This window comes from Podarcis raffonei, chromosome 2 (assembly GCF_027172205.1).
Source record: "Podarcis raffonei isolate rPodRaf1 chromosome 2, rPodRaf1.pri, whole genome shotgun sequence".
NCBI lineage: Eukaryota > Metazoa > Chordata > Lepidosauria > Squamata > Lacertidae > Podarcis > Podarcis raffonei.
In genome coordinates this window covers 564,396-708,574 of record NC_070603.1, presented here as the reverse complement: position 1 = coordinate 708,574, position 144,179 = coordinate 564,396, and the positions used below count along the sequence as shown (strand labels likewise).

General features: G+C 44.9%; 2 protein-coding genes and 2 long non-coding RNA genes across 4 annotated transcripts; 1 reads left to right on the top strand and 3 right to left on the bottom strand.

Annotated features, from left to right (window-relative positions):
- Nucleotides 1-8,929: 8,929 nt before the first annotated feature.
- On the bottom strand, nt 8,930-58,203 carry LPAR2 (lysophosphatidic acid receptor 2). Its single transcript, XM_053368903.1, has 3 exons — nt 57,831-58,203; nt 32,095-32,846; nt 8,930-13,200 (listed from the first exon to the last, which is right to left on the bottom strand). The coding sequence occupies exons 2-3, from the start codon at nt 32,825-32,827 to the stop codon at nt 12,899-12,901; spliced, it is 1,035 nt and encodes a 344-aa protein (XP_053224878.1). The 5' UTR covers nt 32,828-32,846; nt 57,831-58,203; the 3' UTR covers nt 8,930-12,898.
- Nucleotides 35,144-36,300, top strand: LOC128403893 (uncharacterized). Its single transcript, XR_008328018.1, has 2 exons — nt 35,144-35,326; nt 35,995-36,300. It is a non-coding gene; the product is annotated as an uncharacterized LOC128403893 (long non-coding RNA).
- An 11,940-nt stretch (nt 58,204-70,143) lies between the features above and the next one.
- Nucleotides 70,144-73,944, bottom strand: LOC128403896 (uncharacterized). The gene is made up of 3 exons (XR_008328020.1): nt 73,644-73,944; nt 71,408-73,349; nt 70,144-70,283 (listed from the first exon to the last, which is right to left on the bottom strand). It is a non-coding gene; the product is annotated as an uncharacterized LOC128403896 (long non-coding RNA).
- A 9,035-nt stretch (nt 73,945-82,979) lies between these two features.
- GMIP (GEM interacting protein) lies at nt 82,980-141,197 on the bottom strand. Its single transcript, XM_053368781.1, has 21 exons — nt 140,770-141,197; nt 129,876-129,969; nt 127,535-127,610; nt 126,126-126,189; nt 124,341-124,466; nt 123,351-123,415; nt 121,185-121,295; nt 120,908-120,988; nt 114,827-115,003; nt 112,675-112,812; nt 109,210-109,400; nt 106,745-106,872; nt 104,954-105,040; nt 102,414-102,506; nt 101,426-101,586; nt 100,343-100,531; nt 99,196-99,333; nt 96,590-96,786; nt 95,672-95,960; nt 93,158-93,269; nt 82,980-85,841 (listed from the first exon to the last, which is right to left on the bottom strand). The coding sequence occupies exons 1-21, from the start codon at nt 140,789-140,791 to the stop codon at nt 85,447-85,449; spliced, it is 2,934 nt and encodes a 977-aa protein (XP_053224756.1). The 5' UTR covers nt 140,792-141,197; the 3' UTR covers nt 82,980-85,446.
- Between the last annotated feature and the right edge of the window lie 2,982 nt (nt 141,198-144,179).

The window sequence follows — 144,179 nt, the reverse complement described above, 5'->3', positions numbered from 1 at the left end:
AAGTATGGAAAGATAACAGCTGCCAAAAGTAATTGTTCCCCCAACTGGTATTATAGTTCTTGTTTACTACTATGCATGCTTAGATGCTAGCACAGGGAAGGCCAGCAGGGTGAATGCAGGCTGGATCCAGCCCATGAAGCAAATTTGCCCAGCCTCTGGCAATCCTTCCAAATTGTAATCAACATAAACGTTTGCCTACAGCTTTGTTTTGTTTAAATAAAAATGTCTGTTTCAGCTTTACTTCGAATAAAAAAACCATTTTGCAAAAGTTGATAGCTGAAGATACTCCAAATTAGTGGTGCGTCTCTCTTTGTGGCCAAATTCATATGCTTACTGAACTGTAATACTCTTCCAGCTAAGCAACACCGACTATATTGTAGAATTTGAGACAGTTTCATATCAAACAAACCATGAACTGGAGCCAAGGTTTGGGAGAAACAAATCAGGAGCTTGGATGCGACACCAAGCTAGACACTTTGCGAATTGTCCTGCTGGAGGAAGGAGCAAAGTGGGAGTGTTTAAGCTTAGGGCACAGACTGACTGGAGCAGACACCTCACTGTGTGTGAGCATGGTCATTATCTCCCTATTCCTTACAGCAGCAATGCAAAGTAGGTTGGTCTTCTTATTGCCATTATTGCAGGTGGAAGTGTGATAGGATACTAGCTTGCCTAAGGCGACTTATTTCATTCATGACAGAGGTGATATTTGAGGACTTCCTCGTCCATGGCACACACTCCTAGGGGCTAACAAAATGTTATGGGGACAGACATGGCTGACAAGGAGCAGCGTCTCCTCAGTAAGTCTAGCAACAAAAATGCATGCTGTGATGTCATTGTGTTTTGCATTTCTTGACTCCAGTTCATGGCTTCCCACTTGCACAGGGCAAGGGAAATACAAGATGCCTTGCTGTGATTTCACTAGACATTGCCAAGGGACCATGCAGAAGACATGCAGGGCAGCGGAAGCCACGCATTTCCCCGTAATGGCTAGTTAGGCCTACGCTGTACTAATTTTGGCCATCCTTGCTCTCATAAATGGAGGTTAAGTTATATATATATAGTTCTGAACGGAGCTACTCCTCTTTTATACCAACACCACTGGATGTTGGATTGTTTCCAGGCTCAATTCAAAATGCTGTTTAGGAACAGGATTGTTAAAGAATCGTCTCCTCCCTTAGGATTCTGCCCATCCAGTGTGGCTGCGTACAGAGTAGTACCACTTTGGAAGCTGCAGCTAAACTGAGATGCATCCATTTCAGGGCAGCTGTTGTGAAGCTGTTGACAGCATCAGTGAATTGCAGTTTGGTGCTGGAAAACTAGGCAGGTACTGGGCATAGGGTGGAGACCTCCCCACCCCTTCTGTGGGGTGAACAGAGCGGCTGAGGTGTGCATAGCCTTAGATCAGTTGGAGAGTCATTTTTGCGAAGCCTCCCTCCATCTGAGATGTGGATGGAAGGAATGCACAGAAACACATTCTTCGGACAGGCTTAGACTGCTCCATTGGGCCGCCCTTTCTATCCAACACCAAATGAGATAAAATTGTTCCATTACATCTCTGGCGTGTGTAGTTCTTGAATATTGTTATTCATCTGGCCACATCTGCATGTGACATTTAAAGCACTATTATCCCATTTTAACACCCATGGCTTCCTGGGAACTGTAGTTTGTGAAAGTGTCGCTGAGAATTGTTAGGAGATGCTTATTCTCCTCATACAGCTTTATCTCTCAGAGTTCGCTGGGGACAGATGGTTAAACCACTCTGGAAATGTGAGGGGAATGGTGAGGGGTCCTCCTAGCGACTCTCAGCAACCTTAACAAACAACCACAGTTCCCAGGATCCTTGGGGGCAAGCCACGATGGCTGCTTAAAGCAGTACAGTCGTACCTCCTCGGTTACATAAACTTTGGGATATGTAAGCTGCAAACCCGGAAGTATATTTCCAGGTTTTTGCCGCACATGCATGTGCAGAAGCGCTCTATCGCTGTGCGTGTGTGCGTGCGTGTGGGCACAGAAGCGGTCTCTCCAGGATCCGGCTGGACCTCTGGAACGGATCCCGTCTGCAACCGGAGGTACCACTGTATAATACTGCTTTAACTGTACAGTGCAGATGGGGCCTGAGATTGTCCATCTAGGTCAGTACTGCCTACTCTGACTGGCAGTGGCTTTCCATAGATTCAAGCAGGGGCCTCGCCCAACTCCTACCTGGAATCGCCAGAGACTGAACCTGGGACCTTCTGCATGCTGAGCAGGTGCTCTGCCACTGAGACACAGCCCTTCCCTAAGTTAGGGCCCTCCACTCCTGTCAGCTGCAGCTGAGCTGCATTCAGGAGTGCTAGCTTGGCTCCACAATAGTGGGTGCCCGGGGCTGTGGGTGCCATGCAGCATGTATGGCTCTGGTGCTAAAATGTGTGGGTGCCCAGCCCCTTCGTGGGGAATTTTGTGGGTGCTTGGACACCCAAGGTCCCAGGGAGCTGGCACCTATGGCTGTGCTGGTCCACTGCAGAGCAGGAAGATAGGAGGGAGATGCAGCAACATGAAGCTCCATGACTCGCCACAGGGGGCAGCTTCGCACAGATCCAAAAGTTCCCTGGTCCAGCTCTGCAAGACCATTTGCAGTCTGCAAAAATGTCAAGCGAGAAGGAGATCGGAGGGTGGACCTCCAACGTTGCATCTCTTCTGGAGCAGCTCAATCAGGCTGTTTATAACAAAACCCTCAACAGTTCACTTTGCACTTCTTCTTTTTAAGCAAAAAATAGCCCAGAGAAAAGTCAAAATGGTTCCTCGTCCAAGTAGCATATGTAATTTTGTTTTTAATTGTTTGCAAAATCGAACATTTGTGGATCGGGGACATTTCAAAGGCCAATTGCAACTGTAGAGATGAATATAGCCAGGGCTTTAGGGGGCAATGCTACACAAAATGGCAGGAAACTACCGTATATAGGGTAATCAGAAAAGACAGATTTGGATCTGCCTTGGAAAGGCCTTTCTGGCCATCAGAAGCAGCTTCCGGCTCTTGAGCTCCTGGGCTCCTGTTGCTCTGCGATTAGGACTGGCCGCCTGCACCCTGGCTGGCTGGCTGGCTTCCTCACCTGTACATTTTTAAAAAACAGTTTATTACAATTCTCACCAGGACTGTAAAGCTGCTGTTGGAACTGAGGGAAGCGGAGAGTGTGAAACAATAATTCAATACTCGCTCTTACTCAGTGGAAATTTCCCCTAATATATAACCCAAATCATCCTTTCTGCAACTTCAACCTTCGTACTCTTGTTCCACACTCATTGACAAGTGGGAACAATTCTTGTCGCTTTGCTTTATGGCAGCCTTGGCTAGCCATCGTGGGCCTCTTAATCTTCTTTACCCTATGCTAAAATGTATGGTTCTCTTGGCATTTCCTTATATGCAAGGCTCTGTGCATTCGCACTGTGAAAAGATTTAACTTCTGTGTCCAGGGAATGAAGTAAATTGAAATAAATGAGACTTAGTTCTGAATAAACCTGGTTAGAATAAGGCTTCAGGTACTGTAATTTTCATCATATATATATATGTATATCTGACTTGCATTCTAAAACCAGCCTCAATCATCTTTGTTTCTCTCCTCGGAATCTCTAATTTCCTTTTGCTACTTTTGTGAATTCAGACAGATTACCATTTTCATCATCTGCAGAATTTTAATATGATCAATATTAATCTTCCTATATGATGACAATGTGGTTTTATTGTCACAAACTCCCTCCGGGTTCAGTGACTTGCTAAAACAGATTTTGAGTAGGCAGTGCAAGAGATTAAATGAATCCCCTTCCCCAGCAGCGCTGATTCCCAAACGACATCCCCATGGGGTCTCGGCAATAGGCAGGTCCTCCTTGCACATTCCACAGGCGTGAGGTCAGACATTCTTCTAGTAAGTCATGCTAGCACTGCACAGAACTCCTGACCTGCAGAGACATACCATGCATGTGAGATCTGGGGATCCCTGGGGTGCCATCAGAAAATAGCAGGGGGCGAGGCCCCAAACGCAGCAGGGATGGCTTGCAGCATTGTGGAGGGAGCGAAGCAACAACACATCCTAAAATAGTGCTGAGGCCCATTCTAAAGTGTTGTTGGAAGGGATGGGTGGATCCTAAAGAGGTGGGAGACGAGATTGGGGAGCTGGAGAAAGGCAACCAGAGCAGAGCCAGGGAGGTGAAATTGGGGCCCCAGGGAATGTGAGAGATGGCGGAAGGAGACAGTGATCTAGAGAGTCAGGGGCTGAATCCTGGAAGAGGTTGTCGGAGAGGAGTCCCATGCCCAAGGGCCACTGCCAGCCCCTCCTGTCAGTCAGTCAGATTGCCAAGGACATAGAGATGCTGGCACCAACCCAAACAAACCTCACGGGCCCAACCCACTTGCAAAAGGGCCCCTTCGCTTGCCCAGAGCAGAAACGCTGGCCATTTGCCACACCAAGACTTATGCCCACTCTGCTCTTCAAAAGGAAGGGTGGGGCGCCTTTAACCCTTGCCCTGCCTGTCTACTGCTCAGATTTATGCCAGAAAGAATGTGACAGGAACCCAAATCCCAGTTCTTCAACTGGCAGTGAGGGCCAGGACACAAAGTCTAGAGAAGAGAGAGGCTCCCATAAGACCATTTAGGCCAGAGTCTAAAATTGCCAAACTGCACCACTAGGCTGCACTAGTACCATTGGTGCATAAATTGGCATGTTTGTATAAGCAGATGAGCAAAAGCACAACCATGCCCCATCTCTTTGTCTATAATTACACAGCCTGTAAATCAGGGTTGGCTAGCCTGAAATTCAGGTGTCATAAATATCACAGGCAAAGAGTTTGTGGCAAGCCCAGGCAGCAACAGGAAGGCCTGCTGAGAGCATCACTTTAGACCTACTGCCACACCTGCTTCTCCCTTTCAGAATCAAAAGCAGCCTCTTGGGGCAAAGGGGGGCTATAGTGTTGTCCTTTGGACTAAACTGATCTCTATTCTATGGGATTCTTAGGTCCCACCCGCACCATAGAGCACATAGCTCCCCACAACCCCAAATCCAGGAACCCGTAGTTTGCTATAGATGCTGGGCATTGTAACTCTGTGAGGGGTAAACTACAGTTCCCAGGATTCTTTGGAGAAAGCCAGGTGCTTTAAACATTTGGTGCAGCTGTGACCTATGGGGCTCAGAACTCAGGTGTACTGAATTATTCATGTCAGAAAGGAATTTCTCCCCAGACCTGACATATGCCATAGGGTTTTCCTACCTGCCACACCCATTTCTTCGGAGACATCAATAACTGTTTGCAGCATTGTGCTAGGAGTATGACTCAGGGTTCAAGTTCTGCCCCCCTTATAAATTAGCTGCAACCTCAAGCTGGTGGGGAGGGATTGTGTTTGGAGGTTGAACTAGATGACCCTCAGGATCCCTTCCAACTCTAAATCCTTTGATCCTATAAGCCCAGTTCCACCAGCGCCCATGAGTCCTGCTTTACAGAGAAGATTCCTCTATTTCAGGGTAGAAGATATATTTTGATCAACCAGTGGATCTCTGGGTGATTTGCAGTCGACTGCCAAGAGGTTCTGACTCCCAATTGCTTAACAATGGCAGCAACACTTTCCCCCACCTAAATTAGGTTGCTAAAACAGGAACAGGTAGCTAGTTGGGAGTAAGCTGAAATTTATTTCAATTCTGGCAATGGAAACACATTTCTAGACCTCGAATGTGCTCAATGATCCTGTCTTTTGCACCTGGTTCTTGCTGGTAGCGCTTCATACAGCATCCACCCCCCTCTGTGCATTTGGATGTGCATCTGATTTACTTGGGCCCGTGGCAGCACTTGATCTAGCAGGCCATGGATGCAGGCAAGGGATCGTGTGGGGAAGGGAGGGTGCAAGGGGAGATCCAGGGATCGTCTCCCTTCTCTTCTTTTTTCTTGTTTAATAAAAACAAATGAAGGTAAGAGCCAAATACTGCATATAAAATTGGGTAAAGGTTCTTATAGCAACAACATCAACTGTTCAAGGACAAAACCCCTTAACCTTTAGCTTCCCTTTCCTTTGTATCACGATTTGTATATTCCATACAGGAAGAGAATCTTATTAAAGATTCAACCACTCCATAAAGCTCCCCCCACCCCCATTACAGTGAGTGGCAGCTGTCAGTCTGTGTCTTCCCTCTGCAGATTGTTTTATCTGTGTCTGTTTTTCTTAATTCCCTGTTTGTGTCAATGGAGACACTCCCTTTGGTTCCAGTAAAAACAAATCACAGGCTGAGGGTTTTTAAAAAATAAAAAAGGCTTTGTGTATTGGGACAAACCTTTAAAATGCTATCATGACAGTGTAAGTTTTAAAATCTTAGTGGGAGAGGCACGTAACCGTCAATGGGCAAAGCTTAAACAAACAGGGCATGCAATGCTTCATTGCTAATATTTATTACAGGGTTGTCACTTGAAGATTGCTATAAATAAATGTGTTGTAAAATACAGAAGAGTGCACAGAGCTGTAGCAAGTTGTTAAATAAACACAGAAACTGCTATTTTTATTTCCTCAAATGCTGCTCTAGCATCACTCAGCAGCCTGAGCTCACAGATCTGCACATGATCCACCCCTCAGTGGATTCCCAGGCCTGCCTCTCCCCTTTGGGCGATTCTGCACCATTTACAAAGTTTCAGACATGCACAGGATTGTGCCACAAAGCAGCTTTGCTAGGTACTTTTGAATGACACGGATGCTTTTTGATGGAAGGTTTTTTGAAGAGGTTTGCCTGACCATATGTCAGGGGTGCTCTGATGGTGTTTCCTGCTTGGCAGGGGGTTGGACTCGATGGCCCTTGTGGTCTCTTCCAACTCTATGATTCTATGGTTCTATGATTCTTCATGGCCTGCTCCTGAGACTTTAACAGCAGCCTTGCTGACAGAAATCAAGCAACAATCCTTGTCTTGCCACAAGGAACAAATGTTGGCTGCCTTTGTGTGTGAGCCAGAGTGCTGTTCAACACCCGGGAATAGTAGAAATAAAATAGTAGAAATAAAAGATAGCAGGCCTTGTTCAAAAGAACTGCCTTAGAATGAGCACACTGTTTACAAAAATTAGAGAGTGACAGGGAGTCTACTTCAGACTTATTCACTTTTATTTTAAAAGGGTATCTGGAATTGACAGGGGATATTACTCGGTCTGGAGGTAAGCCATCGATTTATGAATTCATAGAATCATAGAGTTGGAAGAGACCACAAGGGCCATCGAGTCCAACCCCCTGCCAAGCAGGAAACACCATCAGAGCACTCCTGACATATGGTTGTCAAGCCTCTGCTTAAAGACCTCCAAAGAAGGAGACTCCACCACACTCCTTGGCAGCAAATTCCACTGTTGAACAGCTCTTACTGTCAGGAAGTTCTTCCTAATGTTTAGGTGGAATCTTCTTTCTTGTAGTTTGGAACCATTGCTCCGTGTGCGCTTCTCTGGAGCAGCAGAAAACAACCTTTCTCCCTCCTCTATGTGACATCCTTTTATATATTTGAACATGGCTATCATATCACCCCTTCACCTCCTCTTCTCCAGGCTAAACATGCCCAGCTCCCTTAGCCGTTCCTCATAAGGCATCGTTTCCAGGCCTTTGACCATTTTGGTTGCCCTCCTCTGGACACGTTCCAGTTTGTCAGTGTCCTTCTTGAACTGTGGTGCCCAGAACAGGACACAGTACTCCAGGTGAGGTCTGACCAGAGCAGAATACAGTGGCACTATTACTTCCCTTGATCTAGATGCTATACTCCTATTGATGCAGCCCAGAATTGCATTGGCTTTTTTAGCTGCCGCGTCACACTGTTGGCTCATGTCAAGTTTGTGGTCAACCAAGACTCCTAGATCCTTTTCACATGTACTACTCTCCAACAGCTCAAATGTTTCAAAAATTAGCATCCTGTAATGCCTAGGAAGAGGTGGGGCTGTGCGCAATTTGTGGGAAGGGTTGCCACAGAGAAGGTGTGCTGGTCAGTGTGGTGGGGAGCCTGTGCCTGCCAGATGTTGTTGAACTCCAGCTTCCATCAGCTGTGGCCAGCATGGCTGTTGGTGGGGGATGATGGGAGTTGTGGTTCTGCAACATCTGGAGGGCCAGAGATTCCCCACCTCTGGTTCTACATCTGCAGCCCAACAGAGCAAGGGTGAGGTCAGAAGGCTCTTGGAGAGCTCTCCTTCTCCAGTCCCAGAAGCAATACAAACTGCTCATTGGACCCTGCTGAAAGCCAAGTGAGGTATTTGGGAAGAGAACAACTTAGCTCATCTCTCACTACAAGGATCCATTCACAAACAGTGGAGAGCCATGGTTTAGGCAGCTGGTCATTTGGCTCTCCCACAAAGAGCACACCCTTTAAAAGTGTCCACATGTCCTGTTAATAAATGAGGTAATCTGGAAAAGAAACACAAGAGACTTTCTAAAATCAGTTTGGCGTAATCAGCTTAATTTTTCCAAGGGTCATTTGTGGAAGCACCAAGCAACCTGTGCAGATTTGTCCCTGTGCACAACTGTCAAGCATCCATAACAGACTCTTGAGACTGAAGAAAACGCAGCCAGTTTCTTGTAAGCAGCTGTCCAGTTACCTTTATCCACATCCAGCTCTTACTTCCGTGCCAGAAAGCAAACTGGACTCCATTTTAAACATCAAGCTGCACTAGTCCCCCAGCCAGAGTTTCTGATAGCTCCAGCCCTGCTTAAAGCAGCCATTAAAAGGAGCCCCAAACATTTGAGGGATTGAGGACTGGAAGCTGACTGGAGAGGCCACTTCACAATCAACCTGGAAGTTGTCCTGCACACGTCTAAACAGAAATGGAAGTGAACTGAACAAGACCAGTGATCCCATCCATCTCAGTGGGGTTTGCCCTGGGAGGAAATGCCAGTGGGTCATTTGCCCACGGGGCTGATCTGCCTGCTCTTAATGGTACCTAGACTCTACTCCAGCTCAGTTTTGGATTATCATTATTATATTTATTTAGTTATAGCCCACCTTTTCATCAGACAGGGGCTCAAGACAGCTTACAGATAGAAACAGCCAAAAACATAAGGGGGGTAGTAATTAAAAAGCAATTAAACACTAATAGAATCAAACCACCATAGCCTGGTAGCAGTATTGCACAGCTCCTGTTCATTCCAGTGGGGCTTGTCTAGGAAAGCCTCCTGCTCTGTTGCACCCAGTGTATGAATGATGGGACCTAAAATCTGGGGAGGGGCTGCAGCTCAGTGGTAAAACCTCTGCTTTGCAGGTGGTCAGTCCCACGTCCCATCCCTGCCACCTCCAGTTAAAAGGCTAAAGCAGCAGATGAGGTACCCCTCATCTCTCATGCCTGAAACACAGACAAGCAGCTGCCAGTCAGCATAGTTGAGCTTAGATGGAGAGTCTGAGCAGCACAAAGGCAGTTCCCTCTGTTTGTGCTTTAAGTGAAATGGGGGCAATAGCTTTGGGAACTGGTAGGAACCAACCGTCTCCCAAGGAGTATTCGCAAGCAGAAGACACAGAGACTGAGAGGGACAGAGCTTGACTAAGCTAGGACAGTGTCAGGTGGTGGAACATTAATGTGCAAGGCAGCAGAGTGCTGTGCTGTCATGCACCTCCTTTTCCCTGTGCCATGTTGGATGTTGAGGAGCCCCTAGTGTTCTGCAGGCTCTCAGTGTAGTTCACCCATGTCATCTGCTGCCACAAGGCTGCCCTTCCTTCAGCGGCATCTTCTCCCCTCTGGCAAGTGCTGCTTCTTTCCCCATCCCTTTGCTAGCAATGCCTACCAGGGATGAGGGAAGCTCATGTGGTGTCAGACGGCAGCTGCAATCACCCCTGACCAAGCTGGCTGGGGAAGGAGGGCCACAGGCTCCCTATCCTTACAGGTGCAAGTGGTGGGGACAGAATCAGCTGCATTCCACCTGCACTACTTTTCTGTCAAAGTGGGCCCTCCCTTTGTCTTGCCACTGCAGCCCAGCTCTCCCCCCCCCGGCATTTGCCCTTTGTACTGGGTTTCAGTTCCACTGCTCCTTCGCCATGCTGGTGCCCTCCAGATGCTGTTGGGACTACGAGGCACACCTGGAGAGTACCAGATTGAAAGGCTGCATTCTGTCCTTGTCTCCTGATGGAGAATTGTCAGCCCTCCCTTTCCCCTTTAATCATTTTGCCTCATTCACAAAAATATTTTGGGCAGGCTCTCTCACCAGTAGCCTATGACAGAGCCAAGTGCTCAACCTACTTCCAGGGCCAAGTGAAATGTAGTTTGTCATACAGTTTGCCTTGGAGTAACTGATTTCTCTTTAACAAATAGGCAGCACTGTTTGTTTGTGTGTGTGTGTGTGTGTGTGTGTGTGCTCCCAAGCTAAACCTTAGTGAGGGGGAACGGGGTATTTACAGAGGCTCACCCACCCAGCCCAGTTTGCAGCATGCTCTCCCCAAGGAAGCTCACCTGGCATTACTTAATTAACGTTACTCCAGTACCAGGCAAAGACTTTCCACTTCTCCCACACCTTTTGAATAAGCCTTTCAAAATAATAATAATAATAATAATAATAATAATAATAATAATAATTGTATTTAGTGTCTTTTATTATCATGCTTCCTGTAAACTGATGCTTGGCTCATGTGTTCATTTTCTGAGTTGCGCCGTTATATTGGATTGTTTTAAGATTGCATTGTACATCACCTAGAGGCTGCAGCAGCATTGGCAACCAACGTATGCAATAAAACACAGCTTTTATAAATCCCTTCCTGCTGCAGCTTTGGTAAGAATCACCACCTCCTTCCACGGTGAAAAGTGGTGAGAATGAATGGTGGAGCCCATGACATTCTCTGCCCACCCTGAACAGCTTCTTCCAGTCACAACCACAGCAGGGACAAAACTTCCAGAGTGCACCTGTGCATGCACAACATAAGACACTTGCTGACTTACACAATGGGCTAGGCTCGCCATCCCTTTGGAGTGAGGCCTGATCCTCTGCCTTTAACAGCAGCTTCTTCTGCAGACACTGACAGGGAACAGTCTTACCTCTATGCCATGAAAAGTGCCACCAGCTGATAGGTGCAGGTCAGGTGGCTACCAAAGGCAGGAGGAGAGGCCAGTTTCCCCCCTTCCCCTGCTTAGGAGGCAACATGAGCAGAAGGGAGAAGGACACCTTCCTTCGCATCAGTCCAGGCTAACCATATTATTCCAATCACTTTTGTCAGTCTACCAACACATTATTTTATTCTTGGCATATATGATATATTAAAAAACCCTTCACAGTTTTCCAGAGAAGGTGTTTGGGGGAGGGGTGTGCATTGCAAATTGTGAAATTTACACAGTGGAAAAGAAGCATGGGTTCTTCCAACTCATATTTTTGCATGTTGATGGGCCAACTCAGAAGAGTGAATGCTTATAGGGCTGCTGGCTTTGGGACACCTGGGTTCAACTGTGCACATCTGGAAGAAAAGCTGAAGCACAGTTAGCATCGTAATCTCCCTGAGGGGGTGGGCTGAGTTCAGCCACCAAACTTCTGCCTGCTATGCAATTATTCAAGGCACAGGAGCAAACCTGCTGACTGACTCTTCACCCAGTGACTCTAAAGCAACTCAAGGCCAAGCCTGTGGGGGGAAACAATGGCATTTTACAGACAAGACCTCATGATGGAACCAGCCCTCTAACTGGGCATCATGCCTCTGTTTCAACAATGCAGGGGGTCCATTTCCTACAGCAAATGAGTTGTGGGAGCAAACAAAGCCTGGGCAGAAGAATATGATACTTAGCAAGCTAAACTATTCAGTCATCAGCTGGTGGGTGGCCAACACAGGACCTTCCAGTTGTGAGACTACAAATCCCATCATCCCCAGTTAGCATGGGCAATGGGCAGGGATGATGGGAGCTGTAGTCCCACAACACCTGGAGGGCACCACACTATCTGAGCGTCAGCTAAGCTGCCAAACTCCACCTCTAAGCATCAACCTTCAAAAAAAGAGAAAAGAATAATTGCTCTTGGCATGCTTAATTCTTGGCTATTGCTGCTGCGGTGTCTGTTCCTAGATAGAATGGGACCATTAATTCAACCTAATTGTTACTGTGGATGTTCCCAGAAGGACAGCTGGCAACTGGGCCATCTTGACCTGGAATCTCCAAGAGCATAAAACACAGAGGGGGGTAGAGGTTGTAACAGATTATTGGGGAGTTTGTGCAGTAGCAGAAGGCATGTGGGCTTTTGGGTCTCAGCCCTAGAATGGCTGTGCCAAGAAGGCAGTAATACTGAACAGGCTGGGGACAGAAAGTTCTTCACCCTACACAGAAACATTCTAGACGAGCACCTTGACATAGCAGGCGATGGCACCCCTCAGGACAGCTTGCTTAAAACAGCACTGTGCAAGAACAGAAAGGCAGGTATCCCGGTGGTTTCATTCCACCATTTTTCAAAGACTGTCCAAACATTTGTGTGCTTAAAAGAACTAGAAAAACAAGAGTCTGTCTTAAGAGCCCGCCCCCCGCCCACCCCGGTGTTAACAGACAGAGGGAGACTTGCTTGTTAGCTTGGGAAAGAAGCAGCTGTGGTACAAACCAGTTTTGAACAGGTTCTTAACACAACAGCATTTTTAAGGTGCCTTTCAAGGTGTCATGCAAAGCAAGTGTGCTGATTCATTCCTTGGCTCTGTGAACAGTCACTGCATCCCAGATATGTGGTCTCTACAGTTACAATACAGCACCATCTGTCGGGGGGGGGGCGCACATCGTCACAGTTGGGTGCTACAAACCAAGATGGCTGTCCTCATCCATACATACAACAATGTCTCCTACAGACCCTGGCTGATAACCTTGGTCACAGCGCTTTCCCAGTCGCACCGCAGCCATGGTCTCTAGCCTCAAGACAGGCTGGTCTTCCATTGATTACCAAAAGGTTGGCTTCAGACAACCAGCATGAAGGAGCCTGAAAATGGCAGATTAGAGTGTGGAGTCCATCACTGGATGTCCATTCTGAGGCAATATCCTGTGCTCTGTGGTGCTGGACTTGACCGACGCAGGCGAGTACTTTGGCATCCTGTGACAGGCAAAGCAGAGAATCTTCCGGAAAGTGCTGCGCATCTCATTGTCCCGGTAGGAGTAGACGACGGCATTAATGAGTGAATTTATTTCAGCCAGAAGCAGGACATATTTCTCCACCGATAACACGTCACAGCTTTCACAGCTGAGGCCGTCCAACAGGAGCACCACCTGTCCAGGGGTCCAGCAGATAACAAAGGCACCTAAGAACAGGAGAGAGGAATCTCTTTAGAATTTGGAAGAGATCAGAGGCCTCCTGGTTCCAAGGGGTGGGACACTTCTTTGATATGCTCAGCACTTTTTTTAAAAATGTGGAAAATGCTTGCGTGGTGGATGAGCACACACTTCTGCTCCCACACTGCTCTGAAAGCAGCAGGAGGAGCCGCCCTCAATGGTATTCCCCGGTTAAGAACAAGATTCTTGCATCGGTCATTCCATCAGAGTTCAGCACAGAGAAAGGGCACAGGATGACCCCATCAGCTCTGCTGCCAGGACCTCTGGCCATTCCTCTCTCAACTGATGCCTAGCCATTGCTGTTTAATAATAATAATAATAATAATAATAATAATAATAATAATAATACCTGCCCTTCACCAGCAGATCCCAGGGCAGGTTACAATTTAAAATTCAGAATTAAAAAGATCTAGAGCATACTAGGCTACATGAACAATTTTCATCCCAGCTGGTTCTAATAAGAACTGTAACTTTTAAAAGAACTGCTACTTTAACTTGCATTTCTGCTTCTCTCCCCATCCCTTTTTCCTTATGTGTCATGACTTTTGAGGGGGCTGCCTGACTACTGATCTTTGTGAGTTGTTCTGGGAGTCTTTTCAGCTGACGAGTGGAGTAAATATGCTTCAAAATGACAAAACCTGCAGAAATTCCCTCATCTACGTCATTATGAAAAGCTGCAGGAGCCTTGTCTTCTTCTCATAACCTGGTGATCCTAGACAGCTGCTGGGTAAACTTTAAGAGGAAAAGATTAGAATTCTCCATCTCTTCTCATGGCTATCAGACTTTCATGGTCTTTATCAAGAGATGCTTTTGCACTACTTTTTTATACAGTATATATATATTTAGTGTTGAATCTATCTCAAAAATAGGGTCTGCAAAGTTGCACCCCTTATCCTCAGGTTGCCAACTGACCAGGGGAAAACATGTTCAAACCTGGATCTTGTGCCTCCACAAAAGTAGACAGGAAACTTTTTGACCACATGAAAATAAGCATCACTATCCCTCAACACCACAAACAATCTGCCCTGCTCCTCTAAACACAAATAAGTGTGCATGAAAAATATCCATGCAAGCCTCCCTGGTGATTCTTTTTCTACTCAAATCAAGGTTTATTACAGGACCCCACCCTGTTCTCAGCTGGAGCTCATTACAGCTGGAGCTCCCCTCTTGCTCCAGCCCACCCCCACCCCGACCACTCAGCTTCCCCAGCAGAACTCATCCAAGGGTCCTTCATTTCCAAAGCCACTGCTGCACAGCTAGAGAGTAGCCTCTGGCCGACTGTTTAGGATAGCACAGCACACAACGGTTGGTTGGCTTCAGAAGGAATTCGAGACATAGCAAACTTATCATTTGGACTTCCTGAACCGGGGAAAGATACATTACCGACAGAAGAAGAACAACAACTTGGTGCAGTCGGCGGGAGGAGTAAGTAATTCACTATGGCTCTGCAACTTCTAAGTTGGAATTGTAATGGACTTAATTCCCCTCGAAAGAGGAAAAGTGTATTTCATATATTAAGAAAAGAACAATTGGATTTGATTTGTCTACAGGAAACACATGTAATGAGGCTTCACAGGAAGTTGCTTATTAATAAGAGATTGGGACAAGAATTTATTTCATCTGACAAGGTTAAAAAAAGAGGAGTTGTGATATATGCAAAGGAGAAACTCACACCGAAACAAATTTTTAAGGATGAACAAGGAAGATATTTGGCTATTGAAATTCAACTTCAAGGAGAGAAATTTCTGATTGTAGGGGTCTATGCACCGAATGAGGGGAAATCTGAATTTTTTAAGAAGTTGCATGAGGTTCTCCTGGATTACATGGACTATAATATAATCTTAATGGGAGATATGAATGGAGTGGTTTCTACAAATATGGATAAGGCACAAAGACAGGTAATCACCAAAGATGGGAGATTACCAAAGACTTTTTTTGAACTGACTGACAATATGGACTTGATTGACATTTGGAGAACTAAGAACCACCTGGGGAGAGAGGGAACTTTCTTCTCTGAAGCCAAGATGACATGGACTAGAATTGACCAAATTTGGATTACTAGAGGAATGGCACCAAAGATAAAGAAAGTGGAAATCTGCCCTAAAACTTGCTCAGACCATAACGCTGTAAAGATGGAGATGAAGCAAACAACACCCGGCTCCTTTAGATGGAGGATGAATGACACCCTACTCAGAGATGAAGAAGTATACAAAAAGGCCCAAAAAACTTTGAGAGACTATTTTGAAATAAATATGACTACTAGCTGGTGGTGGAGCCTGCTCGCTGTTAAATTTAGGCATAACCCCTATCTACCGTGCTCCGTCCTACTTAACTTCGCTTATGGCCGCGTCTCACCGATATGCCTTCATTAGAGCTAGGTTCAATGTCTTTCCAACAAACGTACTGAGACATAGATTTACTAAGTCCCTTCAATGTGTGCTTGTGAAATGAAAACATCTGAATCTCTACATCATGTTATGTTTATCTGCCCTTTGTACAGTTCAGCCCGTGCTAGTATACTAAACTCCATAATCCAGCCTATGGCTGACAAACCAGTAGACCTACAGCTTGGCTGGGTTCTTCAAGATGTGGATCCTTATATTACCCAACAGGTTGCTAAATTCCTAACAGCCGTCCTCTCGTACAAGAGACGGAATGGAATGTTAGCTGATTATTGATAGTTATAAGAATTTTCTATAATGACATCAGATATTGATTTTAGTGTAGTGCCGAAATTTTTTAATCTTAATCTTAAACTTTTTTTATGAACGGCTAATATCTGTCCTTGTGAGTTGTGAACTGTGTTATACTACTTGTGGTTTGTATGAGTCCGCTGTTTTATTTGATTTGTTTTGTTGTGTTGTGTTTCATGATGGGCGTAAAGCCGAATAAACATTTTGATTTGATAATGTCGAAAAAAGAGTAATTTGGGATGCCAGTAAAGCCGTGATGAGAGGGTTTCTGATTCAACAGAATGCAATAAAGAAGAGAAGTCGAAATGAGAAAAAGGATAAAATTCTGGAGAAAATAAAAGAAGGAGAGAAAAAACTGAGAGTAAAGCCAAAATCACAGGAGATCCTGAAAGAAATAAAGTTACTTCAGGTACAATATATGGAATTGATGAACCAGGAAATAGAATGGAAAATCAAACAAATGAGACAGAAGACATTTGAATCAGCAAACAAATGTGGGAAATTACTAGCATGGCAGCTGAAAAAAAGACAAAAATTAAATACAATTACAAATCTGGAAGTGGAAGGAAAAGATATACACAACCCAATTGAGATTAGAAACTGCTTCCAGAAGTATTTTAAACAACTATATGCACATGGGCCACAGAACGAAATGGACATAGATCGATTCTTGAAGACAAATGGATTACAAAAAATCTCACAAGAAAATAAACTTATGTTGAACTGTAAAATATCTGACCAGGAGATAGAAGGTGCCATTCAGAATATGCAAGTAGGCAAGTCTCCAGGACCGGATGTGTTGTCTTCCTGCTACTACAGACTTTTGAAAGAGTGGCTATTGCAACCATTGAAGGAAGTTTGTAATGAAATTCTGGAGGGGAAAAGGGCACCAGAATCGTGGAAAGAGGCCTACATTACACTAATACCAAAAACAGAGACTGAAAAGACTCAACTTAGGAACTACCGTCCCATATCCCTATTAAATGTGGATTACAAAATCTTTGCTGACATTTTAGCTAAGAGACTGAAAAAAGTACTGATTGAGGAGATTCATAAGGACCAAGCGGGCTTTCTTCCGGGTAGACATCTCTCTGATAACCTAAGGAACATAATTGACATTTTGGAAAAGCTAGAAGTGAACATAAATACTAAGGCAGTCTTGATATTTGTGGACGCGGAGAAAGCCTTTGACAACATTTCTTGGAGCTTTATGAAAAAGAACCTACAGGGTATGGGGGTAGGCCATGGTTTTGAGAATGGTATTGGTGCAATATATTCAGAACAAACGGCCAAACTAATTGTAAATAATGTGGTTACAGAACAGTTCAAGATTGAAAAAGGGACACGACAGGGATGCCCAATTTCCCCTCTGCTCTTTATATCGGTCCTGGAGGTTTTGCTGAATATGATTAGAAGGGACCGGATGGTTAAAGGGATACAGGTCGGAGCCAAACAGTTCAAATTAAGAGCATTTGCAGATGATCTAGTTTTGACACTACAGGAGCCAGAATCTAGTACTAAAAGAGTTTTAGAATTAATTCAAGAATTTGGTCAGGTTGCAGGATTTAAATTGAATAAGTTAAAAACCAAGGTTCTTGAGAAAAACTTAACACCGATTGAGAGAGAAAAGTTTCAGAATGAAACAGGTCTGACTGTGGTTAAGAAAGTGAAATATTTGGGGATTAATATGACAGCTAAAAATGGGGATTTGTTTAAAGATAATTATGAAAAATGTTGGGCTGAAGTGAAAAAAGATTTAGAGATTTGGTCGAATTTGAAGCTTTCCTTGTTGGGTCGAATTGCAGCTATAAAGATGAATGTATTGCCTAGAATGTTGTTTTTGTTTCAAACTCTGCAAATTTTGGACAAAATGGACTGTTTCAAGAAGTGGCAAAAAGACATTTCTAAATTTGTCTGGCAGGGCAAGAAGCCTAGAATAAAATTTAAGATATTAACTGATGTAAAGGAAAGAGGTGGATTTGCCCTGCCAGACTTCAAACTTTATTATGAATCAGCAGCATTCTGCTGGTTGAAAGACTGGCTGCTTCTTGAGAATACAGACATTTTGGATCTTGAAGGTTTTAACAATGTATTTGGGTGGCATGCATATTTGTGGTACGACAAGGTTAAAGCACACAAAGCTTTCAAAAACCATATTGTCAGGAGAGCACTGTTTAATGTTTGGATTAGATATAAGGATTTATTGGAAAATAAAACTCCAAGGTGGTTGTCACCAATGGAGGCTAAGGCTCAGAGAAAACTTAACATGGAGGCCAAATGGCCAAAATACTGGGAAATTTTGGAACAAGAAGGGGACAGACTGAGATTGCAGAGTTTTGAGAAATTGAAAGATAAAGTACGAGATTGGCTTCATTATTATCAGATAATGGAGGTTTACAATACAGACAAGAAAGTTGGTTTTCAGGTGGAAAAATCTAAATTGGAAACAGAATTGTTAGAATCCAAAACTAAGACTTTGTCAAAAATGTATAACTTGCTGTTGAAATGGAATACACAGGATGAAACGGTTAAATCTGTAATGATTAAATGGGCACAAGACGTTGGACATAATATTATGTTTGCTGACTGGGAACAGTTGTGGACCACCGGGATTAAATTTACGGCATGTAATGCCTTAAGAGAGAATATTATGAAAATGATATACAGGTGGTACATGACCCCAGTCAAGCTTGCAAAAATCTATCATTTGCCCGATAATAAGTGTTGGAAATGTAAGGAAAATGAAGGTACATTCTTTCACCTTTGGTGGACGTGCCCCAGGATTAAGGCTTTCTGGGAAATGATATATAATGAATTGAAAAAGGTATTTAAATATACCTTCTTGAAGAAACCAGAGGCCTTTCTCTTGGGCATGGCCGGCCAAGTGGTGCCAAAGAAGGACAGAACTTTTTTCATGTATGCTACAACAGCAGCAAGAATACTCATTGCAAAGTATTGGAAGACGCAAGATCTACCCACTCTGGAAGAATGGCAGATGAAACTGATTGACTGTATGGGAGTGGCAGAGATGACGAGCAGAATCCGTGACCAGGGAGAAGAGTCGGCAGAAGAAGATTGGAAAAAATTTAAGGACTATTTACAGAAATATTGCAAAATTAAGGAAAGTTGAATGGTGTTGGATTGAAATTGAGTGGTTTCTAGCTGTAATGATATAAAGGAACATAGATGGGGGGAAAAGGGTCTGGAAAATAAGGTAATATTATAAGCTGTAATGCTTTAGGTGAAGGATTTGCTGAACAAATAATTTTAAATGGAATACAAGGAGGAGAGGTATGAGGAGGTCTGAGAAATTCGTTATTGAAAAGCATGTTTTATGAACTATATGTTTTTTTTAGTTTTGTTTGTTTGTTCTTTTTTTGTTTGTTTAAAAAATTGGAAAATTTAATAAATATCTTTTTTTTTAAAAAAAAGGATAGCACAGCACACAGGAGCCTAAGAGCTTAGCAAAATCCAACCTTGGGCTTTTCTGAAATTCTGGTCATGCCAGAGGCAGGCGGATACATCTGTTGCAGAAAGCAGGTAGCCAGCCGCATGCCAAAGTCAAGGGCGTGAGAGCCCCATCCATCAACACCTGCATATCGGATTAAGTCAAGCTGTCCTACAGCTTGGGTACCAAACTGATTCTCCTTTGGAAGAAAAGAGGAAGGGAGGGAGCCCAAAAAGGGTCAGCCCACACATCCCAAGGAGCATATGGAGTGCACCATAACAAGCACATTCCTGCTCAAGAACATGTTATCTGCACTGAACCTCTCACACACAAATGCTTCCTCAGGACCCTTGGGATCTAAACCACTAATTTTCTAGGCACCAAGTACATAACTGTGCTGTCAACTGGCTAAAGGACTCTTAAGACAATTTCTCAGATGAGTTTCAACTGGTGACAGCCTCAAGCTATAAACATGGGAAGTATCTACAAATTGGGGGAAGCCGCCAGGTTTCCAGAAGTACCAATACCAAACAAAAATTAAGGGGAGAAACTACCCCATGAGGACTGAGCATGGGTTTACAGCAGAGCTCAGCGAGGGCCAGCACATGCCCAGACCGATGGCTGGAGGAAAGAAGCAACCAGGGGGAAAGGGCAAAGGGGGCTTCAGGATGGAATGGCGTACGTATCCTGACAAGGACGGGGCTAGCTGGAACCCTAAGGGCAGCACTCTGCACTGAAACATACTCTTGCAGGATCCACTTGTGCTGGAAGGCAAACAGCAAAGGAGGCCTGTGACCCTCATGTCATCCTTGTGGTCTGTTCAGGGAGCTCAGGATCAGGTTCGCCAGCTGAATCTGATTTCTCCAGCCCCATTTCAGCTTTTGGAAAATGCTAATTTCAACAAGTCACCCACACCAAGTAATGCTTCCAAAACAAATAAAAACACACAATTTTTGTAACTTTATGGGAACTGTAAAACTATAGTGATCAGAATACTGACCCCTTTAATATTTTAAACTGATTATGAGGTGTATTTAACTAGAGGTCTGCTTAAAGCAGTGCACAAACTACTGTCATCCAGCAAAAGGTTTTATCTGAAAACTTTCCACCTGTCCTCTCCAGAAGAAAGGTCAAGATCATTCTTCCTTTGTGAAGTTCCTAGCTGCATGAGGTGTCTTAAAAGCTCATACAAACCCAGGCAGATAGGATTACACCATACATAACACCCCTCCCCCCCAAAAAAAGGTCTAGAGAAGGGATTCTTGTCACTGGTAGTACATCACAGAGAGTTTTATTGGTTTGAGAGAATGAATAAAGAATGAATAAAGAATGAATAAAGGTGCCTTTATTCATGCACCTTTAGCAGCACCTACATGTGACGCTGTAAGCAGGTACCATGACTATTTCTATACAGTAGAAAGTGCAACCTGCCAGTTACTATCCATCAAGAGGTTAAAAGAGGTTAATCTTCAAAATGGTTTACTGAAGCAAGAGAATGAAGCAGCTGGCTTTAAAAAACCATAGATAAAATTAACAACCGTTGACGGTTTGGACATAATGGAACTGAAAATGGAAGCAGAGACTTCTGGCCTCTTCTTTGCAGCCTCTACTGCAGAAAGGATGTGTGTAGAGCAGCCATTCCCAACCCAGTGTGCCAGCCGCTTTGCGCTACAACTCCCATCAGCAGGACACTGGGCTGGGAGAGACTGGTGTAGAGTCTCATCTATCTCAAAGACAGAAAACAGCTATTCCATGACCATATCATGGAGCCAAACTGAATTTCTCCATCCATCCATCCATGAAGCTAGGCAAGCAGATTGTAAGACCATGCCCCCCACTTAAAGGGCTTAGGATCCAGGATCCAAGGCAAGGGAAGAAACAACAGCACTAAAATAGTGACGATGAGGCAGGAGTACTTTCATGCTTTCTATCTTCTAGGAACACTTTCCCTGCTGGATTTGCCATGGAATGCCGCCTCCTCCATTGCTATGGGGGGCATGTTCTAAAGGGCAGTTTTCCCGTAGAGCAGGCTTCCTCAAACTTGGCCCTCCAGATGTTTTGAGACTACAATTCCCACCATCCCTGACCACTGGTCCTGCTAGCTAGGGATCATGGGAGTTGTAGGCCAAAACATCTGGAGGGCTGAGTTTGAGGAAGCCTGCCGTAGAGTAACGGCCAGGCCTGAACTCCACCCACCAGTCAAAATGTGTCATCGCCCCCGCCGGATGTGGAATCCCTGGATCCAGCCCCTACATGCCCTACATGAATTCACAGCACTCATTGAGACACACCTCAGTTTACTTCCCCTTCTACTGTTCTGGGGAGGAGAAACATCTGTCACAAGTACCAATTTGACAGGAACAAGTGAAAATGTGCCACCACGGCGGCAGCAGTGGCCCTCTGGCTCAGAGCAGAGCTTGTCCGTCTCCATTTGCTGTCTTCCTGAGGACCCTGCAGAGCCTTTCTAGGGAGATTGCTATTCCCTGGAGAAAGGGTCCAGAAAGCACGGGTGGGGGTGGTTCAGTGTGTGAAACCCAAACATCAAAATCCAGGGGTGTGCATTTATTTTAAAAATGAACTGAAAAATGAAAAGAGCCCTGCTTTGTTTTGAATAAAAACAAATAAAATCCCATCCATCCAACCCCCCACCCACCCCCCAAAAATCATTTTCCATTTACTTTTATTTGCAGCAATGTTTTGTTCTGGAAAGAGTCTGGCCCACTGTGTACAGTTCACAAAGAGGGCACAGAGGAAGAAAAGTAAAAATGATAGATTGGAAACCCTATACAGTTTAGATAGCAGTTGGACTGTGTTTGTACACCTTTTTAAACCGCCTATAAAACTGGGATTCTTTGCACCTGCAATTTGGCAGGTATTGTGGCTTGTAGCAAGTAGTCCAAGTTTGCAATGTTCCTGCCATCTGGATGGCGAACACCAAAATCAGGCCATCAGAAGCCTGTTAGGATTGCCCACTGAAATAAACAGGGGAAACCCTAAAACAAATATACTGAAAAAGAACAGAGAAACAGCCTCCCCTGCCCTGCCTTTGCATAGCTCTTTTCAAAATCCACTTGGCTATGAACTTTGCCCGGTGGCCTAGGGCATCCCGTCGCTCAGCCTAACCATATTACACACAGGGCTGCTGTGGTTAAATGACAGCCTCTGCTCTTGGAAAGGGAGAATGGTAAGCAGTAACAAAGCAATCTGCGCAAAGTGAGCCTCTGGTGGTCCAGAGAAAATGATGCAGACAAGGGGAGTTTGGAGACAGCTTGAAGAACCAGGAGCAGGTGCTGTCACTGCAGCAGCAGCAGCAGAGGACCCAGGCGGAAGGAGCAGAATGGCAAAAAGTGCAGAGGGCATGAGAAGGGGAGCGGAAGATAAAGGAAATCTTCCAATATTGAACTATATTTGTACTTTGGTCTACGTTTTTCTGAGTTTGGTCTATACTTATCTGATTTATGTTTTTCTGAAGCTGTTAGTAAAAAGGGGTGAGTGTTTGTTTCTCTAACTTAAGAAGTACGTTTAAAGATTTTGGGGGGAAATGTCTCATCAATCAAAGAAGGGAAGTGATGTGGGAACCCCTACAGAGAAAAAGGGGTCAAAACAAGAATCAGATTTTAAAGCAGAGATATTAAAAATGTTTGGAGATATTAGGCAAAGTGAAAAGAATTTGGAAGCAAAATTAGAACAAGTGGATACGAGGATTGGGAAAATGGATAAAAAAATCGATTAGACAGTTAATGAATTGAAGGGACAAATCAAAAAGGTGTCTAGGAGAACACATTCATTGGAGGAAGGAATGAAGAGGACAAGACTGGAAATGAAGGAATTGAAGCGGGAAGATGAGAAGACCAAGGTGGGGCTATTTGAAATGAATAAGGTACAGGAAGAAATGTGGGACACGATTGCCATGAATGAACTAAGACAGCGGGAAGTGAATTTAAGGCTGAGAGCCGTACCAGAGGTTCAAGGTGAGAATATCAGACAAAAATTAATAACAGAACTAGCACAATGGTTGGAATTACAAACTGAGGAGGTGGCAAACACAGTGCAGAATGCTTTCAGGATGAGAGTGAAAACGATTAAATCAAGGAAATTTCCAGGAGATTGTCTTATAACTTTCAAGGACAGAGAAATGAGAAATTTGATACTTCAGAAAAACAGAGAAAAAAGATTATGCATTGATGGAAGTTACATAATCATTTTTAAAGACATCCCAATCAGATTGTTGAAGCGAAGAGACCCATATAAGCCCGTGGTACAAATCCTTAAGAAGAATAACATCAAATTCAGATGGGAATATCCTGAAGGGATTTCCTTTGTTTACAAAAGCAAGAGGCACAGGCTGACCAGTCCAGAGGAGATAGGTAAATTTCAGAGAAAATACAAGGAATTAACAACAGAAGAAGAAGAAGTGAAAGGTGCAGTAGGAGGAATTGGAGCCACAGGCGGGACGGATTCAGACAAAAAGGAGGAGAAGAATGGAGAAAAGACAGATGAGGAACGGGAAGAAGAAGTAGACGGATTATAGAAAAATAAATTTTAAAATTTTTTTTAATCAGGAAGCATTATGGCGTTAAAATTATGGAATTGGAATATTAATGGGATGAACAAAAGGAGAAAACGGAATAAAGTGGAACAATATTTGAAAAAGAAAAATTTGGATATTATCTGTCTACAAGAAACACATGTGGCAAGAAGACATAGAAAAATCTTGATTAATAAAAGACTTGGAAACAAATTTATATCTTCTGATAAAGAGAAGAAAAGAGGAGTTGTTTTGTATATAAAAAGTAAAATTGAAGCCCAGCAAATTTTCAAAGATGAAGAAGGGAGAATTATTGCTGTTCAGATTATCTGGCAAGGTGAAAAATTGGCAGGATTTAAGGTCAATTGGCAGGATTTAAGGTCAATTGGCAGGATTTAAATTGAATAAGTTAAAGACTAAGGTATTGGAGAAAAATTTAACACAGATTGAAAAAGAAAGGTTTCAGAATGAGACGGGGTTGACTGTGGTTAAAAAAGTGAAATATCTGGGTGTGAATATGACAGCTAAGAATGTGAACCTATTCAAAGACAATTATGAAAAAACTTGGACAGAAGTGAAAAAAGATCTGGAGATCTGGTCAAATCTGAAGCTTTCCTTGTTAGGTCGAATTGCAGTTATAAAAATGAATGTATTGCCAAGAATGTTGTTTCTGTTTCAAGCATTACAAATTATGGACAAAATGGATTGTTTCAAGAAGTGGCAGAAAGATATATCTAAATTTGTCTGGCAGGGCAAGAAGCCCAGAATAAAATTTAAGATATTAACGGATTCAAAGGAAAGAGGGGGGTTTGCCCTGCCAGACTTTAAATTGTACTATGAAGCGGCAGCTTTTTGCTGGCTAAAAGAATGGCTGCTTCTTGAAAACACAGACATTTTGGATTTGGAAGGATTTAACAATATTTTTGGGTGGCATGCATATTTGTGGTATGACAAGGTTAAAGCGCATAAAAGTTTCAAAAATCATATTGTCAGGAAAGCACTATTAAATGTCTGGGTTAGATATAAGGACTTGCTGGAAAATAAGACTCCAAGATGGCTATCACCAATGGAAGCTAAGGCAGTTAAAAAGCTAAATATGGAGTCGAAATGGCCAAGATATTGGGAAATCTTGGAAAAGGAAGGGGACAAATTGAGATTGCAGAGTTTTGAAAAACTAAAAGGGAAGGTGAGAGATTGGTTACATTATCATCAAATAAATGAAGTGTTTAAATTAGACAGTAAAATAGGCTTCCAGGTGGAAAAATCAAAATTAGAGACTGAACTGTTAGAATCCAGTACTAAGAATTTGTCAAAAATGTATGATTTGCTGCTGAAATGGAATACACAAGATGAAATGGTAAAATCAAGTATGATTAAATGGGCTCAGGACATTGGTCATAACATCATGTTTGCTGATTGGGAAAAGTTGTGGACCACCGGGTTGAAGTTTACGGCGTGTAACGCCTTAAGAGAAAATATAATGAAAATGATTTATAGGTGGTACATAACCCCAGTCAAGCTTGCAAAGATCTACCACTTGCCTGATAATAAATGTTGGAAATGTAAAGAAAAGGAAGGTACATTCTTTCACCTCTGGTGGACGTGCCCGAAGATTAAGGCATTCTGGGAAATGATTTACAATGAACTGAAAAAGGTATTTAAATATACTTTCCCCAAGAAACCAGAGGCCTTTCTCTTGGGTATTGTCGGCCAGGGGGTGTTAAAGACAGATACAATTTTTTTTATGTATGCTACAACAGCAGCTAGAATACTTATTGCAAAGTACTGGAAGACACAGGATCTACCCACACTGGAAGAATGGCAGATGAAGGTGATGGACTACATGGGTTTGGCAGAAATGACGAGCAGAATCCGAAACCAGGGAAGAGAAGCGGCGGAAGAGGAATGGAAGAAGTTTAAGGACTATTTAAAGAAATACTATAAAATTAATGACAGCTAGAATGATGTTGGGTTTAAAATAAATGGTTACTATTAGTAATGGTTAAGATAAAGAGAATAAGGATGATTAACATAAATTTATAGTAAAATAAGGGAAGATTCGCTGAATAATTGTAAGAACTTGGAATACAGAAACGGGAAGCAAGAGGAAGTCGAGGAAGTAAGGTTTAAGAAATTAGGACATGAAATGGTACTTGTTTTTTGTTCTGTTATTGTTTGTTGTTTGTTTATGTATGTTTTGTTTGTGTTAATATAAAAATTGTTTAATAAAAAATATTATAAAAAAAGAAAAGAAAAATTAATAATTGTCGGGATCTATGCACCTAACGGAAATAAGACTGATTTCTATAAAAATTTGGAAGAAAGGTTGTTAGAATATATGGACCAAAAGATAATTGTGATGGGAGATATGAACGGTGTAGTCTCAACAGAAATGGACAGACTAAGAGATAAAGGGACTAAAGAAGGTAAACTACCCAAAACCTTTTTTGAAATGTCAAAAAATTGTAACCTGATTGATATTTGGAGATTGAGACATCCACTTGAGAAACAGTTTACATTTTATTCAGAACCAAATCAGTCAATGTCGAGAATCGATCAAATTTGGATTTCTAATGAATTAACTCCAAGAATCCTTCAAATTGAAATCCAACCAAGAGTAATTTCAGACCACAGTCCGATTAAATTGGAGATGAAAGGTTTTGAAGAAAGAACATTTAGATGGAGAATGAATGATTATCTCTTTGACGACCAAAAAATTGTACAAGATGCGAAAAAGAAGCTGACGGAATACTTTGTGGACAATTGTAACAAAGGTACGAAGATGAGTACTGTCTGGGATACAAGCAAGGCAGTGATGAGAGGTTTTTTTATACAACAGAATTCAATCAAAAAGAAGAACAGAGAGAAAGAAAAGAAAGAAATTTTAAAACAGATAATGGACAATGAGCAAAAATTAATTAAAAAACCAAATAATTCAAAAATCAAACAAAGTATTAAGGTTTTGCAAACACAATTTGCTATGATAATAAATAAAGAGGTGGAGTGGAATATTAAAAAGTTAAGACAAAGAAATTTTGAATTCGCTAAATCTGGTAAATGGCTTGCCTGGCAAATTAAGAAAAGAAAAGAACAAAGCACAATCAACAAAATCATGGTGGAAGGAGAAGAGATAAATAATCCGAATGGTATTAGAAAAGGATTCCTGGATTTTTATAGACAATTGTATAGAAGCAAAGAAAAGAACAATATGAGGAAAATAGAGAGATTTTTAAAAGAAAAAGAGGTGCAAAAGATCCCGACAGAAAAGAAAGACAGACTGAACACCCCAATTGATAACGAGGAGATAAAAGAGATTATAAAAGAGCTGAAAAAAGGGAAGGCCCCGGGACCAGATGGATTTACCGCAAGTTACTATAAAGAGCTGAGACACACCCTGACAGTACCATTGAAAGAAGTAATGAATAATATTTTGAAAGAAAGAGACATACCAGAGACTTGGAAAGAAGCTTTTATAACCTTTATCCCAAAGCAAGATGCGGATTTAACACAAATAAAGAATTATAGCCAATTTCATTGTTGAATACAGATTATAAAATCTTTGCAGGAATAATGGTGAAAAGACTGAAAAAAGTACTACAAGAAATCATTCATGAAGATCAAGCAGGTTTCCTTCCAGGCAGGCAGATGAAAGACAATGTTAGGAATATAATCATTATTTTGGGATATCTGACAGCCAGGAATGAAAAACAAGCAATTTTGATGTTTGTGGATGCCGAAAAGGCATTCGATAATATATCATAGGATTTTATGTTAAAAAACTTAGAACATATGGAGATAGGGAATGATTTCTTTAAAGGAATAAAGGCAATTTATACGGAACAAAGAGCAAAATTGATTGTGAACAATGTAATTACGGAAGAGGTGAAAATATCGAAAGGTACAAGACAGGGATGTCCGCTCTCACCACTGCTGTTCATATTGGTCCTGGAAGTCTTTCTGAATTCAATTAGGAAAAATGAGAAAATAAAAGGGGTGACAGTAGGTCAGAATGAATATAAAGTGAAAGCCTTTGCAGATGACTTGGTAATAATGATGGAGGATCCGATGAAAAGTGTAACTGAAGTGTTAGAAGAAATTGAACAATTTTGTAAAGTGGCAGGATTTATACTAAATAGGGAAAAAACTAAAGTTATAGTAAAAAATATGGATCAAACTACGGCAGAAGTAATGCAACAACAAATAGGCATTGAAGCAGCGAAAAAAGTAAAATACTTGGGAATATGGCTAACCCCAAAAAATATTGATTTGTTTCAGAACAATTATATACCAGTGTGGAATGGAATTAAGAAAGATTTGGAGGTGTGGGGAAGGTTGAAACTATCCTTTTGGGGTAGACTCTCAACAATTAAGATGTGTGTACTCCCAACGATGTTATTTTTATTTCAGATGATTCCGATACTTAAGGGGACAATGATTTTTAAAGAGTGGCAAAGAGTGATTTCAAGATATATCTGGCAGGGCAAAAAGCCAAGAATTCAATATAAGTTATTAACAGATGCAAAAGAAAGAGGAGGCTTTGCTCTGCCAGACTTGAAACTTTACTATGAAGCATCATGTCTCTGTTGGTTAAAAGAATGGATAAAACTAAAGAATACAAAATTGTTGGATTTAGAAGGATTTGTTAACAGATTTGGGTGGCACGCGTATTAATGGTTGGAGAAGAAGAAGAGTCATAAAGCTTTTGAAAACCACATCTTCCGAAGATTGTTAACTGAAGTATGGGATAGATATAAAAATTTATTGGAATCAGGAATTCCACACTGGTTGTCCCCACTAGAGGTTATGAGTGTTAAGAAAACTAATATGAGAGGGAATTGGATCACATATGGAGAATTGGTGGTTAAAGAAGGAGAGAAATGGAAAATGAAGCCATATGAACAAGTAAAAGAATATGTATTCGATTGGTTGCACTACTATCAGATAAATGATATGTTTAAAAAAGAGTTGAAAGAGAAGGGTTATATAGAAAAAGACTCAAAATTCCAAATAGAAATAGTAAATAATGATTGTAAGATAATCTCAAAAATGTACAAAATGTTATAGGAATGGTATACGATGGACGAGGAAGTTAAGTCGGTAATGATTCACTGGGCCAGAGATTTTGGTTATAATATATATTTTAAAGATTGGGTTAAAGTATGGAATGATAACTTGAAGTTTACAGCATGCACCACCTTAAAGGAAAATGTTATGAAAATGGTATATAGATGGTACATTACACCAGTTAAATTAGCAAAAATGTTTAAAACTTGTAATAAGTGTTGGAAATGTAAAGAGAAAGAAGGAACACTGCAGTGGGAAGGTAAGCAGCATTTCTGTGCACTCTGGTTTCCATCACGGTGTTCTGTTGCACCAGAAGCGGTTTAGCCCTGCTGGCCATATGACCTGGAAAGATGTCTGTGGACAAACGCCGGCTTCCTCAGCCTGAAAGTGAGATGAGTGCCACACCTCATAGCCACCTTTGACTGGAATTAACCATCCAGGGGTCCTTTAGCTTTTTACTTTACAATAAGGCTGCAAATTACACACATTTAACTTGTACACATTCAGCTTTATGTGTGTGGCAAAAAAACCAAACAAAACAAAATCCTAAGGGCAGAGCTTTGAGAAAAATGACTTTGGCAATCCCACCTGCCTTTGACCCAGTGGGTTTTGATTTTGGCTTTGATTGTGATCCCCAGAAAGTAACCCTTGTGTAAGTTGTGGGCTTACTATACACTGATGGCACTAAATCCGACGACTATCCCCAGTTCCAGGGGCCTGGACATCATGTGACTAACATAATACAACTTTTGCATCACTTGAATATTTGAACTTCGCATTTCTCCTCCTGGTTAACTGCTCATTTTGGCTCTGGCTGCCTAGTTTTAAAAGTCCTGATCCCCCCCCCGCCCCTTGGCCACCCTCATTGGCCACCCTCACTCTAAAGCAGCAATAGGAGCAAAGAACTGAATGAAGATATGGGACTAGCACTCCGTCTGGCGGCACAAAAACCAGCAGGGCATGCTGCTCCTGCTGCCGTCGTCAATGAGGCTCATTTGGCGAGGAGTAGGGGTGGGGCCCTCTGGACTGGCTGGCACCACCAGGAGCAAGGCTGGCTCTGCTCCCAGTGTACAGCCAGACACAGCACCACAGCTTGGCTCATCCCAAACCTGGAGCCGGGCCTGTGGACATCCCTAACTATTCAAAGGGGAAAGCTGCTAAAGCCAATATTCTCAAAGAATCAGTGTGGTTACAGAGTTTGGCTATCCGCTTCCTAAAGCTTTATCCTCTGAGGAAAAGCTATTCTGTGTGAAGAATGAAATTCATTTCCCCTCTGGTGCTGTCATACATTCCTCAGATCATCATCATCTGGCCATTCCAAGTCCTCAGGGAGATCCTGTCACACATCCACATGCGCCAACACACAGCCAAGATGCTGCATCCACACAGCAGGGGACCTGACAGCGTTCTCCTGACTCCCTCCAAGCCCTCGGGGAGCCAAACTTTGGCAGACTTCTCTGGTACAACCCTGTCAAGGCCTGGCTCAATTCCAGCCCTGCTTCCTTTGGGCAAAGTCAAATATCATGTGCACCACCCCACCAGAAAAAAGAAGAAGAAAAAGCTTAGCCACTTCTGGGGTGAATCATAGTAGCTGGCTCTTTCAATTCATGCTAACTTGGCTTTATGTCTTGAAAGTCACTAATTCAAAAGCCCACATCACCACAGATTCCTGCTAGCTAAAGGTAATGGGAGTTGTAGTCCAACAACAGCTGGGGACCCAACACTGATGCAACATGGCCCCTGCACACTTAATCAAGGGATGGCATGGATCCCACTTTACTTCTTAGCCCAGGCATTGCAAAGCCAGCCACTGCACACTTCAGTAGCCCTGTGAACTGGTCATCTTGGAGAATCATTTGGAGAAACACAAGCCAGCAGCTGATCACTACAAGGATAAACATGGAAGGAGGAGAGCACAAACTCAACCAAAGTCCAGTGAGGGACTCCATGCACACTTTGTGGAGGGCCATCAATACTCTTTTGAAGACCAAAAGGTTAAACAGAGATGAAAAATAAGTAAGACCTTGATCATCCCAAGAGTATGCATGCAGACACATGGGATGACCTAGGGTGGCATAATGTACACCTTCTGGAAGTCAGTCTTGAAATTATCAAACCATTTAGTTGCCTGTGGAGAGTAAGAATTACCTCCTGGCAGGTAAGAGTTACAGAAGCAAGTTCTTCCACCACCATTTAAGCCCACAGAACACTAAAGTAAGGGTGTAGTAGACTCAACTAAAATAAGGCCGGGTAGAGGAAGAAAAAGAACAGTGTGGACTAGTACAATTTGTAGTGCAAATCCCCCAGTAACCACCATTATAAACTATCAAGGGTTAAACTATAGATTTCAAAGGGAGACTGCAAAGAGACAAAAAGATGGATAAGGACAGATAAGAAAATAATGTTTATATTCTCAGGATTGCTGTACATTCCAAGACAGTGGTCTGGGGGACAGAAGTGTATTTTGACAGACAAAATGTCTGTTGCCTTGCAAAATAAACCCCTGGGTGTGCACGAGCCAGAGGTTCACTGAGGCTTGTTTCAGATAATCTAGGTGACAATTTGGCATGAGTGACTATCTTGACATAATCTGCTAAAGGCATAAAACCTTGCCTTGGTTTGGAGATGAGTGGGTTCAAAGGGTGGCTTCCCTGAAGGCAGCCTTGTTTAGCGAAGCTTTTAACATGTGACATTTTAATGTATTTTTAAATCTTTGTTGGAAGTCACCCAGAGTGGCTGGGGAGACCCAGCCAGATGGGCGGTGTACAAATAATATATTATTATTATTATTATTATTAAAGCCAGATTCGAACGGGGATCATCTCTCATTTCTAGTTTATGGGCCACCAGAAGGCAATCCTTGGGATAGACCCACCGAAGGATCAACCTGGTACATTATATGTTGAGATTGTGACCAACAGACCAAGCTAATCTCTGTCTAGAACAGAGATATCCTCCATACATTTTCATTCCTTGAAGCTGGCATTTCAAACAGCCAACAACAAGGGACACCTACCAATCCATAGCCAAGGAAGGTGTCAGCAGAAGCAAGTAGTCTGCATCTGCATCTTTCCCAGAAAGAAATTCTTGACTGCAAAGAAACTGGAGGTCTGATGAGACATTTACTTACTGAGGATAATGATAACTGTCTTGATGAGATTGATCATGGTCTCCCTGTAACGCGGATGGAAGCTGGTGTGCCTGGACATGCGAGCCATCTTCCTCTTGACGTAGATGAAAATGTGAGTGTAGACGACCACCATGATGAGGAAGATGAAGAGGTTGGAGATGGCCCAAAAGGTCAAGTACCTTCGGCTGTAGAGCGGAGCCATCCTTGAGCAGTCCTTCAGGCTACACAGACAGTGCCAGCCGTACGAGGGGATGAGGCCAAGCAGCAGAGCTGTTAGCCAGATGCAGACAATGAGGATTATGACTCGCTGGTTGGACATCTTGCTATGGAGCTGCATGGTGAACACTGTCTGGTGTCGCTCCACCGCAATGGCCAGGAGGTTGACCACAGAGGCTGTCAGGCTGGTATCCAGGAGGCTCTGCCTGACAAACCAAGTCTTGAGAGAAAGCTGGGCTGTGTTGGGTCCCGTGTGGAACATCAGGAACAAATAAGCAATGCCGGCAAAGAGGTCGGCAGCAGCCAGATTCCCCAGCAGGTAATAGATCGGATAGTGGAAGCGCTTGTTGATCGCAATGGCTGTAATGACCAGCAAGTTGGTGAGAAGCACAATGATGCTGACCGTCAGGCCCAGAACAACCACCAGAACATCCTTGTTCCTCCAAACTCGGGACAGCTCCTTGCCACTGTTGTTGTAGAAGAACTCAATGGTCTCGTTGTAGTAGCACCTGGTCATCTTTTCAAATCGTCAGTCCCTGTGGTAGAGAGAGAAACAAAAAGAAAACAAGTCTTCCTTGCTTGCCTTTAACCTTGGAGAGAGGGCAGGGAGGCAGGGCCAGCTGGCATAACATTTCCTGCTCATCTGAGGCACAAATTGCCCTCCAGTTTCTCATCACCAAGATAAGCACAAACTGAGTTCCCCCAATCTGGCTGGCACCACAGGGCCTGGCTCATTTAAGATAAACTGGTGTATTGTATGGCTGCCAGCAGCATTGGCCCAAGACATTTTGCCACTTGAGGCAAAACAGAAAATGGTGCCCCCTGCCTCCTCCTCCTGAGGCAACTGGAAGTGGCCTGGGGAAGCCCTGGGGTACTGGAAGGAGGCAGAGGAGAAAAACGACCAGAGAGGCCAGGTGGCAGCACCATCAAAGGTACTGGTGGGCACCCAGCCCCAACCTCCCCCCCCCCGGGTGACATGTTTGCAACCCCTGCAGTTGCTTCATTCATTGTTTACTGCATACATTCATCTTTCTCCAATTCCCCTTCTCACATGCTTGATTTTTTTTTTAAAGAAGAGAAAAAGAAAAGTACATGCAACGACCACTTTGTGTGCATTCAAAGCACGTGTGATCATGCATGACTGCATTGCTGTGACCTCAAAGTGGCTGGAAAAGGGGGAAGAAGCAGAACAGGAGGGGGACAGGGCAGAGTGGACTCATGTAAGCTCCACCCACGTGTGCAATGAACCACAACACAACCCCCACGCAAATCAACCAACTGAAAGGCAAATAGTTTAATCTATTGCCCCCCCCAAAAAAACCTGGAGCCCACCAGATGTTTTGTGCTACAATTCTGATCAGACCCAGCATCGTGCTGGCTGAGCCTGATGGAAGTTGCCGTCCAAAACATCCAGAGGGCACCCAATTGGGGAGGGAAGGCTGAGTTTCCTGTTCCCCAGAACTCTTCTATCTGGTGTCCAGGACATGTGCCACAGCCACTGAAGCCGTCCACACACAGGACAGGATGCAGTTGTCACAGATTGTCGCCGCCAATTCTGTTTCAAACACAAAAACCAGGATTAAACGCCAGCTAGTGAATGAGAGGTAAGTTTGGGAATCAAGCCTACATGCTCAGCCCCTCTTCTGTTTCCAAAAGATACCCTTCTAAAACCAAACCTATTTTTAAAAAATACAAATTCAAACCTTTATCTCAGCAAGTTCACAATTCAAGCTTTGTCATTTACCATTACCATTTACAAACAAAAAAGGAACAATCCCATGTATAAGTGAAATTATACAACTCCCTGGTATTCCATCATCCCTTTTGAATCTGTTCCACATAGATATGTGAGGAGAGGTTAGCTAGTAATCTTACAACTGCCCCCAACTATTTATTTATTTATTTATTTTTCAAAAATTGCTGACAAAAGAAGCAAAAAGAATTCTCTTTGGAATAGCCAATGGAGTAAATTACCGTAGGTGCCTGTTTCATTAAAAAATGGGCAGAGGTTTTAAATAATACACCTCACTGGAAGTAACCTTATTATGGAAGGAATTTAGGACATTGTAAAAGAGTTGGCGTCTAGTTATATTAAGGCTGCCATCCACAGCATGGATTGGGCAAAGTTCCAACTGAATTTAGATGTCAGCATGCAACAGATTAAGTGCTTTGCATGTAATGTGTTTAACATCAGGTTCTGTCCCTTTACTCTTAGCAATGCATGAAGGAGGCTATTACATGAGATATTTAATAATGGAAATTAATCTCTTGTATTAATAGGATTAATTAGCTGTTTATGGACAAACTCCTCGTGGAACATTTGATCCCTAGGGCATGCATGTGCATGTCTATTAGATTCCATTTAGTATTAGCTGAAGCAGTTACACAAAGGAATGCTATTTGGGGGGCTACATGGAATACTAAGTGTGCCGGGAGGGGGGGGACATAATAACTGTGTTTAGAATAAGCTGCACAACATTTGCATAACTGAAGTGTAGAAGCTGGGTGTTTGGAAGAATTGCAGATGTTTTGGCAGGGATACATAGTGAAGGCAAAGGGCAAGGAAGAGGAGACTCCAATGTCTTCGGCACGCAGAGAAAAAACTTAAGCCTTAGCTAATACCTCTTGTGGCTTCCTAGCCGTGTTTGAAATTAGCCAGGTACATTTCCACAAACTCAGGATTATTTCAAAAGTTGTTTGAGGAACTATGAAACACACCCCACCAATTATCCAGGAATTGTTATTCAAGCATCTCGCATCCCACCTAGCTAGATCTTCCCAAACCTTCTCTCCACTTACATGGAAATGGGCGCAATTGGAGCACCAGGGCTGTTGTAAGGCTGCCCTTTAACAGGCTTACCCCAAAGAATCCTGGGAATAGGGATGGATTATGAAAACCATTCTGGGGTTGCTGTTCTGTGCAGAGAATAGGGCTCTCCTAAGAATGATCTGCACTTTCCAGGAGTGTGACGGAAGCCACTATGTGGTATAAAAACACTTTCGATCTCTGGTGCAGGTGTGGTTAAGACTGCTCTCCCCACTTTGATAGGTTCTGCTCAAGTAGCAGATGTAAAGCAGGAGAAGATTCAACCGGTCACTGAAAGTGCTATTTGCTCCAATCCCTCATGGACACCTAGCTGCTAAAGGCCCATCCACTCTTTGAGAGAGGGAAACAAAAAGGAGCCTCCTATGCTAGGAGCCCAACTCCAATTTGTACTTAAACATCTAATCTGTGTTAAGGGGAATAAACGGGATAAGAGTTTTCCACTTTGGGGCTAAATCCTTTCTAATCTTTTGCTAGAAGCCACCCAGAGTGGCTGGGGAAACCCAGCCAGATGGGCAGGGTAGAAATAATAAATTATTATAATATTATTATTATTCTTGAACTGGGGGGGGGGGGAACAGTCCCACCCACCGAATGTGGCCTGCAGAAAATGAGAAGCCTGCGGAGGATGAGGAACACCAGACCCACAGTTTTGCTGAAGAGGCAAAACTCTTGGGACAAGATAGAGGCCAAGCCTGGAAAATTTGCCCAGATCTGATAAGAAGAAAGCCTTGCTCAGGAATATTTCCTCCCCAAGTTGTGGGTGTGGGAGATGCTGCCGCCAACATTTTCTGTTGCCACAGCTGTTCTGCCTCAAAAATTATCAAGCGGTAATGATCTGGGTTTGTTTATCTCTCCAGGGCCAAGCAGCAATCCAAGGGCACTTTGCTGCCTAGGGGGCTTCAGCTGCAGGATTTTCTCTGGCGTTCATGGCAAGCGGCTGATTCCAGGACAGGCGCCTGCTAAAGAGCCCCCGGGAGGCAGAGAAGGCAGAAGAGAGAATGGGTGTTTCAGGGACAAGATACTGGGTGCTGGTCAGGGTTTCACCTACATCATCCCTGCACAGATGCAGGAAAGCTATTATGAAATCTATTCTGCATTTTTCATTCTCTTCTTTAATTTTAAAAGAAGAAGCAGCTAATAAAACAAATGGATAAGTTCCTCTATTTGAAAAGTGTGCTTGTTTTAATTCTATTTTTGCAGAATTTTAATACTCTTAACTGTATTTTATTGAAATTCCTAATTACATAAAAAGTTATATTACATAGGAAATTGGGATAAAGTTGTATGACGGGTCATATGCAAATATCTTCACACACCCACACACCCTTTATCAACCGTTAAAAAAGAACCCAGCACAGGTAATTTGCAAGGAGGACTGTAGCTAGGTAGCAGAGCACATGTGTTGTGTGCAAAAGGTCCCAGAGGGAGAAGAGTAGGGATGTACAGTAATCCTGCAACCTGCACACATTTAATTTGTGCACATTCAGCTTTACACGCTTGGCAAAACTTTAACAAATACAGTGGTACCTCGAGTTACAGATGCTTCAGGTTACAGACGCTTCAGGTTACAGACTCCACTAACCCAGAAATAGTACCTCGGGTTAAGAACTTTGCTTCAGGATGAGAACACAAATTGTGCTCCGGCGGTGGTGCAGCAGCAGAAGGCCCCATTAGCTAAAGTGGTACCTCAGGTTAAGAACAGTTTCAGGTTAAGAACGGACCTCCAGAACAACTTAAGTACTTAACCCGAGGTACCACTGCAGATAAAAAGGGGGCAGAAAGGAGAGGAAAACTTTGGCAATCCCACCCAACATTGCAGCCAATGAGTTTTGGCTATACATGATTTTGGCTTCAGGCGCAATGTTCGGCACACAACCCCTGCAAAGGTTGAGGGCTTCCTGTATGTTACTCATTATCAATTGCACCACAGACATTATGCAAGAAGTGTCTTGACAGGAGCACTGCAGTAACTAACCTTGATTCCAGTTTTTGCTCTAGAGAAATCATATTGCTCAGTTCACAGGTTATAGTTCTGACTTAGTGGTGAAGTACCACAGGATTCAACTATAACCACAATGTTCATACCATTATCATAATGTACAAATACTTCTCAGAGCTTCTAAGGTAACTGTGGAGGTCTGGTCTTCCATGCCATGAATGGAAGATGGCCAAGTATACATTATTCTGTTCTGTATTTACATCTTCTGTTGAACCCATCCTCATGAGGTTCCTCAGCCCCCATACATCTTAAAGGTAAAGGGACCCCTGACCATTAGGTCCAGTCGTGGACGACTCTGGGGTTGCGGCACTCATCTGAATTTATTGGCCAAGGGAGCCGGTGTACAGCTTCCGGGTCATGTGGCCAGCATGACTAAGCCGCTTCTGGCGAACCAGAGCAGTGCAAGGAAACACCGTTTACCTTCCCGGCGGAGCGGTACCTATTTATCTACTTGCACTTTGACGTGCTTTAGAACTGCTAGGTGGGCAGGAGCTGGGACCGAGCAACGGGAGCTCACCCCATTGTGGGGATTCGAACCGCTGACCTGATCAACAAGTCCTAGGCCCTGTGGTTTAACCCACAGCGCCACCTGCGTCTTAAGTCTCAGGAAATAGTGTAAAAAGGAGACTTTTGAATGCTGCTTGAGCACAAAACCATTTCTCTGATCCTGTACATGGATTCCAAACCGTGCTGAACAGTTGATTCCATTTATCAGAAATACCGCATATCATTCAGACTGATCAAGAAAGCAGAAACATGAAAATGTGGGTGCAAGGCCTGCCCCCCCACTTGTAAATCAGTTTGGACCCAACTGGCTCAAAGCCAAGGATGCTGACTAAACCTATTTATGGATTGCTGTGATTCACCCCAAGTGTTTTGAGTTCCAGCATAGTGAGTCGTAACTCAGCTAAGCAGCCCTAACTATAAACACCCCCAAAAAAGAAAGGAAAGGAAAAAAGATCATTTTGTGTTATGAGCATTTTATCTGGGCTTGACCATTCACAGATTGGCCTTGGGCATTTACGTTAAAAAGAGACAAGAGAGAGGGGCCTCTAATTCTTGGGCTTTAAAGAAATCTATTCAATGTGATTAAAAAAACAACAACAATTAAGCACATCACAAGCCTTAACAGCTAGCAATACAAAACTCCTCATTCCAGTCTGTTAGAGTCAGTACTAATTTGTGGCATTTTAAATGCATCTGCAACTGCCCTAACTGGCAATGCAACGTCCATCATTCCATCCAGGGTTAGCAGAATCGGAGAGAGCAAGCAAGGCCGCTGTTGGGGGTGTAGAATTCCAGCTGGATAAGTGTCTTAGACGCACATTTTAGTCTCTAGCTAAAGTTTCCTGCTTGGCAGGGGGTTGGACTCGATGGCCCTTGTGGTCTCTTCCAACTCTATGATTCTATGATTATGGATGAACTGGAGATTCTGTATACGGAGCGTAGCAGTTAGGTCCAGATTAACTAATGCGGAGCAGAACTGGAATCCCAGTGAACTTTTTATAGTCTAACCTGCTATTATTTTGCTGCTGAGCATTCCATAATAATCCGGGAAGGGAGCCCAGTTCCAGTTTGCCTGGTCCCAATCCATGGCCTTGTCACAGAGAAGCCTTGGCCCTCAACCGCTGGGGCTTCCAAGGTCAGGGAATCAAATCCAGAACAGTCATCTGAGGGCACCCCTTTCTTTTTTTCTGATGCCACATGTGAAGGGGACATCCTTGGTGACACCCTTGGGTGGAGGCACACACTCCCACATGCCAATTGCCCAGAGACACACACTTCAGCCCTCAAGGGGTGCACAACACCAGCTCCCCCCCCGCACTGCACACCTGTGGCAAGATGAGGGCCATGCTAATAATCTTCAACCACTTTTATCAAATGTACTGTAAGTGTTGGAAGAACTTCTCTCTCTCTCTCTCCCTCTCTCTCTCTCTCTCTCCACACACACACACACACACACACACACACACACACACAGCTACCTTCACAGCAACCCTGTAAAATAGGTCAGTATCTCATCCTTACTTTTACTGTAAGATGCTGAAAGGCACCCACAAGATAAGGCTTTAATTTTTTAAAAAACAACAGCTACTCTGAAGTAGCCTGCAGTTAATCCCTGAGGGCTGGTCTGTGTATGAACTACAAATTCTGGCAGACTGTGTATGAACTACAAATTCAGTGATAACTAAGTGCCTTCTGCGCATGCGTAGAAGCATAAAGTTAAAGGTAAAGGACCCCTGACAGTTAAGTCCAGTCACAGACAACTCTGGGGTTGTGGTGCTCATCTCGTTTTACAGGCCAAGGGAGCCAGTGTTTGTCCGCTCCGCAGACAGTTTTTCTGGGTTTTGTGGCCAGCATGACTAAGCCGCTTCTGGCGTAATGGAACATCGAAATCAGAGCAGCGCTCGGAAATGCCATTTACCTTCCTGCTGGAGCAGTACCTATTTATCTACTTGTACTTTTTTGGGGGGTGCTTTCAAACTGCTAGGTTGACAGGAGCTGGGACTGAGCAACGGGAGCTCCCCATTGCAAGGATTTGAACCGCTGACCTTCTGATCGGCAAGCCCTAGGCTCAGTGGTTTAGACCACAACACCACCCACGTCCCTTAATGCCTAGAAGCATACTTCCGATATTCTAGGGCTGACATCTAGCAAGATCCTCAGAGGGACATATAACAATGATATGAGGCTGACATCACAAGAATGCCAGTTCCACCAATAACAAAGTTGGTAAATAAATCCCAAAGCTATTCTGAGAAAAGCACCGAGAAAGGATCAGCCCAGAATATGAGGGCTATCCCTGGGAACAGTTTAAACTCACACCAGGTCTGAGAACCCTTAAAATGAGTTTTGCAGCTCTTGTTGGCTAGGCAGATAACATCCTTGCAGCAAACAACATCTGGGGCCAAATGGGGTGAATAACTGAGTCTTTGTCCCTGGAGGATCAGTTAATCCCCTACCAGATAGAAATGACCTCTCCTCCAAATATCCCCAATGCAACAAGGGCAAGAAAGAGGCTTTTCTTATGGACAGTTGTGTCTACAGGCTGCCTGCCCCCTCTGGCCCTAGGATGGAGAGCAGGAGCACAGAAGCCTCCATCCGACAAGAGAACAGCCAAATAAAAACCTTCACTCTTGGGCCCCATCTGTACTAAACCTTTAAAGCAGCATCATACGACTTTAAACAGCCATGGCTTCTCCCCAAGATTCCCAAGTTTGCTGACAACTCTCAGCAGCCTTAACCAACAACAGTCCCTGGAAAAGCCAGGACTCTTTTAAAGTGGCATGAAACTGCTTCAAAGGGATAGGGAAGACGGGGCCTTGTACAGTTAACTGTACTGAATGGGAGCGTAATGGCACAGCACTGCAGAACATGAGTAGCATCACCTGCTGAAACCCTCTCCAAGATGCGGGACTCTGTTCTTCTTCCAGTCACCACGCCAGCTACTCCCAAGGCACAGGTTGCTGACCTTAGCACACAGAGAGGGAACCTGCGGCCACCAGACATGATCATACTCTGCTCCTATGAGCCTTGCCAGCCTTCTCAGTGGTCAGGGATGGAGCAGGCTGAAATCGGGCAACACCCGGCCTGCCACAAGGGTTAATTCTAGAGTTTATAGAGCGGAGATTGCCCCTGCCCTCAAGCTCACAATAGAAGAAGACATGGCATCCGGGGGAAAGGAGCAGGAGGGATGCTCACCTCCAAAATGTGAAAAGCTTCCTCTCCTGTTTTCCCTGCCAGGATCAGGAGCCTCTTCCAACCAGATCAGGAACTAATTGAACCAGGAGCACAGTTGAGGCTGCCTAGTGGGTCAAAGTTTTGGGCAGGATTGGCTCCACATATTGAACAGGCAAAGGGCTCTTTAACTCCTTCCCTCCCATGGGAACAGCAGCAAGGAGCTGGGTGATGCTATGTTGATAGAAACTCTTCTGCATGGTCACAAGTGAGGGGAACAGAAGGAGTTAAAGCGCCCTTTCTGACAGAGTGAGGGTCCCAGTAAAGGGAGGCTTCTTCTAAAGGACTTTGTTTCTTTAATTGTGTTATTAAATTACTACCCCGCCTTTTCTCCAAAAGGAGCCCCGGTCTGCGAACACCAACAGAAAGCAACAATATAATTAAAACTAAGAACAAAAAAATACATTTAAGACATTTAAAAACAATTAAAGATAATTAAAAACAACTAAAAACATGTAAAATGTCCACATACACTTACAGCTCATAATTTCAAGATTGTCAGGAACAGAATCTGTTGTTTCAAGTGCCTCATGAAAGCGAATGATAGGGACGGATGCATTGCACCGGGGAGGACATTTTGCCAGTGAGGAAATGCTACCCGGAGGGCCCTGTCATGAATCCACACCAACTGGGCAGCACCCAGAGCTTTTCTGATGCTTACTGGGGACACTGGGGCATGCACTCTTTTAGGTACTTGGTCCCAAGCAATTTAGGTCCTTGTATGCCAATATGAGCCCCTTGAATTGGGCCTGGTAGCTCACTCGCAGCCAGCGCTGAACTTTTGGGACTGGTGACACATGGTCCCATCAAGCTGCCCCATTTACCAACCTAGCAGCCAGTTTCTGCAGTAGCTGCAGCCTCTGAGGCATCTTCAAGGGCAGTCCCAAGTGGAGCACATGGCAGGAGTCTAGGAAGGAGGTCACCAGAGCAAGGACAGCTGAGGCCAAGGTGTCTGAATTCAGAACTGTCTGCAGCTCTTTCGAGACAGTGGCCAACTCCCTCCTGTCGTGAGGCATGAACAGCTCCCTGGCCCAATCCTGAACCCACTTGTTGCTATAGACTGCTTGTGTGGAAGAAGGCAACCAACGGTGAAAGTCCTTGGGATCAAAGGCTGTGGTTGGGGCTAAAATAAGCCCTTGGGTTGCCAGTTGCTTACCCATTGCAGACAATTAAGTCCTAGAATGGTATCACTGCAGTCTACTATCTCAGCTGCTGAAACACTTGCAAAAGTGTATTCGCATTTACTGCAGTGGAAACTTACTTGTGAGAAAACAGGCTACCAATTTCTGTTTTCTTCTTGCTTGGTCTGAACAGAAACCTGAGCAGGACTGAGAAACCCATGAACACCCACAGTTTAGCTATGCGCTGCCTGAAATTCCCTCTCTACATGACAATGGCAGCATATGTACCATACCTTCAAAATGCATTTACAAATGCAGCTTGTTAAGGGTGCTGGGATGTGTACCTCTGTGAGGGGTACTCTGGTTCCCAGGATTCTCTGGTGGAGTCACGTGCTTTAAATGTAGGATGTCTTAAGTAAAGGGACCCCTGACCATTAGGTCCAGTTGTGACCGACTCTGGGGTTGCACTGCTCATCTAGCTTTATTGGCTGAGGGAGCTGGCATACAGCTTCTGGGTCATGTGGCCAGCATGACTAGGATGTCTTAGCAGCCTATTAAAGATCCAGGAGCCTTGTATTTGGTACCCTAGCAAAGTCCCTTGGAGCAGCCTTTCTCAACCTGTGGGTCCCCAGATGTTGTTGAACTACAACTCCCATCACCCCTAGCTATCAAGGCCAGAGGTCAGGGATGATGGGAGTTGTAGTCCAACAACATCTGGGGACCCACAGGTTGAGAACCACTGCGGCTTGGAGTAAGGACAAGCCGTTGTAATCTCTCTCAGCCCTGGTGTGGTGCATTTGCTTCTTCCCTTTCTCTCCTCTGCCAGGGAGACAACGCATTCATGCTGAGTAACAGGAAACCCCTGAGAGGGTTTTGCCATCCCAAAGCCAGTGTTTGTTTGGTTGCAGATTATTTCCCTTGGCACCTGGCTTTCTCAGCCAAGTTGCTTGATGAACTAATTAGGTAGGCAAAGTACATTCTGTAACTGGGAAATAACACAACACAGCAAACAAATGAGAGGAAGATCAAAAACAATGTGCCAAACCCAGCAGCTCCCTTCTTTCCATCTCCTAGTGAGATGTCCCATGTGCAAATTCAGTTCAGATATTTGTTTGTTTTCAACTGGTGTTTAGTGGTTTGGTTTCTAAATGATTTTCGAGACCTGCCCAGAAGTACACTGACTGGGAAGAGCTGACTTAAGAACACAAGAAGAGCTTACTGGATCAGGCCAGAGACCTAACTAGTCCAGCATCCTGTTCTCAGAGTTGCCAACCAGCCGCCCAAGGGAAGCCTGAAAGCAGGATCTGAGCACAGCAGCAGCAACTCTGCCCACTTGAGATTCCCAGCCACTGGCCTCCTTGAGGGTAGGCAGAGCATAGCTGCCATTGAGAGGCTTCTCCTCCATGCATGGGTCTAATCCTCTTGCAAAGCCATCCAGCCTTGATTTCAGCCGTGGCTTTGTGGACTGCTCTTGAGCAAGTTCCTTTCCCTAACCAGAGAACCTAAACGGCATAATGAAAAGGATTTCCCGAGTCGCAGGGTTCATTTGAAGATGAATTTACCTGAGATGTGTACATGAAAATTGCTATCAAGTGTCTGATGACAATGAGAATCAGCCTTAGCTTCCCCAGGCTTTTCCACATCCATGAACAGATTTGCATAGCTACCTGTCTTGCCTGACAGAGAGTTCTGTAGAAGAGGACTGCTCCTCGCTTATTTTGTGACATTTGCCTGGTCCTAATAAAGGTACTGCCCAACTGTGGAATTTGGAGACCTTCATTTTTGTTTGCCTTCAATTTATTAGGATAGGACTATTTGGTTGACTGAAGGAGAACAGCAAATGACCCCCTCCCCCCATGCCAAGCTGCTGCATTCCAAGTGCTTGTTTTGACCTATAAAGTCCTTAGGGACCTTAGGAACTGCCTCTCCTCACAGGAACCTACCCTAATGCTGCAATTATCCTTGGAGGCCCTTCTTTGAGTGCACCTCCAAAAGGGGTGCTGAGAGAGGCAACACAAGACCAGGCCTGCTCAGCAGTGGCTCCTCAGCTGTGGAATGCTCTCCCTAGAGCAGCCTTGCCCAGGCTTGGGTCCCAAGATGCTGCTGGACTACAATCCCTGGCCACTAGGCCATGCTGGCTGGGCTGATGGAAGTTGCAGTCCAACAGTGCCTGAGGATCCAAGGCTGGGAAAAGCTGCCCTACAGAGATGTGCCTCGTGCCGTCATGATCAACTTTTGGGCGCCAGGAAAAGACGGGCCTGTTGACCCAGACAGTTGGCTCTTAACTGGAGTCATACCGTGTGTTGATGCCCTGGTGTGGTTTGTAGCTTCCATGTTACTACAAGATGAGTATTTTTAGTCAATAATCTTCTTTTACTGATGTACAAGCGACGGTTAACTTACACGGGGGTCACATTCTGGGGGTAACTCATAACGTCAGCATGGTGTAGAGTCCAAGCACATTGGGCTCAGAGGCGGGGGGGGGGTTTGCCAAAGTCCTTTTCCATGGCCCCCCCTTTTCCCACCACCTTTTTAATTTTTTAATTTTTTTGCCCAATGTGAAAAGCTGAATGTGCAGAAGTTAAATGCACGCTACTAGTTTATATTATGTATCCTTTATCATTGTAAGTCACATAGAAGCGAATGAATGCAAATAAATAAGAATTAGATTATACCATCCAAGGCTGGTGAAGTTATTTGGGGCCCTGAGGCAGCGAATCCCATAACAGCTTTTCCCTGCTGGTCCTCCGGATAACATTGGACTGCAGCTGGTAGAGGCTGCTCCATCGGGGCACAGAGGGCACTGCTCCACCCCCCACAACCTGCCCTTAGCCAGCCCCTTCCTGGCTGCCCCAGGTTCAGGGGGCAGCACTGCCCGCCAGCTCCTTCCTCCTTCATTTCCATATTGCCCTGCAAAACTCAGGATGGGTGGGGGCAAAACTCAAATGAGTGGCAGTGCCTGTTGTTGGTTCTGGTTCTCCCTAGGTCTGGAAAGCAAGCCTTATGAAGAACGATGCAGGGAGCTGGGTAGGTTTAGCCTGGAAGAGGGGAGTCTGAGAGAAGAGAGGAGAGCCATCTTCAAATATCTCAAGGGCTATCACGTGGAAGAGGGAATAAGCTTGCTTTCTGCTGTTCCAGGGGGCAGGACCCAAAGCAATGGCTTCTTGGCTTACAAGAAAGGAGATTCCAACTCAACATCAGGAAGAACTTTCTGATGATAAGAGCTATTCGACAGTAAAACAGGCAGCAGCAGAGCAAGCCAATTGGGCGCCTGGGGCGGCATGCGTGCCCTGCGCCCAGGGGCAGGTCCAGGTGGGGCAGGATGCTCCACGGGGCCACTGAGGAGTCTCCCTGCCTCCACCCATTCAGCCGCCCTACAGCAGTGGGTGGGCTGTCTGGGCAGTGCAGAGCCTGCGGGCACTCAAGCCACCACATCTCTCCCAGGATAGATGTGTGGTTCAGGTGTGCTGCAGGCCCCATGGTGTGTGCCGCCTGGCATTTTGTCACCCCCCTGAGTGGTGACACCCAGGGCATCCCGCCCCCACCACACACCCCTTCCTCCGCCCCTGGGAACAGGTTCCCTTGAAAGGTGGGAGATTCTCCTTCATTGGAGGTTTTTAAGCAGAAGTTGGATGGCCACGTGTCATGAATGCTTTGAGATTCCTGCATTGCAGAAGGTTGGCCTAGATGATCCCCAGGGTCCCTTCCAACTCTACAATTCTGTGATTCTCTGTTGGTCCCCCTGCCTTTCACTCTTCCACTTCTAAAGGGCACCAGCCACCACTACGACAACTCACATTCTGGCTGTAGCTGATGGGAACTAGAGTCTGACAACCGTGGGGGCCACAGATTCCCTATCTTTGTTCCATAACATGAACAAGGCCAGCTAAGGGCACAGGAGAAAGAAAGCAGAAGCTGCCTCCATCACCTGGGCCCCGAGAAGGGAGGCTCTGGCAAGTGCCACTGTTCTTCCTTGAAAGAAGAACACAGCTAGGCCTCTTCATCCCTGGCACCACTGAAGCATGGAGAAAGCCCACCAAACCTCGCCTTTCGGGTCACCACTCAAATCCTTCACACCTTACACCAAACTACCGCTTGATGCACTCAGCTCACACCACCCATTTAAAGCACATTGCTTTCCGCTGCCACCCAGAAATCCTGGGAAGTGTAGTTTATGGAAGGTGTTGGGGATTGCAGCCCTGCGAGAGGTAAACTGCTGCTCCCAGCCAGGGTTCTTTGGGGGAAGCCATGCGCTTGAGTTGTGTGGTGCAGACAACCTTGGAGTGCCAGGAAAGTAAAAAATAAGTAGAAAGGGCTGGATTCAACCATGAAACCCTCCCTTGCATGGGACTGTGCTGGGAGCCCACAGGGTAGGGTGCAGGGCCCTGAGCCAACAGCTCCTTCCCTTAGCAACAGAGAAAAGAGGCTGCCATTGGTTCACTTCCCCGTGACATCCTAACAATGGCAGCAGCAACAGCCAGCACAGCAGGGTCTGCGCTGGAATGTGGAAAGAGCAGTTGGATGGGTGAGGTGGCAGCGTTTGGTTTTAAAACAAACTTTGCACTCTGCTCTGACCATCCAAGAACCGGGGATTGGTTTCCATAAACCACGCACCATCTGGCCTTCTTCTTAATCCCAATTATGCTTATTGGAGAGCTACTGTATGTTACAACCCTGAATGGAAGGAAGGACAGCTGGGTGAGTCAGATTTCTGCTCCCTAGTGTATTTCCATCTGAAGAGGGATGGAGAAATAGCAGACCTTCAATGCAAGAATAAGATCCCTTTTCTGACTATGCCCTGTTTCATGGCCATGACTGATTTGACCCAATTGTACTGTTCCTGTTCCAGCTGTGCAAGCTACAACCAGGTTTGCATGCAAGACTGAGCCAATCCATGGCCAAATGTGAATGTGCAAGTGTGAGGGTGTGCACAATAAAAATCATGTCTGCTCCATTCCTCCCCTTGTCCTGCTGCCACACTAACTAGAATTAGCCATGGCTTGGCTTCGTGTTACATCTAAACCTGAGCTTAGGGTTTGTCTCACTCTATACAAGCCACAAGCTGCAGCCAAGGTTTGCTGTTGGCTTGCTACTTATGGTTTGTCTGGGGGAGACAAACTATGAGCTTGGGCTTGGAAGTAGCACTGAGCCAAACCATGGCTTAGCTTGGGGGGACCACAGCAGCAGCAGGACGACTGGGGGAGGAGGGAAGCTGAAGGACTTCCACTAGCAAAAAGGGGCTTCCTCCCCCATCCTCCAAATGAGCTCAGGGGAGGAGTTCAGGAGAACCTGCACATGGCAGGGGGAGAGGAGCAATCATTCTTGCACTGATGGAACAATTGCCATAGCACCATGCTGAATTTCTGCCTTTGTGTGTGAGAGAATGTGGGCAGATCTACAGTTTGAACAACAAATGTATTTGCTGAGTGTTTGCTGACCCCACAGCAAACGTGCATGTGTGTAGATAGACCTTCAAAAGCCCAAGTCTGTGGACCCTGGCCCAGCCATTGCTATAAACATATGCAGCTATGTAGGTCAGCCCCACTTTCCAGATGCTGGTGTAGGAGGGGGGGACCTCAGGCCTGGGGCCCCTTCAACTGTGGCCCTTCCCTGTCTGGTCCTCTGAACTCCCTCTCAGGCCCACCCTCTCTCCCCAGGCCATGCCTCTCCCTTGGCTTGACCCTCAAATTGCATGGTTTGGCCTGGCAGAAACACATCCATGAACTCTGACAGGCCTCTTTGCTTTTCTGGGTGGAGGATAGTGAGATGCTTGTGTTTGTGCAGAAATTGTTCCACCCACTACTGACATGTGGCCCCCCAAAAGGTCTCTCTGAAGGGAATGTGGCCCTTGGACTGATAAAGTTTCCCCACCTCTCTGCTAGTAGAAATTCATCAGGCAAGTCTGCTACTTAAGGCTTTGGCTTGGGGTATGTAGCCCACAGCCGATCGGCATCGGATCCCATGGACCTCCAGTGCAAAAGAGGCTTCTTTGGCTGTCATGTGGCCAGGCTGGGCCAGGGACTCCTGAAGGCACATCCTCACATTGCAGTTCCTTGTGTTGCCTTCAGATCCTGACATTACAACGGCAGAGTCCCTGAGCAGGTCTGGGTGTTTTACTTGACAGTCTCACCCAGGAAAGATGATGAAACATTCCAGATGCCAACTAACGCCATGGGATGGATGGAGTTCATTTTAATCGTTTCAGGGAAATAATAGTTCCACTGAACTCTAGGACCTACCCGTCACTAAGCACTGGGGAGTGAATGCAGCAGTCCTATAATCTCACTCCTTATAATCAGTACCACAAACTGTCATAGGGAGATATGAGGTGTGTGTTTTAAATAGCAAGGTGGAAACCTAGTCGTGGTATATTTGCCAAAGGTGATGACAATAGGTATTAGTAATTCAAAATTGCCACTCAAGTTTAAAAAGAGGAAGTGTTTGAGCTGATTTTTTAGCATGTTTCTGTTGCTACCTGCTGATCCCCCACCCCCAGAGTATACCCGAGAACAGCAGTTACTGCACAGATGCCTTTGTGAGTCCCATAACCCCACCTCCCACCCCCGAGAGCATCAGCATCTGCTCTGGCGTGACACCCTGAGTAAACACACATTTTTCTACAGAGCCTTCCTTGGTTCTCTCTGGGGACGGACTAGAGAGGGAAGGCTACACCATCACCAGAGAAAGTCCTACGGCCGCTGCTTCTTACATTTCTCCCCCTCCCTTGCTTAGGAGCCAGAAATTCAGGTGGTGACCCCACCAGGCTGCATTTGGTCCACAGGCTGTTGGTTACTGATCACGGCTCTATGTTTTCTTTCTCTGCTGCTTGTTATCAGCTTATCCTCTCAGCTTCTCCTATGTCAAGGTCTCACCAACACTGGATATGGTCCTATGTGTCTGCACCGAACATTGCCCAAGCATTCCTCAGGCAGACCTTCAATGAGCCTCTTAGACATCACTAAGCCCAGAGCAATGTGAGACCCTTATTAAAACCCTAGTTTGGTTTTCTCCTTGATACACAGAAATGAGGAGGAAGAATCCTAAGGGTGAGACCAGGTGCCCATAGAATCCCCAGAAGTAGGACCTGAGCACCACAGCAGTTCCCCACTTGGGCTTCAACAAGCTTCCCCTGCTGAAATCTCCTCTGCTACACAACTGGGGAAGGGACAGGGCTGGTCCCTTTTGCACTTGGCCACCAGACCTGTTCCCCACACAGGGCTGAGAACACCAGCAGCAATGTGATAAGGAACTCTGCTAGCTGTTTCCTGCACTCTGCAAACCAGTCCACGCGCTTGAAAAATACAATGCAGAAAAACAGTCTTCCTTAAAAGGAGCACAGCTCTTTAAGTTCTTCCTGCTTCTCTTCAAACTACATTGGTACCCTGTTTACAAACTTAATCCGTTCCAGAAGTCTGTTCTTAAACCAAAACCGTTCTTAAACCGAGGCACGCTTTCCCTCATGAGGCCTCCCACCGCCGGTGCCCTTCCACCATTCAGATTCTGTTCTTAGCCCGTAGTAAAGTTCACAAACCAAGACACTATTTCCAGTTTTGCAAGAGTTTGTAAACCAAATCGTTCTTAAACCGGACTGTTCTTAAACTGAGATACCACTGTAGCTGCAAAAGAAAGGAGGGAGGATTTATTTGGGGGGTGGGGGAGGTGAAACGTGGAGTCAGGTGGAATGTGGAGTTATTTGGCTTGGAGTAGACACAGATCAGGGTGTTTCAACCAATCCCCTTTGCATATCTGCTTGATCTCTCAGCATCATCTTAAGCCTTGAAAAGCTTCATTTGCAACTCGTACTGTTGTTTAGGGCAGTGTTTCCTAATTACCTAATTACAAAGGACCCCTATTTTTCAAGTGCCAAGTCACGGACCCCCCACTTCTGAATTTTTTTGTTAACTCTATGGTAGTTACCTGTGCAAAGCAATTTTCTGAAGAAAATGTGGGGTAGCCCCTAATAAGCAAAGGACTTTAGGTATACTGAAAGTGTTCTATATGCAGAAGTATTTTTATATGGGGAAGTATTCAAACATGCTATTCCTTACTTGTAATCTGAGATGCAAAACTTTGCAGCATATGCTTCTGCTAACTGAGGGGTCTTGCACCTTCAAGACATAGGTGAAGGCTTGGTCAGGGCTTGATAAAGTATTGGTGAACACTGAGTAGAAAACAGCTGGAATGTTGTAATGTTGGTAATAGTAGTAGTAGTAGTAGTACCTTTTACCTAGTAGTAGTAGTAGCAGTAGTAGTAGTAGTAGTAGTAATAATAATAATAATAATAATAATAATAATAATAATATGCCCCTTTCATCCCTGGCTTAAAGAGATTAATTTTCTAGCCCATTGGCAATTCTTCACAACACCTCAAAATATTTGTTTGTTACAATTTTTGCAAGTGTAAAACAATGTTCTGAAATGTGGGCAATCATTTTATGCAATGCTTTAGGAAAAACAACAATTTCCAATACAAAATGTGGAAGATGGCTCAGAATGTAAGCTTGAAGTTCCTAGTTCAAATGTCACTTCAGCCATGAACTCATTAGACAGCCTACAGCAAGTCCTGCTGCCCTTTGTGGGGCTATTGTTTACAGAGACAGCATATGTGACTCTGACTCTTTGAAATGCATTATGTAAATACTAAGTATCACTATTATTTGCATATGCAGACAGGTGTAGGAGGTGTAGGAGTGGCTATTGATGCTGAACACAGTGATGTGATTTTGGCATTGCGCTTCATGGGCTTACAGTCCTCTCCCTTGAGATGTGTCTTGCTTCACTTATTTCAAAGTGTGGTTCGTCTGATCCCTTCTGCTCAGCTGGTGAAGGGATTCCTAGCCTTCTGCCCCCATAATCCTACCCTGCCCTGATGGTACCACTGACTGAGCACAGGAAGCAAAGCTCACCTATACTGCAGAGAATGGATTGCACCCTTCTCTCTGCTACTACCAGGACACAAGAACAGAAAATACTTATTACGCGTCACTTGCCAGAAAAAAGTGTTCAGCAGATGCCTTGAACATCTAGCGTATGATGCCATCAAAAGGGATTCCGTCAAGGAGAGATTCAGAATTTGTAGAGGCCTCGGACCTCCTAGAACAGTGCTTTCCCCAGGTGGGGAGCTCTTGTTCTGACTCACAGATGCTCCAAAAGAAAGGCACCCATGACGGTCCTGCAGCCACTGCTCATGCAACACTCAGACTGGCAACGGAAAATGTCAGCTGCGAATGAAGTTGCTGTTTCCTAGTGTGGTGACATATGAGATGATGATGAGATTTCCCACAAAACAAAAATTGGTACCAGCAGAAATGCTGCCTGAATCCCCCACAGCTGCCAAGTAAAAACAGCACTAAAAAGATGCTTGAGTCCCCCGCAATGACTATGGAGTGGATGTACACCACAAAAAAACAAATATCCACCTCCCAGTTTTTCTCAGAAGTCCCCGTTTCCTCTTCTGCCCCCCCCCCCACGGTAGCTCTGCTCACATTCTCAAAGCATATTTAAAGTACTGTTATATCACTGTTAACGGTCATGGAGAATCCTGGGAACTGTACCTTCTAAAGGGTGCTGGCCTCATAGAGCTGCAATTCCCAGCACCCTTAACAAACTACAGCTCCCAGGATTCTCAAGTGGTATAAGAGTGCTTTAAATGTGTGATGTGGCTGAGACCTCTGTGCTTAAGGAAAATCATTGCAACTAGATCAGCTGATATCCACAGTCATTCAAGCACAACAAAGCTCAGGATGAGATCAGGCTTGCAAAAGAGGCTAAGAACAACAACAACAACAACAACGGTTTCTTTAGCTAAGAGGAAGAACAAGCAAGTGGAAGGTCCTCTGCTTGGAGAAAATGGAGAAATGTTTTTGGGTGACAGACAGAAGGTGGAACTACTCAACACCTACTTTGCTTCTGTCTTCACCCAAAAGGAAAGCAATGCCTAACTGGGTGATAACAGAATAAATGATGGAAAGCGGGAGCTGCAGACCAAAATAGGAAAAGAGGTAGAAAGGGAACACCTAGCTACTTTAAATGAATTAAAATCTCCAGGACCTGATGAACTGTATCCAAGGGTTTTAAAGGAGTTTGCAGATGTAATTTCAGAGCCTTTGTCTATGATCTTTGAGAATTCTTTGAGAACAGGTGAGGTCCCTGCTGACTGGAGGTGGGCAAATGTTGTCCCCATCTTCAAAAAGGGGGAAAGGGAAGACCCAAGTAACTACTGACCAGTGAGCTTGACATTGATACCAGGAAAGGTCCTAGAACAGATAATTCAATATTACTAAGACCAGCATGGGTTTCCAAAAAACAAGTCATGCCAAACGAATCTCATTTCTTTTTTTGATGGAGTTACCAGCTGGGTGGATCAGAGGAATGCTGTGGACATAGTGCACCTTGATTTCAGTAAGGTTTTTGACGAAGTCCGCCATGATATTCTTGTGAGGAAGCTGGTAAAATGTGGGTTGAAAGAGGTAACGGTTAGGTGAATTTGTAGCTGACCAAACCCAAAGAGTACTCATTAATGGTTCCTTGTCATCCTGGGAAAAAAATGACAAGTGGGGTGCCATAGGGTTCTGTCCTGGGCCTGTTGTTCTTCAACATCTTTATAAATGACTTGGATGAAGGAATTGATCAACTCTGCAGATGACACCAATCTGGGAGGGGTGGCTAATGCTGCAGAAGACAGAATCAGAATTCAAAATGACCTTAACAGATTAGAGAACTGGGCTCAGGCTAACAAAATGAATTTCAGTAGGGACAAATGTAAGGTTCTGCACTTAGGCAGGAAGAACCAGATGCATAAATACAGTGGTACCTCGGGTTAAAAACTTAATTCGTTCTGGAGGTCTGTTCTTAACCTGAAACTGTTCTTAACCTGAGGTACCACTTTAGCTAATGGGGCCTCCCACTGCCGCCACTGCGCAATTTCTGTACTCATCCTGAAGCAAAGTTCTTAACCCGAGGTACTATTTCTGGGTTAGCAGAGTCTGTAACCTGAAGCGTCTGTAACCTGAAGCTTCTGTAACCCGAGATACCACTATATAAGATGAGGAACACCTGGCTTACTAGCAGTATATGTGAAAGAGATCTAGGGGTCTTGGTGGAGCACAAAGATTAACCTGAGTGAACAGTGTTATGCAGCAGCAAAAAACAGCTAATGCTATTCTAGGCTGCATCAACAGAAGTCTAGTGTTAAGATCCCACTCTTCTGCCTTGGTCAGACCACACCTGGAATACTGTGTACTATTCTGGGCACCACAATATAAGGATATCGACAGAGGGCAACCAAGATGATCATTGGTCTAGAAACCAAGCCTTTTGAGGAACGGTAGAAGGAGCTGGGCATGTTTAGCCTGGAAAAGAGGAGACTGGGAGGAGATATGACAGCCATCTTCAAATACCTCATGGAAGATGGAGCAAATTTGTTTTCTCCTGCTCTGGCAGGCAGGACTCGAACCAATAGCTTCAAGTTACAGGAAAAAAGAATCCGACAAAACATCAGGAAAAACCTTCTGACAGTAGGAGCTGTTCAACCGTGGAATGGTCTCCCATGGAAGGTTGTGAACTCTCTTTCCCTGGAGGTTTTTAAGCAGAGGTTGGAGGGCCATCTGTCATGGATGCTTTAGCAGAGATTCTTGCATTGCAGGTGGGTGGACTAAATGACTCTTGGGGTCCCTTCCAACTCTGTAATTCTATGATTCTATTTTATATTTTAAGGTGTTCAAAGGACAGAGGCAGGTCCATTTCCTCTCTTTTGTCCATTTTAATACCACCTGACATTGTGCAAAGTTTACTTTGTTCGTTAGGACCTGAGATCTTGCAAAGCTTATCTTTTGGGTTTTACAGTGGCATCCTTCACAGAAGGAAGAAATCCACCTGGATCCTTCCCAGGTGAAGTTGTATGGGACTGCAGCCTTAATCACCAGTGCCTTATAATGCAACCCTAACCATGGTTACTCAGAAGAAAGAACAGGGAACCAACCCTTTCTCAAACCACTTTCAACTTTCTTTCAATAACAAACTATGGTCTATCTTCATCCACAGATAAAAACATCTATGGTCTCACTTTATCCATCGATGGCAAGACAGACTTCACTTCCAGATACTTTGGCTGCTCATATGGGCCCTGGTTCCCTCTGTATGAAAGCATGCATCCTATGTGGTGTCTTTGTTTTGTGCCCAGAGGATTGAAAAGGATCCCAGGGGCTGCATAAGCCAGCAGCTCAGCTGAGGAGAGGAACAATTGCAGGAGGGATAGTTACCACATCCCTTTGAAATGCAGGGAAGTGAAAGAGCGGGGTGGGGGTGGGGCAGCCTCAGTGCTGACAGGTAAATAATGCTTCCCTGGCTTTTGTCTGGCCTTGCTTTCAGTTGGGCAACATCTGACCTTGCAGCTTAGCCTCAAGGGTGGAGGTGCTCACAAACAAGACTAGGAGACTCAACAATAAGGCTGCACAGCTGCTCCCTGGCTCTCAGGATAAGCCTACTGTTCAGGGTGGTGAAATCTGGGCCGAAGTAAAGTGTGCCAACAACATCACCTCTATCAGTGCATCAAATCTGAGGCCAGCTCAAGATATTCTGGTCCCTGAGTTGTAAGATCCAGAAGGTCACTCCACCATCCCCAATTAGGATGGGGCAGTCCACTTGGAATATCTCTCTCACAAAGCCTTGCTGAAATACATGAGACCAGCAATGACCTATCCCCTCCAACAGCATATGAATCCATATGGCTAATGTGACCCAACAACCCAGCCGGCCTCCCTCACACAGAGCTACTCCACAATCTACTAAACATGACTAACCAAGCTCAGAAACCCCTAACCTCTTGCAATATCAATAAAGAAAAAATAAAAACACAAAGGACCTACCCATGTGATGCTGACACAACACACTAAGAATAGGCAATAGAAGGAAAAAACAATCTCTCTCTCCACCTCTCCTTTCCCTCAACTGCAAGATGGCTATGACAAAAATGTCTCTCACCAAATGTAAATGAACTGTGAAAAACTATGAATTGAAAGTGGAGACATTCCCTGTTTATCTGTTTGCTTTGTAACACAAAACCCCACAATAAAAACTAGTTTAGAAAAAAATATCCATGAGACCAGGACTACTGAGCTTCTGCAGGGCTCACACTCACATTGCCAGGGTTTGTTCAGGAGAAGTTGCTGGCTGGCTGCACCCCCATAGTGTCAGCTCTGTCTGTCACTCACCCTGCCACACTGAATGGAGAGAAAAAACAGACACCCCCATTGCTCTTGGAAACACCCCTAGGGGCCAGCATGGCCAGCCATGGCCCATCCCATTGGAGTATGCAGGCAGCTTTCCCACAGAAACTTGGAATTGTTTGCTGCTGCTGCTGCTGCTGCTGCTGACCTGGAGGCATTGGTTGCTCAAGCTATTAACCAAACCAAGCACTTCCCCATAGTGGGCCAAACAGCTGTGCTAAAGTGCACTTGTGGGGTTTGTGCTCAGATATGGCAATAGGAGAAAGAGGCACACGCTCTTCCAAGAATGCTGACGTTACACCCCAACTCCGTTTTACACTTACTATATAAAGACAATCATGTACCCCACAATTTCTCTCTGGTATTGAAGCACAACTTTTTAAAACAATACACAGCAGACACCTATCAGTCCAGTCGCAAGTTCCATCAAGATCCTTCAGCCCTCCCCATTCCTCCTCATGATTCACAAGAAATAAATTGTTCCTTGTTCCCCTGAGAAGACCATTGAGAAGTTGAGAAACAGGATTTCTGAGATCCATCTCCAGGGCCTCATGACTGGAAGAGTTAGGAGCACAGGTAGGAACCCAGGACTCCTAGCCAAGAAGCAGTTTGATTCAAACGCTGCCTCCCAATCCGGAAGGCTAGAAACCTTCTCCTTGCCCCAAAGAAATGCTGAAATTGTTAGAATTCCAGCCAACTGGGAAGAAGCCAGCTCTGGTTATGTGTGATCACAATGCCTCCCTCCTTTATGGGCTGGACAAACCCAGCCCATTCTTTAAACACTGCCTCCTGCTCTTAAACAAGTTCAGACTCCTTCTCCAAATGCTGCATTTTTCAAATACAGTAATCTCAAATTTCCATGCCCTTCCTGCAACTCCCTGCCCCCCATTAGAAAGATGCAACTCCAAGTAAAGAGAAAATGCTGCACATGGACACACTGACAACCACCGTCCCTCCTCAAACGGAGTCATTTGGAGTAATTCAGGAGCACCTTTCCACCAAGTCAGGCAGGAGAAGCCCACCCATGAGGCAAGGTGAGGCGACTGCCTCAGGCGAGAGGATTCACAGGGGCAGTAGAACCCAATGTAGATCTTTACCCCCTCCCTGTCCCTTTGTTCCTGATGTACAGTGAGGGGGGGAAAGCATTTGATCCCCTGCTAAATTTTAATGGTAGGTTTATTGTAGCTGTGAGAGACAGAATAACAACAGGAAAACCCCCAGAAACCCAGAAGACAAAAGTCAGAGATTGATGTGCATTATAATGAGTGAAATAAGTATTTGATCCCTTTGCAAAAGATGACTTAGTACATGGTGGCAAAACCCTTGTTGGCAATTACAGAGGTCGACTGTTCCTTGTAGGTGGCCACCAGGTTTGCACACATCTCAGGAGGTATTTTTTCACACACTGAGATGTGTGAAGTTGTTAAACTGCCACAAGGGCCAGATTAAACCGACCAGTGGGCTGGATTAGGTCCCCAAAATGGACTTTGGACATGCCTGTTCTAGGCTTTCTAGAACACTTGCAAACCGCTCTCTGGCTGCAGATCTGGTGAGGGTTCACCACAAGGTGCAGCTCCTATATGGAGCTGTTTTAAGCAGCCTGCATATCCGAGGCAAACAATAATAGTCAAGGAAAACAATTCCCTGGACTTTTGCCAGATCTGTCACTGTGGTTAATTAATAGCGGTTAATTAATAGTTAAGTCAAGGGTGATTTGAAGTTTGCTTCGCCCAAATTTGTCAATTACTTTTCTGCTGGAGAAACAGAGAAGTTTGAGCGATGTCACTCTAAGCTGTTTTTGTTTGTGCAAAAAGAACAACAGTTCTTTGAACTGTTGTGTGAAAGGACGGCGAAAGACCATTTGTTGGAAAGGCGGATTTCTGAATTTTTGCTTCATGTTATCAAGATTACTCAGTTACCACTGAATATGCTGATCCTGATATCGAGCAACATCTGTGCCGCTGCCATTTGGTAGCACATTATTTTTGCAAGACAGGTAATTTTCAGCAGTGACTGCTCTGAAGACAAAATACAACCATATGAGGCGACTTATTGGCAAAATGCAAACTCTGGCACCCCACTGACACTTTCCCAAATGGATATTATTGTGAACAAAACTATGGCAAATACTCATACTTAGTTCTATCTAACACAGATTTAGCTCGTGAAGCGATAATAGGGTTGTTCTTAGATTCTCATGGAAGAAACAACCCGTGAATAACTTCTGTTGCATTTCTATTCCCGCCTTCCCTGCAAAGAGCTCAAGGTAGGGCGCGGAAGCCTGTCTTCCCACCAACTCCACGTTGATAGGACTGAGGAGAGAAGGTTTGCTCGGGTGCCTCAAGGGATGGCGACCGCGCAGGCAGACCTGCAGGGAACCGGGGGCGGCCGAAGTCCGAAGGTCCAAACTCCGCGTCCCAGTGGGTCCCCTCCCCAGAAGGGGCCCTGCCTGGCCGCGGCTCCCGGGAGACGCCCGCCTTTGTTGCTTCCGCAACTCCTTCTCCCCGACCGAGGGCAAGAGCCGGTCCGCCCAGGCTCCGCAGTCCTTCCCCGCCGCCGCCTTGCCTCCCGCTTCCCGCGCGGCCCCGAAGCCGAAAGGCAGCGCTTACCTGCGCGCCCCGAGCCCGCCGCTCTCCGCCCTCCGCCGCCGCCGCGCTCTAGTGGTGGGCGCCGCGCTCCCGCCGCGGCTGCTTCCTGGAGCGGCGCCCGGGAGGCATCGCGGAGCAGCGCCGGCCTGGCCGCTCTCGCGCGCGGAACAAAGCCGGAGCGAGAGGGAAGCGCCGCCTCGGCCCGCCAAGCGCCGACTGCGCCGCGGCCGGCGGGCGCGCCTCTCTCCGCCTCGGGCGGCCTCCTTGGGCCCGCCTTCCTCGCCTCGCCCGAGGCCCTCGGAGCCACCCAGCCCGGCAAGCGGGCGCCTCAGAGAGGATTGCAGGGGGCGGCATCTCTGTGGCCCCCAGGAGGAAGACGCCACTCGGGCCCCTGGCCGGCCACTTGCGGCCACGGCAGGTTTCGGCATCCCGGGGGGGAGGAATGGGGGGGGGGAGGTCGTGGGATAAGGGGAGAGGGCAGGGGGCAGAAGAGATTTTTCCCCTGCCCCAGTCTAGAGGGGCACAGATTCCCAAGGGCGCACCTGAATGTGATACTCCAGTAGCACCCCCGCTTAGGCGGGGCTGAGCTGCATCCCTCGCTATCAGGCCAGTTGCAGTGAGGGCACAGGGTCCTGCAGCCGGACGGGGTCCACAGCCACCGCCTCAGGCAGCAGATGTTGGGCGCAACTGAAGACCATGCATTTAAAGCACATGGCTTCGCCCCCAAATCCTAGGAGATCTCATTTGCTCCTCATGGAGCTACAAGTCCCAACACATTTCACAAACTGTCATGCCCAGGATTTGGGGAGAAGTCATATGATTTAATTCATGGTATATACATAGCAGGATGTGTGGGGTGTATGGGGGGTACCTCTGGTGGGGGACGTGTCATGTTCCTTCCGGGGTTGTTTGTCCACCTTTGGTCCCCACCCTGCACTCCGCTCTCACCTGTGGCTCCTCTCACCTGTTGGCTGTTGTGAACAGAGTGCAAAGCTTAAGAGACAAGTTGGGTTTACTGTTAGGAGGGTTAATCAGTCATGTTGGGATATTGTGGTTCTTGCCTGGCCTGATGAAGCTATTGGTTATGCAGGAGTATGGTTGCAGCCCTATGGCGGAAGCCCCACTGAACGCCATGAAAGGCCATAAGGCAGAATAGAGGAGCCTGTAGCCCTCCAGCTGTCAAAGAACTCCATCCCACCAGTCCACCCTGCCAGCCCTAGCCCAGTGGTCTGGGGTGCTGGAAGGGCAGCAACAACATCTGGAGGGTGTCGGGTTCCCCATCCCTGCCCTAAGGCCTGCAGCTCATGTTTGCTCCCAGTTGGTTTTAAAAGAATGTGCAACCCAGGCCTGGGTCTGTTTACCTAGAAGGACGTCCCACTGTGCTCAGTGGAGCTCACATCCCAGTTTGTGTGCATAAGCAAATTGACTCGAAAGTCAGTGAAACCCCAGAAGTCAGTGGCAGCCTTAGGATCTTTGACCTACCTCCGGATTAGAGGGGCTTTAGAGCAGTGGGTGTCTTGCCAACCAGGACAATCCAGTCCAGGGGTCAGCAAGGTTTACCTCGCCTGGGCCGGTTCACTCCAGCAGAGATCCCTCCATGGGCTGGATCATGCATGGGCGCATGCACCTGCCATTTCCAGCATCTGCGTCTGTGCAGATGTGATTTCCCACACCACGCCATGCCAATTTAGTGCAGCGCGTGGGGACTCGCCGAGCACGTGGCTCGGTTTGGGGGCAGCGCGTGGGGTGGTTAAACCCCGTGGCCCATGGGCCTTGGGTTGCCGACCCCTGATCCAGTCTATCTGGGCGGTCACACACACAAACATGCAATTAAAAAAAACACCACAGTCCATGCATCCTCTGATTCTACAGTTTAGCATTGATTGTTTTGGCCTGAGCAGAGTAGTTAGGGAAAGGGAACTCAGACTCTTGGATTCAGTCTTTCATTCACAGGAGATGGGGGGGGGGCGAGGAGGAAATGTTAATGTGTTTGGATGTGTACACATGTTAGATCTCACTCTGATTGTAGGTTGGTTTTGGGGGGAATAGGGGTGATAGATTCACTGCAAAGACACACCTGTACTTGTGTATAAAATGTTTGCAGATATGTGTATTACAGTCATGGCAGCTAGAAAAGTTAGGAGGTAACAAAACAAAGCTGACATTCCCTCCATTGCATAAAACGTTTGCCCCGAGGATGAATGCTTACGAGAGAGATCATAATAGAGGGGCAACATTCTGGAAACTTTGAGGGGGGTTGTAATCACTTCTGTCTATATGTGTAGGAAAGGCTTTAGTTTGGGGGCAAAACAGGGCCAGCAGAATGAGGCATCAGGCAGTGGCAGCCTCTGGCTATTCCTCCTGAGTCCTCCCCGCCCATTCCCAATGTTGGGGGGCAGAGCTGTGTGTGCCATATGGCTGGCCCTGCATCCCTTAAGCCAGACTCATACCCTCAGGTGCAGGGCAGGGCACGACCCCAGTGCCGGGGTTGAAGTAAGACTGGGCTGCCATTCCTATCCACTTCTGTGCCTGCAAATGAGCCATCTTGTCATTCCTCCCAGGCAGCATGATATTTTGGCCCAGGCCTGAGGACAGTTTAAAGGATAATTGTGGAGTGAAACCAGGCCTTCCCTTACATCCCCTGGGTGGCGGCTGCTACCTACACCCACTTCCAGATAGTGGTTCTCAGGCACAGAGACAATGGTGCAAAACCAGAACTCACCCACTGGTTCCTTGTTGGTCCATTGCAAACTTACACTGAGGCAAGTGCAGCTGGCATCTCCCTCCACTTCTTACCCTGGAGACACAGGATGGGTAAATGGGAACTGGCCTTCCCATCATGCCTGCAGTTTAACCTTTGCAATGATTGAGAATGTTGCTCCCTCAGCCTCTCTCTTGCCTCCTTAGTTGGTCATCACTTAGCATGGGTTTGATAGGGTTGCCTCCTTACTGTTGTCTTTACTTGAAGGTGAGTGATTTTTGCATCCAGAGAGAGCCTGCTGCAGCTCTGCTCATGTCCCCCACTACCACCTTTCTTCTTCTTTACTATCACATTTCTCTGTTGCTATTCAGCTCCTGGTAGAAACCTCAGCAGGAGTTTTTATTCTCCAGCTTACAAGTTTTCCGCTGCTGTCCCATCCCCCACCCTTTAACAAGCCAGTGAATTATGGCCCTCCTCCTGGCTAAAAATCTCTCCAGGGCAGGCAGGAAGTGGAATGGGGCTTTTCCATGAGGCCTTGAAGATGCTGGGGCTCCCCTCTCCGCTTCCCCACCTCGTCCCCATTTTAGCCAGCTGTAGCAGAGAGAGTAATTTAAAACCAGCTTTCTTTAATCACTGCCACATGTGTGAGGCTCCGCCATTCATCTTACCTTTGCAGGGTGTGAGTCACTCAGCTCCAGTGGGGGTTGACATGAAGAAGAGCTTCCTGAAAACAATAGCAATAACCAGAAGAGTGGCAGATTTGCAGGTAGACCAGGGTAGGCTCCCAGATGGAAGGAGGGCCAGGGAGAAGATGCTCTGGCTTCCTAAGCACCAGCAAAACAATTATGTTTAGCCCCTTTATGCTCTACCTTTCTTGTAGCAAGATGGTTGCTTCAGGTGCCTTCAGACCATCCATGAGAAAGAATGAGATACAGATGCTTAGCAACTTACGAAGCACTCAATCCCTAGATGTCCAGGTTCTGATTTGGGATTCCTCAGCCCTCTGTTGCCTCATAGGGAATATGCCACAGAACAAATAGTGACCTGTCCATGTTTAGATGAAAAGGACAAAGATAACAAGACATTCTGATGCCTGAGATGGAAAATCCTAACTGATCTTGCCTGCACTCACAGGGCCTGGAAAAGTTCTTCCAGGCAAGTCCTGTTGAAACCAGTGCAAGCTGCGCAAGAGCATAGTGGCTTATTTCAGTGAAGCTTGTGCAGGAGAACTTCTCCATGGAATATATCGCACAGTTGGGTCACCTCAGTCTGCTACTCTTCTGGGCCTTCAAAATCTACAGCCTGAGTTGGCCAACTCCCCTTGCCCAGCAGAAGGTCTGAGTGGGACAGTTGTGATTAACTGACAGATCACTCAGTGTTTAATTTATGACCTCCCTTCCCACCGTATGGTGCCCAATGTGGCTTGCAACCAGCACCAGCCCCATCATAAAAATAGACTAAACCCATTTTGTTAGTGAGGTGAGCATTCCTAAGTTATGGCTGCTCAGTGCCCGTCACAAGGAGGTGGAGGATGCATTGTTGGCAGAGATGCTGAACCTCACGCAAAGGGGGTTGGAGATCCTTAGCCTTTCCCCAGACTAATCCCCCTTCAGCCCTGTCTTGCCCCCTCCTTGATTGCTAAGCTTTAGCTGGGTGGAATATGTCCTTAGACGCCGACAATGCTACTTGTTCACCTGGAGGGGGAGACAGAGAAGGGTAGGGCTGTGTGCAGAAAATAACCTGCTGGACAAAGGTAAAATCTGCAGCCATTGCTCTGCCCACTTTTGCCTCTGACCCTGCCCACCCCTGGAATGTGCCCCTCCCTCAAAAAAAGTTGGCCTACAGGAGAATGTGGCCCTTGGGCCGAAAAGCATTGCCCACCCACCCATGCCATGGATCACTTGATTGCGTGAGCCTGATGCCCCGGCTGGCCTTGCACGTGCTGCAAGCCAAGACCCTCTTGGTCAGGACACACAGCATTGCAAGGGGCTCCGTCTGCTCCCCTGCGGCAATGAGGCACATCCACCCTGATCAGCACCGAGTTCTTCCACACCAACATCCACATGGCTCCCTCTGCTTAGTTCACAGCCGTAACTGGAGGGCACTGCAGATTGTCTCAGGACAGTGACAACCATGTGCTGAAAGGCCCTGAATTCGGGGGGGGGGGCGAGCGGGGGGATGCTAGAGTGGCATGAATGAGCATGGGAAGGGGAGCAGAGTCTGTCAAGGATTAAGGCTGCAATCCTATCCAGGGTTTCTTAGGAATAAGCTCAATTGGACTCAGTGACACTTAGCATCAGAAGACTGTACACACCCATAGGATTGGGTTGCACACACAGTGGTACCTCGGGTTAAGATCTTAATTCTTTCCAGAGGTCCGTTCTTAACCTGAAACTGTTCTTAACATGAGACACCACTTTAGCTAATGGGGCCTCCCGCTGCCACTGCGCGATTTCTGTTCTCATCCTGAAGCAAAGTTCTTAACCCGAGGTACTATTTCTGGGTTAGTGGAGTCTGTAACCTGAAGCATCTGTAACCTGAAGCATCTGTAACTCGAGGTACCACTGTATTGCACTGCCAAATGAGGCACCTCTCTGTGCACTAGATGTCGTTTGGGCTTCGGTTTGATCCATGCTCAATGTTCTCTGTGGCTACTGCCTGCTTGAGTTCAGTCAAGCAGTCAAGCTTTGTTGACTATCTGAATCCACCCATGCCGAGGGCTGGAATTTCAGGGGGCGTGCTCAGAAGACGGCCCCTCCCAGGTCCGGCTTCTAGAAGACTACAAGGAAAACATGACTTGACTAAACCTAGGAGGAGTCAGAAATGGGGCTCCTGGGTTTTCTAAAGGACTCGCTATCTTTCTCCCCATAATTAAAGCACTGCCCAGCTGCCAAGAGCACTTGGGGATGGGAAGCCTTCCTGGTTGCAACTGAGGATAAGAGGCTTTCGAGAAGTTCTGGGGGTGTTTGACTGCAGGAAATACCTCCATCCCAGACTAGAAAATTCCAGTTATACCTGATCACTCGCATTGCACTGGCATGTGGTATAAGCAAGCATCTCTGTTAAAAAGGCATCTATGTTTTGATCTCAACACACACACACACACACACACACACACACACACACACATTGAAAAAGGATAGTTCCTCATTTTTAAAGGCAACTTGTTTGATTAGATCCTGGTTCTGCCTCCCACACAGGCAAGCTGACTGTAAACACATTTCCTTTGCAGTAAGTGCTGTCTGTTTCCCTGGACCTTGGATTGCATCCCTAAGGAGCTTTCCCTAGAGAGCCCAGTTTACTTCCTTCTCTGGAGCTCATCCAATTTCACTCTGCACAGTTTGCATTCTTGCGCTTGAATCATTCCTGTAACTCTCCTCTGCACAACAGGCTTTGAAGATCTTTCAACAACATATGAAAAACATGAAAAACTGCCCTGTTGGACCAAGTCAAGGTCCATCTTGCTCAGCATGATGTATCTGACAATAGGCAGCCCCTGCCTGATTCCTCCCCCACTGTGTGAAAGCCAGTGTCTGGTGTTCTAAGCTAAACTGTTCCTATACAGGGAGGTTCCATTGAGGCTAAGAGTAGACCTAACGTCCTTTAAAAGCTGCGGTGAGAGGAGAGTAGTGAGAACTGCAATGTACACTACACCATGTTGTGTTGTGGGGTCTACATTGTGAGATTATGGCATGGAGGGTATTTGCAGTTTGCTGGCTCCTCCAAGTGTGAGATTTCATTTGCTCTGGTGGCTATCATAATTTTCTTCCATTTACACCCCAACTTTCCTTCACAGTGGAACCCAAGGTAATGCGAATTGGGCTTCCAAGGTGGTCTTCCTTCCAGGCACTAACCAGACTCGGATCTTGCATGTCTAAGAGCATGTTGAGCATCCTTGCAGGCTGAAGGTGGGCGATATCTTTGCAATCAGCTGCTGAAGGAAGCTGGCAGTTCTTTCTCACTTGTCACTTCAAAGGCAGGCCTAGCATCTTGACTTCATGACATGCAAATTGCTAGGAGGGTGGGATCAGAGATCATTCACATCCCCTTCCCCAGGGAACTGTCTCTGATTCCAACTCCTCTGTTTATGAGGTTGCTTCTTTTTTGCCCATTGTCTGCAAATACATCTGAGTTAACTGCAGCCAGCTTGCCTTGTGACCTTTTCTGTCTTTCAATAGCACTGTGCTGGGAATGACTGCAGTACTGCTTGCAGTTTGGGGATATTCTAAAAGAAAGAAAAGAAAACACAAACAAATACTCCAGCTCAGAGGTTTTGAGATTTCCCACCTGGAGTGGGCTCTTCTCCATATGGATTTCTTTCTAAAGCCAGTTCCTATCTGCAGGGCAGCCCAGGTATGTTAGAGTATGGCCACAGAGTATGGACCAAGAACAGGGCCGGATTGAGGTTTGATGAGGCCCTCAGCTCCTGAAGGTAATGGGGCCCTTTATATGTCCAGCTGTCCTTTGTCAACAACAAATTGTCGCTGTTTTTTTGTGTTGAATATATGCTATATGGTAATTTATGGCCCTAATACAGTGGTACCTCAGGTTAAGTACTTAATTCGTTCTGGAGGTCCGTTCTTAACCTGAAACTGTTCTTAACCTGAGGTACCACTTTAGCTAATGGGGTCTCCCGCTGCTGCCGTGCCGCTGCTGCACGATTTCTGTTCTTATCCTGAAGCAAAGTTCTTTTTTTTTTAAAGAATAATTTTTATTAACCGACCAATCACATCAAATCAAACCAAATTACATAAATTACAAATTAAAAAGCCGAATTTTAAATTTTTGTTGGGGGTACCCATATTTCAAGTTCCGAAGGGGATCCAGTCATCTTCTTGCTTCTTATTACTGCTTTAATGTCCACAAATCTGACCATATGATGTTCACAGTACTATCCAGTCCTTTCTTATTGTTTTTCCACATTTCTTCTTATTATTTTCATATATTTTTCCTTTCTCTTTGTGACCTCTGATAGTCTCCACAAGCGGGTTAAAACAGTTTGTAATCCTGTGTGGATATTTTTTTTTATCCAAGAGCCATATCCAGACGTTTTCCGTATAACATCACTTCCATAAATCAAAACAGTCTTAGCGTCGTTAACCTTCACAAATCTGTCGCCTTTCTCAACCTCTGAGGAGATTCACCAGGAAAGCAGTCTGAAAACAAATCCATTCCTCCTCCCGGTTATAAATCGGCAAAACCTGCCAAGATGGCGACTCTGTATTTTTTGCTGCACCATTCCAAAAGCTCTTGTTCTTTACTCAATCTCCATAAAGCATACTTTTGGTTAAAATTCATTTCCACACAGTCTTAATCATCCTGCTTGGGTCAGTTAACCGACGGTTCTAACGAGGAGGGGTTCTTGGTTAATCACATAGAAGAAAAGAAAAAAAGGTTCCCCCCCATCCAGTCCCGTTGCCGACATACCCAGCCTTTGATGCATCTTCTTCGTAAAATATTCCTGTTGCTCCAACCCGTCGTCTTCTTTCACAGAGGTCCCTTCTGTTAGCAGTCTTCACTCCCCTTCTCCTGAAGCAAAGTTCTTAGCCCAAGGTACTGTTTCTGGGTTAGTGGAGTCTGTAACCTGAAGCATCTGTAACATGAAGCGTATGTAACCTGAGATACCACTGTAGGTATCTAAAGCCACTTGCGCATAACAAAATATGTATTTTATCAAAGTAATTGTTGAACTGAAACCAGTGATATTTTAGGGAGCAGGTGAGCAGGCGGGGCCCATTACTTACATCATAGGAGCCTACATGTACATCCAGTTTTTACCCCTTTAAATTTTTGGGGGGCCCTTGGCACTAAACTATAGCTTATGGCACTGACCAAGAGGCATTACATGTAAAGGAGTATAATGAATCTCTGACTGTGACAAATGAAAAGCAGCTCTAGGAGGCTATAATTTTTGGTGGGGTAGTTGTGGGGAGGATACGGCTATTTGTCCCTTTCCCTGCCAGTTGTATCTTCATTCAGAACTGTCCCCCAGCTGCTTTTCTTCCATGGGGTTCCCAATGCTGGTATGCATCTGTAGCCATGGGAGAGGAAGAGCAGGTAGGGAGGCGGCCTTAACTGGGAAACCATGGCTGCCTGGGAAAGGACTAATTATTCAGGGTGGTGCCCTGTAGACTTGAGGACTACACTTCCCATCACCAGCCCTAACCAGCATGGCCAGTGCTCAGGGATGATGGGGAACACATTGGCTACCCCTGGATTAAGCAGCACCTGTCCTCTCACTGCTCCCTCCTGCCACTGTGTGCAAAAACCACATACTTCTTTTTTCAAAACCCCCCAAAACATCAGATGACACACATCAGGACATCTAGCAGGGCTTGGACAGGAGACTTTCCTAGTGGATGATGGGGATCGGTGTGTGTGCAGGTGCCATTTATCGCTTCTGCCCCAGGCACCAAAATGGGCCCAGTGATCCCATTGGACTGTCTTCCATGTTTTGCGCCTCAAGCATGGATTGGCAATAAAATCCAACTCACTTGCTTCTTGGGCTTTGCAGTTCTCCCTCGTTGGCACATAAAGGCGATGCATAGTGTTGGTGCCTCCCCTGTTTAGAACAAGAAGTCTGCTGCTTTTGGACACAGGAGAGTAGATAAACACAGCATCTTGCATGGGTCAATATTAGTTCCTGGCACAAAACAAGCCCCTATTGCAGCCCTAATAAAGGTGCCTGTGTGCCTGAGGAAGGATCAATAACTTGCCTTATCACCAAGTCAACAAGGGGCCTTCAGACTTCACAGCTGATCGAAACTCTGATTGGGTGAAACATGCTGACCTCTGGTGGAATTAGAACTTGGTTCAATTGCACTCCTTGCAGCAGGGCCTGAGCGACCAGCTAAGCTGCCCTGGCACTGTCAGTGTGTGACAGAAGGGCAGGCGCCTCCAGTCTGCAAAGACGCAGAGGAAATGAGACCTACCAAAACGGGGTCAGGACTCATGGCTGTGTCTGTGCGCACTTTGCCCTGCCGCTGCAACCTGCTTTTGATCCAGTGGCAGCTGATGGCTGAGGCTCCTTTCTCACAAACAGCAGATAAGAGGGCAGACCTCTTTTTCTGGAGTGAACCACTTCAGGGCCAAAGGGCACCTGGGAGGTTAAAGGCATTTTGGCATCTAACCTGCAGGCTTAAAACAAAATGAAAAAAGCATCAGCTGTGGGGTAGGTGATAATTAATGGGATCAAAGTAGGTGTGGAGAAAGATTTAAGCTATTGTCGCCTCCTGAGGGTGGGGGGGGGGTGCCTCATCTGAAGCCTGGGATTTGCTTTGGCTTCAGGGAGGCATTTTCCCCACATCCCCAAAGTAAGTACAGTGGTACCTCTGGTTACGAACTTAATTCATTCTGGAGGTCCATTCTTAACGTGAAACTGTTCTTAAACTGAGGTACCACTTTAGTTTAACAGGGCCTCCCGCTGCCACCGCACGATTTCTGTTCTCATCCTGAGGTAAAGTTCTCATCTTAAGGTAAAGTTCTCAACCCGAGGTATTACTTCTGGGTTAGCGGAGTTTGTAATCTGAAGTGTTTGTAACCCGAGGTGCTGGTAACCCGAGGTACCACTGTAGTGGCTTCAAAAGAGGGATTTTGCTCAGGAGGTCAGCTGGTGAGGGTTAAATTCCCCCCATTCCATGCTCTTTTTCTCATTAATTATTAGACTCCTACCTGATATGATTAAATGCTTTCTTTATATAAAAAAAATAAAGCAGGTCAGATGCAAAGAGGCATTTTATGTCGAGGGTCCTTTGGCCCGCAGAATGCAGAAGAGGGTAGATCCCAGCTGACAAGGACATTCCATGTTAAGAAGAAGAAGAAGAAGAGTTTGGATTTGATATCCCGCCTTTCACTCCCCTTCAGGAGTCTCAAAGCGGCTAACATTCTCCTTTCCCTTCCTCCCCCACAACAAACACTCTGTGAGGTGAGTGGGGCTGAGAGACTTCAGAGAAATGTGACTAGCCCAAGGTCACCCAGCAGCTGCAGGTGGAGCGGAGACGCGAACCCAGTTCCCCAGATTACGAGACTACCGCTCTTAACCACTACACCACACTGGCTCTCGAGGGAAATGAATTTAGCCCAGCCATGCTAGGGATGCTGATTGACTACTGAAGAGAAGAATATTAATGTTAGAAAGAATAAGATGTAACTACAATTCATTCATCCTAGGGACGCGGGTGGTGCTGTGGGTTAAACCACAGAGCCTAGGGCTTGCCGATCAGAAGGTCGGTGGTTCGAATCCCCGCGACGGGTTGAGCTCCCGTTGCTCGGTCCCTGCTCTTGCCAACCTAGCAGTTTGAAAGCACATCAAAGTGCAAGTAGATAAATAGGTACCACTCCAGCGGGAAGGTAAATGGCATTTCCGTGTGCTGCTCTGGTTCGCCAGAAGCGGCTTAGTCATGCTGGCCACATGACCCAGAAGCTGTACGCCGACTCCCTCGGTCAATAAAGCAAAATAAGCACTGCAACCCCAGAGTCGGTCACGACTGGACCTAATGGTCAGGGGTCCCTTTACCTTTACCTTTACAATTCATTCTTATATGCTGTCTTCCTATGCTGGATTGATTAATCAGTTGGAGACATTGATTTTTTTAAAAAATTGCTTGATAAAAAAGTGCTCTCAAGTCTTTGACTTTCCCTTTCCCCTTTCTCAGATGTAAGGGGATTCTTCTCCTAGATAGAGCTGGAGCCCTTGGATTGTGCGCTCCCAACTCTTTCCTCTGAAGTTGGATCACCTGACGTCATGGTGATGCCAGGTGTCTGTCAAAATGGTCCACAGGGAGGGAGGTGGCTCAAGATCTGGCCCCTCAGCCAGATCCTTTTCCAAACCCCTTCTATCCACCCCTCCTTGACAGAAAGCCCCATTGAGCACAGAGGGAATTTGTTCTGAGTAAACATGCTTTGGCTTGGACTCTATAAGTCATAGGATTAATACCAGCTGATGCATTTTGAATTGGGTCGGAATGGGTCACAACAGCAGGAGGAGAGGCTTCCCCAGGTACCACTCCCCCCCCTTGCCCACCGCAGGGGTTGTGAACTTGGCTAGGTGCAGATGCGGACAGGATTCTTCCAGCATCCTTCACAGCTACGTAGGAGGCAGTTCAGCAAGGGAAACCAGCAGGACAAGCTGAAGCTGCTGAAATTCCCCTTTTGCCTGGCTATTAAAGGTCTTTTATTGCACCTGGTCTTACTACAGGGCAACTTGGTTACAGTGAAGTTTTTTTGTTTGTTTTTTAAGGGGGACAGTTTTACACGAACCCTCCGGGACAGACTCTTTGTCTCTCTAGCCCAGCTATGTCTGTTTGGACTGGCAGAGGCTTTTGCTATCAGCTGTCACTTGATCCTTTTTAAATAGAGTTGCCAGGAATTGAACCAGGGATTTTTTGAATGCAAAACATCTTGCTCTACTGTTGACCTAAGTTCCTCCCCAGATGAGGCCTCCTTTCTCAGAGATACTACTGGGTTCATAATATGTCATAACCCCGTTGCAGGTTATTCTGTCCTACTGATGCTGAATAACCCCTAGTTCTCCTTCCATGGGTTTTACCCCCATTTTATCCCTAAAACAATCTGGTGAGGTAGGTAAGGCTGAGAGCGAGAGAGTATGACTGGCCCAAGGTCACCCAAATGCGCTCTAGAGCTAAATGAGGATTTGAACCTAAGTCCTTGTCTGGCACACTGACCTTATCCGATGATTCAAGCAGTCATGTTCTGAGTCTTGTTGCTCCTTTAGGGCAAGGGACAGAAACTTTTCCTGGATTTGTTTGGTTATGCTATGACAAATAAATGCCTTTATTTATATAAAAAAAATACTTGTACATCACAATGTCATTTAAAAATCATTTTATAACAGTAAAAATACACACCCTACATTTAAAAATTACAGAGCAGCAGCTAATAACTATTGAAAATGTTTTTCTTAATTGTCTGCAAGAGTCTGACGACAGAAAGGTTTTATGGCAAACATGTAAAGGCTAATGTACAAGGCACCTGCCAAATCTCTCTGGGAAGAGGATTTCACAGGACTGGGCTGATGACATTGAAGGTTTCAGTTTGTCAATTGAGTCTCAACAACCACTGAGGCTCCTAGAGATGATCTCAGTGGTCAAGCTGGGATAGAAGAGATCTAGTAGTCCCTAAGATATCCTAGAGCTCAGGGCTTTGTAGATGTATTAATCTTTAAGTACTGTAAGTCTTGTGATGGTTTCTTTTTTCTTTTTTCTTTCTGTTTTGCTGCAGAATGTCTAATGGAATTAGTTATTAAATTGACTGCTTGTCCACACTTTTGTGGAAATCAAAAGCAGGGTGGAGGCGGGGTGGGGGGTGGAGAGGAGGAGAGGCCCAGCCCAAGAGAGCAATGCTGCTGAAACAGCCAAGGTTCAGCTGAAAACATAATGTATGAACCCCAGGACAGGACCCAGGAGAAGCTGCCAGCCGTTCCCTGCAAGGAATGTGGGCAGGTACTACCCTGTTCTGCAGTGTGCAAAAGGTGGCCCACACACCGGCCACTGCAGAGCACAGTCCTCTCCTTGAAGGGTTGCTGGGTCCAAGTCTGCTTTAAAGATAAAAGATAAGAAGTGAGAGCCTTGAAGCTGCCCATAAAGAGAACCCGGATGTCAGATTGAGCAGGTCACCTGGAACACAGTCTTCCCCAGCGTGATGGGATGCATGTTATTTCTGTTTAGATTATACACATTATTTCAAAGTGTGCATTAAGCCATATAAATTAGCAGATGCAATTTTGATGTAAAATGCTTTTAGAGTCAGGCCTTTGTTTCCCTTTCAGACTTAGCTGCAGGACTGACAGTCTAGTGTTCTCTTACACACACATGCACACACACACACACACACACACACACACACACACACACACACAGTGTGTGTACACTCCACCTACCTCAGGATCTCCTCTGGCTGCGCATGATTTCCAGCTGTTTGGTTTCTGGGGCAAGATGTTGCCCTGGCTTCCATTACAAAAGGGTACTTCACAGGCCTTGCAGAACTATTCACTTAACAAAAGGAAGGGTTTGATCATTTTAGTTGTCCTTTTCTGCAGGTCCCAGTCTGGAGGCAGGGAAGACCCTGAGGACATTCAGCCACAAGGCAGTCCAGTTGGGTGGCATCAACAAACAGAAGAAGAAATACTTTGTCAGAAAAGAGGTCACAGATTTGTCTGAAATGTGTATATGCTAATTGCAAATTGGGAAAGAATTAACAGGAAAAAAATTTCACCCATATGTGCCTGATCCAGGTGCTGTCTTCTTGTGTTGTGCTGTCCAGGTGTTGGCTTCTTTAATGTGGAGCACGTAGCCTTTCAAACAAAGGATATTTCCAAAGAGGGAGCTGTCCTCTGAAACCCCTTCCGAGAGAGGACTGTGAGGAGGACACAGGGCCTCCCCAAACACCAACCAAGGCTTGGTTGGTTGGTTGGCGTGTGTGTGTGTGTGTGTGTGTGTGTGTATGTGTGTGTATCGCCCTTCATCTATAGATCTCAGGGCGGCTCAGCACATAAAAATACAATATAAAAAAAAACAAAATGCATAAAACAAGAACAAAAAAACTGTACAAACCAATATCCCCTCCCACAACTACATCTAAAAGTGTTTTAAGATGTTAATCAGCCCAAGACCTGATGGAAGGGGAATGTTTTCGCCTGATACCTAAAGGTGTACAATGAAGGCTCCAGGCAAACCTCCCTGGGGAGAGCATTCCTCCAATGGGAGGCACACAAAGAAGGGCCTCAGAAGATGATCTTGGGGTCCGGGTAGGCTTGGCAATGAGATAGGCTTTTCCTCTGGGATCTTGGGCAGACAGGTACCATGTGAGGCATTCCTTTAGATACTGGGACACCTGGAGTCTGCATTCAGAGGCAGCAGCTGCATCTGACCTAAAAGACTGAGGATGGTGCAAAAGTTGTTGTTGTTGTTAGCAGCTATATTTTTACAGATGTCTACTGAGAAGGTCCATAAAAAGCAACTGTCCCAAAAAGGAATGATTGTGAAAATAAGAAATAGTTTGGGGGACAAAAATTTTGCCTTGCTCAGGGCACCATATTACCAAAGTCCACCTCTTACTGGAGCCCTTTTGGGGTGATGGCAGCAGAGAGACGGGCAATACTACTTATGGGAAACGCACGGAAACACCGTTTAGCAAGATGAGCACCACACCCCATAGTGGTCTTTGACTGGACTTAAGCTTCCAGGGATCATTTACCTTTTTTTTTTTAACTACTTATGGAATGCTCTGCTAGGAAAGCTGCTGCATGCAGGTGGGGGTTCCAAAATCCCACAGTCATTTCCACAGATTTGGCAACAGCTCCGCTTACAAATCTGGCACCTTTCCTTCCAGGCGAATGAGCCTGGCAAACTCTAATATGGAGCCAGAGCTAACAATAAGGCCTGGCACTCCCAGGAACAGGATTGTCAGATCCTGTGGGTTGATGGGTTTCTGCAGAAGCCATCGCCTGTCATTTCTGCCACAGATTTAGAAAACGCCCTTGGCTGTTGTTTGCTTCAGCGAAAACAAGTTGAGAGTGTGCTGAAGAGCAGATTTGGAGAGGATCAAGTTAGACGTCCTTTTCAACCAGCTGTTTGTGGTCGCTCCTTGCTCTATCATTTATTTTAAAAAAAGAACTTGCAAAGCTGCAATTCTGGCTTTGCTTAGGCAGCAGGTTTCAGATCGTTAGCAACAAGGGCCCTGGAGATGCACTGGCTTCACAGACAACACTTTCAGAACAAATTTACCTTTCTCCGTACGTGTCAGATTAATGAATGCCGTTGACTTGTTTCTTGCTGCCGAGCAAGGAGAGTGGCTGTTTGTCACAGGGAGACGCAGGGCCGCTGGAAGGCAAAAATCCATTTCAGAAATAAAAATGCAAAAGACGATTTGAAAGCAGAATGAAATCCTTCTCGCAAGAGCTGAATGATCTTGTGTGTGTGTTTAGATTGGCTTCTATTGGGCAGAGAAAAGAAAGTCTTTTAATCAAGGATACTTACAAGGATACTACAAAATAAAATGAATTATTATGAATGGCATCATTCAGATGTATGAGAGACCAGCAAGCATTCAGTGTGTTTCCGTGGCACAAGGGTCAGATGAACCGCACATTAAGAGTTTCAGTGCTGAGTTCCTACCTGTAGCTGAAAACCCAAAGAGATAAAGTTTGAGTTGCAGCAAGACTGATGGGACCAGAATTGAAGTGAAGCCCTTGAGCACAGTCAGAGCGGTCCTCCGGGGGCAGAGTCAAGTCAGCTGAGGAGTCCTTCAAAGGAAGGCTGGAACAAAGATGGAGGCAGGCAGATGAGGGAGATGGCAAACAACTACAGAGAATGTGAGAAGGGAGAAAGAGGAGGAACCAAAACAAGCCAAGCCAGAGTCTGGCTGTGGCTGAAGCAAAGGGAAAACTTGACTTGAACCCTTTATAACCAAGCCAAGTTGTGAGGGATCAGTGGAGTTGCCTGGGGCAAGGGGGCCACCCCAGGAGCTGGGAGGATAATACCCATCCTTTACTCTGCAGCCTTGAGTAGGTCATCAGAAGATGCATCAGTTCATAGACTAGGGGGGCTCAAAGATCACGTTCCAGCTGAGTAGATTTTATCCCTGGAGATAAAATCCACATGGATATGTCTAGAAGCAGCCACTTTTCTTCTTGTGGCCTCCCCACCCACCCCAGGACAAGACTAGTGCCAGGGCTGAGGCACAAAGTGCCCTACACTGGAAGACCCTCCTGGGGGCTGTTGGTGGTGGGATCTGCAGCAGCATCCCATTTGGCTGGGGGGCTTTAAGCTGCCTGCCAGTTTCATGGCTCCCAATGCCTTTGACATAGCATTGCTTCAAGGTGGTGTTCTTTTAATGATGGTGGCTATTCTTTTAATGTTCCACAATGCTCTGGAGCGATTCTACATCAAGGGCATTGTAGGGAATTAAAATGGCAGGTGGCTTATAGACCCAGCCTCCCAGTGCCAGCTGCGGATGCAGCCATGGCTTGGAAGCCCCGGCAGCTGCCCAAAGGGTGCTGACTCTGTTCCTTTTGCTGCCTGTTCTCTCCACAGCTGAGCACATCTAAAGCACATCTCCCTACTCACATGATCTTGTGAATGGTAGTTTGTTAAGGGTTCTGGAAAGTTTGGCTCTGGGAGGGGTAAGCTGCAGCTCCCAGGATTCTTGGGAGGGGGGAAATGTGCTTTAAATGCATGGTGTGAACATCCCAGGGCCCAGCTAGGAGAAATAGAAGCATCGAGGGAAAGAGGCTGAGTGGTGCAAGCAGCTGGTGGAGGGAGAGTTGCATGCCCCCCTGTGAGCAGTGATAATGTTGCTTTTTCACACAAGCTGCAACGGCTAGGCAACCACAAACGGCCTAGACTGCTTATACTCATAGTTAGAGCAGCTTGTGGCTAAGATGCTCGTTAATAGGACAGCTTGTGGCTGGAATATGATTTATTCATAGGCCTCAGTAGATACGAAAGTCGCTTACGCTTCTAACACCCCCTTTGCTCTTTTACATGGATTTGCAGGGGCTTCTTTGCCTTGCGTTACCCGCAGACATGCTTTGGGCCTAAGCAAAGGAGGGGCCTGGCTCTTTCCACCATGGGGGCCAGCGCTGCAGATTTGCCTGGAGGGCTGTTCTGCAGGAGACAACTTTGAAGGCGGTGAGTGGCGTCCGCAGCTGAGCCGAGCCAAGCAAGCATCTCAGTGTCCCATCATGCATTTGGGGAGGGAGGGAGACATATTTATGCTTTAGCCCTCTGGCCACCGGATGCCACACACGGCCTGTTGTTTTTCTTTTACAGACATTAAGCAGAAAGGCACGTTAAATGACTTTTTAGGGCTCTGCAGGTGTCCGACACTAAAGCTGATAGAGAGGGGGAGGGAAAGGCGGCTTTTGCAGACATAATTCTTGCAAAAGCGAAAAGGCATGTGGAGTCTGGTGCCTCGTATTGTTTCTTTTCTCCCTCCCAACAAAATGGGAAGCCTCCACCCCACTGGATCTCAGCCATGGCCTGAGTGGTTTGAAGCTATGTGGGTCGAAGGGAGCCTGTTTGGGGAGGGCCGTATTCACCTAATTTTTGTTTTCATTGACAATAGCAAATGGAGCCAGAGAAAATGAACTCTCAATTGAAAAGAACTGTCCCGCATGTTACAATTTCACAAACACCACACTTCACCTCAAGGTGACTGCTGAGTCTCCACACAAAGCCATGGATCATGGGCTCCCTCATTTGAGCTGTCCAACACGGGCTTAATGGATGCAGTTACATCCACACCATCCATCCAAGAATGCTGGGAAGCAAAGTTTGTTAGGAATGCCAGGAACTGTAGTTCTATGAGGAGTCTCCAGTCTCCAAGGAAGGCGGCAGGAGCAGGAGCAAGCGCTGCATTCCTTGGAGGCTGGATCTGCGGCCCCTGCGGATCCTGCTGCCTGAGGCAGCCGCCTCACTTTGCTTCCTGGGTGGCTTTACCCCTCGATTCTCCTGACTGCACCAAATGGCTCTGAATTCCTTGCCGCACAAGCCAGCTACAAAGGAAACAAACAAACTGAAGGCTGCTTGCAGTGAGCTGTTTAGCCCTGAACCTTGAACAATGGCAAAGGGCTTGTTGCCAGAAGCATTTGTTTGGATATAGTCATAAAAGGACTGAGGATTATCTTGCCCAAGGCTGATATATCAAAGGTGGAGAGGAGGAGGAAGAATCTGTGTGCAAACTGCAGTATTCCCCTCCCCTGGTCTTGGAAATGCCCAATTTGTTGTACATGGCGTGTAATCCAGATGGACTTTGGGCGCTTCCCATCATAATGCTCCCGATACATTATTTTCTGTTGTGTTGCCTTTGATTTTGTTCCACTTCACCCCACACTTCCTGATTCAGTGCTGTTCCCTTTGCCCTCTCACAAACTCTGTCTCCACAGTCATTCTTGAAAAGCCTAGAGCTGAGTGATGCAGGATTGGTATGTGGTCTCTGACCAAGTTCTTCTTTTTAATCTGACTTTCAAGTTTTGTGGAAATCCATATTGTGATGATTCATGCAGCATTGATCCTGGATCTTCTGTTCCGCCTCAAATGTCAAGAAGTACCAAAACCTCCCGGTTGCTCCAAATAACCCAGCTGCAGCAGCTACTACTGCCAGCTAGAGCCATTCTTTGCACAAAACCAAGAACTTGCTGACTTGCCTGCCCCCCCCCAAGCCACAGACCCAGAGCATGATGTTTGCTCAGAGGAGTTTGAGATGCTGCTTTCCCCACCAAAGTGTAAATAAATGCTCCCTTCGTATGCACCATTATTAAAGGTACAGGAGCCCTATTCTCTAATAATAATAATAATAATAATATTTTATTTATAATTGTATTTTATTTATACTGCTTATGGCTCCTGTATTGCAGGAATGGTGAAATCTGTGGTCCTCCATCTGTTGCCTGACCAAAGGCTCCCCACCTCTGCCTCTGGGGCTACAGCTTCTTTCTTTGGGAAGCGAATCCCATCTGATACTTTAAAGAGGGACATGAGGATGCTGTGCCTCTAAGCAAGTGAAGAGTACCCAAATATCAGGGGTCGGCTGTGGCCGCATTGTCCCTGGCTTCTGTATCTTTTAAGTTGTGCAGTGACTGCAGTCTTTTAAAAATGCAGTTAAAATTGGCATTTTCCACACTGCTACAGCAGGGGAAGAAACCAGATGACATTTTTTTCCTCGCAGCCAAGTTTGATTCAGGAAAAACTCAGAATGGATATTTATTTGACCTGGCTCCCCAGAAACACACAGCAAGGTTGGGAGGAGGCAGACTGCCCCAAACACGAATCCAAATATTAAAAGGCGCCTACTTCCACATGTGCGCACTGTGGCCAAAAACTTAACACCTCCATCACCCAATCAGAGAGATGGGGGAATGACCAGTGCAAAATGAGAACATTTCCCTCTGAAAGGAAGGGGTGGGCGGGCACACATTGAACAACTAGAAGTTTGTTATAAAATCAAGCAAAGTTATGTTATGACTCTTGCAAAGCAATAATTCATTCAAGTGCTTATCCAACACTTCCTCTCACCCCCCCTGCTTTCCCTCAGGGAAAACTGCTCTTTAACAGTTAGAGAAAACACCCTGGATTGCCACATGTTCCCAGAGGAGCCCTCAGTTAAGCTGCTATAGGACTACTTCCTGAGAGGCCTAACTCCTCATCCAGCAGCTTTAATTTGCCCAAAAGTTGTGAGGGTAACTTCACCATGCCTCTCCTCTAAGGTAGGTCATAGTTTTACTTTCAGGAGTGTCAGGTGAGTGGGGGAAGAATGCTTCACAAGTATGTGTGCCCCAGTATGGAAGAGTTTACAGCCTTGAAATAACGGAGTTAAAATGAAAAAGCAAACCCTGTACATTAATCTAACTTTCTTAATCAGGGAGTGCAGGCACATAAGCCCAAACAATGCATGATGTGTGAGATGAACATGTTTTTCTTGTACAAAAAACAGCCCGGTTTGGATTTAGGACCCACCCTGGTGCAAAGCAGGATTTAGCCTTTCTCTGGCACCAATTCCTCAAGGCACCTCACCTCAAGCTGCAATTGACCACCGAAGAGAAATGATACAGGCACTTCCTTGCTGAACTGACTATACAAATGGGCAGTGGAAGAAGAAAGGGGCATTCCCCGAAGATAAAGTTGCTTCTCCATGTCTTTCCTTTAAGTGTCTAAGAAACATACCAGGAGGACCTCATATGATCCTGATCCATGCCTTTCCCCTTCTAGTGCCTTTAACCCTGGGCTGCACATCAGTAGGAACTGCCAGTCAATCAGTCTTAAGTTTTGTCCTAAGGTTGGTTGGAGAGGCCCAAACAGCTGCTCTCCTCTTCCCACCCCTGAACTGGCACTCAAGGCAACGGTGTCCTTTGCCCTGTTGGTGGCTGAGGCTCAACCAGGGTTAACCATGATAAATTCAGGTATTAACATTACATACAGGTTTAGCAGAGAATTTAAGAGATTGGGAGTCTAAGCAAGCACAGGACTCTTCTACTTCCCCCCTTTTAATATTATATATACGGTAACTGCTAGGAAGGAATTTGTAACATTATCTTGATCCAACGTGAAGCCAGTTAAGTGTGAAACATGGAGATGGCCTGGGAGACACCCCTGACAGAATGGAAAATATATGTACAAACCCCACCCTCTGACTTTAGAGTTCTTGTGAGTCTGGGGCAGCTCCAGTTCAAGAAATAATTTTTAAGTCTACAGCCCTCCCTCCGGTGGTAAATGTGTGGTGGTCAACATAGCAAAGTATGTTCAAAGTTGAAGGAAATCCATGCTATCTTGGCCAAGACATTGAGGGGAGCAATCAATGCCCCAATATTTACTACTTGTTGATTTACATTTCTAGCCTGCTATATCCTTCAGGAAATGTGAGATAATAAGACCATTTGTTTCAGCACGTTCACAGTATCATTATGCTCAACAGACAGTACCACACTTCTAAAAGATGAAGAAGCGATGGCATTGCACTGGAAAGAACATTACCAGCATACCATACCAGCCTAAGTGGCCCAGAGTGCCTTCCTTCAGCTTTGGCTGGTGGCCCAGCTACACCCCTATCTGGACAGGGATAGCTTAACTACTGTTGTCAGGCAAGTCTTTAGCATATACACCGTCAGGGTGCAAAGATCCTCTCAGTGCCCCCAAATTTAGTTGTGAGCGCCGTCGTTGAGTCTGACAAGCACCACCGTTGTGAATGACAAGCACCACCACGGAGCAGCACATCTTTGGTAAAAGAGTGCACAAAGTCGAAAGTCCTTTAGTGAAACAGTAGGTATACATTTTGGTAATACCTAGGTATATACAGTATGTATTTTTTCTAGCTTGATCAAAATGATTTATTATTTCATAATAGGTAGATAGTTAAGAGCTTAGGTGGCTTCAGCGGCAGGCGCCTGGCACCACCCAGAATTTGGCGCCTGGGTGCCCCGCACCCCCAGGTAAAAACGGCCCTGACTGTTGTCTATGCTCTGGTAACCTCAAGGTTAGATTTACTGCAATGGTTCTACGTAGGGCTGTCTCTGAAGATGGTTCGGAAACTTCAGTTAGTGCAGAATTCAGTGGCCAGGTTGCTCACTGGAGCAAGATGGTTTGAGCATATTTCACCAATCCTGGTCTGACTGCACTGGCTACTGATTAGTTTCCGGGCCCAATTCAAAGTGCTGGTTTTGACCCATGAAGCCTCAAATGGCTCAGGACCACAATACCTCAAGGATCGCCTCTTTCCATATGAACCTACCTGGACCCTGAGATCATCTTCTGAGGCCTTTTGTCATGTGCCTCCTCAAGAGGTCCAGAGGGTGGCAACACGAGAATGGGCCTTCTCTGCAGTGGCTCCCCATCTGTGGAATGCTCTCCCCAGGGAAGTTCATTTGGGTGGGGAGGGTTATTGGGTTGTTGTTTTTATTTTGATTATGTATTTTGTGGTTTTATATTTAGATTTTATTCTGTGAACTGCCCTGAGACCTCCGGGTGTAGGGTGGTATATAAATTCAATCAATCATCATCATCTCCTTAATCGCAACTCCCCTGTAGCTGCTGAGGTCCTCTCACAAATCACGCAAAAACAAATGATAGATGGCCCTGCAATATCTCCAAATCTGGGAGAGCTATGTACAGCTATTAATGAAATGAAAAACAACAAAGCCAGTGGACCTGATGGGATACCTGCCAAAGTTTTCAAAGTGGGCCGGATTAAATTTACACAACCACTTCACAAGCTCATCAAAAAAATCTGGGAGAGAGAGGAGATCCCAGCAGACTTTATGGATGCCAGAGTTATCAATCTTTTTTTTTAAAAAAGGTGATAGAACTGCAGAAATTATTGAGACATCTCTTTATTAGCTGCAGCCTGCAAACCTCTTGCAAGGATCTTAGCAAACTGTCTCTTAACAATATCTGGGGCGACCTTTCCTAAATCCCAAAATGGTTTTAGACCTTCTAGGACAGGCATCCCCAACATGCGCCCCTCCAGATGTTTTGGCCTACAACTCCCATGATTCCTAGCTAACAGAACCAGTGGTGATTGGTAGTCCAAAAATCTGGAGGGCCAAAGGTTGGGGATGCCTGTTCTAGGGGGCAGTGGGCATGATTTTTACTGCTCGACAGCTTCAAGAAAAATGTAGCTAGCAAAACCAACCCCTGTATATGGCGTTTATTGACCTTACTAAGGCCTTCGACACTGTAAATCGTAATGCCCTGTGGACTGTTCTCCTGATATATTTGTGAACACCCTTTGGCTCCTCCATGATAATATGACAGCAACTATTGCGGATAACACTTGCTCTCAAAGTGAACCATTCACAGTGGAATTGGGCATTAATCAGAGATGTGTTATCGCCCTTCATTGCCATGATCCTACACATTGACGAAGCGAAACTTCCCACCAGGGTAGAAATCATATATCAAACAGATGGAAAGTTCTTTAATCTGAGTAGGCTGAAAGCAAAGAGTAAAGTTACTGTAACTTCTGTCATAGAGCTTCAATATGCTGATGACAACATAGTGTGTGCACACTCAGAGGATGACCTCCAAACCATCCTAAATATCTTCGCAGAAGCTTACAAAAAGTTTGGCCTGTTGCTCAAAATCCAAAAAACCAAAGTGCTGCACCAACAAGCACAAAACAACCCTTCCGCAGCACCACAGATCCAACTTAATGGTGTAACTTTGGAAAGTGTCAATCACTTCTCTTCTCCTACCTGGGCAGTTATCCTTCCACAAGGACTGACATTGATGCTGAAATCCAGCATCGCCTGAGCTCTGTGAGTGCAGCTATCTCCTGATTGAAGTGCAGAGCATTTGAGTAGTGGGACATTTGCAGCGAAACCAAAGCTATCGTACTACCAAGCTTACTGTATGCTGTCAAACATGGACCACTTATAAATGCCATCTCTGACTCCTTGAAAGATTTCATCAATGGTGTCTCCAAAAAATTTTACACATCACTTGGAAAGACAGGCGAACTAAGATCAGCAGTGTTGAAGCAATGATTCTTCAACATCAACTTCATTGGACTGGTCATGTTGTTTGGATGCCTCACTATCGTCTTCCAAAGCAACTACTCTATTCCGAACTCAAGAATGGAAAGCGAAATACCGATGGACAACAAGAGAGGTTTAAAGATGCTCTCAAGGCACATCTAAAAGAATGTAACATAAGCACTGATAACTGGGCAATGCTGGCCTGTGAGCCTTTACCAAAGGTGTCATGGGCTTTGAAGAAGCGTGAACTCAGGGCAAAAGGGAGAAATGTGTTAAGAGGAAGGCACACTTGGAAAACCCTCATCCTGATCAACTCCCACCTGGAAACCTGTGTCTCCACTGTGGAAGGACATGTGGATCCAGAACTGGCCTCCACAGTCACTTACGGACTCACTGTTAAAACCGTGTTCATGGAAGACCATCTTAGCCGTCTACAAGTGATCTCCAGAGAAGAAAATGAGGTTTGCATTAATTGATAAATATGTGTAACGCTAGCTATGCGTAGATGTGTAGCTGGCTGTGGCACCATTGCACCCTGACTGCATGTGGATTTAGACTGAAGATGCAGGACGGGGGGGGGGGCGCGAAATGGCTGTTTTGAGATCTGCCTTGAGACCGGCATGACTTCAGCCCAAGGTTGCTTCCTGCCACTTTGTGAGCTACTCACAAGCCACCTCCTTTCTTCTCCTGCCTCCTGTTACCAAAATCCAGTGCCCCGTTTCTATTCCCAGTTACCACCACCTGCAGCTACACGATTACGCCTTGAGAAAGATCTGTCCCGTCTCTTTTCCTCTCCCTGCCCCCCCTTTCGTTCATTGCCGCCGGTTTCAAATAAAGGCATCTGCCTGCCCCCTTTTCATCTCGTCGCCTACGGGCAAGATTGAAAGGGATCAGCTGTCCCACTTCAACATCCTTGCTCCACAGCGCCCCTAGTGGCTGGCTTAGTGGTACTGCAGCTATGGAACGTTCTGCAAGACTAAGAGCGACAAAGTAGCGAACTCTCGAAACCAGAGCTTTCACTAGGAACTGCTCAGCTAAGAAAATGTCGCATCTCTCTTCGAAAAATTATTTTTCTTCCTGTAACCTTGTGTAAAATCGCTTGTAAAGGTATGATTTTGTTCCTAAACTATAGACCAAGTGTGTTACGCCTTGCATCGTGGGAATCCTAATGCCATCCATAATCCCTAAAGTCACGCAGGCAGACTCTCCAGGGGAAATCCCACCTTTAAGGGCTCTGGCAATTGTTTAATGATTACCACTCTTATCCAGGGGTTTTGCATAATGGGGACCTCTGGGTGCTGTATTGTTGCCTTAATGGGTCACAGGAAAAACCTGTTTCTAGCCCAAACTCCAGAATGTAGCTTCTCCGCCTGGAGGTGTGATGCATCTGTGACACTGACCCCATGGGACTTGGATGTTTGGGAAAGAAAAAGACTTATTTTTTTCTCCTCAATGTAAAGTTATTAAAAAAAACATGCACACTTTCTCCAACTTTGGTTGACCAATAAACTGACCAAAGGCTTAATAGCCCGCTTTGCAATGCATTACACCTGGTTGTCTCTTCTTGTTTCTTCTCCGCTCTGACCGAGGAACCTGGCATCCAGCCGGGAGTCGCCTCAGGTGCTCTCTGGCAACACTAGTGACAATTGCTTCACTTGTGGCAAATTTCCTATTCTGCTAGCATTACATTCTGTGTCAGAATTGGCATGTAGCCAGCAGGCGCATACAAAGGCATGTACTTCAGGGCATGCGTACAGGGCTGGAAGTCCCAACTGGTAGCAGGTTCCCCTTCACATGAAGTAGCTTGCCAGCCTACAACCAAGGCTTGAACCTTTACTTTACCTTTTGACCTGGGGGACAGACAAGGCAGACATGGATCTGCCCACTCCTTCACTGCCCACTTCTGCCATCCACAGAGGTCACACAGAGAGCCAGTGTGGTGTAGTGGTTAAGAGCGGTAGTCTCATAATCTAGGGAACCGGGTTTGTGTCTCCGCTCCTCCACATGCAGCTGCTGGGTGACCTTGGGCCAGTCACACTTCTCTGAAGTCTCTCAGCCCCACTCACCTCACAGAGTGTTTGTTGTGGGGGAGGAAGGGAAAGGAGAATGTTAGCCACTTTGAGACTCCTTAAAGGGAGTGAAAGGCGGGATATCAAATCCAAACTCTTCCTCTTCTTCTTCTTCACCTGCTGTGGTGAGAGGACTCAAAGCAGGCAAGGAGGGGGGCTTACTACACTCCCCTTTCCTTTGCTCTTTCCAGGCACTGCCCACACTTTAAAGCTCTATGTCCGAGTAGTCTTTTTTCTTTTTGGTCTGGAGCTCTGCCCACCAAAACCCACTCTTTAAAGTTCAATCAGAGCAAATGGAAATCCACAGAAAACCTGACTTGATGTTTGCTTCAACTGAGCGTGAAAGAGCGGGTTTTTGCAGGCAAAGCTGGGAGGGGAGAGAGAGAGAACCACCATGCTGGGACATGGAGCTTTTAAGCATGGACTTGTGCCTGGAAAGAGAGGAGCTAAAGGTAAGTGTGTCTGAGCCCTAAGCATGGAGGACAGAACTGGGGAAGAAATGGTGGGAGGAGTCACAGTCGCCTTGTTGTCTCCTACTCCATGGATGGCGGAAACATGCAGTACATGCAACTTCCTGCAAGGAACTGAACAAAGGAATTCCATCATCTATGAAGCAGCCAAAGCTGCACAGAGAACCTAAATATTGATGATCGCCATCAGGCTGATGTTGAAACATCCTAGCAGCACCTCCTCCACCCACCTCTGCAGCAGGCAGCCTCCCAAGGACAGTAGCTGTCCTGCCTCCATGTGTCCTCTGCCAGTCACGCTTCCCTCCTCACTTATAGCATTACAACTTACCTTTGCCCCAAACACTGCAATTCTAGGCAGGCACAGAAGAAGAAAAGGCACAGAAAATGACACTGCAAAGCTTTGCTTCCTGAGAATCTGTTCTCTTTTGTAAAAAAAAAAAAAAAACAGAACAAAAACAGAACAAAAACGGTTTGTAGCTCTGAAGACTGCAAAGATGTGTTTGAATTTTTTGGGCAATACCCCCTGAAAGCTCAGAAGCAAGAGAGGTAGCTGTTACAAGATTTCCAAAGCTCAGGCAGTGGGGCTCCATTGCCCCCTCGGTATGAACAGCAGCAGTAGAATAAATAATGCACAAAAGTAAGAAATAAAAAGAAGTATGCAAAGTAAGAGAAGTTATGAAACTTTGCTTAATTTGCAAAATTTATATAGGTCATGGAACTCACCTTTCTCAATATTCTGGTATCTTTAAACCTGCCGAATATAGCCCTGCATGTGGCAGTCTGGTCTGGTTGAGCGTAATGTAGTCTCAGCGTAATGTCATCACCTTTTCAAACCATACCCAGCCCAGGTGGAAAAAACCACCCCTGAACTACCCTGGATTTTACTTGAACAGTCATGCCCTGCCCCCAAACACCCCAAATGTGTTTTATCCCCAACACGACCCCTGGAAAAACAGCCACCCCATGCTGACAAACGACTCCCCTGGGACCTCAAGCAACATCCTGCTATGCCTTAGGCTCTGCCCTTGACTCTTCTTCCCACCAAATGCTCCTGGCTGCCCCCTGGAAGTCACCCTTCAGCATCAGCCCCATTTCGAGAGACTGCACCAATGGCTTTGTAGCTTACAGCAACCCAGCAGCTCCGCACTGGCTCCTCGCCTCCATTGCAAAGGCATTGCAAAGCAAGAAATGCAACAGTTAAATCTGGAGGGGGCATCATCCCTCCTAGGTTTCTGTGAGATACACCCAGGGCTGTTTCTTCCCCAGTTCTCAAGTGTACTCTTAGGTGAACAGCAGTTTTTCCTGCTTTTGCAAAGTTAGGGTCTAGTTATTCCAAATTGTTCCTGGAACTGGAATTCAAGCCCTTTGTCTGGTTTGCTTCCTAAAAAATTAAGACAAAAACATTTAAGGCTCAAGATTCAGTCCTGCTTCCTCCCAATGCATCCACAGGCTCTCCCTCCAGTGGGTTTTCCAGCCCTGCAGGACAGCAGTCTTGGCTCCCATTCTGAGTCTGGAACTTGGAGACAATCCTGGCAGTCTCCGGAGTGATCTCAAAGTGCTTGTGCTGCCCTCGAGTGTCTGGCGAGTTGCTGCGGCTGTCTGTACCTTGCTCCAGGAGACGGCTTCCTGCCTCTGAGCCAGCCATGGTAGCAGCCAGCAGGGGCAGACTGGACACTATGGGGGTGACAGTGCGAGGGTGCTTCACAGGCATCCGGCTGAAGCGCCCCCTGGTCTGTGGGCTGACATTGGCAGCTTCAGGGTCAAGTATAGCGTCATTCTGTTTGGTGCCATCACTGCTGTTCAACTCTGAGTGAGGAGAAGAGACATTATGGAGAATTAGGGAAGCAGACAACCTATTGAATGTATCATCCCAGGAAGCAACAAATCTTAACTTGAAAGATGTCCCAAATCTAAGGATTTAGATATCTTATGGCTAAAAACAAAGGAGGAATTCAAACAGAGTGAAATACATATGGAGAAAAAGCTAGGAGAGATGCATGATAGACAAGAAAATAGAGGGAGTAGTAGGAGAACTGTCTAGTAAAATTAAAGACTTAACAATTTGATCAAAGACTATGGAAGAAACAAACAAAAAAATACAAAAAGAAATGAAAGAACAAAGGAAGGAGACAGATAGGATAAAAGATGAAATAGGAGAACTGAATAGAAATCAAGATCAAGTTGTAGATAATTTAGCGATGATTGAAATGAAACAGAAACAGCTAAACCTAAAGTTTAGAGGAGTAGGAGAAGAAGCAAATGAGAACATTAAAGAAAAAATGACTAAAGAACTAGTGAAATGGTTGGAATTGAAAGAAGAAGAGGTCTCATATAAGATGGAAAATGCTTTTAGAATAAAAATGAGGTCTAAACAAGTAAAATCAAAAAAAGTTCCAGGAGACTGTTTAGTCATATTCAATTCGATAGAGATGAAAAATACAATATTAAGAACAAGCTATCAAAAGAAATTAATAATTGAAGGCAGAGCAATTATCATTTTTAAAGAAATACCAACCAGACTCCTACGCAAAAGAGAAGGTTACAAACAGCTAGTAAGTGTTCTAAAAAAAAGGCATACAACATAGATGGGAGTTCCCAGAAGGGATCTCCTTCTTCTATAAAGATAAAAGATTCGGGATTACCGAGACCCAAGAAGTGAAGAAATTTCTGTGGAGATATGAGAAAGATCTTGGAAAAGTAGAGGAGAGATATGGAGGAAGAAATGGAGATGTAGAGGAGAGAAGAAGAAAAAGAGAGAAAGGAAAAGAACAAAAAGATAAAGGAAGGGAAGAAGAAGTAGAAGAAGAGGAAGAAGAAGAGGGAGTAGTGGAAGAAGAAGAGGAAGAAGAGGAAGAGGATACAGAAAACAAAACCACTCGAATTTAAATTATTAGTTGTTTGTAGATTGGAAAGTAAGCATAATAATGAATCTGAAAATTTTGTCATGGAATGTGAATGGTTTGAATGAAAAAACCAAAAGGAATAAAATTGTGAATGCCCTGAAAAGAAAGAATCTTGATTTAATCTGTATACAGGAGACACACGTGACCAAAAAGCATAAACATATTTTGATAAACAAAAAACTGGGGGTTGAGTTTATAAATTCTATTGCGGGGGAAAAAAAGAGGGGTAGCGATATATGTCAAAGAAAAACGGGAACCCAAATTAATCTGTAAAGACGATGAGGGAAGGATTTTGGGGGTACAAATTAATTTCCAGGGTGAAAAATTTAACGTGATAAACATATATGCCCCGAATCTGAACAAATTGGAATTTTTTAAGAAACTGGAACAAATATTGCTAGAGTTAGAGTGTAACAAGACGATATTATTGGGAGATTTTAATGGAGTGCCGGCACCAGAAATAGATAGACAATCAGAAAAGAAAAAACGTAACCAAGGGAAACTGCCAAGATCCTTTAATAACCTGGAGGAAAATTTTGATTTAATAGACATCTGGAGATACAAACACCCAATAGAGAAGCAATTCACCTTCTTTTCAGAACCACATAAGAGTTGGGGCAGAATTGATCAAATCTGGGTCTCAAGAGAACTAACATTAAGAACTCTGAAATGTGAAATCCAACCTAGAACTCTCTCTGATCATAATTCGATAGTTTTTGAAATAAAAGGTGTATCACAGGGCGGGTTCAGGTGGAGAATGAATGAATATCTACTGGAGAGTGAAGAAGTTATTGAAAAGGCCAAAGTCACCTTAAAAGACTATTTCAGTTTGAATCTTAATAAAGAAACAAGCATAGATGTAGTCTGGGATGCCAGCAAGGTGGTCCTAAGAGGTTTTCTCATCCAGCAAAACAGTTATAAGAGGAAAGTAAGAGAACAAAAGAAAGAGGAAATCCTCAGTCAGTTAAGAGAATGTGAGAAAAAATTAACAACAAATCCGAAAGACGAACAAAACATACAAATAATAAAAATATTACAAACACAGTATTCAATGCTAACAAGTCAAGAAGTTGAATGGAAAATTAAGTCAATGAAACAAAAATACTTCGAATCAGCTAACAAAACAGGTAAATTATTAGCTTGGCAATTGCGAAGAAGGCAAAAACAAAATGTGATAAATAAGATAAAAATAGAGGAGTAATTGATAGAAGACCCAAAAGAAATAAAGGAAAACTTCCTCAAATTTTATGAGAAATTGTATAAAAAGTAAGATGAAGAGATAACCCGAATAGAAAAATATTTAGAAGACTACAGTGGGAAAACTATAACAGAGGAAGAAAGAACTCAATTAAATAAACCCATAAAAGCAGAAGAGATCCAGGATGCGATAAAGAAGATGAAACCAGGGAAAGCCCCAGGACCGAATGGATTGTCAGCTAAATATTACAAAGTATTAGAAAACCAACTAACGCCAGTGCTATGTGACATCATGAATAACATCTTAAGAGGAGGAAAGATACCAGAGACATGGAAAGAGGCTCATATTACGATGATTCCTAAACCTGACACGGATAAACTAAATATAAAAAATTATAGGCCTATATCATTATTAAATAACGATTACAAAATCTTTGCAGAGGTGATGGCAAGCAGACTTAAAAAATGTCTAGTAAATTTAATACATAAAGATCAAGCAGGATTCCTCCCAAATAGGTTACTCAAAGATAATGTAAGGCATATCATAAACATCATTGAATATCTGGAGTGTAAGAATGAAATATCTGCAGCGCTGATTTTAATCGATGCTGAGAAGGCATTCGATAATGTTTCATGGCAGATCCTACTAAAAAGCATGAAGAAAGCAGGGCTAGAGGGCGAATTCATGGAAGGAATAAAAGCGATCTATTTGAACCAATCTGCTAAATTGATTATAAACAACAATTTAACAAATTCATTCAAAATTGAAAAAGGAACAAGACAGGGATGCCCTCTATCCCCGCTTTTATTCATTATGGTATTGGAGGTAATCACGAACAAAATAAGAGTAACACCAGAGATTCGAGGGATCAAAGTAGGAACGAAAGAATACAAACTAAAAGCGTACGCAGATGATTTGATGTTATCCTTAGAAGAGCTGCAAAAAAGTGTTAGTAAGGCTTTGGAAATACTAGAAGAGTATGGTAAACTATCTGGTTTTAAGTTAAATAAATTAAAGACAAAAATGTTGACCAAAAATTTGGGAAAAGATGAAAGAGAAAAATTAGAGATACAGAATGGAATCAAGGTGGTTAAAAAAATAAAATATTTGGGAATTTGGCTAACTACAAAAAACATAAACTTAATTCAGGACAATTATTTTACAACATGGAAGGAAATTAAAAAAGATCTAGATACGTGGAACAGAGTAAAACTTTCGTGGTCGGGAAGGATGGCGGCAATAAAAATGAACATACTCCCAAAAATGTTATTTTTATTCCAAAACATTCCAGTGATTAGAGGTTCCACAATGTTTAAAGATTGGCAAAAAACTCTTTCGAAATTTATATGGCAAGGGAAAAGACTGAGAATTAGATTCAAATTACTCACAGATCGGAAAGAAAGAGGGGGATTCTCGGTGCCAAACCTGAAATTATATTTCGAAGCCTCCTGCCTTTGCTGGATGAAAGATTGGATTAATTTGGAAAACACTGACCTGCTAGACCTAGAAGGCTTCAACAACAGATTCGGTTGGCATGCCTTTTTTGTGGCTAAATAAAGAAAAGGTACATAAAGGTTTTTCAAACCATATTATCAGAGGGCCACTATATGAAGTTTGGGAGAAAAATAAAAAACTTTTGGAATGGAAAACACCCTGGTGGCTATCACCAATTTACATCCTAACAACCAAAAAAGCAAACATGGAAGGAGAAAGACTGACTTATGAAGACCTTCTGATAAGATCAGAAGGCGGCTGGAAATTGAGAACATATGAGGAGTTGAAAGATAAATTAACAGGCTGGCTGCAATTTCATCAAATAAATGCAGTATGGAAGGAAGATAAAAAAGTAGGGATAAATGAGAAAAAATCTAAATTTCAGATAGAAATAATTGAAAAAGAAAAGAACTCACACTGAAACTCACCTACAGGTGGTACCTAACACCAAGGAAACTAGCGCTAATACACCCAGGAACCTCACCAAAATGCTGGAGAGGGTGCACCTCCACAGGCACATACCTCCACATGTGGTGGGGTGTCCCAAAATTCAACTATTCTGGACAACAGGCATACAAGAAATATGTAAAATAACTAAGCAAGTAATAGACATCACCCCAGAATTGGCCCTACTAAACATCTTCCAAGACAACAATGCCCATTTACACCACAAAGAACTCATAACCCACCTGCTCTCAGCAGCCAGAAACACCATAACCAGACACTGGAGAGACCTGTCAGGAGTAAGCATGGACCAATGGTACCAAATAGTATGGGAAACAGCCCTACTAGAAAAATTAACTAATAAACTGAAACTGACACGGGGACAAACAGAAGAAGACGCCTTCACTCCGGTATGGCTCCCCTTTATCACATACACAACCCAACAGGACAATGACAATAATCCACCAACAGCATACAAATCAATATGGCTAACCTGATCCAAAACACCCACCCACCTCACTCACACACAAAAACAAAGATCACCACAGCCAATCACAAGCAAACAATCACACCCTAGGCCAGCCCCAACCTCTCTCACCACCAAAGGAACACAAGTGAACAACACAAGCAACGCTGACACCAAACTCTACTTACATTAAACATAATAGAAACACCGCCACCCGACCCCACCCCCATCCATCTTCCCTCTCTCCACCCCCCCTTTCTTTTTTCTTTCTTTTTTCTTCTCCCCCTAATGCCTCAACAAATGAAACAGATTTGTAAAAATGTTACATGGAAGAAGAAAAGAAAAAAATACGAGGCACTACACTTCTGTAAAACAAGAAAATCCTTAATAAAAAAAGATAGAAATAATTGAAGGTAAAACCAAGTTATTATCTAAAATGTATAACATATTATTAGAATGGGACACTAAAGATGAAGAAATAAATGACAAAATGGGCAATGGACTTGGGATACAATATAGAATATGATAAGTGGTTGAAATTATGGAGCAGTGGAATGAAATTCACGGCATGCATTACGCTTAGAGAAGATTTGGAAAAAATGATGTATAGGTGGTACATCACACTGGCAAAACTAGGGAAAATGTACAAAACAGGAAATAAGGCTTGCTGGAAGTGTAAAATCAAAGAAGGCAATTTCTATCATATGTGGTGGACCTGCGAAGAAATGAAGAAGTTCTGGGAACTTGTTTATAATGAGTTAAAAAAAATATTTAAATACACTTTCCCTAAAAGACCAGAAGCCTTCTTACTAGGAATAATTGGGGATGAAATTAAAAAAGAAGATAAGACACTATTCCAATACGCAACAGTAGCGGCTAGAATATTAATAGCACAAAATTGGAAAAGCCCAAACACCCCAACTATCAGAGATTGGCAAACAAAATTATTTGAATATGTTGAACTAGCAAAAATGATGCAAAAAAATAGAAACAAAAAAAATACAAAGTTTATTAGTGACTGGAATAAATTTATGGTATACATTGAAGGAAACTATAGAAACTTAAAAACTACAGCAGGTTTGATATAAATCTTACGATGCGCAAACCATTAACAATTAAAGCTGCAGAAAAAAGAAAGAAGTTTTATTAAGAAGCCCGAAATCGGGAGGGAAGGAGGTCAATAGCTATGTAGAGGAAAGATTTAAAGATTTAAAGATATAAAGATTTAAGGAAGAAGACAAAGAATTGTAATGGAAACTGATGCTATTTTTGTGTTATGTATGGATATTTCTTTTGAAATTGTTGATTTGTTTTTTCTTTTGGTTATTTAAGTGAAATTCAATAAAAAGAAATTAAAAAAAGAAAAGAAAGATGTCCCAAAGCAATGCTTATTAAAAGTTAATGACGAGGAAAGCTCCTCTTTGATCACTTCCTTTGTTGGGCTTCCCCAAGCACTGGAGTTGAGGTGGAGAGGCACTGGGAGGAAAATGGTGGTTTTAATCCATGGCAGAGATTTAAATAAAGCAGGAATGATGGGACAAGGAGTTGTTGTTGTTTTTTTTAAAAAAACAAAATAAAACCTAGTTTTATGATGGAAAAATAGCAGAGATGGATGCAACACAGAAGCTAACACAACAGAGCCTTTCTAAACTTCCTTCTTGCTGTACTCAAACCTTGTTTTAAATTGCCATCCCCCCCCCGCCGCAGTGTCACTTCTGCCTGCTCTATTCAAACCTCTGCCATTATTTTAAATCACCAGTGTTCCTCCATCCCTGCTTTATTGAAACCTCTGCCATTGTTTAAAACAACCACTTTTCCCCTCTCTGTGTGACTTTACAGCCCTGTTTCACTCATTTCTCTGCCATTGTTTAAAACTGCAATTTTCCTCTCAGTGTCTCTTTATCTCCCTTTACTCAAAACTTCTGTCATTGTTTAGAACAGTCCCTTTCCCCTGCTTCCGGTGTATCTCCCTGTATCTCCAGTACTCAAACTTCTCCCTTTCCAATTCCTTAGCTGCCTCATGTGAGAGATATAAAATATGCAATGCTCTAAAATACTCCATAGTACTTTCATACAATGTTTTGACAATGAAGGTCCTTTAGTCAAACCTCTGCTGTGGTTTAAAATCACAATTTTTCTTTCAGTTCTCTCTATCTCTGCTTTACTCAAATGTCTGCCATTTCTTTAACCACTTCCCCCCCTCACTGTCTCTCCTGGCCTACTCCTATGCCATGACCTCTGCTGTTGCGCAACCTGCCTTCACTTTTGCACCCCCACAGCACCATGACTTCACGCCAAACCAGGAGTGATGTGGCAGTACAAATCCTCCTATGGGGGGGTCATACCTTTCTTATTATATCGAGATATATCATTTGAGTTTGGCCATTCTAATACTAGAGCAGACAAAATTTAGAATGCAGTGGCTTCTCGAAATGTTGATATAGAAACATTATCTAGAGAGACAGGGTGTCTGGAAGTTATGAGGGAGAAATTGTGGATCTTAATGGTTTGGAGGAAGAGTGGGGCACTGTTGAACCTGAAGAATACAATATTCTCTCCCCAAAATAGGAACCAATATTCTTTAAATGCCTGATCAGGATCTAGGAAAGAACTTTACCTATGGTTTCCCCACTTTCAGGAAAGTGGGTTTGCTCCATACATTGCTTCTGCCTGGCAGAATCCACAGCAGTGCTATTGTCTTCATCCAGATACGGCTTAGAGGAGGACTTCTGTTGGGAGGAAAAGCCATGTTTGTGAATCTGTGTATTGCGCTCCCCATATAGCCACACCTGTATGAAGGTGTGGCTGCTGCAAGAAAAGCAAACTTGCAAAAGGACTTTCAAAAAGTTAGAATCAGAGTCAGAGGGAAAGAATCCCATTACTGTGTGTGTATATAATCATTTAATTACAGAATTTCATTTAAAAGTTTTAAATTCAAGTGCCACATTTTTTAAAAAAATGTGTGTGGGGGGGTATTTTCATTATTTAATAAATATTTTTGTTTCAGAATGTTCCCTGTTGAAACATCCATTTTGCTCACATTTTGTTTTCAGAATTTGAAACTGGTCACTGCCATTTGTCATATTATGTGCTTTTGAAATGTCAAAAAATGGATCTATTCTGATAAAGTTGAAATGTTGGCAAAATTTCGCTCCCCCCACCCCCATACACTGCTTGGCAATTTATTTTTTAAAATTGAGATCCTTGTAAAATGTAGAACATTGGTGTCTCCATCGCAGTTTGCACCACAGAGGTCAACCACATACAGACTGACAAGCTCAGAAGAAAAGATGGAGGCAACAGAATATGAGAAATGAGGGATCCTTGTATGCCCAGTAATCATAAGGCCTGTTACTCATATTGGCAGTAGTCTTAGAACCAAGGTATGTGCTGAGCAGAAGCACATGGATTGTACTGCGTCAAACTACAGATCAGGGACTGCATTTTGAATTTTCTCCCATAAAACACTGCTTGCATATATAAAGCTTAGGAGAAGAGTTCTAGGCTAATTTTTCCCTTGACATGTTAGGTTTTCATGTGCAAAAGGTCATGCATATGTGACTCAAACATGCAATTCCTTTACCTGTAGCAAAAAGGGGTTCAGTCCAAAACAAAACCATCATGTGATTCTTCCACAGCTCAGCTCTTATAGTAAATTCAGAAATGGTCCACATTACCTAGTACCATCAACCTTGACTAGTAACAGCTTGATACATCTCAAAAAATAAAAAATAAAATAAAAATCACCTGAGATCCTTTAGCTATAGAAACCAATGGTAGCTGTCAGTGAGGTGCCCTGGCTCTCCCAGCTTCCAAGCACCGTATGCCGCAGGCACTTATGGAAGAAGCTTGGCCCTGGGCAATACAGTGGAGCCAGTCCATTGCTCTTGCCCTTCTGTGCCTACACAGTGCTGAGCTCCCTGGGCCTCAGCTGCCTCCCTCCAGGAAGCTGGGAGAGCAGCAGCATCTCAGCCCACCAACAGTGACTGGATACCAAGGACGGAATATGTGGCCACATGTAGGGAAGGCATTTGTACTATAACCTGGCTATTTTCACCCCTGTCCTGACCTTAGTAGCTACAGGACAAGAACATGGTATGATCATTTTTCTCCTGACCTGGATACAGTCATGTTGTCCCACCAATGTCAAATACTCCTTTTATACATGATGATTTCTATATTGAATCTGGCATCCTGTGTTTTTGCAATTACCGTATTTTTCCATGTATAAGACAATGTTTTTGGCTAATTTTTAAAGTCATAAATTGGGGTTTGGTTTATACAGAGATGGGGGATGCGGGTGGCGCTGTGGGTAAAACCTCAGTGCCTAGGACTTGCCGATCGCATGGTCGGCGGTTCGAATCCCCACGGCGGGGTGAGCTCCCGTCTTTCGGTCCCAGCTCCTGCCCACCTAGCAGTTCGAAAGCACCCCTAAGTGCAAGTAGATAAATAGGTACCGCTTTATAGCGGGAAGGTAAACGGCGTTTCTGTGTGCTGCGCTGGTGCTGGCTCGCCAGAGCAGCTTCGTCATGCTGGCCACGTGACCCGGAAGTGTCTTCGGACAGCGCTGGCTCCCGGCCTCTTAAGCGAGATGGGCGCACAACCCTAGAGTCGGACACGCTGGCCCGTACGGGCAGGGGTACCTTTACCTTATACAGAGATGGTGAATGCACAGGAGTTTTAAGAAACACTACTTACCTTCCTGTGGCTGCCATGAAAAAGCTGCCAGAACCAGTTCTGCCAGCCATCACAGGCTGATTGCCGGGAGGATCTTTAAATTTTCTAGCAAATGTCTGGGTTGGATTGTGTGTTTGGCGGGGGGACTGGGGGTTACACTTTGCCCACTTGGCCAAAAAAAGCTCAACAACCTTCTGCTGCCACCAATCATCCAGATTTTCACTTCTAGAGATATGGCAACCCTAAAATATCGATTTCTTAATTTTGGGTTCAAAAAAATAGGGGTCGTCTTCTACATGGGAGCATCTTATACACAGAAAAATACGGTACTTCCCCTATTCTTAGCACCACCATTTTGAGGGGTGCCCATGGAAGTATATCTGTAGAGGCAATGTGGGAAGGAGTAGGGAAATGAAGGGAAGCATGTGCTTGGGAATACCGCCCCCACTCCTACCTCAGAAGGTGCATCAACATCTCTTTTGCTGCTTGAAAGAGCTTCATTGGCAATTGCTTCTTTCAAAGAGTTTTCACGTTCACAAAGCACAGATGGAGGCAGGTCATCCATCCCAAAAATCCTTTCGTAGTTGAGGATGAGAAACTCAATCAGCTGGGACTGGTACCCTGAGTCCACGAGGCACGACATGGAAACTTCATTGCTCAAGGGAGGGTGGATTAGTGTGGGCCCAAATATGATCCCCAGGTTGTTGGGAGACATCTTGTTATCCTCATATCTCTCAGCCACTCTTGAGGGGGGAGGAGAGAGAATGAATCATCAAAGGTCTGAACCTAAACATTTTCCAGAAATGGGAGACACTGAGGTGCTTAGGCTACATTTTCAGTAAGGTTGGTAGTCATTTTCATTTTGTGACTTTGTGGATTCAGGGCTTCTCCACTTCATTCTGAAAAGCATTTCCATGGTTGGCATGCATGGGATGGGTCCTTCATCACTGGTTCCATTCAATAGGGGCTGTGACACTTAGGCAACTGCATTCCACATGGTACAGCAATGATGATAATGTCAGAGAAGGGATCACATTTTCCCAGCAGTATTATTATACTGCTGCTTGAGTACTGGAAAAATACAATACCCCTTCAGGAGTGCTACCTTGAGGGAAGAGGAACAAATTGGAACAAATGGCAATCTGCAGAAAACCCAGTTGCCATTTGGCCCATTTCAGAAGGAAACAGCAGGTTTTCCCAGGGGAAAGTGGCAGGGCAAACAGAGGTGTGGACCAATGGATCTGTATTGAAACTGGATACTTAACTCTTAAGGATATTTATACCCCACTTTAGAGCTTTGCAAAGAGCATCCAAAGCGGCCCTTATTCCTACAAGAAAAGAGCTCAGGAGTCACTGCTGGTCTCCCTGTTACCTGTAGAGGTGAGCAATGAGGTGCCGTAATGTGTTATAATTTGTTGGTAGCAGTTTGCGCAGTAAATCCTTTGTACTCTTGATGGGATCTGCCAAGCTCTTGGCATCAGCCCCTGTTCTGTATTCCATTCTCTGCACGCTCCTGGAGAGAGCCATGAAATCATCATACAGCTCGTACGGGAGCACAGGACTGGAAAGCTGTAAGAAGAAGGGAGGAGAAGATTTAGAAAAAAAACCCTTTACATGCGACTGCAAACGTTTTCAGAGAAATGAGAGAACCACTTCCAGTAGAAGGTAAAGGTAAAAGCTCTTGTTTTCAAATATACCTTCCTTTTATTTTAATTGTATTGTTTTATTGTGTCATCGTTTGCTGTCCTGGACTCCTTTGGAAGAGCGAGATAGAAAATAATTAATTGATCATCACAGTCTTGTAAAAAATGCTGGTCTCCCAGGAGAAGAGCCTTCCTCCCTCAGCCACAGATCTACCATAGCATCTGGAGAGCCAACAACTGCTTTCGACAGTACAAAGAACAATGGAAAATAGAGAGCAGAGCAGAAGCAACAGAACCATGGGCAGTCATGGGATGCCCGAACTACTCCAGGCAGGGGTCACCGACATTTTGGGGGCCCATTTTTTTAAAAAATATTTTTTATTAAGGATTTTCTATTTTGGGGGGCCATTTGAAAATTGTTTTGGTCACCATAAACCCACACCCACATGCACAAACACTTCAACCAAACCCTAGAGATGGGAAGGGAAATTGATTCAGTTTGCATTTAAAGAAGAAGATACCTAATTCACACACTGTGAAAAAATGCAGGTACTGGAACAGAGCCATGCTTTAAAATTCACACTTTTCTGTAATTAGCAGCACAGTCTCCAGCCCAGCAATGTGCACAAAAATACATATAGTTGAGAAAAATGTGCACAAAACTGCCCATATTAGAGAAAATCACATGCAAAAATGCATTATATTAGAGGAAACAGCACAGCTCAGGGGGAAATGTGCATAGTAGAAGTAAGATGGTATACAAGCACATGCATATGAGGAGAAGTTTGCCCTAAAACACTTATGATTTTTATGAGGACTTTAAATTTTTTTAAAAAATTGCAAAGAAATGTGGAATTGTGGAGAACTGAATGTTGGAAAAATGTGAAACCGAAATTGCCCATTTTGCCCATTTCTACTAAGCACACACCACAACCTATTCTACTGGCTACAAGAGAATGCTTCTTTCGAGCCTAATTTCAGTGAAAGCTGAGGATCCTGGTGACCCCTGAATTAAGGGTTACTGTGCACATACGCAATAAATAAAAATACATAATAAAACTAGTTAGAAATATCAGGGAATAAAGGAACAGAAGGAGCAGAATAACTACAGATTGGGGCACGTGCTGTTGCAACTCATGAGCAAGCAAGAAGGAGCAGCAATGCCACAATAAACAAGACTAATGTAGAGTGTCTAGGACTTGCCGATCAGAAGGTCAGCGGTTCGAATCCCTGTGACGGGGTGAGCTCCCGTTGCTCGGTCCCTGGTCCTGCCAACCTAGCAGTTTGAAAGCACGTCAAAGTGCAAGTATATAAATAGGTACTGCTCCGGCGGGAAGGTAAACGGCGTTTCCGTGTGCTCCTCTGGTTTGCCAGAAGCGGCTTAATCATGCTGGCCACATGATCCAGAAGCTGTACGCCGGCTCCCTCGGCCAATAAAGCGAGATGAGCGCCGCAACCCCAGAGTCAGCCACGACTGGACCTAATGGTCAGGGGTCCCTTTACCTTTAATGTAGAGTGTGTGGGAGTTTTGTAGTCAAACCTAACAATGCATACCTGTGCTAGTTAGTATGTGAAGGGGTTAAGGACTACAGAGTTCAAAATTACTAGAGTAGACTCTGTGATGTCACATCCCCTTTCCTCCAAGGAGGGAGGAACTAAAGGTTTCATATTCCTTCCCCTCTCCCTTTGAACCACGTAAGTTGAGCAGATGTCTGAGCCTGGGACTTCAGACTCAGTCCACATGTTTGAGAATCACTTCTGTATTTTGTAAGCAAGAATACCTTACTTGTGTTGTTTCTGCTGTAGCATTGAACAACGCATGAGTGAGACCTGTGATTACTGAAATAAAGCATTTAAACTTACTAAAAGTTGTGGTCTATTAAGCTCAAGAGGGGCAGAGGCAGGGGAGAACTGTAAGCACTCATATTGGGACATTTAAAAGTCTAATGACCTATATTTCCCATGCTTTGTAAACACAGTCTAGATCTGTGTTTTAAACTCTGCTGGGGGCTGCTTTGGCTGAAGTCAAGCCCCACACCCTATTTCTGAATTCATGCAGTCAGCTGTTTTTCTTTGTAGTTCCCCACACATCTGGGACTTCAGGATTAATTGGTATTCACCAGTTATTTCCCAACAGATTGAACCCAGTTGCATGTTTATTTTTTTATATTACATTTGTTTCCACCTTTAGATAAAATAGCACACACACCCGAAAAGGGTTGGGGATGTGTAGCTTGATGAGTTCCCAGAGTCTGCTAAAGACATAAACTTTGGGAAACCACTCTCAGGTTTAGAGAAATGAAATTCTAAGGATGTCTCCCCCTCCATTTCTTACCTCCTTAAGGAAATGTTTAAGGACTCCAGTGATGTCATGGGGTGAATGATCCGAGAGCTCCACCAGCCTCCAGCCACTCTCAAAGGCCTGACACAGCCTCTCCACCCGTGATTTGGCTCCACTGATGCGGTAAATACCCTGCGTCAAGGACAAAAAAGAGACTGGGCCTGAGGCCACCGCACATGATGTATGTGTCGGAAAGGGACCTGGGATTTCTCTCTGACTCAGCAGGGGCCTCCCGGAGGTGTGTGTGCACGAGACTGGACTGCTAGCACATGAAACTGGGAAATCCACATGGACTGAAACTCTGAGGCAGCTCTTGAAGGCCATAAGCAGGCACCTTAGCTCACCAGGAAGTTAGGGCTACCGCGCAGAGTGAAAGAAAGAGTCTAGGGATGCCTCACAACTCTCTGACCCCCCCCCCGCTGTTTCCACCCCCCCACTTTCTGCACCTTCCCTGAACTGCTGCAATACAGACACGCAAAGAAGCAGACAACCTGTCTTTTCTTCATAGGTAAGCACCTAGTCTGCTCCTCATTAGAGGTGAGGCTGTTCATCACCTTAAAAATTCCCAATAACTGGGAACTCCCACCACTGTCTCCTTCTTACTGTGATAGGAGAATGGCGGATATAAAATTCTGCACCAGCAGAAAAGCTCAATTCTTCACCAGAAATCCTGTTCTGGTCCCTGCTTATTTGTGGGATTTCACCAGGCATGACTCACGCATTTCTTTAGGATTAATGTCTAGAAATTTTTTTGCTCTGGTTTGCTGCACTTGCACAGAACTGAGGAATACTAATGAGCCAATCATAGTCTAATAGTTACTCAATTAATTCAGCCTTTATGTTTGGGCAGCAGACATATGTTAATGTCTTTATGTTTTGCTGCTCACTCTGGGTTCTGAGAGGTATGGAGTTTGAATAGCATCCTATTTATGTTCACACAGAAGTAGTGCTAAGTGGCGGAGGAAGCTGCTTGGGCGCCTGGGGCGGCGTGCCCAGGGGCGAGGCAAGGGCGGGGCGCACTGTGGGGCCTCTAGAGTCTGCCTGCCTCCTCCCACTCAGCCGCCCTGCAGCTGGGGGGGGAGGGAGGCAGCAGGTGGACCTTTTGGGCACTGATGGATTTCTGCATGCAGGGACACGTTACCTGCACTCCCAGGGCACGCCTTTCTATTTCCGAGGTACACTTTGCCACAATGAATGGCACTTCTTCTGGGAAATCCCGTGACACTTGAAGGAAGTCGATCCCAAAGAGCGATGCCCGTGCCGGCAGTTTCTGGTGACCACAGCTGATGAGGAGGTTCTCCAGGCATTTCTTGTGACAGGTCAGGCAGCACTGCAAATGGCCCAAAGATCCCGTGTTACTCTGGCTGAACTCTTTCCCAGCCCCAAAGGGGCCCCTTGCTAATTTCTCACATCTCAGTACTCTGAGGCAGGTGTAATGCACCAACAGCAGAGGAAAAGCATTTCCATTTGTGCTTCATTCTCTTTTCCAGGTTCCACATCCAGACACAGGGGGAGTCAGAGCACAAACTCCATCTTCTTTTACATGTCTCATTCACATTGGCAATCAAATCTCATTGGAAAACATTCATCAAGTGGAGTTAACTTCACACAAGTGGAGTGTGTGAGGATATGGCAAATGTTCAGAACAGCCTGTCTCAGGGCAAAACACGGAACTAGATTAGTAGATTTACAGCAGCATCCTATTTATGTTCACACAGAAGTAGTGCTAAGTGGCGGAGGAAGCTGCTTGGGCGCCTGGGGCGGCGTGCCCAGGGGCGAGGCAAGGGGCCTCTAGAGTCTGCCTGCCTCCTCCCACTCAGCCGCCCTGCAGCTGGGGGGGGAGGGAGGCAGCAGGTGGACCTTTTGGGCAGTGCGGAGCCTGCGGGCGCTCAAGCCACCGCGTCTCTCTCAGGAAAACACATGGCTCGGGCGCCCTACAGGCCCCGCAGTGAGTGCTGCCTGGCATTTTGTCACCCACCTCAGTGGTGACACCCGGGGTGCACCACACCCCCCGCACCCCACTTCCTCTCCCCTTGTATACATACGATTGCAACCAAAATCCTAATTATTTCCAGACTTAAAAGTCTAAGCATCTGCCTCAGGGCTTTATGCTGTAAGCTGGGGCCAATTTGTATGCCTCTCCCTTTCCAGTGCCCAAGTGCCAGCCTGCCTGAGATCTGAACCTCTTGTTGCAGCAAAGCAGTTCCCTTTAATGCTCACTGACCTCTTCACATTCTACGCCTTTGACCACTACGTTCTCACATTCTCTGCATTTTGAAGGGCCCCTCAGCTTCCGCAGATGGTGGGTCTGAGCAGCACTGGACAGGTTGATGTTCTTAAAGTGGTAATGGGACAAGCCATTTTCAGAGGCAGCATCAGTGAGATCTGAAAAGAGGGTCAGGCATGTGACTATTGTCCTCTGTTAGACTGCAGACATGGCTTCTAGATTAATAGTTAAACATGCACCTTCTACACAAAGAACAGATAGCAGAGGGTGGGAAGGACTAGAATGCACAAAGGAAGGTTTCTTCAAACTCAGGCTCAAAAGGCTCTCAAGTGCCAGGGGGCTGGGAAAGCTGGAGAAGGTAAAGCAGGAACCTCGCCCCTTCTTAACCAGATACATGGAAGTGCAGCAGCACCCTGGGCTGGCCCTCACATGGCAGGTTCACTCACATTTCCACTTGCCTCGTGTCAAGAAAGTGATTCAAATGTGGTTAAATTTCTTGTGGGTTGACTTTCCATTCTGCTTTTTTGCTGTTGATTTCATTGTGATTAGGCCAAGAGACATTACTACCTTGCAATTTGTCCTCCAATCCTCTTCAGATATTGAGTCCACACAGAAATCCCAGCATCCATAAAGCCCCTTTAATTCTGGCATGGCAGAGGAGATCACGTGGTAAAATCATTCCTGAACAGTACCATTACATGATCAAATTTTCCCCCTCCCCTGTATGAAACATATTACCTTTCCGTAGAAAAATATACATCAGAAAAAGGACACGAGCCCTTCATTTCCCCCAAAATGTAGGTTTTCTCCTGGGAGGCGTTTTTGCTTTTATGTGGGAACATTCAACATGCAGTCTTCACCTGCAGTCTAAAGCTGTACATGCCCAGAACTGATTAACCTCATGATCTGCCATTTGTCTAGCATTTGCAGTTATAGGACTCTTCCCTCCCTCATTCATTTCCCCAGTCTGTGGCTTGTTTCTCACCATGGTCATAGGCTTGCATTAAATCTTTGCCTTCACAGTCCTCAGAGGAGGACACAGTGCCTGTGGATGGAGCCTTCAACAACTTCTTGTGGCCTAGACATGAAGAACAGATTAAAAACAGAAAAGGAAGCCACTTAAGAGCCAGAAACCAGTTAAATTCAAAGTCACACAGGATTCTGCTTAGGATGCTTCTTCTGTGAAAAAAGAAATTACTTCCTTGAAAAGGAAAGAGTGCTCTACAGTTTTAGGAACTGGGTTCAGTTTAACCTATAGACAGCCTTGTTGAAAATTTAGACCATCTTTGTTTCACTGCAATATTAACAATTTGAAGTGGTTTTTCCCCTAATTCTCCAGCTACTTATCTCAAGGTAAATATAGAGATGCTCATGGTAACTGGCTCTAGAACTGGAAAAGTTAATTGGTGGAATTCAGCATTGAGTCACTACAGATGTTCCATCTGTACAAACATCCCTCTTCTGTTCTGGGGTTCTCCTGCTCTCCCAGAGTGAATTGCAGGGGGGGCACATGGAGTGAGGAGAGTGGAGGGAAAGCCAGTTGGACAAGCAAAAGCCCTTGTACATCCCGCCCAACGAAAATGCCCATCCATTACAGTTCCTGGGTATAGGCTTTCTCCTGGATACAACCAGGAGAGCTTTCTTATCAGCTTCAACATACAGTGGGCGCTCGGGTTGTGAATGTGATCCGTGCGGGATGCACGCTCACAACCTGCAGCGTTCGCAACCCGCAGCGGCGCGTCTGCGCATGTGCAGGTTGTGATTTGGCGCTTCTGCGCATGTGCGGCCGCCAAAACCCAGAAGTAACCCATTCTGGTACTTCCGGGTTTTGGCTGGTCCATAACCCAAAAAAACGCAACCTGAAGCCTCTGTAACCTGAGGCATGACCACATTTCTTAGAGAGAAAGAGTGATGTTGACACTACCAAGCATACCCTGGCAAATTCTCAACGGGACCACTGCAATGCACTGTATGGCTACCCTTGAAGAAAGTTCGGAAACTTTTATTGGTCCAGATTTGTTTATTTACATTAAAGTTTATACCTGGATTTCCCTCTCCATACTAAAGAAGTGCAAAGCCACTAAGATCAATTAAAGCAAATTTACACAAATAACCTAGTATTTAATCTTTTATTGTTTGCAACATAAGGAATGTTTTAAACAGAAAATCACACTGTAGAACTTATGTAAGATGATGATGAAATAGACAAGTGGGAATTCCATGGGTGAGATTTGCCTAAGGAGCCCTGTAAGAGGAAGCCCTGAGTCAGGGTCTCCGCAGAGGGGCTTTCCGCTTCCTCCCCCCACCCCACCCCCAAAGTTGGGTCCCAGCTGGGATGTCAGGAAAACCCCCAGAACAGTGCATGGAGGAGCAGAGATAGCTTTATCTGGCAAGCTTGCAGGGAGGCATTGTTTGCCAGAGATGACACTGAACTCCACCCCAAGTTTCTGGCACTGTCTAAGTTCAGAACACAGAAGATATGCAATTCTGTATAGACATCAATTGTGACGTGGGGTGGTATTCAGCTAAGCTTTAATCATAGTAGATTCACTGAAACTAATGAACATGACTAATCTGAGGCCATTAATTACTCTGAGTAAAATGAAGCTAAATACCACTCATGTTTTCCTGCCTGCTATTTTTACATATATTTTTATAGCTTACGTTTCAAGGATGGACAGTGTGGGTGCTTAAAGCATTGCCCACCCCCAAAACAGAAAATGCATCACCCCCCAAAAAAAGGACAAAGGAAATGCATAAAATTTGCAGATGCTAATTTATATGTATAGACGCAAATTTAGAAATAATTGCTATAATATAAATAGACTCAGTGCCTCTGCTTTCCCTTCTTAGGGATCTTTATTTGTCAATTGGACTTGGGCTGCATAGACCTTCAAATTGCCCTCTGTAAAGCAGGACATGGGGCCACACTAAGAATGGGTTCCCAGTACCTGCGTACTGCAGGCTTGTACGTCAGTCTCTGCAGGCAACATTTGCAGATCTGTGCTCTCTTTAATATCTTTTCCTTTAGATATGGATACTGCTGACATGAAATTAGAGTATCAGTTCAGAATTTTGTTTTAATATTATGGGTATTTTATTTACAGCACACTCTTCCTGCAGACTCCTGGTGGTTTTCCATTCAGGTCCACAGTTACATAGCTGCAGTGAATCTGCAGCATCACTTCCTCCCAGACCATTCAGGGGGCCTCCAATTCAGAATGTATTAATGCATTAATTCAATTTTTAAAAGATAATTTAGGGATTGCAAAGGAAGCACAAATTAAATTGCCATTCAGTTTTTTTAAAAGGCATATTTGAAATTCAAAGCCCACTTTTGAAAAACAAATTAAAACCTGGTATTTTAAAGTGATTTGTTTGCCCTTAATAGAAGAGGCACATTGCAAAAAAATAACCAAGCATGCAGATTTATATGTGCTGAAAAACAAAGTTATGTGGAAAAACCTGAAGGCCTCATGTTAATGGATGTTTATTATTTTGCAACATTTCATACTTTCCTCTCACCTGGGCTGGAGGCAGGTGACTCTAAGGACTGGCCCTCAGTACTCCCTCCCAGACTCTCCGTGTCACTGTGGGAGGATTTGCTGCCACCTGGATAACAGATTGAAACAAAAGCTGTGTGGAACTCATATTTTCACTGTGAGGTAGGCAATACGAGAGCACTGTCATCGCCCACAGCTTCAATTCATGCATGCAGCTCAAATGTGTTTTAAGGTTTCATAACCCAGTCAAACTGAACCTGTAAACATCCAATTCCCTTTGCTAATGAAGGAGGATTGGGGCCGGCACCACTGTAACAGACAGGGGTAAATCACTGGGGAAATGTGATGTCTTTACATAGTCAAAGAAATGGGGAGCAGCAGCCAGGAAGACTCGTCTGACTTAAAGGAAGCAGAGAACAGCTGCTGGACAGTTCACAGGTCAGAAGGCATGGCGAAAACTGTTCACTTTGGCCAGTGCCTACACTACTCGGGGGAATTCAGTCTGACTTCTACTAGATTGAGGTAATTTCATTGCAGCAAGCTGCAGCAATCTTATAGAGGAGATACCCTGTTGTGATTCAGTGGCGAATCTACCCTCTAGGCAGCTTCTCCAGAGTTAATCACCTTCTGTCTTTCAGGCAATCTGGACAGGGATTCCACAAACACACAGCTTTCCAGGGCAGTATGAAGTTACTTTTTCAGCCAAATAATATAATAATATAACAATAGTTTGGGTGGGGGGAGAGGTGATATGGATAGCTTTCAAATCTTTTATGAAGATAGGAAACAAAAGAAAACAAAAAATAGAATTGTAAAATGTTGGGTGAGGGTGTCTGAGGTAGACATTAGAAATTTTCAGCTGCTGATCCTTGTTCTGTCTCCACCTTATTTCCACTAAGGTCTGAAAGGAGCATCCAAGAAACAGGGCTAAGAAGTGAGGATCCAGGAGACTGAAAAGGAAGTCAGGGGGCTCCCGAAATGACTAGTTAGGACCTGGGACAGGCAGCTGGTGGCCCACAAGCTGGACTCAAGAAGCATTTTTGTGGCCCTACCGACTCTCAGTCAAAGTATGTTTAAGACACTGATCTCTCAGTTTGACGTGCTAGGAAAATAAGATTTTCAAATGGTAACAAATAGAGATATCCTTCACTTTAAGAATACACCCCCTCTCTCATTTATTATCTTTTTATGTGTGAAATCATATCTATAAGTTCTGCTAAATCTGAACTTTTATGTCCTCCTTAATATCCAAGCTGTTACTGTTAGAAGACGCCAGAGTTTTAAATGAAGTCTACCAATGCATGGAGAAGAGGGTTTTCCCTGATACTACAAAGTTGCCCCCCACCTCAAACTAGCAATCCCAAGGTAGAGTGACCACCTTGACCCCAGTCACTGAAGGGAGAGCATGGGGTTTGGGCAGCCCTGGTCTGTGCGTCGGGGCGCAGTGGTGGTGCCACCCTCTGAGCACTTGCGGTGCTGCGGATCCCTGGACAGGGCAAGGCCACAGTGAGGCCAGGGCACGCAGGTGCACGGACAGGAGCCCTGGACTGGCTCTGCATGAAAGCAGGCCCAACCTCAGCCCCACCCCTTCCAGGAAACCTGTTGTTATGCCAGGCTGGCCCCACCACACAGGCTGGTGCTGGGTTCTGGACGGGGTGGTCCTTGAAATGCGTAATTGTCTTTCCTCGGCCCTTCTCTCCACTCCAGCCCTGTGAGAACCATTCACTGATCTAGCTGGGCCATGGCAAGAATTATGGAACAAAACTGAAGGACAATAAAACAGAAAATTGACTTTAATGTAAACATAACTTACTTTGCTCACTGCTTGAGGACGATGGCTTTCCAGAGGCATCTTCTGAGGAGCTGCTGAGGTCAGCTGCAGATGATGAGATACGAGTATTGTGTGAAGCATTCTTTCTTCTGGCATTGGTGGGGGGTGACCTGAGAAAGCAATGCATCTGTCAAGCACTTCAGTTTTCTCAAAGGATGCAAACATTTAATGGTCAGTAAAGAACTTGTTCATGAGTTGGTGCGATGGTTCAATGGTTTTGCCACTGCAGGTGGCAGGCTGGTGCATTTGCTGCTCCCATCATGTGTAGGCACACTAGCCTTCATCAAGCAGCTAGCTGGAAGAAGATATTTCTTGTTTTAAAAGGACAGAAGAGCATCTCTACCTGTGGAGATGGTGCTGCACTTCCACCATTCTCCAACAAGCCAGACTATGTGCAGTAAGAAAAAAGATGGAAGATGTACTGGCAAACCATAGGCAGATTGCAAATGGAGGACAGCTTTGTGTGGACCCTTCTAAGATATCCGTGAACCCTTGTTCCATACTCAGTGCCTGGTGTAGAAGCAGCTCTTGTCTCATAAGTTATTGTCCTGGGCCAGGGCGTAGCTAGCTGCTAGGGTGCCCGGTGCAGCGTGCGCGTCCTGGGGGTGGGGCACGCTGCATGGACCCTCTCCGCTGTCTCCCCCTCAGCTGTAGGAAGAGGCGGTGGGCAGACGCAAGCCCCACGCTGCCATTTCAGGCAGTGCTGAGCCTGCAGGCGCTCAAGCCACCACGTCATTCCCAGGAGAGACGCGTGGCTCAAACACACTGCAGGCCCTGCGGTAAGTGCCAGCCCCCGTGGTGTGGCACCCAGTGCCAGTCGCGTTTCATTATGTTTGTTGACTGAACTAAAAAGTTTCGTGAGCCCAATTTTTTTTAAAAAAAGTTTTAACTAATATTTTTGTCATTTTGTCACACACACCCCCCACTGATGACACCCGGGGCGGTTCACACACCCCTTCCTCTGCCACTGCCCTGGGCTATGACCACCCTAAATGAAGAAAGGTACCTACACAATCACTAACCATTACAAAAGCTGGCTCTGGATCATGCATCACCTTCAACAAATGAAATGGATTCTCCTACAACCTGTGCCTACTTTATCAAGCAGTCCTTGACATCACCATTTCCCAGACAGTGGACCACTATGGGCCTCAGTCCACTTTCAGGTAGGTCTCCCTTTCAGCTCAGCGCCTCTTCTCTTGATGTCCCCTTGGGGTTGGATGGGTGCCAGCACCTGTGACTCCCCCCATACTGAGCAAAGGTGGCTGGGAGGGAGAGGAGAGAAGGAAGCTTTCCTTCCTGTGAGAGGAAAAGGCCAGAGGAAGGAGGGCTGAAGGAAATTAGAATAAGAGATAAAAAGTTAATTTTAAAAATAACAACAGCAACAATAACTTGGGAATAAAAATGACATTTATAGGAAGAATAAGTGAACATAATAGAAGCAGGGAGAAGGGATGAAAAACACTAGTAGTTCATCAGAGATAAGAAGTGTGAAAGGAGAAGAAATCACAGAGGGGGTAGGGAAAACATTAAAAAACAAAACTTCTCCACTTAAAACCCCTGTGACTGAGTCACCTTGCCTCCAGGGCTAATATCTGTACTTAGCTTGAGGAAAACTGAAGAATGAAACTCCTTGCCATGATAAAATTGCTCTGGCCAAGAATCTAGCAATTTCTAAAAAGTGCTATCAGCAGAAAATGCTGTCAGCAATTGTCAGCTGATTATGCTGAACTCTGCCTCCATCTGCCACCACTTTAGGACGCCACGCCCACCTACCCCCCCCCCCCACCAATTTATGATGAGGGACAGCCATCGCTTTCAGCCCTGCCAAGTAGGCCTCTGGGGCAGAAAGTTTCAAAACTCTTGCTTGACATGTTTCAATTCACTCTGCTGGCCTGACTTGCCTCAGGGTTCTGGGCTCTGGCTAGGGACAAAATGATTTTAAAAATGGCCAGGGGTGGCCTTTGCAAAGGAGAATCTGCTGGATCTGTTTTCCTCATAACATGTAGTTTTGCTTTCAGGCTCTGTGAAAGGTCAATAGCAAATCTATGTTGAAGCAACTTAATTTCTTTGCTTGGACATTTTATCTTAATTTAAATTTATTTATCCCCTCTCCAACACCCAGCAAATTCAGAGATGGCTGGAAAATAAAAATAATGCAATAGATAAAATAGGATGTATTGTAGTAAGATTTTCCCCATAGTACTAACTATATGACATAGTATTGACCTTGCGCCACTAGTAAAGATTTGGCAGTCTTTCTCCTGCATCTTTGGCATATCCTGAACCTGTAGGCATCTTTCTGCATCTTGTGCTCCCATGGATAGTTGTTGTTTTTTAGCCCCAAAGGAATTCTGTTTTGTACACATGTGTAGGTGTGACATCCAAAGTCTGCGGCATTACATTGCTTGAGGTGTGGAGGAGGAGTAAGAAATGTTCTTCCTTACCTCTGCCCTGAGGATATAAATTCCTCAAATTTGTACACCTCCATCGGAAGCTCGTTTTTCTGCAGGTTCTGAATGAACTCCAGGTACTTTGCCCCAACCTTGTAGGGCTTGCAGATCTCAGTCAGGTTCTGGTATCCTGCAGGGATTCGCTCTGCCTGGGCTTTCTGGAACATGAACATCCTCAAGGTGACCTTAGGGAAACAAAATATGACAATATGACCATAAATGACTTTTCGTCATTTGGAAGTTCAGAACTGGGATTTCTCCCAAACAGTTAATTGATTAATAACTATTTTAAAAAGAACCCTAAATCTAGATACTATAGTTTTCATAAAAATGAAATTTAAATGTAATGTAAAGTTAGCCGAAAACTGCAGTCCTGGAGAAGGACCAAAGACACCTTTCTATTGGCTGCCACAATTATGGCATCACTTCTCTTGTTCCACACCTACTGCTGTTGAAGTTTATAGCTATTCCGTGCTGGTTTCACTCTTTTTTTTTTTTGCTTGAGAGCTCTGCTGTCAGCTGTTAGGGCTCAAAATCAGATTCCTACAACAAGCAAGATGAATGATATTAGAGGGAAGGAAGATGTGGGCTCTGTTCCTTAGCTGCTGTGTGTTTGTCTCCTGCTTTTCTTGTTCACCTGCTTTTACTTTGTTTTTCATCTGGTGGAAGCTTGCACAAGGTGTCCGCACATGTCATTTACATTCCTCCCTTTCTCTCACCTCACTTCAGCTACTCAGTGGTGTTTTGAAGCTGCCAGGCTGCCATAGCTGTTCCTCCTCCCCACCAGCAAGCTTCTTCTGAGTCATTGGTGTTGCTGGGAAGGTGTTGCTGTTTCCTTGTGCCTACAGATGCTCTCCAACAGCCACAGGCAGGCCAGGACCAGCCAAGGGCAGTGAGGCCTCCTGAAGACATGCACCCTCAGGAAGTGCCCCATGACACCAATCCTTGAGGCTGGCCCCATCTATGATGACGGTTGTCACACACACATCATGAATAAGTGGAAGGAGGTTGAATCCATCCACCATCTCCATATCCCCACAACTCCTAGGCAGCCCAACTTCTGTCCACATCTCTTTTGAATGCCCAGCCAAGGAGGTTTTCCCCTTGCAACTTCGGAGATGGTCCAGACACCATATAGCACAGCTTCCATGGTCTCTCTTTCCACTTCAGTCTAGTTCTTTCCCTGGATGCTGCTTTCTGTCTTCTGTTCTCCACCCCCCCCCAAGCGAGCCCCCGAAGTCCTCCCCTCTAAAGTCTTCCTCATCTTGGGGCTTGGCTGCGGCAACTAGCAAAAGGAGACTAAAGGAGACTGAAACCCAAATAGAACAAGCTGCAAAATGTATCGAGAATTGCTGGAGAAAGGGAACAGTGAAAATCATGTCAGCCAACAGGAGGTGTTTTCAATCTCTTCTGTTGCTAGGCTCACTTTAAACTAAATGTTCTTGAAAACCATAGCAAGCAATGGTAATGATTCTTGTTCCTCCACCGACTGTGTAGTAATAGAATGCAATTCAGACTGATTCTGAAATCGGACAGTTGGAGGTGCCTGTTGTTTTTGAAAACTGCAAAATCCAACACAGGTTTTACCTGTTGGTTAATGATGGGAGCTGTAATTAAAATTCCAAAGCTCACAGGTGTCCATAGGCAAGCTGTTGTCTCTCAGACTCTCCCCCCGCCGCCCTCAAATACACAACAGGGGCAAAGCAGTGTTGATCATCAGTGTCACAGGGCAATACTTGCAAATTTATCTAAACACGCCAAAACCATGGTACAGTGGTACCTCTGGATGCAAATGGGATCCGTTCCAGAGCCCCGTTCACATCCTGAAGCGAACGCAACCCGTGTCTGTGTGTCTGCGTGTCACGATACGCAGCTTCTGCCCAAGCGCGTGACATCATTTTGAGCGTCTGCACATGCGCAAGCAGCGAAACCTGGAAGTAACGTGTTCCGTTACTTCCGGGTCACCGCGGAGCGCAACCTGAAGCAACTTTAACCCAAGGTATGACTGTATGTATACATTGATGGGATGCTGTCTATGAGTGTTCTGAGGACTTCACCTAAATGCCCTTTGCTGCAATACAGATAATCAGCATTACTTTCCCCGATCATTTCTCTCAAGCCTGTGCATTTCTCCAACTGCAGCAGCTGTGCAAGTCTCTCAAAAGTATTTTCCTTTGTGTCTCTGTGTTTGACCTGCCTGGCTCTTTCGTTCCGTTACTTATGTTGCTGTTCCTCCTCCTTCCTGCTTTTTCTCTCCCTTTCACTTCTTCAACTGCCCTTTTCCACTTCCCTTTTTCCCTTCCAAACAAAGCCCCAAAGTTCTGTTCCGTCCCCTGTCTGCCTTGGCCTCTCATTGGAGAGCTGTGTCCCATCCTTCTCCAGACAGTTCCAGGTGAGGACTGAGAATCCAGCTTCATGGGGGCCAAACAAAAGGGATACATAGGACTCACCTTATTTTTGTGGGGTTAAGTTACTTTAAACTGCTTCTTAATATTGTGTTTTAACTGCTGTGACCCGCCCTGGGACCTTAGGCCGAAGGATAGGGTAATAATAATAAGTAGAATAATGTAAGATCAGCTTGCTGCATCAGACCAATGGTCCATCTTATTCGGCGTCCTGTTTAGAGCATCCCAGGGGCCAACCAGGGGCCTGTGGGAAATCTGTGGCAAGCTGGATGTGGGCACAACAACACTCTGCCCTGTCTGATTCCCAGCAACAGGCGTTCTGAGGCAGATGACCTCTGACAAGGGAGGGGGAACATTGCCAGTGGGCTGGTAGCCGTAGAAGCCTTGTCATCCATGAATTTGTCTAATCCTCTTTCAAAGGCATCCGGGTTGGTGGCCAACACTCCCTCCTGTGGGAGGGAGTTCCATAGTTTAACTCTGTGCTGCGTGAACAAGGACTTTCTTTTGTCTTCCAATATTCAGCTTCATTGGATGTTGATGAGTTCTCGTGTTATGAGAGAGAGAGAAAAACTTTCTCTCTCCACTTTCTCTATGCCATGCATAATTTTATAAACTTCTGTCATGTCACCTCTTACTTGCCTTTTCTCTAAGTCAAAAAGGCCCAACTGCCACAACCTTTTCTCAAGGGGAGTTGCCCTCTCCCCTTGATCATTTTATTGCCCTTTTCTGAGATTCTTCCAACAGAGCAGAACTGTACACAGTATTCCAAATGCGGTTGCACCATGGATTTGTAAAACCACGTTAAATAGTGGACAGCCAGACAAGAAGCATAGTATTTACCGGAAACTGAACTGCAGCAGAATGGAAACAGTTATGACAAATGGAAATTGCTGCCTTCTTACATCCCTAGACCTTTCTGCACTCAAGTTTCCTGCCTCCCTTAATTGGTAGGTAATTAATTGGGGTGAGGCCTCCTTGAGTCACTTCTGTCTTTGCACCTGGAGAAGAGTAGGAAAGGGCCAGGGATATTCCCTCAGCACAGATCACGACTTACCCGCCTCAGCACCTCATCTCCTTGGTACACAAGTTTGCGAATGTGGGAGATGATTCTCTCCCTGACTTTCTCCAGTTCCTGCCGGTGGATGTTAGCATCATAGACGCAGCTTCGATAGACAACTTCCAGTTCCTGAACCTGTGGGCAGTGAAATAAAAACTGAGGGAAGGAATGGAAAGTGCTGACTTGGAGATGCAAGAAGGGGGTACTTACACATTTCTGAGGGTACCTGAGGAAGTGCCCTATGTGGATACCTCTACCACAAAAGCCAAATTATGCACCCAAAATAAATTTTGTAAAATTTACTTTAAAACTAAGCTGAAATCATACATGCAGTTTTAGTTTGAGGTTCATTGTCACATAGAAAAACGATGCCGTTTGTTGCAGCCTTCCTCTGATCCCTTTGTTAATTTCCTTTGGAGTTTCAAAGTCACTGGGCAAACCCCAAATTTCCTTCAATATCCACATTAGGCAATCGGCTTCTTGAGAGAGGTTACTCAGGGAGGTAGTTGATAAAAGTCTGACGAGAGCAGCCAGAAAGACATGCAATAACCTTTTGGTTACACACAAGCTGAAATCTTCAAACAAAATTTATTTTTATTATTATTATTATTATTATTATTATTATTATTATTATTATTATTATTATTATTATATTGTTATTTGTACCCTGCCCATCTGACTGGGTTGCCCCAGTCACTCTAGGCAGCTTTCAACCAATATAAAAGCATAATAAAACACCAAACATAAAAAACCAAACATAAAAAACTTCCCTAAACAGCTCTGCCTTCAGGTGTCTTCTAAAAGTCAGATAGTTGTTTATTTCTTTGACATCTGATGGGAGGGTGTTCCACAGGGTGGGTGCCACTACTGAGAAGGCCCTCTGCCTGGTTCCCTGCAACCTCACTTCTCGCAGTGAGGAACCAGCAGAAGACCCTGGGAGGAAGACTTCAGTGTCTGGGCTGAACAATGGGGGTGGAGATGCACCTCCAGATATACTGGGCCAAGGCTGTTTAGGGCTTTAACACTTTGAATTGTGCTTGGAAACTCCTCTTCAGAGGAAAGGAGAAACAAAATTCTTCTGGACTGAAACTGCATTTCTTATTGTTAGAGTGACCTGTATATCTTCTGAGTTGACTTTTCCATTGAAATGTTTTACCTAGTGAATTATATAAAGTCTGCACATGTAAATAGCCACCCAGAGTAGCTGGGGAAACCCAGTCATCTATAAATTATATCTGGGTATAAATAATTTGTTGTTGTTGTTGTTGTTGTTGTTGTTGTTGTTGTTGTTGTACTGGGAGCCCATCTAGATCCTTTAGGACCTGTGTTATATGGTCCCGGTGGCTACTCCCAGTCACCATTCTAGCTGCCACATTCTGGATTATTTGTAGTTTTCAAATCACCTTCAAAGGTGATTGCAGTAGTCCAAGCGAGAGATAACTAGAACATGCACCACTCTGGTGAGACAGTCTGCGGACAGGGAGGGTCTCAGCCTGCATACCAGATGGAGCTGGTAGACAGCTGCCCTGGACATATAATTGACCTGGGCCTCCATGGACAGCACTTAATAAAAGAATACAATAAAATACTGGCGTATTCTAAAGGGCCTTCTAGGCTTTGCAAACAATACTGTTTATTACAGTCACAGATGTAGGGTGGAGTACAATCATTTAAAATCTATAAAACATTTTGGAGATCTAAAGAGAAGGTATATATAAAAGACTATAAAAATATAAAAGAAGCTAAAAGAAGGGTTAGGAGCATTAAATGGATAAGGGAAAGCATAAAAGTTTAGTATATAAAAGGCTATGACTACAAACAGACCAAAGATAATAGAGATTTTAACCAGCTAATACACCCTGTCTTACCAGGGGTGACCAGACCAATAGGCCATCATCCTTTCTGTGTGAGTTGCTTTGCTGTCATTTGGTCTCCCATGCAGAGATCCTCCACACCCAGTTTTGTAGCCCACAAAAACTTGTCATTGGCCCTGTTTCCCAACTCACCTTTGGCATCTGAGTCTTTGCCACACATTTACAGGCTCTTCGTTAGGAGGACCTGAATTCCAAAATCCGAGGTCTGAACTAGACCCCAGATTGCAAATGACAAAGGGACAAACTGCATAGGCTTTATGATCTCAGACTGATACCTTTGACTGCAGCTCATCACGACATCGACGCCGCTTCTCCAGTTGCTTGTTGCCGCTGCCTGCAGTGGTCTGCCATTCTTCTTCTGCTCTGGCACTTAGCACTTTAGCTTTCTCCAGATCCTCGCAGCGCTGGAGGTAGTGGAGCCGTGCCTTCTGCATCGAGGACCTGGAATCATTCTGCAATTGAAGGAGGAGTTACAAGGGCATGTCTGACCAGCTGTGGCTCTGGGTCATTTTTTCATTTAGAAGCTCAGACCTGAATTAGGAGGCATCTAGGGAGCTTTTCTTTCCTTCCTGATCAAAGTGCTAAAACCAAATTGCAATAAACTTTGGGGGGAAAAGCACATTTTTGTGGATTTAAAGTGTGGTTCCCGGCTGTAACCCTTCTAAATCAGGCTTGAAAATAGCTATAGGCTTAGTGGCCTTGGCAAGTAAAATTTGCTTCCAGTTGATGGAGCAGGAGAAGTATCCTACAACTGGAAGCCCCCCAGAGTGTCATAAATGACGATGGGCTCCTTGCCCCACTGCTTCCCACCCCAAAGAAAACCGCTGAATCAAAGCAAATGTCAATGAAGTTTTCTCCAGATTAATGCTTGCTTTGATTTATGGCTAGAGAGTGGATTTTCTGGGGGAAAGGGGTGGGTGAAGAGCAAAACCACTCAGACCTATGACTAGTAAGCAGGGGACAAGCAAAGAAACCCTCGGACCTATGCTTTTTAAAGTGTCTTTTAAGAAGCACAAGTCTGGATGAGCCCTGAAGGAGGTATCTCTGGGAACTGGGCAAGCAAAACCTTTTGTGAGCTAGTAACTAATTAGTAAAAACAAAAGGCTACATTGGAAGTAGCTCAACAGGGGTGGCCATCCAGCACTACTTGCAGATTCATTCTATATTTGTCATCGGCTTATCAGGCTTGGTTCCTCCCGTCCACACCATAGGAAACAGCAGCTGCACAAACAGCACCTCACAGGAGTTGCTCACATTACACTTCTAATCACATTTAATAGACATGGAGGTAGAACAGCAGCGGGAGAAGCAGGGGAAGTCAGTACAATCTAAATACCAATAGACCAGCATATTTGAAATTATTCACTATATTAAGTGCATGCTATAATTCCTTTCAAAACTTAACAGCACTGAACAGCCTGTATCATGTGTTTTTCAATTGCCCTGGTGCCTAAACACTCACTGGCCAGAGCACAGGAAGGCAAAATCCAGCAGTACTGCATTGAATTTTCATGAATATGTACATGTAGATGACATGACTGTCAATGGGAGTTTGGTTGATTTGCTATGTTCTACCAGATTCAGTACAGTGGTACCTCGGGTTACATATGCTTCAGGTTACATACGCTTCAGGTTACAGACTCTGCTAACCCAGAAATAGTACCTCGGGTTAAGAACTTTGCTTCAGGATGAGAACAGAAATCGTGCTCTGGTGGCGTGGTATCAGCGGGAGGCCCCATTAGCTAAAGTGGTGCTTCAGGTTAAGAACAGTTTCAGGTTAAGAAAACGAATTAAGTACTTAACCCGAGGTACCACTGTAGTCTCCTAATGGGGTCTGTTATGCTGCAACCAGGGACAAAGCTTGCCTGGTCCAGGGCGATTAGTTTGTGTAGGAAGATTTTTAGGCGGTTAGCCAGGATTGATGTGACTGATTGATTTATCAATGAGATTGGGCAGTATGATTCTATTTTGAGGCTATCTTTGAGTGGCTTTAGGATAGAAACTATTTTGGAAGAGGTTCAGGTTTTAGGGATGGGGAGCCCTTTTGTGATGTTGTTAAATAGGCAGGTCATGTAAGGCATCAGGGGTTCTTTGAATTTGTTGTAGAATTCTGTTGTATAGCTATCTGGGCCTGGGACTTTGGGTGGTTACAGGTTTTTGAATACTGTCTCTATTTCCTGTGGGGTAATAGGGCTGTGCATGAATTCTTGTTTCTCTGCAGTTAAGGTTGGCATGGTCAGTCCTGTTAGGAATCTTCTGATTTCCTGTTGCGGGTTGCGGGAGGTGTATAGATTGGCATAAAATTCAGTAGTAGTAATAAATTTATTATTTTTACTCCGCCCATCTGGCTGGGTTTCCCCAGCCACTCTGGGTGGCTCCCAACAGAATATTAATAATAATAATAAAAGTGATAAAATATCAAACATTAAAAACTTCACTAAACATGGCTGCCTTCAGATGTCTTCTAAAAGTCAGATAGTAAAGGTAAAGGTAAAGGTAATGGTACCCCTGCCCGTACGGGCCAGACGTGACCGACTCTGGGGTTGCGCGCCCATCTCGCTTAAGAGGCCGGGGGCCAGCGCTGTCCGAAGACACGTGGCCAGCGTGACGAAGCTGCTCTGGCGAGCCTGCACCAGCGCAGCACACGGAAACGCCGTTTACCTTCCCGCTATAAAGCGGTACCTATTTATCTACTTGCACTTAAGGGTGCTTTCGAACTGCTAGGTGGGCAGGAGCTGGGACCGAACAACAGGAGCTCACCCCGCCGCGGGGATTCGAACCGCCGACCATATGATCGGCAAGTCCTAGGCACTGAGGTTTTACCCACAGCGCCACCTGCGTCCCCACATAAAGTCAGATAGTATTCAGAAAATTCTGAGGTTATTTCTTTGGTGGAGGATGTTATGTTACTGTTATGTACTGAGCTGAATAGGATCCAAACTGCAGCAGTCTGATTGGTCCTAGAACAATAGGATTCAGAATGCAGCAGTCTGATTGGTCCTAGAACAATGCAGTGGTATGATTGGTTGGCAGGAACCACCCAATCATGCTCCAGATAGAAGTGAATCCACAACCTGATTGGCTTACAGTAGAATTCCGGAATTAGCCAATCATGTGCAGCCCATTGTGTAAATAATGTATATAAAGCAGATACTTTGAGGGGACATTCATTCATTCCTCCTCACCACTATGAGCTGAATAAAGAGCATGAAATCACTTTGCGACTCTGAGTATATTTCAGTTACCATGTGTTTTTTTATGTGACACAGTGTATTCTTATGTGTATTTTTACAGTGTATTTTTGTGACACAGTGTATTATTATTTTGAGTAATTTTTTCCTTCATCTGTTTAATAATAGTCTGGAGTTCTTCCCCCCATATTCGTAAAAGCGTTGTTTAGAATATAGGATGTTAATAATTGTTTTATTGATTTCTAGAAAGTTTATTTTCCTTCTTTTTTGTTCTATGAGTTTAAGGAGTTTTTTTGGCTTCTGTTTGTTTGTAGTGTGATGAGAGGGTTGTAATGTCTTGTTCGAATTTATCAATTTTTGAGGAGGTTTTTTTAAAAATGGATGCCCTCTTCTTTATGAAGGCTCCTCTGTTGACCGCTTTCATTGTGTCCCAAAGGAAGGGGGTTGTAATGTCAACCACATCATTGTCCTTAAAGCAGTTCTGGAGAGTTTTCAAGAGACTCTCTCTAGCTAGTTGGTTTGTGGTTAGGATGGGGCTGAAGGACCATGATGAGATAGTTTGTGCTTCTTCTCCTATTTTGAGGGTAGCTTCTACTGGGGCATGGTTTGTGATTTTAATGTTACCAATGTTTGCTGTTTCTACTGGGGGATCAGGCCTTGTGTGAGCAGAATGCTGTCCAATCTGGACATTGGGACAGGACGGGCCAGTCCCTCCCCCCATGGCAGCTGCAGCAGCATGGAGACCAGCCAAGCAGCACAGTTGGTGCTGGCGGTCCTCAGGAGCCCTGCGCAGCTGTGGCACTCGCCACCTTGCCTTGCTGGAAGTCAGCCATATATGGCTTTTAATTAAAGTTGACAGAGAAAGGCATGTAATGCCTCTGAGAGCACCTCTGGCTACGGTCCTTGGGACGAAAAAGGATAACAGACCCTCCAAGTGTCTTTATTTTCCAGGGACATCCCTAATTTAGAGAAGCCATCCCGGTTTCTGATTTGATCCTGGTTGGAATGTCCCGCTTTTCCTTAGAATATCCCTATTTTCATTGGAGAACTATTGGGGGGTATGGAGTTATCCAACCCCCGAGCCTCTGAGGGGAAGTTTTTTAATGTCTAGTGTTTTATTATATTTTTATATCTGTTGGAAGCTTCCCAGAGTGCTGGGGCAACCCCAGTAAGATGTTTGGGGTATAAATAGTCAAATTATCATTATGGAATGGGACTTCCATATTTTCTTTTTAAAAATTTTATTTATGCTTTCACAATATTCTTCTACATTATTCGACTTCCCCACACACCCCACCCTCCATGGGTTCCTTTTTACTCTTAGTTGTGCTACATATCTTTATACCCCTTTTAATTGATTTAGCTGCTGTTCATATATCTATTCCTACTTGGAGATTTATGTAACTGTTATACAGGTGAAACTCAGAAAATTAGAATATCATGAAAAAGTTCATTTATTTCAGTAATTTAACTTAAAAGGTGAAACTAATATATGAGATAGACTCATGACATGCAAAGCAAGATATGTCAAGCCTTTATTTTTTATAATTGTGATGATCATGGCATACAGCTGATGAAAACCCCAAATTAATAATCTCAGAAAATTAGAATATTAAATGAAATCAGCATAACAAGGATTGCAAATATTGGACCTCTGAGAAGTAGAAGCATGCATATATACTCAGTACTTTGTTTGGGCCCCTTTTGCATCCATTACTGCCTCAATGCGGCGTGGCATGGATGCTATCAGCCTGTGGCACTGCTGAGGTGTAATGGAAGACCAGGATGCTTCAATAACAGCCTTCAGCTCTACTACATTGCTCGGTCACATGTCTCTCATCTTTCTCTTGGCAATGCCCCATAGATTCTCTATGGGGTTCAGGTCAGACAAGTTTGCTGGCCAATCAAGCACAGTAATCCCATGGGCATTGAACCAGGTGTTGGTACTTTTGGCAGTGTGGGCAGGTGCCAAAGTCCTGCTGGAAAATGAAGTCAGCATCCCCATAAAGCTCATCTGTGGAAGGAAGCATGAAGTGCTCCAAAATCTCCTGGTAGATGGCTGTGTTGACTGTTGACTCTGGACCACAGTGGACCAACACCAGCTGATGACATGGCTCCCCAAATCAACACAGACTGTGGAAATTTCACACTGGACTTCAAGCATCTGGCATTGTGTGCCTCCCCATTATTCCTCCAGACTCTGGGTCCTTGGTTTCCAAATGAGATGCAAAAGCTGCTCTCATCAGAAAAGAGATTTGAGTAGTTGATCACCACAATTATATTAGTTTCACCTTTTAAGTTGAATTACTGAAATAAATGAACTTTTCCATGATATTCTAATTTTCCGAGTTTCACCTGTAATTCTTTAAATATTCTCCAAAGTTTTCCCACTCGTCTCTTATGGTATGTTCATCCTGGCTTCTTATCTTTGCAGTCAACATTGCTAACGCCACATATTCTATTAACTTATTCTGTCAATCCTCTTCCACATTTGTACATAGGCTATTCTGGCCGCAGCAGTTGCATAAAGAAAAAGATTTAATACAGTCCTAGGTCTCTCAGCCTCTATTATACCCAAAAGGAACATCTCTGGGTCTTTTGGAAATGGCAACTTTAGCATTTTTTAAAATTTCTGTGTATATCTTCTCCCAATATTCCTTAGCTTTCTTACATCCCTACCACATGTGTATACATGTCCCCTCTGTTTCTTTGCATTTCTAACACCCTTTTATACATTTTGACCAATGTGAGGCCCCCTTTTCTATTGGAGAAATATTGCAGGGTAAGGGATGACAGATAAGAAGACTTGAAAGTGTTGGTGAGACTGTCTTTCTTTGAGCACAGGGGTTACAGGGATGATGTGAACTTGCATGGAAGCCCTGGGACAAGCTCCTAGTCCAGGCATAGGCAAACTCGGCGCTCCTGATGTTTGGGACTACAACTCCCATCATCCCTAGCTAACAGGACCAGTGGTCAGGGATGATGGGAGTTGTAGTCCCAAAACAGCTGGAGGACCGAGTTTGCCTATGCCTGTCCTAGTACTTCCCCAAGCTTCCACTTTCATATCAATCCCAGCATGCATTGCCCAGGAACCAGCTGAGAAATACTGCATGCAGCTTTTTCCCTCCCCCCCCCACCACGATCCTTTCCTAGATCTGCTCTTACCATCCTTTTCTGCTCCTTCTGCCACTGATCTTTGAATTCCTTCCGCCATTTCTCAATTTCATTCCTCTTCGCCCAAAGAGGCTGCAAGGCAAGGTGGGGTGCAGGAAGTGAGATCTCCAGCAGTAGGTTTCATTATTTACAAATCTATGGCATCCAGGAGACACCACGAGTGACCAAGGGACCTGGGCAAATCAGCAGAATGGATTGCAAGCCCAAGAGATATTTTAGTTGCTGCATATGTAAAATGGTGTCTCATCTAAGCTGAGAAACACTGTACCTGATAGTATTCCTTCATTTGCAAAATCCCAGCCGTCTCTATGGCCAAGTTCCCTGCCCTGATGTCATGCTCCATGGTCATGGTGTACAGATTCTGTAAGGGCATACAAGTCTGAAAAGACAAAAACACAGAGCCAATGGGTTCTAGGACTGAGAGTGTTGGGACTGGAACCAGGATGTTTCGGTTCAAATCCCAGCTTACAGGGAATGCTCAGTCTCCCTATTAGCACAGCGATGAAAGAAGACCTCCTATCTCACGTATGTGGCACTGCTCTGCCGGTTTCATTTGCTGGCTCAATGCAGTAACCATGGCATATGTGAACAGCTCACCCCGTGGATCAGCCACGTCACGTGGCAAGTGTCCACATCAGCACTGCAACTGGCTTTCGAGACTTTTGAAGCACTAGAGCCAATCCACAAAACTAGCTATAGAGATGAGGTGGAGCGGCTGACAGAGTGGTGCAGAGCTAACAACTTGCTCATAAATACAAGGAAGACAAAGGAGCTTGTGGTGGACTTCAGGAGACAGAAGAGCAATATCCAGCCACTTTTGATTGATGGGGTCTGTGTGGAGAGGGTAACAACGTTCAGATTTTTGGGCATTGAATTACAAGAGGATCTGTCCTGGAGTGTCAACACAAGGGGGCTTGTGAAGAAGGCACAGCAGAGACTGTACTTTTTGAGAATTCTAAGGAAAAACCATCTTCCGCAGAAACTGCTGCTTGCCTTCTATCACTGTGCCATTGAGAGCGTGCTCACTTATGGCTTATGTGTGTGGTACGGAAGCTGTACTACCCAGGACAGGATGGGGTTGTGCAGAGTTGTTAAGGCAGCAGAGAGCATTGTTGGCTGCCCACTCTCCACCTTAGAGCAGATTTATGCCACAAGGTGCCATAGGAAGGCACTGGACATAGTAAAAGATCCATCGCATCCTGGTCACTGTCTCTTCGAGCTCCTGCCGTCGGGATGGAGATACAGGACGATGAAGACAAGAACGAGCCGTCTTAAGAACAGCTTCTTCTCCAGAGCGATCTCAGCCCTGAATGGGAAGCCTGGACTTTGAAAGTCATCTAATCTTCCTTGCTGTATTATACTGTATTGTTTTAATTAGTGTTTTTATGGAGCAGTCAAGTAATTTCGTTGTCCCTGAGAGGGGGCAATGACAATAAAGATATTTCTATTTCTATTTCTATTTCTAGCTGCATACCACACAGAAGTGGTTTTCAGCAACAACCCCTCTGCCTGCTTAAAGGAGAAAGCAGAGAATCAAGCTTTAGGAGTTCTAGCTGCAACTTAGCCCAGCCATATTAGAAGCTAGTGTCATGGCACTACGATAGTCAAACCTCAATTGTCAAATGTAATCCACTCTGGAAGACCATTCGACTTCCGAAACGTCCGACAACCAAAAATTGAAAGCAGAAGCCTCAATACAATAGGGAAACTCAAAACGGAAGCCATATCAGAAGTTCAGCTTCTGAAAATTGTTTGAAAACCAGAACAGTTACTTCCGGGTCTTTGGCATTTGGGAGCCAAAACATTTGAAAACGGAGCCATTTGAGAACAGAGGTTTGAGTGTACAACATAGAACAGGGACAGGGAACTGTGTGGTGCTCCAGATGTTGTTGGGCTCCAACTCTCATCAGCCCCCCCCCCCAGCATGGCCAATGGTGAAGGAAGGTGGGCGTCGCAATCCAGCAACACCTAGGGGTACCAGGTTGCCCATCCCTGACATACAGAGGATGCTGGTTGCTTCTCAGAGCTGCAGGAATGAAACAGACATGAAATTAATGCTAATAGCATGGTGTAATGCACATAAGAGTTAATTTTGCTCTGTCAAGTAGAGAGGCTAGCTTTCAAGTGTGTCATGTCCATTAACTAGCTGATGAGAACATAATACCAGAAAATAACAGTTGCCTTTGGGTGCTGCATTATTGGAAGTGGCACCCTGGAACACTTGCCCTTGCATGGGTGAATTCATCTTTATACGTACTGGAAAAATGGTACCTGTAAACGTGGGGGGGGGGTACACACACACCTTATAGATTTAGGCTCTGCATGGGAGAGACTAGCAAAGACCCTACAGATCAGACAACGTAGGGCAATACCGAAACTATTTCACACAGCCTGTGAAATGAAGTCCCAGAAGGGAGCAACTAGGAAACAATACCTGTGGGAAAATGGCACTCCTGCCAGCATCAGCGATCTTCAGGATGTTCTTTGCAAACTCAGTTTCTATGAACAGAAAACAACAATAGACTGAATTTCTAAAGGAAACATATAGTAGGAGCAGAGAGCTTCTTTCTATGTAGCCACAAAAACATGGGATTTTGGAAAGCTGCTCCTACCTTGTGGCAAGATTCATGGAAAGAACTGTGTGTTGGAGTGTTGTGGGTATCAAGGAGTTAAACACTGTGCTTATTGGGAATGCTGACTCAGCAGCATGTGATGACTAAGCATCATGGGGCGTAGCCTAATTGATTCCTTGCCAGCTAGCATAAAGAGGCAAGGTTGTCTTCAGGTGATCATAGAATCATAGAGTTGGAAGAGACCACAAGGGCCATCGAGTCCAACCCCCTGCCAAGCAGGAAACACCATCAGAGCACTCCTGACATATGGTTGTCAAGCCTCTGCTTAAAGACCTCCAAAGAAGGAGACTCCACCACACTCCTTGGCAGCAAATTCCACTGTCGAACAGCTCTTACTGTCAGGAAGTTCTTCCTAATGTTTAGGTGGAATCTTCTTTCTTGTAGTTTGGATCCATTGCTCCGTGTCCGCTTCTCTGGAGCAGCAGAAAACAACCTTTCTCCCTCCTCTGGCTTCTCCCTGAATGTAATTCCACCAGTATCTTGTGTATCCTTAATGTACCAAGACTGCTTTACAATGCTGCAAGACTGCAACTGAATAAAGCCTTACTGAAAATCCAGCTGGATTCCCAAATGCTTCTTGTGGGGCTCTTGTATGTCGCAACACTGTGTACCCTTTCTAATGTCATCTTCTGCTGCTGTTTTGGCCAGGATTGATTGTGGGGACATTTTTTATGGCTGCCTAATGTGGAAATATATCACCTGGATTTTAACTTAAAAGAGTCTGTGTTAGAGGAGAGTTTGGAGGGTCTGATGGCCTGTTTAGGTCATGGATAATGCAAAACCAGCCTCACCGTAATTCAGGCGTTTGTCAACCCAGGTCAAGAGTTCCTTGACGTATTTGCACCACATCTTGGCATAGCCTAGGGCTGCTTCCACGCCACCAGTGCACTTGATCAGCATCTCGTCGGCCTCTTCAGCTGAGAAAATTAATTTGCAGGTTTCAGGAACCAGCTGCAGAAGAAGTCCCTGTGGCTGACCACCAGCACTCAGCAGAGTGAGGAGGCAAACAAGTCTCCATTGGTCAGGTCAAAGCCAGACTTGGTGTCTAACCGCTCTGCTCATTGGGCCACAGGAAGCCCATTGGCTTCCAGGAGACCAAACATCTTTACCAGCCTCTTGCTTTACTCTACCCCCCTCCTCCGCTGATTGGTGATTGGCCTTTTCAATCCCTGTAGCTTCTCCTTCCTTGTAACATGCACTGCCATTGTAACAAAGTGCCCCGTGTGTGTGTCTCTTGCAGCACCTGCTCCATGTCTTCCGCCTTCCTGATGCTTGCCTTGCTCCTGAGCCAGACAAGGCTTTCTCTAGTTCACTAGCAGTGCGGCTACCTTCATCTCTTTGGGTACTTCCAGATGGAGCCCTAATATTGTAAATAGGTTATTCAGATATCATTAAAGGGGTCATTGGCAACAGGTTTGTTGTTCTTGACCCAAGTTAAATGGGGTGGTGAAATATGGATTGGTATTTTGGATGCCAACCAAAACAGAGAAGGTCCTCAATAATATAAGAAACAACAGACAAAATCACAGGAACCTCTGGAAAGAATGACAGGGGTATAAAATCTTATTTGTAAGTGTCCAGCAACATTGGGAGGGATTTTCATACTTAAGGAGCACCAATCCCCCAATGACTCATCCTTTGGACATGCCCTTCTTGTCATCTGTCTGTGCTACTGTTCTGGAACTAATGAGTTCTCCAACTTACAGTTTCATTTTTCTCCCTGGCAACTTGGTCCTTCAGCCAGGCTACCTAGCCAAAAAGACCAGTTCTCACAATGAGAGGCCTTTCTTCTGTAGGAGGGCAAAGGACCCCACCTGTGTGAGACATCACACTGAATGTCTGGCTTTTAAGAGTGTGTACATACTTAATAGTGATTGCTCTTAATTCCAGAGCACTTCCCTCTTTGACTCCCTTTTACATATGTCTTTAATACAGTAATGCTTAAACGTGACTTTGATCCCATGAATCAGTGAGTAGGAATCTGTCATTTAGGGTGGAAAAATCACAAAACCTAATCAAGTTCTTCCAAGGCAAGGTTTGTTCCAACACCTGACCTACATAATCACATGCCTCCCAGGATGGTCATCCTCATGTTGCCACCATTCAGCCATTAAACTGCCCCTAAACAGTTCTGAAACTAGAGAAAGGGGAGAGGGAGTGCCAGCAATCTCCTCCCCCTTCCAGATGGAAGTAGTGATGGGGGAAGCAACCAAAGAATGTGTTTCCTCACAACAGGTTGTGGGTAGCCATGCTGTTAAGTGAAAATATAACCAGAGGGTGGGCTTTTGTAATTTAAAAAAAAACATCATTTAATTGACACATCCTCCATGAATTCATCAGATCCCCTTTTCAAAGCCATCTAAGCTACTGGTTATCACCACATTGTGTGATGGTGAACTCCATAAATTAATTGTGCATTTTGTGGAGAAGGACTTTCTTTTGTCTGTCCTGGATGTCCTGCCATTCATGATGCCAAAAACTTACAAGAGTCCTCAAGCCTAGCAGCAGATGTAAAATGACAGTGGCAATCCAAACTGAATTTGGCCACCTTTGTTTAACCTCCCTTGTCCTGTTACCTGACATGTTCCCTGGTTCTCCTGCTTCCGAACTTCCTTCACATTTATAGAAAGCTTCATCTGTCTGTGAAACAAAGAGAGGATAACATTTTTGAGAATGTTTCTAAATGGGCGAATAACCCCCAAATGCACAGCCCACCATTTTAAAGCTTCATTTGCTTTGTTTAACACAACTACAGTGCTTTAGGGCTCTTCCAGCTTCTGTTTGCCCCATTGCTTTCTTGAGAGGAAACCCATTCTTCACACTGAATCAGAACAAAGGTCAACCAGGTTTTCTCCAGGTGGATATTGGCTCCCATTTAGCACTTAAAGAGCAAGTTTTCCTGGAGAAAGCAGCAGGGCAAGTGGAAACCCGCTTGTGCTTTCTAGGAATGGGGCAAATGGAAGTGTGGGCGAGCCCTTCATTTTGCCAAAGGGCACGAGGTGCAGACTGTGCACCTCAGACCCACCCACCCACATAATCTGCTTCTGATGCAGAAACTTGGGAAGGAGCAGATTGGTCATAGCTGTCAACTTTTCCCTTTTCTTGCGAGGAATCCTATTCGGAATAAGGGAATTTCCCTTTAAAAAAAGGGAAACATTGACAGCTATGCAGATGGTAGAAGGCAAGTGATAAAATCCAAAACCTCACAAGATAGCTGAAATATCCTGCAGTGTCGTCTCAGACACCTTTCACACCCTTTGAGCTAAAAAGTGATATTAAGCTAATTTCTCACTATTTGGGGATCCATAAGGATCTGTGCCTTGGATCCACAATTTTACACCATGGCAGCACTAGACCAAAGCACAGGATCTGTGATTTTTGCAGTCTTGTCAATGAGACAGATATGATTTGTGATTTAATGGTAATTTGGGAAGGAGGAGAAAACTTCTTTAAAAAATTATGCCGTTTCCAGTGGATCTGTTTTGCTGGATCTTTGCACATGTACACTGCCCCTTCTCTTCCTTCCACTCTCTCCAATTACATTTTCTCTTTCTTGACCACTTTCTCCCCTAGCCCCTCCCCACAAGCTCCCAGAATCTTCCCTTTCTCCTGCTTTCAGCTTCAGTGCTGGTCTGAGCTTTGAAAAGCACATGCAGCAGAAAAGAAGCAGATGAAGGTAAGAGCCTTCCAACTTTGTCCTCCAGCTGTACAGGACTTTTTGAGGGGAAGAAAAGCAGCCAGCCCCCTTCTCCCCTGTTAATGCAAGGGACAGTCAGTGGTGTGTGGAAGTTCTCAAGGGGGCCACCGCACCCATAGGCACCATGTTGGCTACCCATTTTGCTAGTTTTGTGGTATTAGACTTTATGGGGGAGTTTATCATGCAAAGGAAGGGATTTGGTTACTTTTGAACTGTTGGAACAAATTAGCTTTCCACAAATGCACTAATAGTTTTTCACTCCAGTGTCAGGCTTACATTTCAACGTACCTGTAGTTTTTCCGTCTGCAGGTTTGAGATTCCACTATCGTTGTCATTAACATCATCAATGAACATATCAACTGCCCTGCAAATTAGAAAGAGCCAACAAGTAATATTACACACACGGCAGAAGTAAAGGTTCTCCACCAGAACCATACAACACAAAATGGGCCATACAACACAATATTATGCAGAATGGTGTAGCTGCCTTGAGTGGTAGATTTTAGGAGCCATTACTGAGTGGCAAATCCTCCTTTATTTATTATTAGATTCTTATCTGGGAGAATGGTAGCATTTGGATTTTTCCACCCAAAAAACCAGAGTATTTGGGGTCATCCTGACTGAGCAAGATGTGCACTGGCAAATTCATTTTTTTTCTGGTAAAATGTACAACATATGTGCTCTCAATAGGGAGTAATAATCCATTGTGGCTCCCTGCTTATATGCACAAATGATGGCAATGACACACAGGTATTTGCCTTCCAGCAACATGAAGCAGTCCTCCATTGCTGCTTGTTCATCACTTTGAAAGCCTTCCTTCTAAAATCTGCAATGGCAGCATACCAAGAAATGCAACTATTCCCTAAAGTTATGACCATATAAACAAAAGTAGCTTGTCAGAGAAGCTGGTTTGATAGAGACAAAAGTTGCATGAAACTCCAGAAACCTTGATTTTCTCTCTCCCCCAGGTCAAGCAAACCCAGCAGTAGCATCAACTGTGTGGGGCTGGTTGCATTTCCACAGAACAATTTTAGTTGATCCTGCTTCCATTGAAACTGCATTCCTTTGATTTGTTCCCAAAGTAAATTACTCCTGATGTCATTATTCTCTGCTGCAGAATTATCTATTGTCATCATCTTCATTAATCAATTAGTTTCTATAGAGTTACCTCAAGACAATGTACAATGGAAACATCAATAAACAGTTGCTGGGGGTGGTGGGGGTACCAGCAGTTGTGTTTAAAACAAAACTAAAACCATACCAAAGCAAAAACCCATTTAGCCAACTGGAAAAGCCTATAAAGCCTCAGTTTGTTTCTGGAAAGTGTGGATATTGGGCACCTGTCGACATTGGGCATCTCAACATGAACGCTATTCCACAGAGCAGGGGCAGCCACACAAAAAGCCCTGCCCAGAGTTACCGCAGAGAAAACTTTGGAAACCTTTGGCACTGAAAGGGTAAATTCTCCTGCATGCTGCAGTGATCTGCTGGGTGAGATATAAGGTGGTCTCTCAAGCTCCCTGGTCCTGAGCTATAGAGGGCTTTATATCTTCATACCTGCACCTTGAACTTGGACTGGCAGCAGCTTGGCAGCCAGAAAAAATCCCCCAAGTGGCATGTTATATGCTGCCGGTGGTTTGCTCCCGCATTCTGCAGCGGCTGCAGCCTGTGGACCAACCCCAAGGGCAACCCCATGGAGTGCACCAGAGTAGTGCAACCACGAGGTTACCAGTACATGGTCAAGTTATCCCAGTCCAAGAATGGCCACAGCTGTCTTACCAATCAAGCTGGCAAAAGGCACTCCTAGCCACGGAGGCACCTGCACCTCAAACTTTAAAAAACCAAAAACCAAAAATAACATAAAGTACATGTCTGCTACCAACACCTTAGGGTCGATCAGTTTGCTTGAAGGATCCCCTTACCCCAGTCAGCCATCTGGATCTGCCCAACTCGCACTGTTGCAGGTGTGCCAGAATAGCTGTTCTGCATTTGTAAGGAACCCATATTTTGGTGTCACAGCTCCTAAACCCCAGAACTCCCTGCCCATTGACTTTAGGCAGGCTCCTTCCTGTATTTTTTCCAGTACCTGCTAAAAACTTTTCCATTTGGGCAAGCCTACCCAGACATGTAAAGTTGATGGGTATTTAACCCATAATGTTAGCTTAGAATGTATACTTTTAACTGTTGATTTTATTCATTTTGCTTTTTATAGCATGTTTCTAACACTGATTTTTATTGACAATTTAAATGTATGTTTTATATTATTTGAAAAGTGCTTAGAGGTTTTATTTCCATTTAAGCAGTATATAAATTTTGTTAAATAAATAAAAGAACCAGGCTAAATGCAAGAAGAATTCAGCTGGGTTATTTTTTCTGGCTTTGCACCCTCTGGTTCTGGCGAAAAGCATAACAACCTGGACAGGTCAGTAGAAATATTGTTCTGACAATTCTAAGCCATTTTCATGGTTGCAGTTGTGCTTTTTTCAGCAGCCACAGTTGATGGAGATGCTCATGCCTCATCTGCGTTGATCTTTCCCCTTCAGTTTTGTACAACAGTATGGATAAATTTAGCGGTGGTGGTGAGCACTGTGTTAGGAGGATTGCTATGAAACCGATCTTGGATACATACGAATTTCCAATTGAAATTTCTATGGCATCCAGACTCCGGAAAATCTCACTGAAGCGTTTCTTGTTTTCAGTCCCTTTCACTTGGCTATTGAGATCTGGAAAGGAGGATAAAAGGGATAAAAGAGAAATCTCCGTGAGGCCTTGTGCAAACAATGAAAGATAGAATCTAGCCATGCATTCTGGCAAAATTATAGAGAAGTCTTGTCTTCCTTTCAAGCTAAAATCTACTGAAAACTATTTAAATAATTAACAATATGGATGTGTTTGAAATCTTATTGGGCTTAGTGAATGCTCAAACTGAAATAAAGATAGGCACAAGATTTGCAGAGCTGGCTTGAAACTCTCCTTAATACAAACATGCCATTTGCTCCTTAGGAAAAAACAACAGTGATGCTAATTTGCAGGAAGATCTGGCTTGTCACAGCACTCGGTACTTTTCTTCTGGAGGTACTCAAGGCTATGCAGTACGGGCACCTCCCCCCCCCAAAAGTGTGGCATTTACTGTAACAACTTCATGGTGTCCGCCAAGACCCCTTTTCCTTAAAAAGAAAGAAAGGGGGAAAGCACTGACAGTACTAATTGGCTAGCACACATGACATCACCAAGGCATTAGTCCTGCGAGCAGTTTTGCAACTCTTTTAAACATATTTGCATTTTTAAAAACAGAACATGGAGGATGAAAGTATAAACAAACAAACAAACAAACAAACAGCATTGTGAAAAGTAAAATTTAAAGAAAGGCTGTAAGCATAGGAGAGAGTGGCAGAACTGATGGCCGACCCAGCATCTGACCTGATAAGATCCAGCAATTGTCATGTAAACTGAAAAGTTGCCAGGCTTGTACCACAGACCAATAACCAACTGTGGCTTCTCTTTAAACATTGTGTCTGTCATTCCCCCCCCCCGATGACAAAAGCAATACTGGATGGGTCCCACTGCTAGTAATATCATATTCTGAATCCATGCAATTGATGGGGGTGGGGCTAGCTAGTTGAGAATATGATAAAGGGCAAGAGAAATCAGTGCTGTTGTGTTGGAAGGGTATTTACAGGAGGACAAAGAAAAGTATCTTCACAGAAAAGCAAGGCACATTGTGTTCAAGGAGCTTTAAAGCTCAGTCAGAGCAAATGGCACTCTACAAATTGTTGTTTGCTCTGAGTCAGCTTTAAAGAGCCACTTTTCTCAGGGAAAGCTCTGGAGCAAAAAACGGGGCACTTGGACATGGAGCTTTAAAGTGCAGATCTGTGCCTGGAAAGAGTGGGGCACAAGGTAAGTGTGGATAAGTCCTGACTGGCAGTGGCCTAACAGAATTTCAGGTCTTCCCCACACTTCCCCCCAGGGAAAACTACTCTTTAGTGCTCAATCGGAGCAAACAGCAATTGGGGTTTTTGTGGATTGCCATTTGTTCCGATTTAGAGCTAAAGAGTGGGTTTCCCTGGGAAAGGTGAAGGGAAAGGGGTAAACGGCTCAGACCTGTGCTTCCAAGGCACAGGAGAAGCGGAAGTGTGGACAAGCCCTTAAGACATTCCCTGCCCTTCCTGGAGATGTTTGGGATTGAACTTGGGCCAGTGTTCTCTCTGAGGACATCACAACAGTCATTGCAGTGGAGAGAGCTCCATGGGACGTGGGGAACAAATTGTCTCTTTGGTGTAGTCCTGAATCCAGACTAATTCCAGGAGTCCTGTTAAACAGGATCCACCCAAGAAAACTGACCTTATTTTTTATTTACCTATTTCACACCAGTTGCCAGAAAAACGGGGGCAAGGATGATATTTCCCCAGCCAGTGCTCCACTATTTTTATAACGGTCCTAGTGAGATTGATAGACAACTGGGACTCAGCAAAAATCACTGAGCTCCACTTCTAGACTTGACAAAATTCAGGGGGCAGGAGCAACTTGCCTGTGGAGGGAAGCTGCACTGCCAGCTTTCAGGTAGCAGTGCCACTGCTGCTTTCCGAGAGGGAGAGGACAAGGTGGGAGGGAAGCCGGCTTGGTGCAGGCAAATGGGCAGGCTCAACTTGGCACTCCCTCCCATGTGCCCACAATATGCCAATCTCCCTGACACCTTGCTCCTCTCCTTCCTGGTAAGTGGTCTGGCCACCACTGGAAGGAAGCAAGGATGTGCTCCATGCTGGTACCAGAGCTTCTGATGCCAAAGAGAGGCAGTCGTACCTCAGGGGTTGCTTGGGAAGTGACATGACAGGCACCAGTAGCTGATTGGTTGGTATCAGGGTAGCATGGAATAAAGTGCATTGCATTACTCTGCACTATTTTCAGCTGGATTCCAGCTAGGATATTCACAATGGAAACCTGCTTAAGCCAGAACATTAAATGTGTTCTCCACGCATGCCCCATGCCATCACCAACTCTGCTTCAAAGGGTTGAGAGAATTCCAGTTTTGGGAGGCACACAGGGGTGAGAAGAGGGGCAGGACATTATGTAGCACAAGGAGAAATACTTGCACTGATGGACCATTGCTGCTCTCCACTTGCAATGGGGGTTAAATTGTGCCAAAATTGCCTTTAAAAGCTCCAAAACCTCAAATTTTCTTGTAGCTTTTACTTAAAAAAACCAAAAAGCCCAACAACTTTCAGTGTGTCATGGTTTTTACTTTTTTAAATATGGCAATCCTACTTCTGGGAGAACTCTTTGATGGGCGGCTGAGGATTCTCAGCATTTCACTCAAGGTTACAATACCCAAGATTCTTATCCATAACTGTTCAGCTGGCCTAAAGTCTATATTGGTTTGTAGTACTATAAACTCTCTTCTGACCTTTCCTTTTTCTTCTAGGGAAAAACTTGCTTTACTTTCCTACTAATTTTGGTCTGTTGCCGCCTCCTTTCCTGCTCAAAGGTGCTATTTAAAATTGGACAGAAGAGGGCAAAAATAGTTCAGTAGGGTTGCAGCCATCATTGGTGCAACCCAACCACATTATGACATCAGTGCTGCCCAGCCAATCCCTGTGAGAGGCTTTATCAGGGCCACCCCAAGACATTTTGGTACCTGGGCGAATGCCCTCCCCAACAAGGAAGAAGGGGTGAGGGAAGATCAGGAACCAGGGGGAAAGAAAGATCAACATCAGGATCTGCTGCCCCCGTGGATCCTGCCGCCTGAGCCGGTTGCCTCACCTTGCCTCATGGGTGGGCCAGCCCTGGCTTTACCACAAAGTCACTGAAAGACACGTGTATCCAGTCATGGGGCAGCAGCAGACCAGGCACGCTGGGGGTCCCTCAGGGCCCTTATTGGCCCCACAGCCCTCACCCATGGCTGCAGCACCGCACTCCAGCAGCCTCCTCATGGCCTGTGGGGCACAGCGGATGTGCTGAGCAACACAGGGAAGGAGGGAAAAGGGGCTGCCAAACTCCTCAGGACACTGTTGGGCGTCTGTTCCCCCTTGCGCCCCCTTGGGCACAGTGCACCAGCCGCCTCATCATAATGATGGGGTGTGCCAAGGGTGAAGCAGCAAGCAAGAGAGGAGCATGCATTGGCGGCACAAACCTGTGCCCCCCCCCTTTCTAGGCTTCTCCCTAGAGTCTCACTAACGTCCAATTCTGTTTCCTGAAACAAACACATGACTTGGCCTGACTGCTTGTGCAGAAGACTCAGGTGGGGGACTTGAAGTGGTGGAATCTAGACTTGAGCACTTCAGACTGCCAGGGGAAGAGGCCATTTTAGAATGCTTCCCCGTGGAAACCACCAAGCAACAATTTAAAAAGAAACACCCTATATGCTCATAATAAACCTGGATATCAGGATGCAGCATGTGTCAAGATGGCCTAACTCTGGGTCAAAACCCTTTGCCAAACCTTTAAAACAAGGCATGTGCTTCTTCATACCATAAACAGAGCAAAATCTCTCTGCTCTCCTTCCCCCTCCTCCAGAAACAGGATGTGGTTGCCTTAAATTCAGGGGGTTGCTTCACTAAGCAGCAAGCGATGGGAGGAAAGGCTTGTTTGTCAGGCACAAATGAAAACGAAAAGAGCCAGCAATGTTGCTCCAAATCATTTTAACTCAGCTGGGTCTTGCACCTTCTTGCTTGCCTTACTACTGAACTACGCAGATTGCCCGGCTGAATTTTAATGGGAAGGCAGCCAATAGGGAAAAGACAAAGACTTGAGTTTAGTTTCGTCCTGACAGTATTGGCTGACACACCTTGGCCGACCACGGAAATTGCACGGGTTGGAGGAAGAGGCTTTTCTGGCCTGTCTTTGTGGACAGCATGCATGCTAAGTGCAGCAGAATCCAACCATCTCTGCAATCTGAGAATTCTCAGTGTCTCCAAACAACACAAACCCCTCTGTGCTGTTGATACTGTTGTCAATGTGAAGGCACGCCTAGGAAGTTGGCTTTTGCCCTTTGGGGCATGATATGCAATGCTGTAGCCGGCTCTGTACATCTGCCGCAATAATCCTAGCTCTGCGTAACAAAGTGGAGTGTGGGGTTCACCTTGCTAGTGCTGGGGGACGTGATGGTTAATGGGGAAGATTGGTTGCTAGGGATAGTCCGGGAAGTGACCCTTGGTTTTCATTTCTGGAGACATCTGCTTGAACTCTTGTAGCAGAACAGTGTAACCTCCTCCCAACATCCAAATATCTGTGTGTGCAAATTTTGGGCATTCAAAATAGATTGACTAGATGGACTGGGAGGTGCAGACTGTTTGTTCTAATAGGTGTATCCTACATTCCTAGCTTAATGGGTTCTCCAAGTGGCTTGCAATCCATTTAAAAGAAAAACAATTCATACAGAACCCCCATCAGAAGAGAACCCTAGAAAATGGAGCAATGTAACAAGACCATAGAATATAGCAAACCAGCTGTCCGGGATACATAAAATAGGCACAATTCCACTAAAAACAGTTATGCTAAAATTAGTCTTTAACCCTCTCACAGTGCAGTGACAGCAATAAAATGCCAGCTCTCCAGGTGATTTTCTCTGGGTAGAGTCTCCAGAGGGAGGATGCCACTACGGAGAAGGCCCTGGACCTAGTAATTGCCTGCCACATTTCAGACAGTGGCTGAAATGAAGGGCACAGTCATGGGTGCAGCCAGGATTTCTGCAGATCCAAGCTATCGGAGACGTGATTGGTCAGTTAGTTAAGTATTTTTATTTACTTACTTGATTGGAGGGGCAGCTGCCCCCTGTGCGTCTGACTATGCTCATGGGCACAGCTAAAGTAGAGTAGGGATTTGTGATGGACATGCCTGGTGGTGATGACTTCAGCACTGTCCAGTGAGAGTCCATGTCTTATAGCACCTCCCGTCCAAAAGTAGCTATAGGCTGGTTCACACTTACCTTGGCTTCATGCTTTCTAGGCACAGGTCTGGGCTTTCCAGGTCCAGGTCTGAAGGGGGGGGGGTTATCCCAGCGCTTTCCCTGGGAAAACCTGCATTTTATTGCTAAATCAGAGCAAACAGTAATGTGCAGAAAACCTGATTGCCATTTGTTCTGATTCAATGGTAAAATGCAGGTTTTCCTGGGGAAAACACTGATCCCAGAAAACCCCAAATCCAATAACAATACTGCCCAGACCTGTGCTTAGAACCATGCCACAAAAAGATGTGTGGCTTGCCTGCCAGAGAGTCACTATAGCCAGCACTGTCAACGAGCCATTTAAGTGCTGTGAAACCGACCACATCAGTGCATACAAGGACCACACTGTCTGCTAGAAGAGTGAAACCAATGTGTGCCCTTCTTACAGGGTCCACACTCCACAAGACTTCTACAGCTTCTCCCCCCACCCCCTCATATTTAATTTTGATGTTCCTCCCTTCCTGGAAGTCAAAGCAAGTCTACTAAGGAGAGATCCCAAAGACACCCATGGTTGGATTTGCTTTATATCAATATTTGACATGTGCCATTTGACTGATATAACCATCTCTCTGAGCAGTAGACACTGAATCATATAAAAGTTGTAGGAAGACCAAACTTTGCACTGTCAGGCTATGCAGGGCTATATGTATTCTATGCTTTAAGTTGGCATATACCAAGTTTATTTTAAAAAATCTGTGTCAAGTTGAAATCAACAGCTCTTATAAAAATTGCATGTATTTGCCTAATTTATTTTGCTTTGTCCACAGAAATCTTTGCAGGGCACTGAAACTCTGTTCACTCAGCACTGGAAATCTTTCCCAAAACACACACTGCCAATTTCACCTGGTAGTGCTCACCCATTCAAGGCTATTTTTGCAACCATGAGGACTAGACACTCGGTTTTTTAAAATGGAAGCTGAACAGACAGTATGCAGAATATTGTACTTAATACCAATTTTTACATCTGTACAATATGTGTTCAGAAGCCTAGAATATGCACAGTCATGAATGTATTTTATAACACTGATATCTATCTTAATATTAAGGAACTCTATAACTCAATAACTCTTCCTAAAATTTAGCCTAAATGTCTTATTATATAAACATAATAAGTGTGCCTTGCCCATATCTAGGGATGGGCAAATCTGTCAATTCTAGTTCATTTCTCATTTTTTCAGTCTTAGTTCAGTTCTTCACATTCCACATTTGCAAATTTTTTTAATAAAAAACACAAGTCCCTCATGAAGATTAATTACATTTTAGTGCTATTTCTTAATATACACATTTTTTGCAACATAGTTTCTCCTTATATATTGCATTACATGCTATTTTCACTAATATACTAAAAAGGATATACCAAGAGCTCAGGCCATAAGTTTCAATATAAGGAATAATTCCTACTTGAGAGTTGAAAAGAAAAACGTGTATATTCTGCTAAGAATAACAATTTGAAGCTGATAGTAAATTTAAACACAACGTGTAGGTACGATAGTTTTAAGTAAATTTAAACACAACGTGTAAGTACGATAGTTTTAAGGTAAAACGTTTCAGTACAAGAATAACGTAGTTTCAAATATGCAGTGATATAATATAGAGGCACATGAAATACCAGTACACAACAATTATTCTGTACAAGTCTCAATGGCAGTCAAAAGGAGTCCATATTATATAGAATCAGAATAAGGAATAAAGAATCAAATAGGGCCGAAAAGGAGTATCCGGAGTGTGAATCAGATGTACGACTCAGTAGTGGTGACCAGGACAGGGCCCTGTTTCGGAGTAAACGCCTTCTTCAGCTGGTAATATCAAATAATATGTCAAAATAAATCAGGTTCTTCAATACCATAGCTTTTGAATTATGGTGCTGGAGGAGACTCTTGAGAGTCCCATGGTCTGCAAGAAGATCAAACCTATCCATTCTGCAGAAAATCAGCCCTGAGTGCTCACTGGAAGGACAGATCGTGAAGCTGAGGCTCCAATACTTTGGCCACCTCATGAGAAGAGAAGACTCCCTGGAAAAGACCCTGATGTTGGGAAAGATGGAGGGCACAAGGAGAAGGGGACGACAGAGGACGAGATGGTGTGATAGTGTTCTCAAAGCGACCAGCATGAGTTTGACCAAACTGCGGGAGGCAGTGGAAGATAGAAGTGCCTGGCGTGCTCTGGTCCATGGGGTCACGAAGAGTCGGACATGACTAAATGACTAAACAACAAACAATGCATTTATATGCACACTTTACCCCAGAATATACATTTTTGTATACCTTACTTGTCTGCAGAACAGCACTGCAAAAAGTAAAAATACACAATACCATAGCAACAACATCTCATGTGAAATCAGTTCGCTGAATGCCTGGTGGAATAAAAACATCCTATGATCACCTATATATCATAGTGGAGTAGGCCTGGCATATTTTCTTGGGGAGTTTCACTTTTTTACAATCTGTAATTACTACAGCAGTGTTACTAGCAAGAGTCAAGAAGTTGCCCTTTTCCTAAAGCAAACACGAATGCCTTGGGCATACCTGGTGACTACTACGCAGGCTCATTTAATTGCTTATAATTCTAGTCACTCATAAGTCTCCAGGTGCCAAAGTCTAACAAGTCATCTCAAGATCTCCAGGGGATGAAGTTTAGCTCTCAGAGGGAGAAAATAGTGGTGGTTCCAGACAACCTGTGTGTTGAACATTCACCCTGATTTGTTTGTAGAGAACTTAGATAACAATGGCTGTTGACTGAGCATTAATTCCAGATTATTTGCAGGGAAGTTAAATGATGTTGTGTCAAAGCAAGTGTCATCCACCACTTTCCCGTGCATTTTCCTTATTATAAAAGTCTGATCTTTTGCAGAAGCAACTTAATTGTTTGAGACCTCTAAACCAACATTAATTGCACAACTTGAATTTGTGACAGAATTTCACCTGAAAACAGTTACTATCTGGAAGTGCCTATAGCATAAAGACAGAAACCAGCGGATAGGCTATTTTCTGTTTGGCTTGAGTATTTTTGCTATTAGAGCCACTTGTGGCTATGAGGCTTTGCCCAGAAACTACTGGACACAGGCTCTGTTCCCAATGCTCCCAGGCAAAATCTCTGTCTGTGGCCAGGTTCTGTCCCTACGCTACCAAGGCCCACCCCTTATTTCTAAGGCTCTGCCCCATTAATCTTAGGGTGGGATTTAATTAATGAGGTGCATCCACGGAATTGGCTCTTGCTTGTACAGTGGCCTTCCCGCTCCTCCCCTTGAACCCTGAAATTGGCTCTGAAGGGGTTGGGAGAACCCCAAAAAGTGCATTGGAGGAGGAGAGGGGGGAATTGTTCCATCTGTCAAGCCCAGATGCTTGTCCTAATGGAATAATGGCCTTAGTGCAACGCTGAATTCCTTCCTCAATATCTTTTTTTTATGAAACCTGGTAACTTTGTAAATCAGTGTGTAGAACTGCAGAACTGGCTGGACGGGATCCTGAAACATACCCCTCTCATTCTTAAATGGTGCCTCTAACTTCTGCCCAGAAATTAATGCAGAAACGCATGGATTCCCACATTCCTTTGCATGTACGTGTCTTGTCCAGTGTGTGAATTTTGTATACACGGGGAACAGATCCTCCCACTGTCCTCCAAATGCTTGCTTGTTAAGCTGTGTCGACATCTATTCTGTGTGTGCCAGGCCCAGGACCGGAAATAATGTTCTAATTGAGGCCGGGAAAGATGCTGAGTTGTTTTTTTGTTTTTTGTTTTACTATTTGACACTTTCTGTGAAATGAGGTAAGAGGAGCACAAAGGGAAGTGGAACTTCTGCCTTCTTGCTGAGCACAAATGAGCTGTAAAAACATCCACCATGGAAAAAGAGAGCCAGTGCCTACGGAGCCTTGTCCTCACTGTCCGACAGAATGAAATGGAGGCCTGATATGGGATATGAACCATTCGCTTAGGTCATACAAGGGGGCTGTAGCGCAAGCTGAAACAGTGAATCAGAGGCACATAGGAACATGAACCCCTAAGAGTCCTTAGGAGAACCACACCCATCCAGTATTGAAAATGCCTTGTGGCTTTTCTCTGTGAGACTATGTACTGTAATTCCCTTCCAAAAGAGGCAATGGCGGCTTTTAAAAAGGATTAGGGAAATTCACTGAGATAATGTGTTTCAGTAACTCCTAACCTGGGTGGCTGTGTTCTCCCTCCCCTGTAGGAGGCAAGAGGTCTCTGAGCGCAGGTTGCTGGAAACAGCCAAGAGGGAGAGAGGGCTGCTCCTGCTCAGCTCCTGCTGACGGGCATCTGGTTGGCCACTGGAGGCGGGCCTTGACTGGCCACTGGCCTAATGCAGCCAGCTCTTCTTATGACTATTGTAGCAGACTCTGGGGCTTAGAAACTATTAGCCCTGGGCTCTGCTTGTAACACAACACTGTGATCTATGGGGTAAGGTTCCTGTATCTGAGGATTGCTGGAAGATGAGACCAAGTCAGGGAGTCAGGTCACCTGACCTCTATACCCTTCCCAGCTCTAAGATGCTCTGTGATTTTGTGTCCAATGTGTAGGTGTGTACGTACAGAAGGGCAGTTAGGCAAAAACAGCCAAGAAATGGAAATCTGTGCTGATCACAGCCCTGAGCGTGGCTGGCAGGAGATGGACCATCCTGCAAGGGCTCCTCAGATGGCCTGAATAATTTCCACTCAAACATCTAGTGCAACAGCTGAAACAAATCTGGGGAGGAAAGTTATCTAAAATTTCACGTGTGTGTGTACATATAGAATTTCAAATCTGACATTTCTGCTACAAAACTTTAAAAGCATTAGTTTTAAAAGTTGCTTTTTTAAGTTTCAGGATTAGGGTTCCAATTAGTGTACCTAGTGCTGTGTGCACATGCCTTCAGTTTCAGAGATATAACTTAAGGGTCAGCCTTTTAAAATAAGTTTTCAAGTAACAAATATATAATATATACAAATATATAACACCAACTACCTTTTGAGCCCTCTTCCCAACTGTGAATACAGTAAGAATATAATAATGGTTTCTAAAGCAATTAATAACTGCTCCTGCTTTCTAAGTACTTCTGAAATGAACACTGCTATACTCAATCTGCCTAGTTTCATTTAGTTTCCTCTTTTTTGCACCAGCCACAACCAAGGACTGCATACTGACCTTGGGTAGAGACCCACAGGGGCTGTATTTGCACAGCAGAGGTGGTGTTGCCCGTTGCAGTACCTCTTTGTCCCTTTTGCCTCATGGTTGTCTCTGGTCAAACAGGTTTTGCAGGCTGTTACTCCCCACATTTGGGATGGAGGGAACTGTTAACTGCAGAGGACAGCTGGCTGAGTGTGTATATACACATGGTCTCTTTTGTGCTGTCTTCGGTTCCGAACAAAATAGATGATCCCCTGGCCCTGAATAAACTGCTGGTCTCATCCACTCAAGCTTTACTCTCAGAGATCCGGCCCCAAATAACAGTGAGAATTTTCCAGCAAGTGCACAACCACACCTTCAGTGCAGCCCCAGATTAGAAGCCCCAGGACCTGCCTCCTGACAGTGCACTAAGAATGAGCTTCATCCTTTTTGCTGAAATAGATCAGAAGATTGCTTCACCTACCAGCAGGTTCAGGGTCCGCCATGGTCAAGTCTTCAGCAGGAAACGCAGGGGTGAATCCCAGCCCAAGTCCCCGGACGACTCAAAAGCCACAGGCTCTGGGAGGTGGCCCCATGGGTTCTGCGTACTTTGCAGAGCCTTGCTGGTCTGCCAGAGCCCGCAGCCGCTCAAAATTTGCTGCTTCCTGCCGACAAGCATTTCCGTGTGAGGAAACTTGTTTGTCCCTTTGATTTGCATACTTTTCTTCAGCTTGCAAGAAAGAGGGCCCTGTGGCAATCCTACTGGCTTTGCTATCTGCAGCTGCACAAGGCCTCTTGGCTTTGAGGTTTTCCGAGATTAACAAACCTCACTTTCTACTCCGGGGGAAAATAAAATAAGTATTGTAATATAATGCATTGCATGTGCTTTGCCATCTCTGAACCTGTGTTCAGTATCTTGAGGACCTCCTGACAGAAATATGGCTGGTGGGGATGAGGTAAAAAAAAGCTACCCCCCCCAAGGGGAGGGGAAGGAAAGGGTCTTCTGGCTGGCCCCTGCCCAGCTCACGTCAGCGGCCCCTCCCTTGGGCAACTGCCGCCAGGGGGGCCTCTGAAGAACCCCAGATCCTATGGGGAGTGGAGAGGCAGCAGTTGCAGCTGCTGCTGCTTTAAAAAAAAATTCCATTGTTTTGTTAGTTTATGTTTCAATCGCTGCATATTGCTGTAATAACTTTATGTAAAGCACTTTGTGACGTCTGCCAGAAAAGCAGTATACAAATGAATGAATGAATGAATGAATGAATGAATGTGTTTGCTCTGTAAGCCAACAACTATGCAGCAATTGCAGCAAGAGAAAGTAAAAATCCAAACATAAATAATGAAATGCATAAATTTTCTGAAACTGCTTAGACCCCCCTGGATCCTGGACACCATAAGCCATCGGCATTCATGGCACATGATTGCAGGCTTCCTTAGAGCAGCTCTGCAAAGTGGACTAGTCCTGCTCACCCCATGTGACAGCTAAAGCTAAGAAAATACTGGCTTGCTTAAAAACACCTAAGATGTCTGTAACTAAGGTAAGATTTGAATGAGGGGCTTCCAATTTTATGTTCTTAGCAGCTCTACTAAACTGTACTAGCTCAATCAAGTATGAAATGAAATGAATAGACTTTATTTGCGTAGCCGACAGGCCATAGCATCAAAGGACTAACACCGACAAAAATACATTACAAATATATTTACCATAAAATCTTATGACCTATTAAAACCCTAGGTAGAAGCTGGATTATCATTCATCCATGACCCTCTGTCCCATGAGCGGTGGCCTTTTCTCTGGTAGATTGTTCCAGGTCGGTTAAGTGAATAGACCAGCCAAATTGAAAGATTATAAATATAAATATAACCTCGGAGGGATGGTCAGGACAGGGAGAAAGAGAATAATAACCAGATGCAGATAAATTAATAATCTCAGTACTTACAACTTGGCAGAGGTAATAAAATAATAATAATAAAACGTAATGATAATAATAATAAGATCCTAGGCGAGGAATCCGGGTGACGACACTGATGTCATTCAGATAGCAGCTCTCAGTCTCATTGCTCTCTCGATAAATTTGGCAACCTTCTCTGTTGTCGAGCTATTCTGGTCGGCTAGGAGTGAGAACAATTTGGCTTCACAAGAGCGGCCCGGGATGGCAGATAGGAGCGGCGTGATGGTCTCGTCCCTGAGATCTTTATATAGGGAGCAAGACAAGAGAACGTGTGACACAGTCTCTACGTAGCCAGCTCCACAGGGGCAGAGCCGGTTCTTGAATGAAATTTTTTGATATCTACCTTCAAGAACAGCTGAGGGTAACATATTTAGTCTGGCCAGGGTAAAGGCCCGCCTGAGTTTTGGAATGGTTAAGGTAGACAAATAAGGTGCCCGAAAATCAAAGTGGGAGGGGGGCAGATAAGCGTACCAAGCACTAAATTTCTTAATATAGGCCAGATTATTCTGCTGCTCAATATCCTTCATGCGCTGGTCAATAACGGTTTTTGCCTTGGGGAGACCCATTTTCAGGAGATGCTGTGCTTGGAGGCCACATGCAAGTAGTTTTTGATGCACTACTTTAGACCACCGACTTCTATGAGCATCTCGTGCTACTAGAGGTAGTAGTCCGGATGGGTTTAAATTTAAGCGAAGCCAATAGTTGAATGTTCTTAACCAGGTCCGGGTTTCGACGGAGAGGAGGCCAGTCTCCAGCCGTAGGGCCGCATTTGGTGCGCATGGTGGAACGGCTAGAATCTGTCTTAAAAATTTAGACTGGACCGTTTCAAGTGTGCGGCAATGATTTCCCGTCCAGATTTGGGCCCCGTAGAGTAATTGCGCCAAGGGTTTTGCTTGAAAGACCTCCAGAGCTGCTGGGATATGTCTGCCCCCCTTCGTAAAGTAAAAGCAAGACAGTATTTTGGCGCTTTGAGATGCTTTTTCCCTAGCATATTTATGATGGGCCTCCCAGGCCCCTGTTGACTGGAAAACTACTCCGAGGTATTTGAAAATTTTGACCTGTTCTATTGGCTGATTGTCCATCTCCCATCTGTGATATCTGTGTCTCCTAGCGAAGACCATGACTTTGGTTTTTTGGTGATTAACCACCAGTTGATCTCTCCTGCAGTAGGCTGAGAATTCTCTTAGTAGCCTTTTGAGGCCTACTTTAGTTCGTGATAAGAGAACCGCGTCGTCCGCATAGAGGAGCGCTGAAATTGATTTTTCGGCCAATTTAGGGGCATGAAACTCCGGGGATGTTAGGTATTTGACCATGTCATTTATATATAAGTTGAATAGGGCCGGGGCTAAAATACAGCCCTGCTTGACTCCTTTGGTGGCTGGCACAGGGCCAATTAATTGCCCATTTACTGAGGTTCTTACATATAACTTGGAGTCTTTATATAGGCTTTTTATCAAGAATAGTAATCTTTTGTCAATGTTGGTAGCATTGAGTTTAGCCCAAAGTTTGACTCGTGAGATCAAGTCAAAGGCCGCCTTCAGGTCAATAAATGCTGCGTATAGAATCCCACGTGTTTTATTGACGTATTTGTCAATGAGGTGTGCTAATACGAAGCAATGGTCTATTGTTGTTCTGCCCTGTCTGAAGCCGGCTTGCTTCTCTGCCAGAACTGCCTCAGTTTCCGTTCAGTCAATTAGTTTGATGTGGAGGTGTTTGGCATACAGTTTGCTGGGGATAGTAAGGAGGCTAATGGGTCTATAGCTCGCTGGATCTGCCATAGGACCCTTTTTATAGATTGGAATAATTACTGCCTCTGTCCAGCAACCAGGTATGCCTGTTGATTTGATGTATGTAAATAGCTCAATCAAGTAAAACGGGAGATAAACTGTGGACTTTAAGAGAGAGCTGAAAACAATTTGTGAGAGACATCACTGGACTTCAACTG

Excerpts from the sequence above, each read along its gene's own strand:
- GMIP (XM_053368781.1), bottom strand. The coding sequence starts at position 140,791 with ATGGCGGACCCTGAACCTGCTG. Across the intron at positions 112,813-114,826 it reads GTGATGAGCTGCAGTCAAAG|GTTCAGGAACTGGAAGTTGT; the intron begins GTATCAGTCTGA and ends CACTGCCCACAG. Across the intron at positions 96,787-99,195 it reads TTAAACATTTCCTTAAGGAG|CTTTCCAGTCCTGTGCTCCC; the intron begins GTAAGAAATGGA and ends TTCTTCTTACAG.
- LPAR2 (XM_053368903.1), bottom strand. The coding sequence starts at position 32,827 with ATGACCAGGTGCTACTACAACGAGACCATTGAGTTCTTCTACAACAAC. Across the intron at positions 13,201-32,094 it reads GACAGTTATCATTATCCTCA|GTGCCTTTGTTATCTGCTGG; the intron begins GTAAGTAAATGT and ends TCCTGTTCTTAG.